At 47.2% G+C, this 144,179-nt stretch overlaps 1 protein-coding gene across 3 annotated transcripts; it reads left to right on the top strand.

Annotated features, from left to right (window-relative positions):
* Nucleotides 1-11,535: 11,535 nt before the first annotated feature.
* Nucleotides 11,536-109,439, top strand: PLAC8 (placenta associated 8). Of its 3 annotated transcripts, none has more exons than XM_069626561.1 (4): nt 11,536-11,612; nt 77,971-78,102; nt 101,693-101,817; nt 108,827-109,439. In XM_069626561.1, exons 2-4 carry the CDS (start codon nt 77,997-77,999, stop codon nt 108,929-108,931), a joined length of 336 nt encoding a protein of 111 aa, XP_069482662.1. In that variant the 5' UTR covers nt 11,536-11,612; nt 77,971-77,996; the 3' UTR covers nt 108,932-109,439. The 3 variants fall into 3 exon arrangements, with proteins under 3 accessions (XP_069482662.1, XP_069482663.1, XP_069482661.1); XM_069626562.1 differs by lacking the exon at nt 11,536-11,612 and adding an exon at nt 47,694-47,795; XM_069626560.1 differs by lacking the exon at nt 11,536-11,612 and adding an exon at nt 49,147-49,259.
* Nucleotides 109,440-144,179: the final 34,740 nt, after the last annotated feature.

Genomic DNA, 144,179 nt, shown 5'->3' on the forward strand with positions numbered 1-144,179 from the left:
TATTGGCCCTCATTACGAGCATGGCGGTCTGGGAAGTACGGTACCGGTAAGCATGCCGGTACCGTACTTCCCGGACCACCATACTACGGGCTCTGCTTGCGGGAACCGTTTCACCCGCCAAGTTTTTCCTGGCGGGTGTAATGGCACCCGTGAGCAGAGCACGTGAGATGCACCTGCACCATTCTGAATTTTGCTGGTGCATCCGACGTCCCCATCCCCATTCAGCCCTATGGGGCAGAATGGGGTTGGGGAGCCCTTGATTCTGGCACCCGAAAATGGGCAATACCCGGTTCGCTGAACTCGGCATGGCCCGGTTGTTGGTGATTCCCCGGGTGCCAGACAAAATGCAACTCCGGCGGCAACCGTGCCGTTTTTAACGGCACAACTACCGCCAGAGTTGTAATGAGGGCCATTGCAGGGACACATAGAACTGCTCCAAGACCAATACTTGCTTAACTTCTTCCCGCAACAGCCCTATTTCCCAAAGGTGCAGTAGAGCAGCTGGTGGAGAGATTGATGGGAGATGTCAGTAGTACTCGGGGTCCAGGCTCAGCGTAAGCCAAATGCCCCCTTTTTCCAATATTTGTATTGGGCATGTAATAGCTTGCCTGGAGCTCTGCTGTCGACAAGGGTGTGGTGAGCTTCCCCAGTGTGCCTTCTGCTACTTGATAGTTTAACCTCTCTCCTCAGAGTCAGTAAATAAAACACTGTCCTCTCCAGCAACAAATTGTTGCAATGCAGAATGGTGTGGGTGGGGTGCTTACCTGGGCTGAGCCACGACATCTTCAATCACCATGAACTGTATAGAGATCCACTCCTCAAGGATATTTTTGGGGTACTAGATGGGTTTGTTGACTCTGACGACATCACCTGTCTGAACATAAAAGTGGATGGTGGGGTCGCCAAGCTGGCTGGGTGCTACCACAAGCTGAGTGATGGTGCACACAGGGCAGTGCTAGGATAATCCCCAGACAACTGCTACCATGCTCCAAATGGGAGGCAGGGGATCGCCCCAATGTGCCATTACATGACACTGTCCCTTTAAAAAAGTAGAACTAGTACTGAGGAGAATAATCAGTATTATATGTGGCAAGAAAAGCATCTAGTTCCCTGCAGTAATAGCAAACATCTTCAGTCAAAACTTAGACCAAGGAAGATAACACTACAGGCTGGTCCATATCCGAAATGCACAAAACCCAATCAAGGGCAGTTTTCTATGAGCTTGATATTGTGGTCCATTGGTCCTTGAGTGGACGTCTCGCCTCATTGTCCTCAGCTGAGAGACTTGAGATTTTAAACACAGTTACCCAATCTAAAATGCTTCTTGTAAAACATATACAGACTTTGCAGCCCCAATTGCCAGCTCCCATCAGAGGATAAGAGGATGGCTGAGAGATGATATTGTGGGTGTTTGGAGAAGGAGCCAAATGTGTTAGGGATCTTGAGTGAGTGAGAGAGGAGTGAAAGCAGGATGGTGGAGAAAAGAGGTAGAAGGTCGGAGGTAGGTGCCTGGAGGAGAGGCCTGCAGAATGATAACATCAGACAAGTATCAAAGAAAGCTGTCAAGAGGAGGAGAAAGTGAACATCAAAAGGAGGTTGGAGCAAATTGTCAGAAGCAGGAGAAAGTAAATAACAGAAAGATGTTGGTGGAAGGCATCAGAAGCAAAACAGCAGAGAGAGTGAGCCTCGGGAAGAGGCTGGAGTAATACCAGGAGGAGAGAAGAGAAGGTGACCATTTGGAAGCAATTCAAGAAAGAAGGGGAGGCTGACAGGAAGACGGATGAGGACAGTGGGAACATCTAACACTGGATAAAAGAGAGACCGAGAAGGAGAGCTGGATCCACCAGGAGGCAGCTAGAGGGGAATCCTATGATTACAAGGGGCGAGGGAGCCTGGTGTGGTATGAGGAATGTCAAAGAATTCAGATGGTGCAGGAGGAGCCAGGGATTAGCAAGGAGGAAGAGGAAGTAGTAGAATGCCAATAGGTATGAGCATGTGAGGAGACCCCATCATACCCAAGCCACAGAAGGCCATCTCCAAAAAAGCAGGAAGATCAAGAGATCCTAAATTGCCCATTGACTGTGAGTGCCTGAGAGGGACCCTGCGAAATTCCCAAGGGCAGGAAGATACAAGAGACTTTTTAGTTTGCAGATTGTTTTTCATTTGCTTTTGGGCATATCTATTTGTATCCACAACAATTGACCTGTCAGGTTACCTAGAGGGAGCAAGGTCCTCATTACGAGTTCTACTGGTTGGTGCTGAACTGGTTCCACCGTTCCACCGCCTGATATTCCAGTGCCACCGGGAAGTCCCAGTGATCCGGGATATCAGGCGGCAGAAAGTGTAAGTCCTCATTCCCATGGCGTCCTGTAGGACGCCATGGGGATGGGGACACGGAAGCACCGGCACTGTTGCTAAAGGAAGGTTAGAGTACAAATAGTAACATACAGAATTGAATGTGTTATCCCTAATTTTGTTGGGGGTTATACTCCTGGTCATAAATAAAGAGCAGTTAGTCTGGTGTCCAGTCTCTTTTTGATTCCATGGTTACTTCACAGCATGACCCTTTACCGGTAGCTACAGTCCCAGTGGCTAGTGATTGATATTGTGGGGGAGTGTAAAGGGTGGTCGGCTTTGGTAGATATTTGTGTGGCTGGTGCCTTTTGAGTGATATGGGACTCATAATGAACCTCAGTATACATGGTCTGGTGTCTGTGATAGAAATGAAGACTGCTGAGAAAATTCAGGATAGGTTTAGTGAGGTTTTCTTGAAGGAATTGGGGTGCCCTAAGGGGTATCTGCACAGGATCCATCTCAGACTGGTAGTGGTGCCCATAGTGGCTAGGGTAAGAAAGACGCACACTAGGTTATAGAACCGGTGGAGACATCAGAATGGGTCTCACCTAAAGTGGTAGCAAAGAAGGCAAATGGGCAGATCAGACTGTGTGTAGATCTTAGGGGACTTAATCAAAATGTAATGGACAGGTTTCAGTTGCACAACGTAGAAGAAATGGTGAGTCTAGTCGTGGGGGCATGGTGTTCAGCACGCTTGACCTAGCCTCTGCCTATCACCGGATCAATCTATACCCCAATTCACAATAGTACACTATGTTTGTAACTCCAGAAGGTACCTATCTTTTGAGGAGGATGCATTTTGGGCTAGACTCAGCAGCAGCAGAACTCTTTAAAAGAGTCATGCATGCATTCTTCAAGGAGATCGAGGGAGTGGTCTGCTTTTACGATGGCATTTTGGTCACCTGGGGAACTGAGAGGGAGCATGACCAAGGTTTAGCACAGGTGCTGAGGATTGTTTAAGAAGCTGGGCTTACCTTTGCGATTGGAGAAGTGCAGGTTAAGGGAGTCATCTATTGCATACTTGGGGCACAACCACAGTGCAGCAGACGTAGAACCAAAATAGGAGCTGGTGACAGCCATCGTAAATCTGTGTAGGCCCAAGGATAGGTGACAAATGATGTGGTTTCTGGGTCTAGTCGAGTCTCTGTGAAGTTTGTTGTTCATTTCGCAGAGAGGTGCAAGAATATTCAGAGTCTTTGAAAGTAAGGGGTGGCGTTTCAGTGGATGACATCAAGGGGGCAATAGTGGGTGCATCTGCTCTAATTTTGATATGCAGTGTGCAACATTGATCATGACAGATGCAAGTAAGACGTGTCGAGGGGCAGTACTCCTGCAGAATCAAAGTACCATGGCTAGGGTAGTGGCTATTGCTTCTCGAACACTGAGGTAAGCAGAGTGTAGATAGGCTGTGATCGAAAAGGCATCCCTAGATGTTGATTGGGCTATGCATATGCTTTGTGCATTCCTGTGGGGAAGAACGTTTTCCATTCACACTGATCAGAAGTCTCTTGTGGTGGTGTTTGCATCCAAAGGGATAGATTGAGTATCATGATGGATGAGGTGTGTTCTCCCTTTGGAAAGCCATGATTTTACTGTTGAGCACATTCTGGGAAGGGAGAATGCGGTGGCTGATTTTTGTTATCCGTGGCAGAGAGGGCTGATCGTGAGGTGGAAGATAAGCAGAAGTGGGAGAGAGAGGAGGAACACGGTTTTCACATGTGTGGATGTGCCACCAGCAGAGAGGACTGGTTACAGGCAATGGAGGAGAATGCCATTTTGAAGGAAGCTGTGAGGAGAGTTGAGGCAGGTTGGAGGGAGCATATGACCAGTGACACTTTGGGGCATTATCACAAGGTTATGGAGGAACCAAATTTGGAAAGTTGATACTTGTGCAAGTGTGGCAAGGTAGTACCCCTGACAGGGGTGCAAAAGAAACTCTGCAAGGTAGGGCACACAGGGCATCTGGGCAACAGCAAGGGAAGGCTTAGATGAGACTACTGGTGGCCTAAAACAGATTCAGGGTTGGAGAAAATGTTGAATGAGTATGTGGTGAATCAGACAAGTTCCTTAAGAAATCGTATTCAGCTTTAGTTACATAGCATTCCTTGGGAGTACATTGCACTTGTTAGGAAAGATTTAATTTGTATATGTACTTTCCCTCCAGTTGTACACCCCCAAAATTTTGCTGCTGTTTAAACACCATAGACTGACTTTGCCAGAGAAGCACATCCTTCAGCTGCACTCCTGGGCTTTCGCTCAGTTTTAATGGGGAAACTGACATGCCCTTAAGACAATCAGTACTGGAAGACTTTGTTTCCCTTAGTCCTTTTCCAATGTTGCAACTTTTCTGCAACATGTAACAAGTGCACAATGTACCTTACAGTACAGTGCACTTGGGTCTCCTAGTCATTTCCATAGGCCCCAGATACTCCCGAAGGACTTTTTAGGAGATGTGCAGATGTGTCATGGACAGGGCTGGTGGCAGCTTATCTTTTCATATAATTTTAACCCTTTCCTGCCATTTAAACCATGATTACCGCGTTTGGCAGGAATAGGTGGCCTGGCTCCAAAATGACCATGCCACATAGGTTTTTGTCCTGTCCTTTGGCCATCTTGCCCCTTAGCCTTCCCCAGGTCGAGCCGACCCGGGTCAGTTCTTATTTGGTCATGCAGTTTCCCGCAAAACGCCAAGCTTTCGTGGGCTTCTGCATGCCTTGTGTGTGTGCCTCCAGGATGTGGGCTGGGGTGTCTGTACCCAATACACATCCTGGGTGCCAGAGAGTCTGGAGTGCTGTGAATGCCTTGGACCACCGTGGTCCATGATTGGTCCACGTATGGAATAGTGTGCAGATCTCCCATTGGGTCCTCTTCATTTTGGCGCGAAGGAGCCTCTGGATAAGAGGAGGCCAAACACACCCATACCATATTGATCTCCGGAGTTGAGGAACCGCTGGTGAACCGCTGGAAGGTTTGGCACCGTGAGCCTGCTGTCATCCTGTGGGACCCCTTTGCATCTGGTCATCCTAGAAGGTCTGCAAAGACGCTTCGACCCATTAGAATAGTGGGACCAACTATTCTCGGCACCTGCAAGTAAGCCTTTTCAGAAGTGTCCCTGGGCCAACCAGTGGGCTGACCATCTTACGCAGGACCTTTGTTCTGTCTCCGCAGCCGCTTCAAGGAGGCCCTCGGAACTTAGTATACTGCTAGCTCTGTGTCCCCGGCACCCTCACACCGAATTTCGTACACTTGGCATTCCCAGGTCTGAAGTGAGACGAGTGCGCCAGGACCGGAGTAAACGCGGTTACTGTGTTGCCCAGCTGCGGTAACAATCTTTGCAGGTGCGCTGCATTTGTGACCCTCTTGCCCCTGAAGCCTGCTGCAGTGAAACTGGCCTGATCCATCCATCAGGAGCGGAGACATCACCACTGTCCCGTTTGGGAATCATCGCTGTATCTTTGGAACTGAAAGCCGCAGAGAAGTCTTTTTTGTCGCATTTGAACCTGCAACCGCAGTGGACTCGACTGGTGAAGTTTGGTCTGGAGTGCACCTGGGGCCGGTGAGTAACCCTAACCCTAACCGGTGGCCCCTAGCACCTCCATCCATTTTTACGCACAAGTGGCCCCTGGGGGTCCCTCTCCTTTCCACTGCTAGTGCGAACTAGCAAACTATTCCCGAACCTTGGAACTGCCTCTGCCTTCAAGTGGAGGTCCTCCCTGAATAGTGGGAATCTATTCTTCATCGCCTCACCCACCTTACTGAGCTGCTAGAGACCCCCGAAGAGACCCCATTTTACCCATTGGAACAACCGTGTGCGCTTGCATTGCATGTACTATTGAGCACAATGCTCCCCTCTTCTTAGGGTTTGGACTGCCTCTTAGTTAGGTGTGTGTTTGATGTTGAAGGGAACTAAAGACTACCTGCACTGCCTGTTTCCTCCCCTTCTAGGTTGTGGACATATTTCGTGCTGTTAACCCTTTAGACCCCAATGGTCTTGTATATATCTTGTATTGATAGTGTTGTGTTGGTTTAGTAGTATTGCTGTGATTTGTTTACTATGTGTTGAGTTACAAAGGCCTTGTAATAAATGTGTTTATATTTTGTATATATACACCTGCTGGGAGTAATTTGTAAGTGTCCTTGCTCTGTGTGCTCATTGAGGTCCTACAGTCACCCTCCCCCCTCCTGAGACCTAGTCTTGACCGCCTGCCATAGCTAACTTGATTGATCTGGCTTGTCTAGAAGCTACCCTGTTCCAGGAAACTAGGCTGGCCTTCTGAACCTCTGCCTACCAGGTCAGAGTTCAGAAATCCATCTTAACAGCACTTGATATACTGGGACCTCTTCATAGGATGACAGGGAGGAAGACGTTTGTTTTGGTGTTATGGACATTTACTCTAAGTGCGTGAAGGTGAAAGTTGTGTGTGAGGTCGATTCCAAGGCTCTGGTAGACTTTCTAGATGGGATTTTTCAAAGAGAAGGGGTTTCGGGGAAACTCGTCACATACAATGGAGTCCAATTAACCTTGCACAATGTTGAGTCCTTTTTACAAGGAATAGTGGTTGCACATCACAAGACATTGTTATATCATCCAGAGACAGATGGCCAGTGTAGAGGTTAAACTGCACCCTTATGTGAGCTATTAGGAGGCCGACTGGTGTCGGGGAGAGTGTGTGCGTATCAATTAGTCTGGCACACCACTACGGGCTTGGCAACATTTGAGATGCTGCAAAGGAGGAAGCCCCATACCACTGTATGTCTCTGTGGCTGGGGCGAGGAGATTCGTGGAGTGGGATGCACGAAAGCTTAAGGAAGTAGTTCAGGACAAGATGGGGTACATGCAGGTAAAGAATGGGGGAATTGTTCTAAAAGGAAAAGTAGGTTCTGGGGCCCACAAAGGATGGTAAGGGTATTTGAATTTGCTTGGTTACAGAGTGTTAGGAAAGATTTTCTTTTTGCACAATTCCCTCCATAGATTCCCATGGGACCTCCATTCTGTTTTTAAAAAAATAATTGTTATAAGGTTTTGAATTTTACATAATCAGTAGAAAGTAAATAAAGCAACTTATTTGGTCAGTTCTCCTGCTCCAGTCAGGGTCGTCTCCTATTTTCTTCACAAACGGCTGTAGGAAACACTCATATCCTTAACTCAATTCTTAGCATCTTGGTTAATTCGGTTAGTACAACGGTCCTGTTTAAGAAAGTGTCGTAGAAACAACATATCGTATATCGTCTTCTACCCCCGTTTAGTTCCATAATAACTTACATGAGGGTAAATAAGAACAGAACTATCAAAGACTCAAAAATAATGATTATTGTAGTTTTTATGAGTTTTGATATTATGTTTTATTGGTTTGTACATTTGCTGCTGAAGTAGGAAAATGGAAAGAGAAGCATAATCCGAGCCTCCGGTCTTGACATAGAATTTCTGAATACCTTGTCTGAAGAGGCTATATATTGGAACTTGTGACTTTTGGGCACACAGCCCCATACCATCTTAGGGTTGGACTTCATAAGATTAAGGGAAGCTGTACTTATGCTTGTTCTGACCATTTGTACTTATTTTCCTTGCATCGGACTACTCACCTTTTTAGCACTGGTAACTAATTAATATGCAACTATATTCCTCTAATGGTGAGTGTGAATATATGTTTATAGGGTCTGTGTGGCAATACTTTCCTGTGATTATTCTATGCTTAGTGCGTAACTGAAGCCCTAATAAATAACTGTATTTGTTATATACTTAGTGTCTAATTTGAATTATCAGTGTTGCTCTGTGTGGATTCGTAGTAGCCCTAGACCACTTTCACACTTTTCCTGAGACTAAGCCTTGACTGCTCATCTACCTTACCTTAATTTTGTTTTGGCCAACCTCTCAGTGCCTATCCCTGTTTCCCATGAATAGGGTGGCCTCACAAAATCTTCCTACAAAGGGCTGATTTTGGAAATCCATCTTTGCAAAAAAGGAAAATACCCAGGTGCCTAATGTACGTGTGTATCAGTAGGTGGGGGGGGGGGGTTTAAGTGTGAACATAATGTACATTATCTGTAAACAAATAGGTTTTACCCAACCCCTGCCTTTCTTTACCATTTCGTACCACATACAGCGTGCATCATGCCTGCCACTAAAAAGAAAGCTGCGCATAAATCACTGATCTCTCGAAAAAAAAGTAATAAATATGTTTTTGACCCTGAGGTCTCTGGCTTCTCCTTGGTTACTCATCCCTTGGCCTACCCAGTCACTAACAGGCATCAGGTTTCTGAGGGTCTGGCTCTGAGTTCACGTAGGAGGCAGCAACTCCACTCTTGAGAGAACCGATTTGCCCCTCAAAGCTGCGGATATAGTAAATGTGAAACATAGCTGCAATGAGCCGATTCGCCCATGGCATCATCTTGAAAATACAGGAATACCTTATCCTGAATCTCTATCAAATTCTGTCAATCCTGAAAATACAGAAGCAGATTATCCTGCTATATCATCTGCGGGGAAAATGCAGTTTAAGGCTAATTTGGTGCATATTACAGCACCGTTGCCGTGTGTTGTTAGGGATGACCCACAGCCGTATTACTACTCTGAGCAATGGTTACAAATAAAGGACATTATGTCCAAAGAACTGAACTCTTGTAACAGCTTTTCTGACTTTTGCAAATGGATGGACGTCTTGGATAAATGTACCGAGGTCCACCGCCTGGGTAAAATGGATTCCTCCTGCCAAAAAGATTTTTTACATCTGCCCGGGGAATCTCGACATCTGAATGAAGTGGATAGTTGTTGCCAGACATATGTTCAATATGGAACAACCAACCTGTACTCACAACCTATTGGAAATGTTTGTGACGGCTTGGTCCTGGACATGGTGCCTCCACCGGTTACCAAATTAACTGTTTTACACCTGAAGTAAGTAACCAAATGTTGGTGCCCAAGGCTTCTTGCTCTCATGCTGGAATTAAAGCGAAATCTAAACTCAATAGGGCTGATAACCTTGCGAAAATACGAACACTTCAGGCTATGTCTAAAAGTCTGCGTATTAGGACATGTTCCCTGCCTGTGCCTATAGAGAAAACTACCAGGGACTTTGGCATGGACCAGAGGAACTTTATTATTACGAACATCCAGAAGCCCTGTGGGAATGAACCAAGAGAAGCTCTGCAGAATAAAGTCCTGGAATGGCTTCGGCAAAGAACTGGGCCAGGAGTTCCGATCTAAAGATTGTGCACAGGCCCGAGATAAACGACTGGTGCTCCCAAGAAAACAAGGACTGTGTGTTGGTTGGATCTGGGAATAGTCATTTGCCCTTCTTTCTCAGTAGTGTCGCTATTTTCCCAAAAGCTCCCCAACCTTAAACCTTATAGTCAATTAGATCTGGGGTTCCTTTTTTATTCTCTCCTTCTGTTTGGAATACCCTCATTGTGTGCTTTTTTGTTGTTATGTTGCGTCTATAGCGCTCGGATGCCTGCCAGCTACAGCGCTATATAAATACATAAATAAATAAAATAAATAAATGTATTTAGTAGATATTAAGAGTATGTAATCCGGCGTCCCAGAGCAGTGCCCTCGGGAGAATGTCCAGATGGGCCTACGCCTGGAAACATGCAAGGAAATTACAGAACGTGGAGGGATGAAAGAAGCTCCTGGGGCCCACTTACCCACGTACTTTCGCTGATGTTACATCAATAAACCATAAAAGGAAACGTACCTGCCGTAAAATAGAAGACCCATACAAGGCAAATGTAAACATTGAGTGTACGTTTATTGGATAACAAGACCCCACGCAGGTCCGACAGCATAGATGCCAGGGGCTCAACTGTCACTTCATGAGGCGCACGCAATGGGCCATGGCATTCCAATATAGAACGTTGGAATGCCATCCCGTGCGCGAGAAAATACAACAGTACTTATTCAGACTCTCAGTGCCTAAAAGTTCACTTCGGTGCCATGTAAACTGCACCATTGTGTGCGTCAGTGGTGGAGATGGGGGTGGAGGGCCAGCTGCCTCATAGCTGCTTCCTTCACGTGCCGTCACAACCCCGTGCCGCCTTATTGGCTGCAATGTGGCACAGTGGGAGTGGGTCACTTTACTGCAGACATTTTCCTATGGTGGAGTATATTGCATCCTAATTGTTTAATTCAGAGGTCATGGGTGTGTCCCCCGTGCAATGGGACGGAGGCGTGGCAAGGTACTCCTCCTGAATAGGTAAAAGGGAGAGGGAAAGGAGCGCAAATGGGTATGAAATTATGTTAAATGTTAAAGGTATTTGTACCGCGCACCGTCACCAACATAGTTGGTCCCCAGGCGCTCTGGCGGATCTGTAAATGAGAAAGTGGGATGGGTTAGTGAGGTGAGGAGGGAGTAGGATAGTGAGAAGAGGGGTGTTCTGTTTGCAGCTTCAACTCGGTATACACCGGGTGCTGAGCTTTGGTGCAAGTATCGGATTGGCGTCAGTCCTCGTGTGCTGTTGGTGCGGCTTATGTGTTGTTGCAGTGTGGTGAAGTGTGTGCGGCTTGTTGTGCGAGAGATGGTTGTGTGAGTTTTTTGAGTGAGATAAGTATGCCGAAATTTTGAGCTTTTTTGGTTAGTGGGTTATATGACATTTAACATGCTAACATTCACAATTCTGTCTAAGTGTGGCACTTGCTGACCCTCATAGTCCCATCCAGATGTGGTGCAGGCCAACCTTCACAACTCTATCCAAGTATGGCACATGCCAACATTCACACTTCCATTTAAGTGTGGTACTTGCTAACCTTTACAATCCCATCTAGATGTGACTCAGGCTAATGTTCTCAATTCTAAGTGTGGCACTTTCTAACCTTCATAATTCCATGACACGCGACACGTGAAATAGCGGCCAGAATCCTGCCTGCTTGGAGTCCACTTAACCTCTAGAAACACTGACTTGTCTGGCATTGCAGTGCATTAGATCTCTGGAAAGAAGGCCTAGGTCCACAGCATTTGTGCAAACTGCAATGCAAGCCACGTCAATACTTGGCATGCTTTTCAGCACACCTCTGGGTACCAGCCTACGTGCCACACAGGGTGTGTCAGAGATGGAGTTAGTAGCTTAGAAATTCGAGCTGACCTGGAAATGAGTAATGATCACCAGCAGCAGGGTTCGGGGTTGCTTGGCAACCAAGATCCAATGTGTCTATATTAAGTGTCTGGGACCAGGTGTCGGCTTCACTTGGGATGGAGGGTTTCGGTGCTCCTTCACTGCTAAGGGATCCAGATTCGAATCCGGCATCACCAAAGGTGTGTCAGGTAAGAGTGTCAGGAGAACTATGGGAGTGAGGGAAGGAGACAATTTAATATTAGATTATCTCGACTACTTTATCATAATGCACACCTCTGTCAGGTGGTTTCCCTGCATTGAGCAAGCAGATGGTGGATTAAGTGCGCTCGGAAAATCAATTTTATTCTACACGCCCTGTTGCTGATATATTTGTTAAAACAGCATACGTTTGATATATGGCACTTTATGCATCATAATGCTCTAATAACTGGCATCTGCGTTTACTATTATTAGAACCAATTGGATGATAAAAAGCTGGATGACAACATTTCAAAGGACGGATAACTGAGATTTCGGATGTAGGTGTGCCAGTAAATAGAGCAGGAACCCAGAAAGCTTTGGCATTCTGACGTTTTGCTCTGTTTCCCGCCATTCCAGTAACAGATATTCTGTTATCCAGACCACCATATTGCAGCATTATCCGGCAACAATACCCCCTTCCCTTCCCCCGGGTGCCGGATAACAGAGTGTTTACTGTATAGCAATCATTTTCTCCCATGATTCCAAGCGAATTTCACAGCATACTCCCTCTCCATACTGAGTTTACACTTGCAGGGGTGCCAATAATCAAATCAATAAAGTCAGATACAAATGATACACAGAGCCAAGGGATGCCAGTGTAACTTCTTTATTCACAGTCATCTAACTGCCAACTTGGCAGTAACCCCGCCCACACCACGTGATCGGCTGACACCCGATCTAGATAATGAAATCGGACAAGCTAATGCTTGTCACCATAGACATAAACATAGGATTTTACATCTCCCCCTTGCTTAACAGAAAATGTGTGTTCTAACCCATTTCCTCAATCCATCTTCAGGGTTTGCAAATTGTTCTTCTCGATGGGCTTTGCGTTGGAGGAGTACCAATTTCCTGGCCAGTTTAACTGTGGTCTGTGTCCCCATCCCCACCCATGAACTCAGAGACCTCATAGGAGGAGTTCTAGTAACTGGTTGCATGTTCATTCCGCTGCGCCTGTTCACTTTCGACTCGTCTGAAGAATGAAGTTTGTTGTAATGGTGCCTGTGGGACCTGATGCTGTTACCATAGATCCTTTAATGTGTGTCACTGTCATGGGCTCAGGGTTAAAAGCTAGTGTGTCTTTGGCCCTTGAGTCTGACGTAACAGAACTTGGTCTCCCATGTGAAGATCGTTGTCCTTTGCTTTCCTTTGGCTGTCTGCATACTCTTTTATTTTGTCTTTTATTTCTTCATCTTTTGCTCTGGCTTTGGCATCAATGTTCACTGTCACCACCTGGCTGGAGTTGTGCGGGAGGGTGGTTCTTACGATGCAATTAAAACCCAATTCTGAGGGCGCACACGCCAGTGGAGCTGTGTGGGGTGTTGCGTTAGTCTCTGCGGAGTGTGCTGATGGCCTGCATAAACGATCCTCCTGTGATTGAGCAGATTTGTAAGGTGCGCTTTAGGTTGGCCATGAATCTCTGCACTGTGTCATTTTCCTGAGGCCAGAGAGGCGTGATTTTGCTGTATTGGAATCCTAGATGCTCTGCGAACATTGCAAAATCATGTCCGCTGAACAGGGGTCCATTATCGGATTTCACGATGGTGGGAATTCCATTATCTGCAAAGGTCTTGTCTAGGGCTGCAATGGCCGAATGTGCTGCCCTGGAATGTGTTAAGTGTATTTCCGGGAATCTGGACATTTCATCCAGGATGACTAAGCCGTATTTTCATTAGAGAGCTGTCCAAGCATGTCGACAGCGACTTCGTCCAAAACTTGTTGGGGCATCGTTGTCATTTTGAGTGGTTCATGGAAAGTGCGGGGCTCACTGCTTTACAAGCGACACATTTCCCGAACGTCTGTTCTACTTAGATGTCCATGTGTCGGAACCACACCTTTGTTCTGAGTTATCTTTTGGTGGATACGATTCCATGGTGTCCCGTGTGCGCCATGGCAATTACTTGGTCATGAACATTTTCAGGGATGAAAATCTGATTTTCTTTCAGAAGTAATCCTTCAGGGGACACTGACAGAATGTGTTTTATCAGGTGGAAAGTCCGGGGTTGTTTCTTTTCCGTCTCAGACTGGGACGTTCCTCTTCTGCTTCCTTGGTGCCACCTTTCCAACATTATGCAGTCTTTTATGGTCTTGAGGAGACTGTCTTGGTGCATGCCGTCAAGTATTTGTGGTATGGTGAGCGACTTGGGCAACGCATTGCTCACAATGTAATTGAGGTATTGTTTGGCCTTGATAGATTGGCTTTCTTCTTTAGCCAGCAGTGGATACCTAGACAGGAAATCAGCTGAGTTGCTGTCCTTTCCTGCTCGATGAATTATGGTGAATGAGTATTCTTGCCAACGGAGTCCCCATCGCGCAATGTGAGACAGTATTTTGGCTGTGGGTTTGCCATAGATGGTCGTGAGAGCTTGGAAGTCGGTAATGATGGTAAAAGGTCGTCCATACAGGAACAGGTGGTAGTATTCACACACCCACACTACTGCAAAGCTTTCTTTTTCTGGTTGTGAGTATGCACACTCAGTCGATGATAAGCTATGGCTTGCGTAGGCCACTATGCAATGTGTGAATGGGGGGGCGCCCGGCTTTGCTTGGACGAGGATTGCCCTGAGGCCGACAGGGCTTGCGTCTACTATTAGATCAGTTTCTAGTTCAGGATCATAGTATGCCATGCATGAGGCAGGGGTGATGCGCCTTTTGATTTCTTGGAACGCATCTTTGCAGTCCGTGGACCATGCACGATCTTGTCCAAAGCCCATTAGTAGACAGAGTGGAGTGCTTACGAAGGCAAAACATATGTATCGTGTAAAATAGCTCCCCATGCCCAGGAATGATCAAACGGCTGATGTTGATGTTGGCGTGGGTGCTTCCACAAGGGCTTGCACTTTGTCTGGGTTGGGTTGCAAGCCGTTGTGCGAAAAGATGTGCCCAAAGAAGTTGAGCGTTGTTTTGCTTAACTCGCACTTGTCTGCATTTAGGGTCAAATTAGCTTCTTCGAGCACCATGTAAACCCGACGCAGTGTATCATCATGGGCTTCCTGAGTTGCACCAAAGATTAAAATGTCATTGCTGTAGTTGAGGCATTGGGGGATGTGTTTGATTATTTGATGGATTTCATTTTGAAAAATCTCTGCAGCGGATGATACCCCAAAGCTGAGACGCTTGTAACAAAACAGCCCTACATGTGTGGAGAAGTTAGTTATGTAGTGAAAGTCTGGGTGCAATTCAAGTTGGTTTTATCCCTTCTTTCCATCTAATTTGGAGAATACAGATGCACAGTGTAGCAGATGCATCATTTCAGTCATTCTTGGGGACATGTGTTCTCTTTCAATTGCGATGTTTGGTGCTCTCATGTCCACGCAGATGCGGATGCTTTTGTATTTTCCTTTTTGGGAACAGAAACTATAGGTGATACCTACGGTGTGGGCTCTGTTGCATGTTCTATGATGTCTTGATTTAAAAGTGACTGTATTTCATCCTCACTTGCTTCTGGATGTTTAGTGGTATTCCACGGTAGTGTTATGCTACCAGTTTGATGTTTGTGTTGATATGCAGCTTGATTTGTTTCCCTTTAAGTTTGCCTAGTCCTTTGAATAGTGTCTGGAACATCTTTACCATCATGTTTATTGGACTTGTCGTGTAGGCTAACATCATTTGGTACATTATGTGCACCAGTTCCATCTGTATGGCAGATCTGAAGCTGAGGTTGCTGCCTCCTGGGACTTCACCTTTGATCATGTATATTATGGCCTTTTGTCCTCTTGTCCTTGTATATGCAGGTAGCCTTGAACATTCCTTTGCATTCCAGTGGTCTGTTTGTGCTCGTGGTAGTTCCTTAAGTATGTAGGCCCAAGGCATGTGGATGCAGCATTCTGCATCTGGAGAGCTGGGTGCAGTCTGCAGGTAAATGAGGCTGCTATGAACCGATTGTAGGCGGGGGGGCAGTGTGCACTCACTGTGAGGTAGCAGCATCCCTCTTGTATGCGTGTGGCCATGCTGGTCTTCAATAATCTCACGGCCGATATGATGTATGCTCTCTTATTTGGTGCAGGTGCTCTCCTGGAGCCGTAATACTGGTCCGGCAGAAGCTGGAGCAGGCGGTGGCACACGGACTTTGCTCCGTGTCTGTGTGGCAGCCACGCACAATGATGTTGTGATGCGGCTCAGAGTTATGGGCTTTCGAAAAAACCCGACCGGCGCGAGTTTGAAAATGTGGCCGGAGGCACGGCACAGGCAGGTCCAACCTTTAAATCCTTGACGCCATTGTTGAGTTTACACTTGCAGGGGTGCCAATAATGAAATCAATAAAGTCAGATACAAATGATACACCGAGCCAAGAGATGCCGGTGTAACTTCTTTATTCACCATCATTTAACTGCCAACTTGGTGGTAACCCCGCCCACACCGCATGATCGGCTGACACCCGATCTAGACAGTGAAATGGGACAAGCTATCGCTTCTCGCCATAGACATAAACATAGGACATTACACATACGAAGTGGCGATTCATTTCTGGAAACCAACACTTCTATATTTCTAGCAAGCCAAGAGGCTTGGAAGTATGGAAGGCACTTCTTGTGAAGTGCCGGCACTGAAGAAGTACCCTCAAAAGAATGCTGATGTGGAAAACAAGCTTGAATGTCAGCCCAGTACAGGGTGCGGCAGCTTGCAGTCCTTGTGATTTCAGGCACCTTCTGAAAGAATTGGCGTGCTAGCTATCTGCATTCTTTTCGTTGGTGCAACCATCACAGTCCATTTACCTCAGCAGATGTCTCATTTAAAGGCATAATAACATAGAGTGGCGTCCTGTCTTCCGATTGATAGTTGCAATAATCTTTTTGGGATGGGGATGCCCCCACAGCCCCTTCATCTGACCACTGCCTTTCATTATGCTCCCACTCCCCGCCTTCCACTCAATTTAATAAACAAACATATGTCAATCGTCTTTTTGTGTGTGTGGGGAGTCCCGTCCCCCCACCAGTGGTCGAAGTGTAAGAAAAGAAGTAGTGGAGCTATGTTCCCCACAGGCCTGCCCCGCTCCTCACAAACCCTATTGCCCTGCCCCCTCCGACACACAATACAAATCCCCAAACACATTGGCCTGCTGTTTAAGGGAATGTTCATTGCAGTGCACTGAAAGTGCAAGTTTCAACGGTTTCTTTTTAAAATAAAAGTATAGGAGCTGTAAAACTTAATTTAAAAAAGTAGAGGAGCACCGCTCCCAACCGCTCCCGCTCACTTCGACCACTGCCCCCCACTAGCCTTTCTCCCACGAGTCCCACCCAGTTCGATTTGTCATCCCTTAATCGCTCTGCCCTTTCCTTAAAGGGCACTGCCTCCCATGCGTACATACTGCCATCAGTGGTTGCCTGTGCTGTGCCCAAGGGCGGATTGGTAATGCTAACTGTTGGATGTCTGACTGCTGGGGTGACTGCTAAAACTCAGCCAATACCTTTTTTGTTTCTCGAATCTGCATTTCAAATGTTCTTTTCCGTTACAAAAGGTCAAGCCACATTTTTGTTGTATTTGGTTGGTTCTTCAGGAGCTATGATAACTAATGTAATCATCTTTTCATTCTTCGAGAACCCCCTGCTTCTTTATTTAGATTCAGCTGCAAATATATATTTTTTAACTTTATTTATTCAATGGTCATATTACAAGCAGCATGATTCACAGTTATATACATACAGTGTACAACACTTCCGTAAGTAATGAACACGTATAACATTTTCAAATGAATACCAGTTTGGGTTCAGGCGCTGTCTGCATCAGCGTTAATCTCACGCAAGTACATTCTGAATGGGGCCCAAATGTCCTTAGGGTGGCATGTCGTGGGTACAGAGAGAACAAATTGCTCTTCACGTTCATTAACATAGGTTAGTTTGTGTAGCCAGTCGTCCAGGCTGAGTGCATTCTTAGACTTCCAACATTTTAATATGCATTTCTTCGCAACAGCACATGCAACATTAAACAGCCTTTTTGTAGTCCTAGAGGCCTTACTAATGTCCCCGAAAAGGTACTTGAGTGGAGCAAGTGAGGATGGAATGTGTACTGTGTCTTCTGTAGCCTCAGAAACCCTGCCCCATAATGTCACAAATAGAAAGAGGTGAGGCTGGAAGGTTTAGAATGAATCTTAACTTCTGGCATTGCTCTGGGTAACCCTCCAGACCATCGTTCTTTGCCTGCCAAACCATTACAGAAGGGGAAAGACCATATGCAAATCAGGCTTGGTCCCACCCCAAAAAGGGCAGTCCAGCCCGAACTGCTAGGTCACATCCCTTCTACACGAGACCCCAAGCATCCCCAAACATGTTTTGACCTTGTTGGGCCTCATCAGTCAGGAGTAGCTTGGGTCTCTAGGCCCAGCAGGCAATCAGGGGGCATGCCCAAAACATATGGAAAGCATCCACTTACGGACTCCCACATTTTAGACATTCGCCAGTACAGTGTGGCACTGCTTACCCATTCTGGCAGGGGTGTAGTGTAATTGGTTCAGGACCTTAAACTGAATCAAGCGCAACCCAGCATTCAAAGATATCGATTTAGTTAGTTGGTAGTATTTGCTCCATTTATCGTCTCTAATTGTGACTCCCACGCACCCCTCCCACAATTCTTTAATGGAATTCCAAGGGGGAAATTAAGACTGTATTAACCCATATAATCTGGACACTCCATTTTTTGTACCATCATTAGATATGATGCTCTTATACATTCATGTAACTCTGGTTGCATCGGGATTGACGGCCATCTCTTGTGGAATGCAGCTCGCATTCTGTGGTGTTGCAGCAGTTTCAACTGATTGCTCCCCTTAAATAACCACAAAATAGTTTTGAGTGACAAATTTCCCTTGAGGGTACGTGTCCCCTATCTTCAATTGCTTTGCAGGATCCCATGATTTTTGAAGCATCTCGTCGAGCGAGGGGGCGATACCCGGAAAGCACCCTAATGGAGCTTGGCGGTCATAGGGCACCTCCACACCAATCTTTTCAAAAGTTTCATCCATGCACTGATGGTAGTACTTACAGGGTCAAATGTACAGGAGTCCCTATGCCTTTCGCTAAATATAACTGAGCTAAGGTTTATGGGGGATGCCGCGTATCTCTCTAGTGGTATGTGTGTAGCTGTGTCTTCAGGGTTATACCAGTATCTTACAAATTGGGCTTGTGACGCCAGATAGTAAAGTTCAAAATCAGGTGCCGCGAGACTCCCACTTGCATAAGGTTCAAACAGCTTATGCCAAGTTATTCTTGCCACTCCAGGTCCCCAGACATTAGCAGAGGCTAATGATTTAAGCTTGGTGAAGAAGGCATGTCCTGGCCACAAGGGGATATTACAAAAGAAATATAACAATTTCGGGAGGACCACCATTTTCAGAAGCGCCACCCGCCCATACAGTGAGATTGGGAGTTTTTCCCCATAGCAGTAGCTTGGTAAATAATTGTTGCAAGTAGGTCTCATAGTTATCTGCGTATGATGAAGGTCGGTCGCCCGACACCATGATGCCCAAGTACTGGAAGTGTATTGGTGCCCATTTGAACTCCCCACATGTTAGATGGCTGCGTGGTAATAGGTGTAATGGGGAACAGTTCTGATCTGGAATCGTTTATTTCAAAGCCTGAATAGCGGGAAATTGTATGAATGCTGTTCATTAAACGTGCGAGATTGTGTTCAGGGTCTTGGACATATAGGAGGGTATCGTCAGTGTATAACGATATGATCTGCGGAGGTCTGTTTATTCTAATCCCCCTGTGTCCATGTACTCTTCATACCAGTGCAGCCATGGGCTCGACGGTAAGAGCAAACAGTAATGGGGAGAAGGGGCCTCCCTGTCTGGTATCCTTCCCGAGAGAGGTGTTTGGTTTGTTAAGACTTTTGCTCCAGGGTTGGAGTACAGCAGTCTTACAGAGCTAAAGAAGTATGTGCCGACCCCAAAACAGCGCAGCACCAAGAACAAATATCTCCATTACACAGAGTCAAATGCCTTTTCGGCGTCAAGAGCGGCCACCAACGCTGTCGCACGAGGACTCGCCTGTGCCATCACCCTGAATAAGCGACAAATATTTAACGCAGTCGATCTCATAGGCATAAAGCCTGACTGATGCGGATGCACCAATTGGGGCATATTCGGGAGAAGCCTTGAAGTCAGGATTTTTGCGAATATTTTAGCATCCGTATTAATCAATGACAAACGCCTATACGAGGCCACATCATGAGGGGGTCAGTGTGGTTTAAGTAACACCATGATAATGGCTTCGCGAATTGACTGCGGGAGTGAACCTTGTTGCATGGATTCCTCCCACACTTCCAATAGGATAGGAGCTAGCTCCTGGTGCAATTCCTCATACAGTTCGGTCCCCAGGCCATCCAAACCCGGCGCCTTCCCAGATGCCAATGACCAAATGGCACTGACAATCTCGTCTTGTGTTATAGGATGATCTAGAGTGAGTCTGGTTTCGGGCGAAAGTGTAGGGAGGCCCACTGCCATTAAGTATCAGGTGAGTTCCTCTTCTGTGACTTCGTCTTGATTAGAATATAGAGTAGAATAGAATTGTGTGAATGTCTCATTGAGGTCTTTGCCATTAGTCATAACTGTGTCATCTGCGGCCTGAATCCCAGTAATAGAGTTACAATAGTTCTCTGCTTTTAACAGATTCGCCAGTGATCTACCAGCTTTATCCCCTTCTCCATATCTTCGAGCCCTGGCAGGGGCTGCCATATATAAACTTCCCAATCTGCTAATTTGTGCAATTCACCCAATAACTCCTGTATCCGTGCAAGGGTCTCCTCCTTGTGTGCCTTACCATGTTTGTTTTCCTGTTCCCTGAGTTGGGTTTCAACTGGGCCTAGTTCCCTTCTAATACTTTTGAGTCATACAGAGGTTTTGGCCATTATAAGGCCTCTTACCCACTTACTTTGAATGTCTCCCAGAGCACTGTCTGGGTACGGACCGATCCCACATCAATGACAAAGAATTCAGTGATTTCAACATGTAGGGCCTCGTCATGCAGGGGTCTCTTAGGACATCAGAAGGCATCTTCCATCGCGGTGCATGCGGTGGAGAATCAGACAGTTTAAGGGTCAAAGAGACCAGAGAATGGTCGGACAATGTGCGTGGGATAATAACACAATTCTGAACCATATTGGCGATCAAGGAGTTAATAACCAGTAGTTTATACAGGACTCTGAAACATGGACTGAGGATTAATACGTGAATTCCTTGCTGTGTAAGTGAAGTGTTTGCCACATATACGTGAGGGGGAGCTGTATTAAGATTTGATGTAGTATGTGTGTCGCTTCGTGAGCACCCGTGGAGAATCAGAAGATCGGTCCAATTTCGTGTTTCGAATGGTATTACAATCTCCCCTTCCCCCCATGTCACAAGGGTCCCATCTAGTGGGATCAGCATGTTGGTGATTGTACGGTAGAACTCCGGATCATTCAGATTAGGTCCGTAAGCATTGACCAATACAATTGGATGGCCAGCTACCCCACCCCACACCAGCACATACCGACCCAGTGGGTCCACCCTGCTTCTAGTAAACTGAAAACCCAACGGGGGGTGGACAAGAGTGAGGACACCTCTGGCCTGCGTGGAATATTCTGTATAATATCTCAGAGGACCCCAGTTATGAGCAAAGGAGGTATTTACTTTCTGCAGAGCGTGTGTCTCCTGCAGCATCAGTATCTGGGGCCTGTGCTTTGATACATATGCATTGACTTTCCTTGCCTTAACCAGGTCATAAAAGCTGCAGACATTCCAGGACAGCAGCTTAATTTGCAGCCCTCTGCTTTTGGGTCCTTTAGCTGCCATATACGACAAACTCTGCCAACAAATATGATGTGGGTACACTTATTAATCATACACTTGCTTTCAACATGACCATAATTTTCAAATACTTTAACTCCTTCAAACAACCCCACCCCTGCCCCCAACATATCTACAACCTTCCTTGGAAGCTTGCCCTCACAACATCCCACCCATATGGTCTGGTTAATACTTGGTCTCATCCCTCCACCCGCACTATTGACCCCAACTGGATGATGTATCCCCTTATCCCCTTATAACTCATGGAACATTCCAAAGGTGCGTTAGCTGCAGCAATCCCATGGCAGCCACCAACCATTCGTCACCGCCCAGGCAACTTTAAAACTGATATGTTGGTTCTAACTGATTGTTCAAGCTTATTGTGCAAAATATACAGGAGATAATAGGCTTCATAGTGCAGTCCACGGGATCCCTTCTTTCATCGTCAGGCCTCAGGCTTCCGTTCTGGTCTGCGCCCCGGAGCTGAGGTGGGAGCGGAATAGAAGATTCTACATAGTTCATTGCTTCAGAAGGATTTTCGAAAAGATGCGCCCTGCCTCCATGCTGAATCTGCAGTTTTGCTGACAAGATCAATGCATACGGAATCCGGCATAGTCTAAGTTGTCTCTTCACCGGGTCATACATCCTTTTCTGGGCCTGCACCCCGCTGCATAATCCGGGTAGATGTGAATATTACTTTCCTTGTGTCTCAAGGTTCCCTGTCCTCTGGCTAGTCTCAGGATTAAGTCTCTGTCTCTGTAATTTAGCAGCTTCGCTATGATGGTGCGGGGGGGGCCTGCTTTAGGTGTCGGGCCAAGGTGCGATGAGCACATTCCACCAGGAAATGTTCAGAGAATGAAGCGGTGGCAAACAGGGATTTGAGAAGAGTTTCCACAAAAATGTCCACGTGGCCTTTGCAGGAGGATTTCGTGACTCCGACAATTCGTATGTTGTTTCTCCTAGATTTCAATTCCAAATCTTCACATTTGCCTCTTATCTTGGATAGTTCTCCCTTCAGATGTGTTATGTCCCGGTCGTGCTGATCCACCTTGTCTTTAGTCACACTTATTCTGGCTTCAGTGTCTGCTATCCGTGCGCTCTCCTTCTCCAGCTTTGATTTGAGTGACCCGATTGTTGCCACTATGTCATCAAGTTTGGCATTTATGGATAAGAAGCCAGACTGCACAGTTGTTAGTAAGTGGTCTTCTCTAGGATTGCCGGTTGATGTCAGAGGTGCATCAAGTGCCGGGAGTGCCGATGAGCTCGCCGCCGGCGTATGGAAGTTGGTGAGGGAATCCATCTGACCAATCTTCTTCCCGCTTATGCCCTTTGTCATTTTCGTCAAAAGTTTGTATAGAAGATGTTCCTCCCCAACCAATCGGATCTCTTCAGTTCTTTCCCCCAGATGAAGCAGGTTGTTTTGGGATTTGCAGTTGATCAGCCGTGCCACTTCCTCATAAGTTCCAGTGCCGGGCAGTCACACGACCCACTTGCGTTGTTAGCTATGCCCTGGCCGTTGCGCGCACACTACCCCACTACCCCACAGTAGGTTTGAGATTAGGAGGCCAGAGAAGGATCAGGCCATCTCCCCGTCTGCACAAGGAGGTGTTACGCCAAGTGCAGGGCAAGCCCGTGGAGCAGAAAGATTCCTGCTCTATGACGATAGTTTGTCAACAAATATAAGTGAGTGTCATGACTTCATGCACAGAGGGCTCTGCTTACCACATTGTTAGACACTTTAGGGTTTCACACTACATTAGGGTCCTGGGGTCCGCCGGTAGCCGGTCCGCAGCCTCCAACGCGTATGTGCAACTATGGGTGCCCTGTGACTGAGCCTTGATGTTAGTAACTCATGCTGGTTGGGAACACGCATCTTCAATGTGTATTGGGGCATCAATGTGTAGTCAGTCCGTGTAAGAGCCAAACTTTGCTTTCATTTATTCATGCCTTTCGCGTTTAGCCATGCGAAGATTCAGGGTGGCGAGTAGTCTCCCACATATTGGAAGACCAGACCATGCGCCAGGTGCCCCCTGCAAGGCCTCCCACCTCACCAGGATTCTGTGGACTTATCTACAATCGTGCCGTCACCTGGGTGCTGGGTGTGTATGGATTGCAGCAGTCAGCGAGGTGCCCAAGATTTAGGGTATTGCATCAGGGCACATTGCAGTCTCTCTCCCCCTCTCTCGGGGAAGCGTGCGCATTTGGCGTCCGTGTGGTTGGATGAAGGGAGAGGGTCTCGTGTACTCACACGGGTACACTGAACTAGCCGGCCAGCCTTCTCTCGCTGCACGCAGGGAGTTTATGCCTCACAACACGTCCCAGCTCACGTGTGTCCGCCTCGGGTAGCGTCGGCCGTCCGGTCCAGTGGGTCGCCCTGAACTGCAGGATGTTGATGTTGGGATCCGGTTGGGCTTGGGGGACAGCCCCAAGACGCACCGGTAGCAGTAGCCCAGCCAATGCGTTCCACTGCTTCTTCAGATGGAGGGGCTAGAGCAGTGCGCCCCAGCACTACTTCTGCACAGCAGTTTGCCCCTCACTCGGTCGCCTTCCCGCTCGGGGGGTTCTGCGCTCTGCTGAGTCCGTGGTCCTCACCCGGGGGCTCCCAGCAGATGTTCAATCGTTGCGCAGCCCCGCCGAGCGGGAAGGCAATCTGGGCACCCTCGGCGGGGGGTTGGTCTTCACTTCTGACCCATCCGGAGCCCAGCGGTCACCGGCCTCCTCCACCGGTGCAATTGCAGGGAGTTGTATCTCCATCTTCCCCAAGGGCGCGCAGTAAATGGCTCCTCCCTCACTGCGGCAGACGGAGTCGCATACTTTCCACCAGCAGAGTGTCTATGTTCACGGAAGTCCAACGCAGGCTGCATACACTGCACCCCTCGGTCAGCTCGCACCAGAGAATTACACGTCATTACAGAGCGGAGGGAGCTCCAAACAAGATATTCGCTGCACCATGCCTTCCACCACAAACTTTTCAAACTTTTGCGCAAAAAGAAAGCACTGTTAAGAATATTCAAGAGTAAAGGAGCTAGCCCGAGACGAAGCTTTGCGTCTAGGCATCCATCTCTAGTGCTGCTCAACAGCTCCCCCCATCCAGCTGCAACTTTAACACAAACGCTACTTGCTAGGGACAAACGAACATGACACCTTTTTACAAAGCAGCCTGGTTTTTCTTCAGCTGTTTCCTCACAGGGCTGCATTGTTCCCCCCCTCTTTAAGCCAGTGCTTTAGGTGGGATAAGATATCGTAGGGGGCTCTAATGTGTCATGAAGCAATATTTAGTGGTGGTTCCTAAAAGGGTCCAGCGTAGATTCACTTCCCAAGTAGATAATACACCTTTAAAAGTATATTATAAAACTTTAAAAGAGGTGGGGCCTATGTATCTAAAAGATGTGACCCAACAGCGCCAATCAAGTTTTCAAGTGTGTAAAAATATTGACCAAAATAAACATGTTCAAATATAAAATAGAACATCAACTCAAAAAGGTCAGCAGGCCATGCGTCCCACAGTTCAGTACAAAGAAACCCATTAAGTCTTACACATTAAATTCTTTGTAATGGCAATTCCTTAATATGTGCTGTAAAAACAAACATCAAACAATGTATTCTGGTATAATTTCCATTCAGTGTTTGAAAACAAGCACATTTGTTTAGCTTATGTCATGGTTGTAAACGTGGCTGAAAGTGACATCTACGGTTGAAGAGTAGTACTGGCACTCATTTTCATTTGCATTACTGCAGGGCATGAACCTGGTCGAGGAAGTCAGTCTCTGAGTTCTGGCAGAGCCCTGGCTCAATGTCAATATTTGGAAACTGACGGGGCTGAGCCCTGGCCCACTTATAGCCCTGCTTTAGGCCTTCATGACCATCATATCTTTAGGCCCTCAGCTCCACCTGCTGGGGCGTCTTGTTTTGCACTTCAGGGCTGCCTGTTCTGCTGTGCACCTATGGCTGACTGACTGGCATCACCAGGACCACTAAACACTTCCACCAACAGGGTTCTCCTGCTTTCTAGTACTTTTGACCTATGCCATCAGGGCTGCACGTTTAGCCCCAAAGGTTGCCTTTTTTTAACGCAAAGCTTAATTCAGCGTTACTCTGCTTCCCTTTGCCTGCCTGAGCCTACTCTAACCAGAGTCCTTCCAGGACCACCTATTTTCCTCCATCCCTGCTCACAGAACAACCTAGTTTCCAACCCCAGAGCCACGTGTCTGAATTGCAGCTGCAAGGCTGGATTGGCCAGGGTGCAAAGGGTCCACCTGCACCAGGACCCCTTAATCACAAAGCACCAGCCTGATGCAGAAGAATTGTCCAGCTGCTCGTGAATGTAGGATCCAGGGCTCTGGGAGAGGTGTGTTAACTGACACCTCCCTCTGCTCTGTGCCAGTGTGTGGGGCTGGCTATCCTGGCTAGCGGCGTTGAGTCTGGATGCATACGACGGAGTGGGTGAGTGTAAACAAATCTGTGTCTCCATGCACAGGGTTTGGTGGGCACGCATTTCTGTGTGCTTGTGAATGTCTGCACATGTGTGTATGTATTAGTGTCATCTCTGCGTGGCATTTTTTTGATTCGGAATTGCTCAACCTAAGTTTTCAGTTTCCACAGGTAGACTTATTTTGGCTTTTGGTGAGACGCTTCTTATCTTCTTAGTGTTGAGCAATTGGGTTAGGCCAGTCAATGGCTGCTCCTGCGAGTTTCACCTGGATATTTACTGAGTTGGGGCGTTTATTGTCAGTCATTTGTTGTGATTTTAGGATGTTACTCTTTTAGAATGTGAGTTGACGAACCATCTGCTGGCACAAGTGGTGCCTCAGCTGGTGTTCGTTCTGGTAAATTGTCTTTTTCGTGACAATGGCTTTGCGATATGGTATGACAGTGAAGTATTTCCTCTGTGGACATGGAGTTCTTACTTCTTTGAGGAGTCCCTTGCAGCGGTCAAGACTAGGTCTCAAGAGGGGTGACTGAAAGCCCGCAATGAGCACACAAAGCAAGGACGCTTACAAATTACTCCAGACAGGTGTTATATTAAAAATATAGACACATTTATTACAAGGCCTTTGTAACATCGACCATAGTAAAGAATCACGGTAAAACTCCAGTAAACCAACACATCACAATCAATACAATATATATATATACAAGACCAAGGGGTCTAAGGAATTAGAAGCACGAAATATGCAGACCACCTAGATGGGGGGGAAAACAGGCAGTGCAAGTAATCGTTAGACCCAGTTCGACATCAGAGGCCACCTAACTAGAAGGAAGTCTGAGCCCTACGAAGAGTGGAGCCTTGTCCTCAAAAGTACCTGCACCCGCGGGAGCCAACGGGCAAAGGAGAGTCTCTTCAGGGAAATCAGGCAGTTCAGAGAGGTGAACAAAACGATGATGAACAGATCCCTGCTACTCAAGCGCGGCCTCCACTTGTGGGCAGAAGCAGGGCGTGAGGGCGGAAAAGGGTTGCTGTTTACAACAGCGATGGAAAGCCACAGGCTCCTGCAGGAGGGCGACCGAGGACTACTCACCGGTCCCCGATGCAGGCAGACCCAGGCTTCTCCGGTTCAGTTTCGGTACTGGCAGGTTCAGATGCGATCAGCAGGATGTCTCGACGTCGTGAAGATTCCGTGACAGCAGGAGTCAGGGTCGAGGGTGTCCCAACTGCAGCAAACACGCACAGATTGTTACCACAGCAGGGCAACTCGGCAACCGCGTGTATTCCGGTCCCAAAGCACATGTCTCACTTCAGACCTGGGAACGCCAAGTGTACGAATCGTGTGAGAGTGCCGAGGACTCGGAATTTAGCAGCAGCCAGACGGCGGTGCAGAGCAAGATTCCTGTGTAGGCTGGTCAGTCCACTGGATGGCCTAGGGATGCTTCCGAAGGCTTACGTACATGAAGCGCCTTTGCAGACCTTCTCGTTCGATCAGAGGCCGAGTGGTCTCGCAGGACGACAGCAGTGCAGGGTGCCAAACCTTCAGGGGGTCACCAGCGAGTCCTCGACTCAGCTTCTTAGTTGCAGGATACTTGGCTCCTTACCCTTTGTTCGTGGGAACTCAGGAGATCGACCTGGTAGTGGTGTTTTCAGCCTCCTCTTATCCAAAGTTCCCTTCGCGCCAAAACGGAGAGGGCCCAATGGGAGATCCGCTCACAAACACACCATACGTGGACCTATCACGGACCACGGTGGTCCCAGGCATTCAGGACACTCTAGACTCTCTGGCACCCAGGATGTGTATTGGGAACAGACATCCCAGCCCACATCCTGGAGGCGCACACAAGGCATGCAGAAGCCCATGAAAGCGTTGTGTTTCGCGGGAAAGTGCATGACCAAATAAGGACTGCCCCGGGTCGGCTCGACCTGGGTGAAGGTGAAGGGGCAAGACGGTTAGCGGACAGGACAAAGAACCTCGTGGCATGGCCATTTTGGAGGCCAGGCCACCCATTTGGGCCAAACGCGGGAAGCGCGGTTAACATGGCAAAAAGGGATTCAAAACACAAAGAAATGATAGCTGCCACCAGTCCCGTCCGTAACACACTTGCACATTTCATAATAAGTCCAGCGAGAGTTTCTAGGGACCTTTGGAATGACTAGAGACCCAGGAGCGTGGTAATGTAAGTTATGGTGCACTTGTGTTTCATGTTGCTCAAAAGCTGCAACATGAGGAAAGGACTAAGGGAAACTAAGTCTCCCAGTACTGACTGTCTTAAGGGCATGTCAGTTTCCCCAGAAGAATTGAGAGAAAGCCCAGAGGAGTGCGGCGGAAGGCTGCGCTTCTCTGGCAAAGTCTAGATCAGGGTGTAAAACAACAGCAAAAGGTTTGGGGGTTGCCACATGGAAGGAAAATGACCTACAATTATGAAATCGTTCCTAACACTCGCCCCTCCCAGACTAAGGACAGGGGGAACTAATCCACCCCTGGATGAGTTTCTTGTTCAGGTCGGTTAAACATTCTGGACAACCCATCAGCATTGCTATGTTGGACACCTGGCCTATGCTCAATAGTGAAGTCAAAGCCTTGCAGACTTATGGACCACCTAAGCAACTTTGGATTCTCTCCCTTCATGTTCATTAGCCACTTTAAGGGCTTATGGTCAGTTTGCACAGTGAAGTGGGTCCCATAGAGGTAGGGCCTCAGCTTCCGTAGGGCCCACACAACAGAGAAACATTCTTTCTATACTGCGGACCATCTGAGCTCTCTGTCCTTAAGCTGGCGACTAATGAAACCAATAGGGTGTTCCTTACCCTTCTCATCTACTTGCGATAGTACAGCTCCTATCCCAGTGTCAGAGGCGTCTGTCTGCACAATAAAAGATCTTTGATAATCAGGGGCCCTGAGGACAGGGGCATGGCACAAGGAGTCTTTTAAGCATTGAAGGCCTTCTCACACTCATCGGTCCAAGTTAGCTTCTTGGGATTCTTCGGAGTGGTGAGAGCAGTCAGAGGGGCAGCTATGGTACCATAGTCTGCCATGAAGTTGCGGTAATACCCTGTGAGTCCTAAGAAGGCTCTCACTTGGGTCTGTGTAGTGCGGGTAGGCCAGTTTTGTACTGCTTGTACTTTACTGGGTAGAGGCTGTATCCTCCCTCCACCTACTTCATGTCCAAGGTAAACCACGGAGCCTTGTCCAATCTGGCATTTACTAGCCTTTTTGGTCAAGTGTGCTTTCTGAAGAGCCTGTAGCACAATCCTGAGGTGTTTCACATGGTCTTCCCAGGTGGCGCTGAAAATTGCTATATCATCCAGATATGCAAGACAGAATTCATCCAACCCATTTAACACATGATTCACAAGCCTCTGGAAAGTGTCAGGTGCATTCTTCAACCCAAACGTCATTACCCTGAACTGGTAAAGACCGTCTGGAGTCGAGAACGCTGTCTTCTCCTTGGCATGTTCTGCTAGGGCTATTTGCCAATAGCCTGCAGTGAGGTCAAATGTGCTGAGGTACTTGGAGGCACCCAAGGTATCCACCAGCTCATCTGTTCGAGGAAAGGGGTGTGCATCTGTCTTGGTGACAGCATTCAGAGCCCTGTAATCCACGCAGAACCTCAATTCAGAAGTACGTGCCTTTGGAACCAAAACCACAGGGCTGGACCAAGGGCTACTAGAGGGTTCAATCAACCCAAGATCTGACATTTTGTTGACCTCTGTCTTAATGTAAGACCGTACTTTGTCTGACATTCTGTATCCTCTACTTTTGGTAGGTACGCTGTCTCCTGTGTCTATGTTATGTTTGTACCAAGGTGTCAAACCAGGGGACTGCGAAAACAGGGGGAAAATTGCCTAAGCAAACTTTTCACCTCAGCCTGCTGATCAGAAGCCAGATGAGGGGCCAATCGGACACCCTCAAAGGAGCTATCTGAAGGACCGCTTTGGAACAGGTCGGGGAGAGGTTCAGACTCCTCTTCCTCAACATCTGAAGCCAGTAGCAGTGCTGCAATTTCGACTCTTGGTACGAAAGCCTTCAGCCTATTTACATGGAACACTTTTGGAGCCTGTCCAGGCCTTCCAAGGTCGACTAAATAGTTGACCTCACCCAGGGGCTCCACCACTGTGTAAGGGCCTGACCATTTATCCTGTAAAGCTCTAGGCCTTATGGGATTCATGATCAGGACTTGCTTACCAGGTGTGAAGTTGATGAGGGAAGATTCTGGTCATACCAATGTTTCACCAGGGCTTGTCCTGCCTTCAACTTGTCACTAGCCAGACCCATCAGGAGTACCATCCGTTTTCTGAGCCCTAACACATAGTCTACTACGTTAGTAGTAATAGGGGGAGTGGTCATCTCCCATCCCTCCTTGACTATGGCTAAGGGTCCCCGCACAGGGTGACCAAACAGACGTTCGAAGGGGCTGAAGCCAACACCCTCCTGTGGTACCTCTCGGTAGGCAAACAGTAAGCATGGTAAAAGAAGATCCCATTTTCTTCTTTGAAGCTCTTCAAGGGCCCCAATCATACTCTTTAACGTTCTGTTGAACCGTTCCACCAGACCATTGGTTTGGGGGTGGTATGCGGAAGAGAACTTGTAGGTGACCCCACATTCTTTCCACATAGCCTGCATATACTTCGACATAAAGTTGCTGCCTCTGTCAGACACAACTTCTTTAGGGACGCCAACCCTAGTAAAGATGCCAAGTAACGCTTTTGCAACTGACTTGGCAGTTACAGTTTTTAATGGGATGGCCTCAGGATACCTGGTAGCATGGTTGACCAGCACCAGGATAAACCTATTACCTGAGGATGTTTGCGGGTCAAGGGGACCAACAATGTCGATCCCTACCCTTTCGAATGGTATTCCCACAAATGGGAGTGGTACCAGTGGAGCTTGGATTTTTGAGCCACTCTTACCAGATAGCTGGCAGGAGGCACAACTCCTGCAGTGACTTTCTACTTGCACCCCCATCTTGGGCCAGTAGAAGTGCATGGATAACCTTTGATTGGTCCTCTTAATCCCAAGGTGACCAGCAAGGGGCACTTCATGTGCCAGCTGCAGGAGGAAGGGTCGTACAGCAAGGGGAACCACCAACCTCCTATGGTCTCCTACTGTAGACTCTGTGGACTCACTATACAGGAGTCCACCTTCCCAATAAATCCGATGCTTCCCAGGAGGTTCACCCTCAAGCTGGGAACAGGCCTGTCTCCTTAGGCCTTCCAGATATGGGCACTCACGTTGGCCTTTACTGAATTCTTCCCTGTCAGGACCACCTTCTACTAACAAGTCGTTTAGTTGAGGATGGTCATTGGGGTCAAATACTTCAGGCATCGCCGCCTCCTCGTCAGGTCCGGGCGATTGACCAACTTTCTCCACCGCAGTGGTAGGTGAGTTCAGGGGAATATTTTCTTTCCCTCGTTTTGGTTTTCTGACTCCTTTAGCCTTGGGTTTCCCCTTTGGCTGGGGCAGCTCACTGATCTTGGTCAGTGCTGCCCTTGTTTGAGACCTTGTGCAGGGTCTGTCAGCAGTGTCTCCCACGAGCCCTAAAGCTTGGAGATCATTGCCCAACAAGACCTTTCCTGGGACGCTTCTCTGAATGCTCGCTGGAATCCTGACTGCTGTACCATTGATAGTAAAATTTACAGGTATTAATGGAAACATGAGAGGTGGGCCGTCAGCCAACTTAGTGGGCATCAGAGTAGCTCTGGCAACTTCCTCTGGGTCTACCGAGGTAGAATCCACTACAGTTCGACTGCACCCACTATCCCTAAGAGCTGGAGTATCCACTCCATTGATCAGCACACTGTCTCTAAAGTAGTGCTTGATGTTATCTGGAATCCTAGCATAAGCCTCTGTGACTTTAGGCTCCCAGGAACCCAGGGAAACTAAAACTACCTCAGCTTCTATCCCACTGGGGAAGGAGTCTGAGGAGAAGGATGGCCCAGTAATCTCTTCTTCCTCGTAGGAGGAGAAGGCCAGATTAGCGGAGTGGACCCCCAAGGTTTTGACCTTACATCTGGGATCCCCCTTCATGTGGTCAGTTGCTCCACAAGCAAAACAAGATCCATTGGGTCTGTTTACATAGGGAGGCTTATTATAACCAGAGTTCTGTTTTGGAGGCTGACCTCCACTACCCTGTGAGTTCTCTCGTGTCTTACCCTTATTTTTCTTTTTGTGGCCCTTTTGAGAAGAAGATTTATCAGTTTCTCCACCCTCCTTATCTTTGGACTTTTTCCCTTCCTCCTGCTTACCAGGATGAGTCTTGTCCTTATGGGACACTCGATGTGACACCCACAAATCTGCTGCAATGGCAAGCTTGTTAGGATCTATCTCCTTTGAATCTGCCAAATGCTGCTTAAGCTCAGGGGAAGAAGATGCAAAAATATGTTCCAGCATGACGAGACTTATCATACCTTCAAAGGTAGAAACCTTATAACCTTCGACCCAGCCAGTCAAGTTTTTTAAGGATTCGGTTACATAAGATACCCAAGTACCACCTTCTTTTTTCTTATACTCTCGGAATCGTTTTAAATATTGGGCAGGAGTCTTTCCAAACTTTAAAATGAGAGTTTGTTTCAACATTGCAAAATCTGCTCGCTCAGCCTTTGACATTTCCATAATGGCACTGCAGCCAGAATGGGGCAGTCTGCTAAGTAACCAGGCAATTTTATCAGCATTGTCAACTTGTTGAACTTCACATGCATACTCAAATGTATTCAGCCAGTCCGTAATGTCATTCTTTTCCTCCTACACACTGAGCAGATCTTTTGGAAACCTTGGATGAGAGGAGGCCCCAGACCCGTCTCCAGGACCCTTAGATCCATTGGCAACTTGAAGCTTGGCCAGTTCCAACTGGTGATCCCTGTCTTTCTGTTTTTCTGCCTGTTCGATTTTTAGTTTGGCCATATTGAAATCAAGCTCCTTCTGCCTAAACAGCAGTTCTTGCTTCTTGAATTCAAGTATGGCCTCCCCATCAGCACTGGCAGAGGAAACATTGGACATTTCATCCTCCCTGTCCTCATGGTCGCTGGGGAGCAGTGAGGCGGCAGAACTGAGTTCTGCCAGTGAGAGCAGCCCCACCTCCTTCCGCACTGTCCTCAGAAGTTATAGCGCTAAACTGAGCTGCTTGCCACGCCATGATTATTTGGATCATTTCCATTTTTGTGCCTTGCGAGGAGACACCTCTTTCAGCACACATCTTTTTCAATGTTTCGGATTTAGAAGCATTTAAAGTTCACAAGGTACTTGTTTCCATACTGTTAGATAGGACTATGGCCTTTAAAAAGTTATACTACGACAATTCACTACGTGTCCTGTTAGAAATAACTTGAAATGCCCTTGCTTGTGCGCAACACTGGATACCCTCAGTCGTATCCCACCGCTGTACACCAATTTGTTAAGATGGATTTCTGAACTCTGTTCTGGAGGGGCAGAGGTTCAGAAGGCCAGCCTAGTTTCTTGGAACAGGGTAACCTCTGGACAAGCCAGACCAATCAGGGTAGCGATGGCGGCGGTCAAGACTAGGTCTCAAGAGGGGTGAGGTTGACTGAAAGCCCGCAATGAGCACACAAAGCAAGGACGCTTACAAATTACTCCAGACAGGTGTTATATTAAAAATATAGACACATTTATTACAAGGCCTTTGTAACATCGACCATAGTAAAGAATCACGGTAAAACTCCAGTAAACCAACACATCAATACAATATATATACAAGATCAAGGGGTCTAAGGAATTAGAAGCACACAATATGCAGACCACCTAGATGAGGGGGAAAACAGGCAGTGCAAGTAATCGTTAGACCCAGTTCAACATCAGAGGCCACCTAACTAGAAGGAAGTCCGAGCCCTACGAAGAGTGGAGCCTTGTGCTCAAAAGTACCGGCACACGCGGGTGCCAACAGGCAAAGGAGAGTCTCTTCAGGGAAATCAGGCAGTTCAGAGAGGTGAACAAAACGATGACGGACAGATCCCCGCTACTCAAGCGCGGCCTCCACTTGTGGGCAGAAGCAGGGCGTGAGTGCGGAAAAGGGTTGCTGTTTACAACAGCGATGGAAAGCCACAGGCTCCTGCGTGAGGGCGACCGGTTAGGGTATTGACTACTCACCGGTCCCCGATGCAGGCAGACCCAGGCTTCTCCGGTTCAGTTTCGGTACTGGCAGGTTCAGATGCGATCAGCAGGATGTCTCGACGTCGTGAAGATTCCGTGACAGCAGGAGTCAGGGTCGAGGGTGTCCCAAATGCAGCGAACACGCACAGATTGATACCACAGCAGGGCAACTCGGCAACCGCGTGTATTCCGGTCCCAAAGCACACGTCTCACTTCAGACCTGGGAACGCCAAGTGTACGAATCGTGTGAGAGTGCCGAGGACTCGGAATTTAGCAGCAGCCAGACAGCGGTGACAGAGCAAGATTCCTGTGTAGGCTGGTCAGTCCACTGGATGGCCCAGGGACGCTTCCGAAGGCTTACGTACAGGATTTGGTGAAGATGCCGAGAATAGTTGTTCCCACTATTCTAAAGGGTCGAAGCGCCTTTGCAGACCTTCTCGTTCGATCAGAGGCCGAGTGGTCTCGCAGGACGACAGCAGTGCAGGGTGCCAAACCTTCAGCGTGTCACCAGCGATTCCTCGACTCAGCTTCTTAGTTGCAGGATACTTGGCTCCTTACCCTTTGTTCGTGAGAACTCAGGAGATCGACCTGGTAGTGGCGTTTTCAGCCTCCTCTTATCCAAAGTTCCCTTCGTGCCAAAACGGAGAGGGCCCAATTGGAGATCCGCTCACAAACACTCACACCATACGTGGACATATCACGGACCACGGTGGTCCCAGGCATTCAGGACACTCTAGACTCTCTGGCACCCAGGATGTGTATTGGGAACAGACATCCCAGCCCACATCCTGGAGGCGCACACAAGGCATGCAGAAGTCTGCTAAAGCGTTGTGTTTCGTGGGAAAGTGCATGACCAAATAAGGACTGCGCCGGGTCGGCTCGACCTGGGTGAAGGTGAAGGGGCAAGACGGTCAGCGGACAGGACAAAGAACCTCGTGGCATGGCCATTTTGGAGGCCAGGCCACCCATTTGGGCCAAACGCGGGAAGCGCGGTTAACATTGCAAAAAGGGGGTTCAAAACACAAAGAAACGATAGCTGCCACCAGTCCCGTCCGTGATACACTTGCACATTTCATAATAAGTCCAGCGAGAGTTTCTAGGGACTTTGGAATGACTAGAGACCCAGGAGCGCGGTAATGTAAGTTACAGTGCACTCGTGTTTCATGTTGCTCAAAAGCTGCAACATGAGGAAAGGACTAAGGGAAACTAAGTCTCCCAGTACTGACTCTCTTAAGGGCATGTCAGTTTCCCCAGAAGAATTGAGCGAAAGCCCAGAGGAGTGCAGCGGAAGGCTGCGCTTCTCTGGCAAAGTCTAGATCAGGGTGCAAAACAACAGCAAAAAGTTTGGGGGTTGCCACATGGAAGGAAAATTACCTACAATTATGAAATCTTTCCTAACATTAAGGACTCGAAGGATGAAGATTTCTATTAAGTATCTAGGGCATTATCTCGTAATCCCCTCAGTCCCCCTTAAAGGTGAGGGCTGGGGCGAGGAGAGTGGACCTCAGAGTGATGAAGATCACCAGGCAGTAATCACAACATTATCAGTGGTGGCTTGTTCATAAAGAACGATGTAGCACAGCTCTACCCCCATTATGGAGGAGTCTAGAGACTGTTGATTAGCCAGGCAAGAACACGCGTCACCAACAAGTGCTGATGTCACTTTTTCTAGGTGCAGACATTTTTATTTGCTGTTGCAAGAAAATTGAGCTAATCCATTATCATCACTTTGAGTCTCTAAAGCGCTGGTGCTCTTGAAAAAGCTCATGGCTTTGACTGTTAAAGGGATGGTCTAGTAAAAAATGTTATTTAAAAAATAGATAGGCAACATAAAAAAAAAATACTAGCATTCTCCGTTTTAAAACTTCCTATGTAAAATTTTGAGCTATTCAAGCTCAAAATTCGCAAAAGCAAGCACATGGGCACATCCATTTTGTGAAATGGAGGCCCTCCTGTGCTGGCTTTTGCTTTTGCGGCACTAATGAAGGAAAAGCCAGCCAGCTGTAGTAAACAAAGGCTACCGCTGGGTGGCTTTCCCTTCATTAGTGCTGTAGGCAGAGGACGGGGACCGGAGACCAGAACAGGAAAGCTGCAGCTGAATCTCGGTAAGTGCTATTTATTTATTTTTTAAAAATAAGCACTAGCTGCGTTTTTTTTTCTATGTTTTCCGGGCTGGAGGAGCCCGGAAAACTTAGAAATAAAACCGCAGCTTTAAAAACGTTATTGTGTTGGAAAACGCGGCGGTTTTTCTTTCCAAGTTTCTCAGGCTCCGAAACTTGGAAAGAAAAACCGCAGCGTTTTCCAACACAACCGCGTGTGTTTCTGCCTGCTGTGGCTATCACTTTGGGTCTCCGGTGCTCCCAGGGGAGCACCGGAGACCCAAAGTGAAAGCCACAGCAGGCAAAAACACACAGGGTTATGTTTACATGCCGCATAGTGTTTCTACCTGCAGCTGATTTCCCATTTGGGGCTCTCGGGCTCCCCGTGGGGAGCCCGAGAGACCCAAGTGGGAAATGCTAAATGCTGCGTTGTCTGCCTGAATCTGCTTTCCCATTTGGGGCTTTCAGCCCCAAATGGGAAAGCAGATTCAGGCAGAAACAACGCGGTTGTGTTGGAAAACGCTGCGGTTTTTCTTTCCGAGTTTCTCAGGCTCCTCCGAGCCGGAGGAGCCTGAGAAACTTGGAAAGAAAAACCGCAGCGTTTTCCAACACAATAACGTTGTATTTATGTTTGCGGGCGCTTCAAAAACGACCGCAAACATAAATACGTTTTTAAAGCTGCCGTTTTATTTCTAAGTTTTCGGGGCTCCTCCAGCCCGGAAAACTTAGAAAAAAAACCGCAGCTAGTGCTTATTTTTTAAAAAAAAATAAATAGCACTTACCGAGATTCAGCTGCAGCTTTCCTGCTCTGGTCTCCGGTCCCCGTCCTCCGCCTACAGCACTAATGAAGGGAAAGCCACCCAGCGGTAGCCTTTGTTTACTACAGCTGGCTGGCTTTTCCTTCATTAGTGCCGCAAAAGCAAAAGCCAGCACAGGAGGGCCTCCATTTCACAAAATGGATGCGCCCATGTGCTTGCTTTTGCGAATTTTGAACTTGAATAGCTCAAAATTTTACATAGGAAGTTTTAAAACGGAGAATGCTAGTATTTTTTTTTATGTTGCCTATCTATTTTTTAAATAAAAATGTTTACTAGACCATCCCTTTAACTTCTACGGTCGAGGATAAGAAATAGTAATAGAAAATAGTAACAGTGTGGTCTAGCACCTAGCTTTGCACCTTCCAGGATGAGCTGTGTGCGTGTGTGAGTAAGTGGAGCTTGGAGTGTTGGTGTGAGGCCTGGAACCTGGGGGCATTGGAGTTCTAGAGATGACTGTTTGGGGGACAGGGAAAGAGAGTCAGAGGAGGTAGAAGCAAATTACCTGCTCCCCATTCTTACCTTCCTATTTGAACTGTAACAATAAAGGAACTTACCTTTTCTACATACCTGGCTCTGAAGTGGTTCCTGTGTGTCCTGCCTGAGGTTGATGTCACTCTAAGATACATCAGTAACTCCATGCTGCATATGTGTTTTGGTAAAGGGTTCCAATGATTTACCGCCTGCACCAAGAGCTATTGCCACATTGCCTCACTTTGTGATGACTGGTATGCTCAGACTATGCACAGATGTTAAGCAGATATTTCATTTAGACTGATATTAGAACTGTTTGCCCTGCACAAAATCAAAGCCCAGACCGCGCAAGGCCAGTTGGGTGATGCACATTGACTTAAAACCTATGCGGTAAGAGACCCTGAGCCAATGTAGCGCTAGGGAGACGAGGTCCTTCAGGCCAAGATGGAATGTGGATTAAGCCACTGGGTGGACCTGAACCTTCCAGAGTATGCATATTGGGTGTGTAGCAGTTCCTCGATACAGTCAGTTTGCAGAGTAGAGGTCCAGTAAGTGAGAAAATTAAAGTTACATCTGGGAAGGGAGCTTTTCATGCAAGCTGGGTAACAAGGATTGAGACATATTCATGATAATGCCACTTTTTCTAAAATCATGAATGGGTTATGCATGGCAAACAACTCTAGTGGCAAGTTGGATTGTTCAAATAAGATGTTGCTGTTAACCCAGATGCTGACTTGCAGAAACTTGGACAAATATGCTTAATGACCTGACGTACATCGCCAAAGATTGGTTTCTGATGTATGCTTTCAAGGTTGTGTATGCCTGTGCTGGGTCCTGGGGCATGGCACTGGCCACCTTAAATTGGACAGCCCTCCTTTTCTTTGTGGTTGGCACCAAAAGGTGGAATATGTGCGAGCCACCAGCCCGCCCTTGCTCAGGGACATGGGTGGTGGGTATCCAGGCAGCAGTATCGGGCTGCACTCTACTGAGTGGTTAGGCACCAGTCACAAACTAAAGCAGCCACAAAGAGGTGAGGAACTGATTCCCACCATGTGCTGTGCTGTGCTTTATATAGCGCAAACACAAGAGCACATTTGCGGTGAAACTGCTGTGTGGACGATACCTACTGCAACAGAGGCACTAATACCCAGGACTCTGCCATTGGAGGTAACAGAAGCCCTGCAAGTGCCCCCTACAATCCTTCCTGATATGGAAGGGCAGAATAAAGGCCTCACCTTGCTCCTGAGATGCTGGAATGGGTTTCCCAGTGACCACAGAACAAAGGACATGACCGCTGGCTCTCCATGCATCTCCAAACCACCTAAACGTCGGTTTGGGCATATTCGATGCTGTCCAAGCTGCTGCAAGGAAACTGCCAGAGACCTTGACTGCCTCTGAATTTCACTTGACGTCAAAGTTCTGCCATCTCTCATTCAACATCACCTGCCTGCGTACTGCTTCTTCAAACTCCAAGCTGTCACTGGTACAGTACCCCCTTGCTGTGTTGAGCCAGCCACGACTGCTCGCCCCTGAATGCTAGTCTCCGCATCTACCCCTCTGAGGCTCAGTCTCCGAGCATCATTGCCAAGACATCTCCTGTAGTGCCCAGAATATTCAACCCGTAAGACATCGATGCTGAACATCACTGCATCGTTATAACCCATTGTCACATCTCCTCGACTTTACCCCTGCTTGGCGTTGAAAGGGCCCATACTCCGAGTTCGAAAACCAAAAAACCTGGCTCAGTTCTGTTTAACCCCAAAGGCAAAAAAATGTTTATATTGAAATGTTAATTTGTTTGTTTGAGAATGTGCACTAATATAGGAACATTACCTCAATAATCAAGAGGTTGGTGTCCATGTGTACCCCCCATTGTCAAAATACAAAACCTGTCCGTTTACTGTCTTGTTTGTGAAAAAAACAAATACCTATCAGCATGCAAAAGAAATTGTTTGGAGATTCAATAAATTAATCTAAAACATTACTGTTTTTGATCACCCACCTGATTCTTTCATATTATTATTATCTTCATGAACTTGACATTTTGGTTTGGGTTGATTACTGTGAATCTTTTTGGTCGTTGGAGAAATCATTGCAATTCTTTTTCACAGATACATGTTGCTGCATATATGAGGGGGGAGACCCCCGCAGTCCTCCCAGTTAACCCCATTACATTAATTATACCCCTACACCCACCCCCACATATATTTGCGGCAAAATGCGTGAAACTATTTGCAACCAATTCTCCAATGACCAAATTGGACGTGCAATAGTCAACCAATCCCAACATTTTGCTACTAAATTCTTTGCTTGAGCAATATCTACAAAACCAGAGCACCCTTTTGTTTTAAAGTCTGCATTCTCTGTATTTTCCCTAAAAGGGTTTGGTCAGTAGTGTTTTTATGAGTTGGGTGCATTTATGTTAGCTTAATTAGTTTTGGCTATTGGGTGGCACTACAGCACCAACTATAAGAAGAAACAATTGCATTAGAGTACAGCTAGGGAGAAATTGCACATGAGAAGGGACACAAAGCTTATAGTTGTTGTTTGGTTATTTAACCACCCATTGATAGCCAGGGTAATCCTATGGCCATTCTCACACACTTCCTGCCCCTCCCAGCCCAAAACACATCGAAGTGCCTGCCAGTGTTTTTTCAAAGCAGTCTTCTGAGAGTTAATGACTTAATTGGAGCTGTAAAAGCATTACTGGTGTAATAGAAATGTCTTCACCAGGTCTGCCTTCAGCCACTAGATTTATTAGCACTATGCCTGTCCTTCACTGAAGTCCTGTTTGAAAGGAGCATTGGCAAAGCCAACAGTTTTGGCATTTACCAAGCACTGATATTATATGCCCATTTACTCACACCATTTTATAGCTGCTACAATTGATTGCCAGTTAATACCACTATGACCTTGTCCGGAAAATGCCTTTCCCGTGACTACACAAAGCCAACACTGTTGGCATTGCCAATGCTTGTATTTATAGAACCTTGTTTAGACATTCCTAAATGTGAGTGCCCCTGTACTATTGTTTGGATTGCACCTGTGTCAGCTCACACCCCTCCTGAAGAGTATAGCCTGCCCTCTGCCCACATTACTAAAGGAGGCATACTTGCCAGACTGCGGCTGTTTCACCTTTATAATTCTGCAGTTTCTCTATGCATTGCAGTTTCTCTGTCTCTCTCTCCTCCTTTCCATCTCTCTGCTCTCTCCCACCATGGTGCTCTCCATCTCTCCCATATACACTTAACTGCTACGCTATCGCCTATCCTACCTCACTCTCGAAGCCTGGAAGGAAAAAGTTCAAAAAAGATCTCCTGTTCTCCAATCCAGGCCTGCCCATCGCTGGCACCTACATCAGTGCTTCTTCCAGGCAGACAGTCACAGACATCCTCTTTGTCACTCCCTCTCCGGACCTATGGACTCCCCACATGGTCTGTGTCCTCTCCCCTTTCTATTCGTCGCCCATTAATGGTAGCACCAGATGGGAAGTACTTTTGGCAGGCTTCTCATCCTTTAGGTACATCATTACTGTCTCTCAGAATGGCACTGTCATGGCCCAGGGCTGTCAGCTCAACTTCCTCCTTCTTGATAGGTGTCTTTCTTCTCTCATCAACTTCCTCCCTTCTCCTGCCACCCCTCTGTCTGCCACCCCTCTTGCCCCTTCCGAACCACCGATGGGCATACCACATCCCTGTACCCCTTCGCGGACGACCTTCAAAGGTGGCAACCAGCTTCACCTAGCTACCCTCAACTCTCGCTCTGTTGTTAAGCACTCTTCTGATATCTGTCTTCTTCTTGAAGACTTTGACCTTCATGTTCTCACTCCCACTGAGACGTGGTTCACTGCACGCTCTGTCATTGCTTTTGACACACTCCTCCCTGAGGGTTACAAGATCCTCTTTAAGGCCAGGCCTAACCGGTCTGGAGGCAGACTGGCCTTGATCTTCCCCGAATGGGCTCCTGCTTCTATCATTCCCACTCAGACCTACTCTTCCTTTGAATGCCTTGTCTGCAGGCTTGGTGTCTGTCCAAACCTCCCGTTGACTCTCGCCACCATCTACAGTACTCCTGGTCCAGTCTTCCTCTTCCTCTCGGTGTGGTCTGACCTCACCTCTTCTCTTCTTGCCTCCACCTGCAAGTTTCTCCACCTCAGAGACTTCAATATTCACCTTGACTCTCCTTATTTGGCCACTGGACTCTTCAGCAGCCTTTGTGTCCGACACATTCAGCTGGACATACCTTGAATGCTCTCATCTCAGCAGACATCCCTATCTTCAACCCTCCCACTACACATCTCTCCTGTTCTGACCATGCTCTCCTGTCCTCTCACCTGGATCTCTTTGGTCCCCCAGCTAAGCCTCTGCCTGCACTGTCAGTCTCCTTCTAAATCATTTGACCGATGAAGAGTGTCAGTTGCTGCTTTTGCCGCCACTTTCATTCCCGCCACGTAGTACCACACTGACTCTGCCCTTGCTAATCTTCACCTCTCTATAACCAACACCCTGGACATCCTTGCCCCTGTCCTGAGGATCCACATGAAGCCCGTCTCCAAGTGCAACACCTGGTATGGCTCCGACCTAGCCTCTCTGAAACACAAGTGCAGAGGTGCTGAGTGGAAGTGGCAGGCATCAGGCACATCCTCTGACAGACTGGCCTGCCGCCTGCTCCAAAGGCAGTATAGACTCTCCATCCGCTCGAAGACGAGCGCCCACATGCAAGCCCGCATCTCTGGGGCCACTAACAATACAGGCAAATTGTTTAAAATCTGCAAGGAACTTGCCAATCCTACTGAAGTCTCCACTGCTCCCCTGCCATCCTTGACCCTCTTCACTTCACTGGCCTCTCACTTCTTAACCAAAGCTCAGGACATCATGTCCTTACTCTCCTCTACTCCCATTCCTCCTCCCTCCCCAGCTCTCAGGCCTCCCTTCGCCCCTCTCATCTTTTCTCCTACTCTCCTCTTTCTCGCCCATAGCACTGAATGAGGTCTCTAGACAAATCCTCTCTATGAACATCTCCTCCAAACAGGTGCTCCCTGCTCCTTCAGAACTATCAAGGACAACATTGCTTTCCTTGCGTCAACTCTGGCCGATTTCTGTAATCACTCCTTTGCCACTGGCTCCTTTCTGCTACCCCTCAAGCACTCCCTTGTGCATCCTCTCATCAAAAAGCATTCTGGCTTCGGAGAAGTCGGAAGCATGGAAACTGCTCTTCTGAACACCTCTGAAGACTTGCTCTCAAGTCGCAATTCCAACTCTCCATCTGTTCTTATCCTTCTGGATCTTTCCTCTGCCTTTCATGCTGTCAATCATGCCACCCTGACAAATTGGCTTAGTAACACCCTTGGCATCAGAGGTCTTGCACTGGACTGGGTCACCTCATTCCTCTCTGACCCACCTTCCCAGGTTCAACTGGGCCCTTTTCTCTCCCCATCACACTTTCCACCTGCAGTGTCCATCAAGGCTCTATCCTCTCGCCATGGCTCTTCAACATCTTCATTGCCCCTCTGGCCCACCTGATCTCCTCCTTCTCTCCTAACTTCCAGTGTTAAGCAGATGACACGCAGCTCCCCTTCAAGCTACCCTCTACTTCCTCCGCTTCCTCTTCTTTCATCCCTGACTGACTGCTAATTAGGCATGGTGTGCTTCCAATGATCTCTGTCTTAATACCAGTAAGACTGAGATTCTTCTCATTGGGACTCCAGCTCCCTCCTTCCCTCCTACCCTCTGGATGCCCTTTATGGGTCCGCTCCCCTCACCCTCTTGTGAGGCAAAAAACATTGGTGTCATCTTTGACTCCTCTCTCTCCTTCTCCCCTCACATCGTGGACCTTGCCAAGAAGGCCCACTATCAGCTGCACTTCCTCAGAGGCATTCAGCCTTTCCTCACCTTCCACCAGAAACTCAGTGTCTGCAGAGCTCTGGACCTCTCTAGGCTGGGCTACTTTAGCAGCATCTTCCTCAATCTTGCTTTAGCCTTCCTTCTTCCTCTTCAACTAATCCACAAAAGGACCGCAAGATTTATCCTTGGCCTCAAGCACAGGAACCGCATCTCTCCAGCCCTAATATCTCTCCACTGGCTCCCAGTTGCTGCTAGGATCAGTTCAAGACCTTCTGCATCATCCAAAAGGCTTTCTAGGGCTTGAGACCCAGCTACATCCAACTTTCTCCCTCTCTTCCTAAATAGCTCCCTGCTAGAGCCCTTCGGTCTTCTAGCTCCAACCCTCTGCAGATCAGACGCTTCTCTAAGCAGAGAGTGGGGGGTAGATCTCTCTCCTCTGCAGGAGCCTCCCTCTGAAATGGTCTCCCTACCCCTCTTAGGCTTGAGCTGGATCTCCTTAAGTTACGGAAGCTCCTCAAAACCCTACTTTTCTCTTCTTCTTTCCATCTCCCCCCCCGCTAACACTACTATCTGCTGCGGTGACTTGCTGCCTGGTTGCCTCTGAGTTCCACAGGGCACCAGCCCCCCCACACCCAGTCCAACCCCATCATCGCACTTAGCATGTGGACCCTCACCCCCTGCATCCCATGCAATACCTGGCACTTGCCCTCCTGTCCTCCGCTTACCACTCGCTCCTTCAACCCCCTTTCCACTTGCGCTCTCTTCCACTCCCCCCCACTCCCTCACACTCATGTTACAGCACTTGCACAATCCGAATGTCACAAAGTCTCCCCTGCCCTTGCTCCTTGTTCTCGCAGAGGCACAGCTCCACCTCACTGATGATGCCCAACAAGGCTGAAACACGTGTATGGGGTTGCTGTTGGTACTCTTGTTCAGAGAAGAATTGCCTAGCCTTTCGGTGCTGGACTGCCCCTGGGCAGGACAAAGACTAATATGCAGGGCTATTTCTCCTCTGTGAAAGGGACAGTGAGCTAAAGACTTGGTTGAGACTCTCCCAGGGGCCATCCACCCAAGAACAGGTCAATGGGCCGTGTTTGTGCTGGTAGAGAGACTCCCAGACCCCTCTTTGTTTTGCATATTAAGTAACTTTGGTTCTCACCCTAAGTTACCAGGGGAATCCAGACGTGGACCCATTGCTCACTGTTCTCGGAGAGGCACAGCTCCACCTCACTGATGATGCCCAACAAGGCTGAAACATGTGTATGGGGTTGCTGTTGGTACTCTTGTTCAGAGAAGAATTGCCTAGCATTTCAGTACTGGACTGCCCCTGGACAGACAAAGACTGATAAGCAAGGATATTTCTCCTTTGTAAAGGGGACAGTGAGCTAAAGACTTGGTTGAGACTCTCCCAGGGCCCATCCACCCAAGAACCGGTCAATGGGACGTGTTTGTGCTGGTAGAGAGACTCCCAGACCCCTCTTTGTTTTGTATACCTGAGTCTACTCTTCTGCCAGCTGAACCAGTGAGCTGCTCCTAGTACTGTGGCTGCCTGAATGCTGTCCACCACACACACCCAAGCCATCCACCCTGCTGTGACAGTACTGACAGTTATTACAGAAATGGAGTGGCACCAATGTCATGTAGGCTGATTAGACTGTGCTGGCATGACCAGCTTGAGCACCGGGCGTGTCACATTACAGCCCATTCTCTTCATGAAACTGAACAACTGGCACAGCAGCGCCAACATGGCTCACACTAGACAACTGGCACAGCAGCTCCAGCATGGCTCACACTGGACAACTGGCACAGCAGCTCCAGCATGGCTCACACTGAACAACTGACACAGCAGCGCCAGCATGGCTCACACTGGCCAACTGGCACAGCAGCGCCACCATGGCTCACACTGGAAAACTGGCAAAGCTGCACCAGCATGGCTCACATTGGATAACTGGCACAGCAGCTCCAGCATGGCTCAGATAGTGGCTTTGTCCATTGCTAGTCCACGGTGTATGTCCATCTGCATTTTGTTATAATGCCATGCAGGTCTGTGTGACACTACAGTTGGAGTGTCCTTGAGGTGTCAGTGGGCAGTCAAAAGGGAGGTCATAGGCGACTGATTCCATGGCATAGTGTCTCCTAATGTAGTATCAAAAAGTCTAAAATCGTACAGTATGGCATGAAAAAGGCATAAACGATGGAGAAAGAATGTTTTAAAGGATATAAACAATAATGTGACCCACTGTGATGTTTGTGAAGTGAAAAGGGTTCCCCCCGAAATTGGTTGGTTTCTAGGCACGGCATGATAACAATAACCCCAATCAAAATCATTCTACCTCACACACAAACAACACACCTTGGCACAACTCCAGCATCAAAACAACACAGGTTACACAATGGAACGTTCGCCACCTGAAGACATGTGTCTTCACTAAATGTCCCTATGCACAGTGCTTTAAGTGGGTCGGTCCTACCCTGCCCTCAATACCTGCACTTGTTATTTTTGAGAAAATTAGTACCTGCACTTCTCGAAGCCAAAAAAACAATACCAGTACTCAACTACTTGGTGTGATGAAAATGGCTCACATTAAAGAACTACGCTGCTGTGGCCTTTGCTGTTGAAAGTTGTGTTTTCTCCCTTCTCTCATCCTCACCCACAGAGTCAGTAATGTCTCCATCGGGGCCCACCCTGCATAACAATAGAAGTCAAAGATGCAGTTCCAGAGCTGCCAACACACCAGGCTAGGAACAATATTTTGCTAATTGGCTTCTACCCGTTACTGATGGAGGCCCTTGAGGGTTTTTATATGGAGCGTGGGCAAGTACTTTCATAAAACTTTTCTTTGTTATTAGCAGTGCTTTTGCTAATACATAAATGTTTATGTAATTGGAATTGTGATGGGACGTTTCGGACTGAAAAACCACACACATCACCATTTCCTACCAAATTCCTTATAAATAATTAGACAATGAAAGCCGCTTAACATGCAAAAAAGAAACTCCCATTTTATATGGCTAGTCGAACTTTCTTAACACATTGAATAACAAACTGGAAATGTGGGTGAAAGAATCCCAGATTCACTGCTTAAACAAAGTGTGTGATATTTGGCAAATCACTTAATGTCCATGAGTATTGCCTCCAAACATTGGGAGTTATCAAAGCCTGCCATCATTTGTACAACACAATACTGGTGTCAAAACGGGGCAAGATCAGTCTGCGATTGATTGAGAGATGGTTGCATTAGGCGACAGAATCACATTTCAAGTTACAAACCATTATGCTGAGATTTCGGTTGGAATCACTGATATGTTTCAGCAGTGTTCTCCACAGGCCAGGCTGAGAACAAATACAGGCTTACACAGAGTTAAAGAGAGTGTGAGAAAATTACTGAAGCGGGAGTGTGGGGAGAGAAACACATAGAAATGGACGTAAACAGAGAATGAGACACAAGGAGCGAAACACACATGGAAAAGGAGACAAATGGAGAAATGCGAAAATGGAGTGTAGTACATTGCGATATGAACTGAAATGAGTCAATGAGCCTCAGCCCGGCCTTAACAAAGGTGCAACTTTCAGACCCTTGCAGGATAAGCCTTGGTCCACTTAAAGCCTAGATTGGTGACTAACTGCTCTTCTTTTTTCAATTTAAAGCACTGCCTATGCACCACACTAACTTACCACAGACAGACCAATGCAACTGGTCACGCTCCTTAAACACCACTCTGACAGACAACAAGCATAACCACACAAACAATTTGCATTAGCAACATGGAGCATACATTAACCATTGGTCCAGACAGCTCACAAAATATCTCAAAGATGCGTACCACAGAAAGCCCTATGTTTTCAGATCTGCACATATCCACGTTGCAACAAATGAACCTTACCCTGTTCTCCCTTCTCCTGCACTAGTCCACCACTCCACCACTTGCAGATCAGGAAGCCCCAGGAACCTGTGAAAACCGCAGGCAAGCAATTCAAGACTAAGATAGTATCACAGGGCATATTTATTAAAGAGTTTCTCTCATTCCACTGTGGGGAAGTACTGTGGACAGCCCAAGCAACTGCGGTGGTTGGCAGCAATAGGGTAAGAAATTAATGTTGATTCTACCACAGTCAATCCGCTATACTACAATCTCTGGTTCACTCACTGGCTAGTGACACTATGGGCCTGATTAATGGAATTATATGAACGGTAAATAGGGACTTTGCACGCTAAACTGCGTGAAAAATCCCATTGGTTGATTCATGGAATCGACAGTGCTGCACTTTTTCGTACTTTGTGGGGACTTCGCGCAGGTTCGGCATGTCTCTGAGAGCGGCCGAGTGCATTGCATGAGACACCACGCAGAGCGTGGGCGTACCTTGCGCAGAGGGCAGGGAAGGGGGCAGAACTTGTAAAATGACTAAGAACAAGGGAAAATGTGGGCGTTACGAGGGACGGCCCACAGGCTGTCCATCACCCCCCCTGTTATTGCACAGAAGGATACCCATTCAGGGATCGACCGCGCAACCTCTGGGCAGGGAAATGGCCATGCAAAGCCCTCATTCTATCCGCCACCCGAATGCAGACGTATAGACACTTGCGCATACGATTCACTACACAGAGGTAAGATCGGGTGTGTGTACGTGGCAGGGTTCCTGATCTAATCTAGGGGTGTGCGTACGCAGTGTAGCACGGTGCAGGAATGGTTTACGGGGGTACGCACATATAGGAGTTTCACCCGAGTTACGATGAATCGTACGCATGTTATCAGGGTTTCGGTAACAGTTATGATGGACCCTGTGCAGGGTCCCCGAGTTTGCAGGTCTTCCTTGCGGAGGACCTCATGCACTGTTTTAGGGGGGGGGCTCGTATTTGCTGTCCCAGGGACCACATCTGTTCTGGCTGTTTTTGCTTTACATAGTGGTGTGTTGGGGGCGTTCCGGCCACGACATACTTATACGGTTACTTTGCATGAACAATTCCATGAATACGAGGAGGACGCAGGAAAAGGTCTGCGCACAGGCTCGTGCAGCTTTGTTCTCGACGCACGGACATTGCAGGATTTCACCCCACTATTCCATGAATCGGGCCCTATATATATCTACCTTTCAAATGAATTGTTGAGACAGAGGGAGAGCCAGTGCAACTATAACCTAATTCTATGTGAAGTTCTTGGGGCCATACAAGAGGAGCATGAGGGGACACCATGTTGCCCCTAAAATTATTACACCTGCCACATTGCAGGGATGAGTTCTTTCGAATACTGTGAACATATACAGCCTCTAATTTTTGCATTTACGGCACAGTGAGATTACATTATGTGTCCAGGATCACACATTTGGGTTAAGCAGTGAAGCCAGGATTTTAGCCAACTGTGCCATTTAGGCACTTGACTGCAGCCTTTCTGAGCTTTACTTGGTACACATTAAGTTTTGGCTTTCAAGGGCTACAATAATACTGCCTTGCCCGATTTGCCCAATGGTGGTTGTGCCACTGAATACCTGTGCTTTGCACAGGGCTATTTCCATTTTTGGTTTGGGTAAGGGGTGCCGTTATAGTTGTATTACTGTTTCCATAGCTCATGTATGAACGCACAAGTTGGAGCGTCAAGAGAAACATTTGCTTAACGGACATCGTGAAAGAGGACACTTCCGCCTCATGAACACAGATGACAGAATCATTAGCTGACCACCAAGCAAATGGCGGGAATGGAAAGGAAAAAACAGGCTCCTTTGCCTTGTAACCATATCATAAATGCGTTAATGAGCTGATGTTTACGCCCCAGCTCAAAGTGCGAGCGCGAGACAAGTGCAAGATAAGAGGACGTCAATTATTATGACGAGTGCGCCCCAGCTCAAAGTGCGAACGCGAGACAAGTGCAAGATAAGAGGACGTCAATTATTATGACGAGTGACGCGAGGCGAGGGTGGCGCCCTTTCCGACGGTAGTTCCTATTTCTTATTCCCGACAATTCCAGATAACCGGGAACTGAGTATAAACGCAAAACCTACCTGCTCTGACTAGGACAGACGACCCCATCCGCCGAGGAAGGCAGCCATCCCTCAGGACCTCACCGCCGCCGGCCAGGTTGTATGCACTTCCCTTTCGAGTTGCTTGTTATTCGTAGTCTGTTTATAAGCCCTGCTTCTTTCAGAAATGCTGCGCTGGCAAAGGAAATGTGCTTTGCAGTTAGCATTTACCAATTAACAATTAAGAATGTAGCATAAGAAAGCAATAGATGAAAAGGGAGACCTGAGAAAGCTAAAGCAGCTAATAATGGAGACAGAGAAGCTGGTCACTTAAGAGGAAATAAAGGGAACACACGTTGTATTAAGACGGCACGCAAAAGTTCGAGACATTGCTGAAAAAGAAAAAATCATAAAGTAAGACTTTCTGAAATAGATTGAAAAATGCGGGAAAGACATGCTAAAATAGAGTAAATAAAGAGAAAAAATAAAAGCAAGTTGTTTTAAAACCGCAGCAAGAATAAACAACTGAAGCAGTGGGGCAAGGGGAATATAAATGTGTATAATACAGAGAAGGCGTGAAGAAAAGAGCAAGACGTGCAAAAATAGAGCGATGAAAGAGAAAATAAACGCATGTGTTAGGATTGCGCATGTGCAAAGAGGGAGACTTCACGAAAGCGGACAGCGAACGAAACGTCGCGTTGCAGTGAGAGCGCGCGTGCTAAAGCGCGAGACTTGCTGAAACAGGCTGAAGAAGGAGCAAGGAAGCTGGAATAAGAGCGCGTGCTAAAAAGCGAGCGGCATGCTGCAATAGGTTTTCGGTACAGGAAACAACACATTTTTGTATTCGTCATTTAAACACTGCTCTTCCAAATCGTGTGGTACGTCTTTCGGGGAGTCTGTTATGGGTGGGTGCCTGATATTGCTAGTTGCACCGTAACATCGCTGCCAGTTCAAGGTCTCCTACAGGCCCAGGATTCAAGGGGACTTTTAGGTTCAAAGTGCAAATTGTGTCTTAAAACCACGCTGATATTTCCACTTTTTATTATTATGGTATTTATTCGTTAATTATTGTATTCATTTATCAAGCGCCGAAAGCCTGTAGGCATCAGGGCGCCTTATTTATCAGCAAAGTTCATTTTGGGCCACTGTAGTAGCCTCTATTGAGCCTGTGTATTTCCTGATTGGGGGGGGGGGATTTAGAGGGGGGTCGTTTGGAAAAGAGTGGTCAATGTTATTTATAACGCGGATTCTCAGAAAAGCCTCGAGCTGGCTTAAAGGGTCATGTCTGAACACTCAAAGTCCCCAGTCTTTCACAGCTGGCACATGCGGAGGCAGCCCCTGGCATTGGAGGGCTTATGCCCTCCCAAACTGACGAAGTTGAAGGCGGCACTTTGCTGCAACACAGTAAACGTACAGTGGCAGAGCACATTGGCCTGCCCTTCTCAGGTATCGGGCCAAAATGTTGATAAAAAAATGATGAATGTACGTTTACTGCACATTAGCCAGCAAACAAAATGCTGGACCCCATTACACCGAACAAAGGAGTTGGGGCGTCCCCTGCTTCCATTACCTGGATAGCGGGAGACAATAAAATAAAAGGAAACAAAAAAAGGACCCTGCGGTGCCACCCACGTTTGGTGGAAGCGAACTGACGCCGCAGAGATAGAGGGGAGTCAGAGGCACCCACAGTGTGCCGCCGAAAGTTATGTAGATATATAAAGGGGAAGCGGGTATGGGGAAGTGGAAAAAGTGATCTACGTGATCACTATTTTTCAGTCAGCATTTTCTTTGTCGGTATTTTCGGCGGCACAGTGATCATATAGATCCCCCTTCCCATATCAATATAAACCCATGACAAAGACTGGACTGCTCTGCCCAGCTTTTAGTGGCTCGTGCCCTCGGTGATGGGCATCTCTGTGTGAAATTATTATCCTCTGAATTGGAATTAAAGGTGCATTTAAGGGGCCAAACGAAGACTTAATAGATATTTAACCGGCTGGTCTCAAAACAAGGGGAGAGGTTGCCAGAGCAATGGGTCAATGCCCCGACTGCAGGCGACACACCCAGTTCCTGGTGAGCTAATAATACCAGTGTGCTGGCAACCACAGTCACCGCACACCACCGTGAGAAGGTGCACTGTTGGATTTCCGGAACAAGAACATCCTCAACGCTGACCCCTATGCTTAACTTTGTGCTTATTCTTTTTCCTGACACTTGGGAACAGAGTGGCAGCGTGGGTATCAGAGGTCAGAGTGCACAAGGCAAAGGTAGAACAGCTAGCCGGCATGCAGGCACTTGGTGGGGCATTGGCAATTGGGTGATCACTCATGCCCACGCTTGCAACACACGTTTTAAAACTTTCCTGCAACCCCTAGCCCCCACCATTTTAAGCCTGACTCTACCCCTTGGCACAGGGCAGGGGACTCAGATGGGAGAGCTTAGTCCCTGGGACACCAGTGTAGGCTCGGACAGGCCTGTAGGGGAGCCCCCAACCAAAAATGCAAAATGCCAGTGTGGGCCACTTTTATAGCTCAAAGTGGGCCAGTTTGATGAGTTACTTTACTATGCGGCTAGTAGTTTTGACCATTGCTGCTGAATAAATATTCTTTAAATTGCACAATTTGCCTCACATTTTATCAAAAAATTCCCCCTTGGCTACTGTTCAAACAGTCTGTCACAAGAGGAATGAATTGCCTTTTGCAACTCTGGGCCACTTTTTCACTGGTGCCAGATGCAATTGTATGCCCCAATCCGACCCTGCCCAGTGTAGTGCCTACGGTGCACAGTTACTTGTTCTCTTTGGTGCAGCTGTCTGAGCTGTGTCTTTTTATAGCTTTGCTGTGTGCTGTAGTATCTCAAAGCATTTGCAAGCAATCACAAGGCGACAGATTAGCTTCGCATGAAACACCAAAGCAAAGTTGATATGGAGCAATAAGGAACTTGATAGTGTTCTCTCAACAACCCTGGGTAATCTGGCAGTTGGCGTCATAATGTGCCTCTGTTTAAATAATGCAAAAGTCAAGGTTAATGTCTGAAAGGTTTTGAATTAATCATAACATCTAGCATTGTTCTGGACAACCCTCCACGCCATAGATTTTCAGCGAGTGGTCGAAGTGTGCGGGAGTGGTTGAGAGCGGTGCGCCTCTGCTTTTTTTAATGAAGTTTTACTTTTCCTGAACTTTTATTTTAAAAAGAAACCGTTCCGGAATGATTTTGTTTTAAAATGAAAGTGTCGGAAGCAGTTGAAACTTGCACTTCAGTGCACTGCTCTGAATGTTCTCTTAAATAGCATTTGTTTTGGGATGTGGATATATTGGTTGTGCCGGTAACTTGCGCTACACCTGGATAATTGTGCAGTCAAATTTCCCAGTCATTAAAGAATCTACACAATCCGATGCATGAATTATGCTCAATGCTATTTATTATTAGCACTTATAACAGCCGACACGTGTTTCGACCTCTAGGTCGTTCTCCAGGCTGTTGAATACATATGTAAGTAATCAAAAGTAAAACATATTGAAAACATGTATTGATGTCATACAGTTAAAATTATACATTTTTGACATTCATATGGATTACAGTAATATGCATTCATTATGAAAGTTTACATACCCAGGATGGATCAGTGGTAGGGTTGTAGAGGCGGAGAGAAACCTAAAAGAAAACATACAGGGAGTAATATTGTTAACATGTTGTCCCATTATTATGTATATGGTGTCAAGTAAGTAATCCATGCATAGCGTGCCATTGGCTATTCAATCTCTATTCTTATCTTTAGATATGCCATAGGTGCTCAAGGGTGTGCCTCTGGTGTGACTGTCGCCTTACCGCCCAGGGAGCCCCGCCTATATGCCATGTTGTGTACTCTATTCTTATCTTTAGATATGCCATAGGTGCTCAAGGGTGTGCCTCTGGTGTGACTGTCGCCTTACCGCCCAGGGAGCCCCGCCTATATGCCATGTTGTGTACTCTATTCTTATCTTTAGATATGCCATAGGTGCTCAAGGGTGTGCCTCTGGTGTGACTGTCTCCTTACCGCCCAGGGAGCCCCGCCTATATGCCATGTTGTGTACTCTATTCTTATCTTTAGATATGCCATAGGTGCTCAAGGGTGTGCCTCTGGTGTGACTGTCTCCTTACCGCCCAGGGAGCCCCGCCTATATGCCATGTTGTGTACTCTATTCTTATCTTTAGATATGCCATAGGTGCTCAAGGGTGTGCCTCTGGTGTGACTGTCTCCTTACCGCCCAGGGAGCCCCGCCTATATGCCATGTTGTGTACTCTATTCTTATCTTTAGATATGCCATAGGTGCTCAAGGGTGTGCCTCTGGTGTGACTGTCTCCTTACCGCCCAGGGAGCCCCGCCTATATGCCATGTTGTGTAAAAACGTTGAATAGTGGTTCATTTCATATGTGGAGTATATTTCAAGCAACTAGTCCTGCTGCAGTCTTATGGATCGGTGCTAACACCCACATGCATCCCACTGTAGTTTAGCATGTGGTCTAATTCATCCTTTTGTGAAGAATATAGATTTGCGCAGATTCCTTACCAGTATAGGGTTTAAATGTGGTCTCTTGAATGCAATGCAATGCACTGCGTAAGTCGCCGTGCCCAATAAATTGTCTCTGCTACGTCGAAATTTTAGTCTCTCGTAGTCGCAACAACAAAAATAAGGAATGCGCTTACTGAGCTTATGACCCTATATAAAATATCATTATGTCCCAAAGGTCATAGGTACCTATTCTCGTCTTCTAACGTTAGCGTTTAAGCAGTGGTATTACTTCAATTAAAAGGGTTCTCCTCGCATCGTTCTATCACGTTGCTGTAGCACTGCTGTTAGGAAATATGTCTATAGTTGAAATGACATCCACTCACCCTGGTGGTGTACTTAATAACATGTACTGTTATTTGAGTATAGTAAGAGTAGTTTGTTAGCACAGACTTTAGACCAGGCACTTTCCCTACACGCAACAAATTCAGCAATCATAAGAATTACTTTCGAGTCGGTCCTCATAAAGAGTTAGGCTAGAATAACTTGTCCGGAGGTCCACACTTACCATAGTGCTCCTCTCAGTCCTTATGGGAATTACCAGCTCCCGCGTCGGTGCAGGGCACGTGGCACCATTGTGGATAGTTTAATTTTGTATTCTAATTCGAAACGTGTGACGTCATTTAAAAGGGCTTCTTACTGAATCACTATAAGACATGATTAATATTTAAAATTGTGGACATTATGATGTTCCCATAATGCTTTATGCGTTTGTGCAAATTGGTAGGATTGGGTTCTATGTAGAGATACTGTGTTGCGCAACCTGGTCGCGGCCATGCCTTTTGGCTACGCCCCCTCCTTCCCACTGCCCCGCCCCTCCAAAGAGGTGACCGTTCCCCCAATACATTTTTTCCATTTCCAGCACTGTTCATAAATCAGTGCCAGGAAAATTCTTGTAGTAAAGTGGTTACGTGATAATTAATGGTACGGTGATGATGTCCTTGGGTAGCCCCTCTCTCTGGAACACATTTGTCAGTACTTATATGACAGTTGACCTGGTGATATTTGGCACAAATTCAACTTCCACCCACTTTGACAAATAGTCAACCATGACTACTCCATAACGGTTCTCGGCCGACATCGCCTCCAGGGGGCCGATAAAGTCTAGCCTTACTTTTTGCTACACACTTTCTGGGACTTCTGTGGGTATGGGAGGCGCCTGTCTCGTCTTTAACCTCTTATCGCTTTTGAAGCCCTTCTAACATCTGTCGATCATCATGCAAATGTCCTGATCCATGGCCGGCCACCAGTAGGCCTCTCTCACCCAAAAAGTCGTGTCATGGGGTTACCTAAATGACCTGAGTGGGCCCTACACAGGATGACTTTCCTTATGCCCACTGGCGGAATCACCTGGTCGCCCTTGATGATAGTCCTTCTGCTTCAAATATTTCCTCCGCTACTTTCCAATACAGCCTCATGCTTTCTGGGATAGCTCTTTCATCGGGCCACCCTCTCCTGGCCCACTCTTTTGAGTCTCCCCATGGTGGGGTCTTTGCAGTCTTCCTCATTCCAATACCCTACCTCATTTCCAAAAAATTCAGCACTTCTCACATACTGAATGGACGCTAACACACACTCATCTTCTAAGAACGTGGTTGCCTTTTCACTGTTTCTTGGTAGCCTGGACAGGCAGTCCACTTGGGCGGTCTTACACCCTGCTATGTGCACCATATCAAAAGTGTATTTCTGATGTGTATGGTTTGCTGCAATGCGCGCTATCCGCGGTGTGGATGTTTTTGTCCTTCCGGGGCTTAACATGTGTATCAATGGTTTATGATCGGTGACCAGTTTGAATTTTCCACCTCCCATGCACAGGCCAACATCTCCTTTTCCACTGTCAAGTCATTTCTTTCAGCTTTGGATAATGCCTTGGATGCAAACGCCACAAAATGTTCTGCATCTCCTCTCTTCTGAGTCAGTATGGCTCCTAACCCATATGCGCTGGCGTCGGTGGTGATAATCTTATCTCACTCAGGGTTGAACGGCTGTAAGCACAGGGCTTTCACGATCCTTTCCTTATTGGTTTCAACTGCTTCCTTCTGTGCCTGGGACCATGTAAGCTCGGCTCTCCTTTTGAGTAGATCTCTTAATGGTGCAGTGACCTCTGAAAGGTTGTTAATAAACTTGGCATAATATTCGTTGAGCCCCAAAAAGGATTTTAACTCGGCCTCGTTTGCGGGTTCAGGGGCTTTTACGATAGCCTGCACCAGGTTTCGATTGGGACTGATCCCCTGACTGGATATCTTGTATCCTAGATATTCGACTTCCTTGGCCCTCAGGAAACTCTTGTCATACCTGAGCTTGACACCAGCCTCCTGTAGCTTGTTGAGGACCTCTCTTAGTATTTTGTTGTGTGTGTGCTCATCTTCAGCATAGACCAATATGTCATCTTGAAATCACGAGACGTTACTCACATCCTGCAGCAGAAAATCCATCATCTGCTGAAAGGCGGAGGCCGCTGACGATAGCCTGAATGGCATTTTGGTGAACTGATAAGTTCCGAATGGGGTGATGAACGCAGTTAGGGACATGGTTTCCTTATGTAAGTGGATCTCATGATAGGCATCCCTCATATCCAGCTTTGAGAATACTTTGGCCTCCTTCATCATTAGTATGAGTTTGTTTATGCAGGGGAGGGGATAACTGCCCGTAATTACCTGTAAGTTTAGGCTGCAGAGGTCTGTACAAACCCTCAAGTCCTCAGAGTACTGTTTTTTTATTAGCACCACCGAAATTAGCCACTCCGAAGCTTCCACTTCTTGGATGGTGCCATCTTTCACCATTTTTCCCAGTTTCACTTTTATTATGTTTCTGGTCGTCGTCGGCACGGGACGTACTTTGTGTTTCACGGGGACTGCATTGGATTTGAGCAATATCTTATGTACGTACTTCTTGATTCTTCCCGGACCTTCAGAAAACAGTTTGGGAAAATCATCTTTCGACACCGGCACTCCTGCATTTACTGGCAATGCTTGATCCTCCATGCTGGGATCCAACTTGATCTTTAGAATGGCTTGGTCGTCCCACCCCAGAACCGCTGGGCCTTCCCTGGCCAAATACACTCTGGGCCTGGTCTCCCTTCCTTTGAACTCGACGACACCGTTAATGTAGCCCAGCAAACTTACTGTGGCGCCTTCAAACACTATGGGTTTGTGTTTGGTGCTGAGTATTTCTACTTTATTGCTTCCCATCATCTGCTTATAAGGGCAGTATTGTTCATTCGGACCATGAGTCAGATATTTCTATCCCGTCTACTCTGATGATGCAATGAGGCTTTTCTCTCCTGGCCCTCGAGCTGTTGACCATTATGACGGTGGGTCTTTCTTCCTCTTCGGACGACGTGTCTCCTTCCTCCCCTTCCTCCACCTGTACAGTGTTCACTTTCTTGTTGTACCACCTGCATGCAATCTCAAAGTGCCCAATCCTTTTGCAGATGGAGCATTCTTTGTCCCTCCAAGGACATTCCCTGTCGTTGGCCAAGTGTTTGGTGCTGGTGCATCTGTGACATTCGAGGGGTTCCTTCCTACCCCACCTACCTTCTCTAGATGCAGCTGGTTGGTTCTCTTTCTTCCCTCTAAACATTAAGGCCTGTAATTCTGAAGCAACCGAGGTACCAGCAAACTCTCTGCGCCTTCCCAACGTTTTTTCGACAGCTCTCGCAATCTCAACGGCTTTGTCTAGCTGGAGTTCCTTCTCCATGATAAACTTGTCCTGCACCTTCCTGCTGTTTGTGTGTACTGTCAATATGTGTCAAATCATGCGTTCTGAATTATTCCCAAAGTTAGACGTGCCCGCCAACTTGTGCAGCTTCGTGACGTACTCATCCACTGGTTCAGAAGCCTCTTGTTTACGACCATAGAATCTAATTCTGTGCAATACTGTGTTCTCTTTGCTGGCGAATCGCGTCACAATACTCACGGCTTCCTTATACACATCATCATCATCTCCTGCCACTGCTTCTGGTATGAGACTGGCAAACACTCTTTGTCCTTCTAATCCTAATTCATTTAGGAGCATTGCCCTGCACCTCAGAGCATGTATTCCGCACCTCCCAGCGCATCACCATATGTTGTGAATAATGGTTCCCATTGAGGCCATGGAATTGTGGGCCTACCTGAAATTTGAAGAAAAGATGGGGGTGGCGTTGCACTTTGCATGGTGGGTCGCGGGGTCTGCATCCGCTCCTCTTCGCCAATTATGTTGTATAATAAAGGCTCGGTAACGTTGTAACCTTGGTTTTATTGATAACCACCTGTGGCAGTATAAATAAAGGCAGTAACGAAAGTATAGTTGTATTCACTGCAATGTAATGTTAAAGTCTCTGGTCTTTCTCATGGTCTTTATGGCTGTAGCAAGTCTGTAGCTCTCTATGTAGGGGGAGCGCTGGGAGCTGCTGCTGCCCCGTGACTCTCCAGCCTCGTAAATGCGGGTGCTTCTTCCTCTAGCGTTACACGCCTCTCGTGTCCAGATCTTGCGAGTTCTCGGCGTTGCCGGCTCTCGCGAGTAGGCCTAAAACTGGCAAAAGTGAGTTTGCGGAAGGCAGTGGCCCGACCCCCAAGTGCAGGAGTCCAGACCGCCTGGGAGAGAGGTCTGATGTCAGAGACTGGCAGGCAGCCTTGCCATTTAATGTCAAGCGTCACAAAGGCGTCTTTCGCTGGTCAGAGCCAAGGGGGGCATGGGTGTGGGGGTCTGTGTGAGCGTCACTCACTAATTCAGAAACACTAATTTGAAGCAAGCGGGCGATAAACATTATAAGCTGAGCGGATGCGGTACCTGGGGGCAGAGGCATTCCTACTATATAAGCCACCAAACCGTGACAGGTTGGCAGGTGTTGGCTTGGGGCATGAGAGAAGAGACGCTGGTGGCTGGAGGAGGGAAGAAGGTGAGGCAGAAGTGAGAAATAGTGGGGCTGACGGCAAAGAAAAAAAGAGTGACAGGAACAAGGAGAACACTTGGAAAGAGAGAGATAAGCGAGAAAGGACCTTGGGAGGACTTGAAAGGGAGAAAGTGGTGAGGAGGAGCAGCAACAGAAGGAGGAGGAAAGCCAGAGGGCAGGAGAGTAGAAGGAAATGGTTGGATGAAGGAGGAAGTGGTGTGGAAGGTCATCAAAGAGAGCAAATGAAAGTGGAGGAGACATTAGGAAAGATGAAGTGGACTGAAGAGCAGTAAGGTAGGCAGGTGGGAGCATCAACCAGAGGAAGGAAACAGGGGCAGTAGGGAAAAGGGGGAGACAAGGTTGTAGAGAAGGAGAAACACGAAGAGGCTGGGATCTCTGAGGAGAAGGAACATGCATGTGACTAGCCTAAAAAAGATGAAGGTGGGGTGGAAGCAGGAGCATGTGCCAGAGCGTCAAGGAGGCGAAAGAGGATCCTACTGTGGAAGAGCAGACAGGAGCGATAGAGGAGAGACGCCGGATAAACTAGGAGCAACTAGACTAATAATTCACTGGTGATCCTCTTGGGCGTCTCCCTCCTGTCCAGATCCAAGCAGAGCCTTTTAAAGGTCTACCTCGTGGGTGCATGTGTGTTAGAACTACCTCAGTTTATACACGTGGCGGGCGGTAGATCCTCCCTCCAAGCAACGCCAGATGAAAGATCTGGAGGAATGCTGATCAGGTTCTCTCCCCGACTGCAAGGGAAGAAAAGGAATGAATGTGTTAGTGCACAGGACTGGAAAGTAGTGACATGAGTCGCTCAGCCCCTACCCCTCCCCCAACCGGTACATGATTTGTATGGTCTCTCAGAGGGAACAGCTGTTGCTAGGAGGAGAAACAAGGACTCCAAACCTGGAAGTCTGAGATGCGGGCAACTTACTGGGAAGTCTAGCAGCAGTTTGATCCGCAATAGGGCCACGTACTAGTTACTATTAGACTGAGAAGAAGCGCTGTTTGGGAGTGAAACGCGTGTAGGCTAAGATTGTAGGCAGGCCAAGTGTGTAGTGAAGTGGACAGTTTTCTGCTCATTTTTACAAAAGGTTGTGCATAAATGAACACATTTCAAAGTATATAGTACTTCTATAGGTAAGTTATCAATGCACTACAATACCTTCAAAGAAGGTATGTTCTATCTAAAATTCAGTCTAATTTTAATATTGTCATATGGCACAAGGCAGAGCTGGCTGAAGATGTGTCAAAGCTAGTGGGGGCCCATTTCGACAGGTTTGCAAAGCCCCCCCTCCCCGCCCTACAGCTGGAAAACACAGTCAGAGGTGGGATGTTTAAATTATAATACAGTCAAAAGAATGCAGCCAGGTCGTGAATAGCTGCAGATAATCACAGGACAGGCATTCAGCCGGGGACTGAAACACGTAATGTACGCTGAATACTATTAATTGCTCTCTCACAGAAGGGTGCTAATGTTCGGGAAGCGTAAGTTAAAAGTCAATCCAGTTCTAAGAACTGCGAGAGAGAAGTGATAACCTGAGAGCGCCAGCAAATTAAGTCTTTAACGTGCACCCTGTGCACGTTTATTGTCCCACATTAAAGGAATATGTTATTGTATAATAAGACTGCCAAAGTCGGGCAGCTGCTGAGGGCCCCACAAGGCCCTGGGGCCCATTTTAATAGAAAATGTTAAAAGGTCCTGTCATCATCCCTGGAACAATAGGCACAAGTGTCATATGCACAACTTACAAACAACCATAGTCTAACAATACATCACTAGTGGTGCTCAGTGTTATTTTAAATTACCCCACATTTTGAAAATATTGAAATCTACAGCAGTAACCAAACCACAGAAAGCACACCACACAGAATGGAAGTAACTTAATAATACCAGTGTTGCAAAGTTCACAGCAAAACATTCCGATGTTAAAGGGCACTGCTTACTCTAGAGGTATTGCTTCAGTGCAACAGACATCCGTACGTTCAACACTGCACAACGCAGCCAATATCTAAAGGCTACGTTGTGCAGTGTTGAATGTATAGCTGCATGACCATATTTGACCTAGTAGACCAAATAAGATCATGCCACCTCACGTGCATGTGAACATGCTAGCATACTTGCCAGCATGACCCATTCCAAACTGTAGGTGCTTATCGAGTTCTTTTTCTTCTTGTTTGCATTCTGGGATTTGGTGTTCCACTTTTCCCAATATAAAACTCAAGACTACAAGTCCCAGAATGCAAAGAAAAAACCAGGACTGGATAACACCTACAGATTGGAATAGGTCATGTTGGCAAGTATGTGCCTGTGTACATGCGCACCGCTATACTGAGCTGGCGCATATGCTTCAGGGAATGTGCAAAGACATGCACAAACTTGAGACCTTTCTGCAAACATGCCTGGTCGAAAGTCGGTTACAAAAAGCCGAATCAGCGGATTCCAGAACAAAAGGCAGCATTCAGCAGGTTTGGCTTTTTGTAACCGCCCTCTCCCGATACCTTTCGGGAGTTCGGGGTTCTTCCCTCCCCCCATCACCCCTCCCCCAAGATCCCCACCACTGCACGGCACCCTCCACCGCCGCTCCACCCGCTGGCGTCCACTTACCTTATGCAGGCTCTGTCTGCTTCGCAGTCTAGATACTGTGTCCCCAGAACCCAGGCGCACAACATGCTGTGCTTTTGTGCGCAACCTTTTGTGCCTCGGACGTCAGACCGCGAACGACACACTTAACCTACCAGTGTAGCAGGCATGTTGTCATGACCCTCTCCAATACAAGCTTGAAAACAGCAGCTGCTTACCATCACTCACATATAGCCTATACGCACATGTCAAAATACACACAACACAGGAGTCTGGACAGACAGATGATGCAGCTGAACGCTAACTTCTTGCGCATGTACAGATTTCAAGTGTAAGCTGATGTACAAGAAAAACAGGGGCATGGAACCTTTGGCTCACCAGATGTTTTATACTACAACTTCCATCAGCAATACCTAGCCAGCATAGACAATTGCAAGGGATCGTGGCACCACATTTTTCATATGAGAACCCAGTTCTGAAGTCGAGTATGGACGAGTATGCGATAGGGCAGTTAGGAGTAGAGGTTACTGTTATGCACCTGCGTGACATAGCGCAACAAGGACTATCGCTGAGCATTACATGGTCTGCTCACCCTGATCAGCATCCCCCTCCAAATCCTTACCATTTGGAAGGAAAGAATTGTGGCTCCTGTCTGCAAGAAAAGTAGTAGGCAGGATCCATGCAATTACAGGCTCTTGGCAATGCTCGGTGCCCCTGAATGCTATGATTAACTCCCTAAAGATCAATACCAGTAAAACTAAAATCATGGTGTTTTCTCCCACAAACCACTCTGTGGAAGGGCGAAAGCTGCGTAAATGGACATTAAATGGCGACCGCATTGAGCTTGTCAACTCCTACAAATATCTGGGTGTGATAGTCGATTCTAGGTTGGATGGCAAATTGCATTTACATGTCCAGTTTAGGACTGTACAGATTACTGGTGCCATTAAATCTTTGACTTAAAAGGCAGGGGCTATTCCGTGGGAGTCATCATTAAGCTATATTATAGTAAGATTGTTCCTATTATACTCTATGGGATGCAGTTTTGGGGGCTACGGATGGTACCAAAACTTGCAATGCTGGAACGATGCATCCTCCGTAGGCTCCTGCGACTAAGTAAGAACATTCTGGCTGAATATAAACTCCTCATCATTAGTATCACAGACAAAATCTATTTTGGTAGTCTTTGCATGTATTGGAAAATTATCAACGCTATTATGGGCAGTTTGCTATGGTCACTTAGTGATGCGTTGATTAGTAAAGGTGGATTTATGCAAACTAGCAATATACACTGTATATTAGAGTATGCAACGCTATGGACTAATGGGTCTTCTGGTAACGACTTGTCTCTTCCATATAGTGGGTTTAAGAATAAGATGCAAAATATTCTTGCAGGATATGATGGAGAACAAAATCTAGTAGAACTAGCGAGTAAAACTAGTGCTGAATCATTTGTCGCATATTACCTAGGCCATGTGGGTGTTCCCTTGTATGTCAAACACTTTTTGGGGAACCATCTAATATGGACATTTGTTAGAATCAAATTTAATTGTGCATTGACTTATGAAATATTAGGAGCACGCATCGGAATACCAAAGAGTGAAAGACCATGTCGATTGTGTGGTGACAATAGTATTGAGACTGTCAAACATTTGATGTTGGATTGCACTGCGCTGAAAGAAATTAGGTACAGGTATATACAAGCATGGGGTTTATGTGGACAGAAAAATACGAGCGACATTTGGGAAATGTATATGTCTGCCAATAATGATGGGGGCATTATGTAGCAAACGAAATTATGGATTTGTAACGAGTCTATATTAAGGATTATTAACTTCTGGCAAACACTGGCGGCAAGGAAATGGGGCGGGGGGATTCTGGGTTGTACATACTCGGCTTACGCGCGCAGAGTCCTAATATGGATTGCACCCTCAGTACCCTTTAAGGTCACCCACGTTAAAATGGAAAATGAGGGAAGGATGTGGTGGTACAGGGCCTTCTTGAACAGGTGGATACATGTTTGGTCAGCACGTATGCCCTTAACCACAGGGCAGCTACGTTTTTCCAAACCCTATTTCCCAGGCTGCGCCCTTATAGGAATAGTAACATAATATGGGGAGGAGACTTTAATTGTACTCTCAACCCGCTCCTGGACAGATCAGACACAAAATATACTAGACCGGCTGCGCTTGGTAAGACCCTTCAGACTCTTCTAGACTGATTCGCCCTGGTGGATGCCTGGAGAGCCTACATATGGACACCAGGCATTACTCGTACTATTCGGCACCACATGCAGTGCACACGAGAATAGATCATTTTTTTGTAGGATGCAAGCTGGCTCACCTCATCAGGAATGCACAGTACAAAGGTAGAGTGTTGTCGGATAATGCACTGCTTAGTCTGCAATGGCAGTACGTGCCGCCTAGAGCCCCGATCCCTACCTGGCAGCTCAGAAGTGAGTCACTGCTAGACCCCCCATTCCGATACTGCATCAAAGACGATATCATCAATTATATGTCGCACAACAAAGGAAGTGTCCCTAGTGCAGGGGCCTTTTGGGGGGCACTGAAGGCAGTGATTAGAGGAACAGCCATAGCACAGTCAAATGGTGTCCAAGCAAGCATAAGCAGAGATTTGTCCTTTGCTGAGGAAAGCCTGAGACAATTATAACAATCCCAAGAGTAGCTATCGGACAAGAATGCGAGGGTCTTTGCACGAAAAGAAAAATACATGGAATGTTGGGAGAGGCTGGGTAAACACAGTTTTGCAAGATACACTGAGAGGCAACACATAAAAGGGGATAAACCAGGCCGTCTGCAGGAGGCTTACACGCACCAGATGGGAAACACACTGGACTACATAAAGGCCAATATCTGTTACACAGCACAATCAAGAGGGTGATAGAGCGTAGATGGCCGGCATAAACCGAACCTATGGGGAAACACGCGGTGGTGGATGTCCTATACGATATAGCTGAACGGGAGCACAATGTATCGCGGCTATATGATATTCTACTGGCTAATGGGCCTTCCTCCCCTCTAGTGACACAGGGTAGATTGGAGGAAGACTTGGGAGTAGAGTTTACAGATGCACAATGGGGGCAGGTGCTGGGATATCACAAAAGAGTGTAGCGGAATGCAAGACTGCAGCCCATACAGCTGCTGGTGACACATAGAGCATATATGACCCCTCAGAGGATCTGGCGGTTCCCAGGTGCTGTAGTACAGGTGTGTGCCAGGTGCAAGGCGGGGGACGCTGGCCTGTTGCATATGTTTTGGGCATGCCCAGTAGTAGGGCTATACTGGCAGAGTATGGCGAGCAGACTGCGTAGAGGGGGGTTGAACCTGGACGGTCTTTCCCCAGGGGTAGGTTTGCTGGGCCGCTTTCCACACGCCAAGGGCACAAAACATACCCATAAGATGAAGGATTTGGCATGTATCTTTGCCAAACGTAGAATAGCCATGGCCTGGAAATCTCCTTGTGGCCCGGCGGTGAAGGATTGTTGGTGGTACCTGAAGCGGTGGGCGATGGCAGAAACAGTGGTATGGATGAGGGCGGTATGGGGCAGTCAAGGCGAGGCCTCGGCGGGCATCGCAGCATGGGAGGCCTTGTTACATTCTTTGTTTGCGGCGGAAGCCATAGAAGGTCCGGAGACAGATTAAAGGCATGGTCTAGTAAAAAATGTTATTGTCCCTACGGGTCGGCCATGTTTTTTTAAGCCTAAATGGCTCGATTTTAGAAAACTTTCCTATGGACCTTACCCGAGTTTTCGTCCATTAAACGCACGCGAAAACAGGCACCAGGGCGCTGCCATTTTGTGATAATCCTATCACTTGCCGCATCGCCCTGGCTGACCTGCTTCTGCGGCACTAAATCAATTCCCCCGCCCCTGAGCCTGACATTATCCAAACATTCATATTCCCCGCCTCTCTCCGTGACGTTACTGTGCTGCATAGGCAAACGCGCCCAGTCGTCTTCTACGTGACTTCACACAGAACCCGGAAACCAACACAGACCATCTCACAACACAGCGCGCCACAATTCAGAATATGAAACTGTACTTTAAAATCAAACAGCAACACGGTACATTTGGTAAAGTACATTTATTTGACATTAAATGTTTAGAGAATATTCAGCAATTGCCATATGAACTCCGAAAGCCATTTATTTTCTTTTATCTGTATCCGCATTGGTACACAGGGTGTTGCTTTTCGTTAAAAGAAGCACTTTGGAAGCACGGTGAACCGCAAGGCTGTTCCATCAACTAGGCACTAGTCCATCGTAAAGGTTGATATGTTGCTTCTAGCCACTAGTACAGCGTAAGGGCATGTGGGCTTTGGCGATCGTCCCATAAAATTGTCAGTGTGCTCCAGTTGTTCACACAAAGCTGCAGGTGTCTCACGAAGAAACCGTCTGCTGGTGTCTCAAACCGATGGCAGTAGCAGAAGGGGAGCAAATACCTGTTATGAAAACAAAAAAATTATAATTAGTCTCATTTTATTTATTACAGCCGATCAGAAACTATTTGCTTGCAAGGATAGTTCAATGGAGTATGTTCGGCTCTAAAATCAATGCGAAAAGTAACAAAATAAATCGAGGCCAACACACAATGATAAACGACAGTTAGTCTACATGCGTGAGGAATGATATGATATATGATATGGCATTTGTAACGCGCCTATACTCAAGTGTTTCAAGGCGCGACGAGGCAGGTGGGGAACAAGGGCAGACAGACAACGATCCTACTAGGCCAGGTGTCTTTCTGATCGCGCATGGGGAAGGAGGGAGGGGGGGCAAAAGTGCTGTACATGGTTAGTTGAATACAAATTAAATAATAGGGCCAGCTGGTGGCAAGTGCAAGGTAAATGCCGGGAGAAGGGGCTGAAGGATACAGAGACAGTCCCGTAGTGCAGGTAGGCAGTGCAGGGAAAAGTGGCTGGGCCAAGGACCGAGATCGGTGAGACCAGTGGACCTACATGCCCATGTGCCCACTACGAACACGTTTTCCTTGCTTTTCCTAGCTCTTCATTCATTCATTTATTCATGCATCCATTCAATAAATCTTCATTCTGGTATAAAAGCGTGTAAAGATTTACTTACATTATATTTGAAATTTCCATTGTGTCTCTTCGTAATGCAGTCTGTAAAACGGACCGTGCTCTTGACAACGATTTTTCGTATATTGAACTAAAATGAAACTCGGTCTAGTTTCTGAATTTTCTGCCTTATCGTCTCTTACGTTATTGCGCACCCCCTTCAAATGTAGTTCTTTCGGCATGGTCCCTGTCTCAAGGTCAAAAAACAATAGACCCTTATACTTCCAGTGCGACTTGTGGACCTCATCTGGGCGCGAGCTGAAAATCAAAGCCGCTGTCCTTTGCATTCTTTATTTGCAACATCACGTAGTATAGGCATCTGTGAGAACTTGAAGTTTAGAATCCCTCTATGTAGTGCGCCTCAATGTGCAAATGCGAACTGGCTTCTCTCCCAAATGCCACGGCCCGCTTGGCGCGTTCTAAGTGCCCCAATTTTGTCCCCGTTGTCTGCGAGCTTTGCAGCCCAAATTGAGACATTTAATTTTTGGCGGAAGGTCAGGGAAAGTATAAAGTACCACAGGAGTTGAGTTAAAAGTGAGATTTATTGTTTGTTTGTTTGTTTTATTATTTGCAATACGCAAGCCTCCCCTCCGTTAACAGTGCGCAACAGTGCGCAGCATTTACATTTACATGAGATGAGACATGAGAAAAATATATACATACACATATATGAGGTGAATAGAGAGAATTCAAAGATGACACCCAGCTTGTTCGCCACCCATGATGGTGAAGGTAGGGGTTAGGGTTACAGGTACACTGTACAATAACATTTATTTACAAAAAGACAATCGTATTGCAATTATTTAAACCGGGATTTGTACTTCACAACCAGCTGTGCTTCGGGTGGGCATGGCACAGTCGCAATGTTCGGTGGCAATGGATCACTGCTCTGCACAGCAACGCCCAAAATTCCATATCTGTGCTTCTCTAACACAGCAACAATAAGGCCTTTCACAAAGTCGAACTGCATTTCATCATAGACTGGTTTGATCACCCATTGCTTACTTCGTTTTGAAAACACCTTAGTGTAGCGAGGCATCCTTACTTTACCCCTAGTCCTAGATTGTTCACGTCCGACATTGCTGTTATGGGCCAAGACCGCTAGTAGAGTGCGATGTTTCATGCCCCGAAAGCTAAAATGCAAGCGCTTTGGCCTGTACTTTAGGCACATATTGTGGAACACCTCCAAATCTCCTGTGTGACAGGATTCTGTCAGTCCTCTCAAATCTCTTGATAGAATTTTGTCGAAAACAATCTTCTCAATGGCTTTGTGTGTCGGTGAAGATGGAATCAACCACTTCCTCTTCCGTGCCTCCTCTGGGGACAAAGGGGCATGTTCACATTGGTGGAAATGTTGATTTGCTGTCCAGCGGTGAACGTTGGTACAGTGGTGCATCAGTGACCGCCATTTTTCAAGTAGTATTTCCACTGACCCTTCGCAAGTTTTTGAGCTCCACCAAAGATGGTTGGTGATAGAATGGGACCACTGCAAAATACTTTCAAAACCTTTTTTTTTCCTCCAGCCGAGATTTTCTTACTGATTGATTTAGCAAGATGCCATATGTCAAATTGATGATTAATATGTGGGAACTGCTCTCTCATTGTCTTGGCAATTGAAACGTGTCTGTCCGTGGCTATGAGGTCGATGTGCATTCCCCTTGATTGTAGATATTCCACTGATTTTATAAATCCTAGTTTCTCCATGGCCACTGACGATGTACATTGTGTTACCTGCACGACCACCGAACTCACAATTTTCTTACTATCCATGTCCTGAAAGTGGTAGGTGCAGTACTTGGCAGAAAATCCAGGGCTGTCGCACTGTCCATCGCCGGCTAGCCTCGTTTGCCTTCGAATGTACTTGCTAGAGACAATTGTTCAATTTCCCAAGCATCACTAATGGCCGGAAACAGATAATCACGTTGGTATATGTAGTACAGCGCTTTAGAAATGAAATGGAGTCCCACAAACTGAAAGAAAGCCTCTAACTTTCTAAAAGTGGAGCCACTAAAAAGTGATGCAGCTGCACACAGTGGATTGCCTGCTGGCAGTTTCCCCAGCATCGGTTGTGCAGACCATGAGAACCTATGATTTAATCTACAGGCGGCATTTATTTTGACGTTACTGCCTTTTATTTGACGAGTCACATTAATCAATGGCTTCCCACATACTTTCCCTCTAATGGAATGCACACATTTCAGCATACTTATAATTTCCATCAAACAACTGTCGAATACAATGTATTTGCTCTCTTTCATTAGACTGTCATCCTGCGTCAACGTTGTTTCGGCCTGTGACGTTGTGGAGATTTCAACACATTGGAAAGTAATATCGCTGATATCAAGTTCTGATGCGTCTATGGATGCTGCGGCTGGTTCATTCTCTGTCATTTCGACATCTATTACTTCAACATTGATAGGAGAACACAACAATGTCGACAGGATTTTGGGTGGCAAATTTTTGGCGGGTGTAGATTGTGTGAATTGATCTGCAACTACTTCAGAGCTATCTTCAATACATTCAATAACATCTTCTTGTGGTGGTGCGGTCGCACTGTAGCAATGGTCCAATGCAACTTTGCTGTAGTCTCCAAACACAGTTAATTCATGTTCTGGCCATTGGACATGAGCATCTCGAGCCTGAACACGCCTCGCCTCAATTAATAGTTCCTCCATAGTGTACATGGTCTGGCAAGCAACATCTCTCATTCGCTTCACTGTCTGTGTATGTATAGTTCTGAAACCTACGGGTAACTGGAGGAGAGATTGGAAAAGGGATGTTCATTTTAAACGCACGATAAAGTGTAGTCCAATTGACTGGAAAAAAACATAAAATGGTCCCCAGCACAAACATTTTTTTAAAATTATGAACTGTTTGTAACTAACCTTTTTTTTCTTTGCAACTTTTTTGACTCGACCTTCAACATCTGCACGCTGTAGCTCCGATTCGTTTCCGCATGTCCTCCCTTCCTCTTGCGCTGCAACGACTTTATTTTCTGTATCCGCATAGACAGCACCGAATGAGGCTCCATCGTCTCCCTGAAACATAGTACTTTCATTACTATGTATCAAAATATTGTTAGCATAAAACACACGTGAGGACGAACACACAGGTACATCCTAATAGCCAAACACGATTTAAACATTGTGTGCAACAATCAAACGACAAGTATTCGACCAGTGATGATCTGTTTCGATGGAGCTGTCAGTATCCATACCTCTGGCTCTGCATGGACTGCCATGAATGGTTGTATTGGAGAGGAGGCATCCGCATCTCCCTGAAACACAGTACTTGCATTAGTATGGTTTTCAATATTGGAAACATAACACACACTTGGGGTCGAACGCACAGGTACATATAAAGAGATAACCACAAATGATGCATTGTCTAAAAGAATCAAGGAAAATCTAAATATGATCACATTTCATCGACTTATTTCTCCGATTTATTTACATCTGCATCATCTAAATTGGATGTTGTGATTGTAGTGGAAGCTTTGTCGTCTCCCTGAAACACAGCAGTTGCGTTAATAGGGAAGAAAGTATAGCAAATGGAATCAGGTTATATGATCACGCATGATGGAGCTGTCAGTATCCATACCTCGTGCTGCTGAAGAATATCTATGGATGTTGCAAATGTAATGCGCACTTCCGAAAGCTGTTGCGCCGATTCGTATACGCATGGACCCGCTTCCACTAATTATAACTGAAAACAAACACCAGTGGACGATAACTAAGGTGTATATCAATTGGAAAGCACTAACCAAACATTCGGTAAAATAATTACATGATAGAATAAAACTATTACTTGACATGCATAAAACAAGTATGTAGCGGATTAGCCTAGTAAGAATACCTGATACGCGCTAGAAGTGGTTGATAACTGCGACCACGTCAAGGATGTAGAATGTTCTTGCTTCAGATTCAAGGGATAGTCAAGAAGTTGTAAAGGTAAATTAATGATTGATAATGAAATGCCAATATTAAAAATAGCCATGTAAGGCGACCGAATACTTGAAAAATGCTCAATACAGCACAGTTCCCTGTTCCCATATATATATACATTGCGTTTGTGGGTTATGAAATCGAAAAAGAATATATGATAAATTTCATTATTCAAAAAACTATACACTCATATCAATATCAAAATTATTACAAGGGATAGAACACCTACAATATCAATTAATCCATTCGGCTACCTACACACTACCGCAAGGCCTAAAGCTAAATCCGGACACTTGACTCACCAGTGGCGGAATATGGACGAATAGAGTGGGAATAGCGTTTTCGATCAATTTCCGTGTCGTTCGCCGTTTATTCTTCTTTGATACCCAAGATGTTGTGTACATGTCCAAGGAAAAGTGCCGGCTGCAGATGCGGTATCGATCACCCCTCTTGTCCTGTAAGACTTGTTGGACTCTACTTTCCAGCTCATCCAGTGGATATCCGCAATGTCTGACCCATTCTCTTATTCGATCAACAGTTTTTGGGAATACATGCATTGTAGTGCCTTCAGAATTTGCATGGGTCTTCGAAGGGCAACCGCTAATCGAACAGGCAGGCATTGTTGATAAATCTGAAAAGTAAATATCGACATTATTATACAATCTTCATGAATAAAGATTTGATACAAAAGTAAATGAATCATACAATGATCAATGCAAGGTTTGTTTTGGTCGCAGGAACTATACCAGTTCATTATGTGCGGCTAAGTATTTGCATAAGTTGCAGAAATGTATAAATGATGTGACTAAAATCTGAACATGTGACTCGTCCCTTGGATGTTCTGTCTTGCACGAGAGGGAAACATGCTTACATTATAGACTGGACCCCCGAAGGATGCAATTCGATGACAATAGACAAAGATGAAAATAAATAGATCTATTGATAGCATAGCAATGGAAACTCAAGTCAATAGCAATGAGACCAATGAACATAGCACTATTGTGTACTCTACTCGCAAATAGATAGAAATTTAAAAATCTGCGAAATATGACTAGGATACATGGCCTTACCTTGACCAACAAACAGTTGGATTCAGCAAGCAGAGCAGTGTGTTGCAGGAGAAGAGGTGGGTGGCCACAGGTAGCACACTGATGGGTTTGCTCTAAGCGGTCACAGAAGTTCACAGAAGTTCACGGATAGCACGACGACGAGTAAATTAGCGTAGATCTCAGTGGTTGCCAGGTAGCACGTTCAGGGGTTGACTTGCAAAGCACAAAGATGTTCTCATGAGACATATCAAGTGGTTTATAAAGTATTAGAAACAGGGGTGTGTTTGTGAATGAATGACGTATGTATGTCGTGGTATTAGAGGGGCGGCCTGCTTCAAGGGGAGGCCTGGCTGGAGACACGGGGTCTGGGGAGGCCATGTGACCGATGGCCCCTTGGCGTGGGATACCTTTTGAAGTGTACATGTAGTTTGGCACCTTGGCCTTTCGCGCCCCTGACTGCGCGCATCCACTGGCGCGAACCGCCTTTGATAGAGGGGGGGTGGGCTGGATGGGCCTGGGGCGTGCAGATAAGGCACAGGAAGACTGCTGAATGGAGACACACTTATGTGGATTGCAGGGGGGCGGCCTGCCTCAGGGGAGGCCTGCCTGGAGACACAGGGTCTGAGGAGACCATGTGAACGATGGCCCCTGGGCGTAAGATACCTTTTGAAGTGTTTGGCACCTTGGCCGTTCGCGCCCAGACAGCCCCACATGCCAGCGCTCATCCACGGGTGCGAACTGCCTTTGATAGGGGGGGTGGATGGATGGGCCGGTGGGCGTGCAGATAAGTGTGTGGTAACAAGGGGTCATCAGGCCAGTCTCGATGGCCCCTCTTATGCTTTACTTCTCAGTAGAAACTCGGACCAAGTGCCTCCAGTAGTGGGTTCACCCCTTGCCCTTATGTGATAACTCTGGTTGACAATCGCGTAGATGGAACCACTGAGCATGACTCTTCCTCTGAGATCACTGTCCTGCATGTGAACCAGCCTGAACTAAGCACATCGCTCGTTCATCTCCATAAACGTGTCCTTGCCCACACACCCTCGCCAGTGGAAACTTACTGCCATTGTGACCCTGTGTACCTGCAAGATATTCTCTTCAAGTGCCAGACCACTGACCACGACATGATGCCCACCTAGCAGATGCCGAATTAACATTATACCCCTACAGCAGTATATCGTTGCTTATCAATAACAAATGCCACATACCAGAGAGTCTTGTGAGCACAGACCCACACTTCAACCGGTGTATTACAGTGGTCAAGACCTTTAACCTAAGGCCTGTATAATCCAATGTTAATTGTTAGTATAGATATATGTGTGACTTTTTTAGAGACATAACCTACTGAAAGACTTTGAACAAGTGTTATTTAGTGCATGCATTATCGAGAATATTTTATGTTAGCTTAGATAGTGACCACCCTGCTTCACAGCGACCAGACCTTCACCCATTCAGAGCACAGATGTCTGACGTCCATCCTTGAATGGAGACACACTTGATTCATTTAAAAAAATCGAAACAACCGTTGTTAAAATATATGTGGTGTTTTATTTTGTATCTTATTTTCATGACACAAAAATACAAGACTTTAAAGATTATACAGGTCAGGTTGCAGCACGGCGAGAGGAAATCCCCTGTACTGACCGCTATCACTCAGGAACATTTCTCTTATGGCACGAACGGCACAGGCGGGTATCACTCTTCGAACGCGGTGTCCAAGCCTCCCGTGGAGCCACCATGTAAAGGAACGATAGGCCACCAGCCTGTACCACCTGTGAAAAGGAATGAAACAAACTGTTTTTAAATGACCAAGATACGTTTAATAAACGTTTGTTGCCAATGACAATTCTTGTAACTAATGGCATTCTGCACGGACAAATGCTATCTAGGCAATGCACACTATTAAACGACTTACATGCGTTACAATGATATGTAGATGTAATTTTGGATATAGTAGAAGAACATGAAATAGGAGTGGCATGACAAGCAGAGTATACTTACTCGTTACTCGGATTACGAGGACGAACAGTTGCGCGAAGTTTGTGCATAAGCACCATCATTATTCTCAACATGGCCCGTGTGAGGCAGGCTGCCCTGAAGTCTGGCAGCTCGGTGATGCATTGCGGTCGTGGCTCGCCTTCCGAAATGTAGGACAGGCATCCCGAGTTTTCTCGGCAGCAGCAGTTCTCCTCCTCGGTTGGCATTAGCTTGCACCGATTGCATGTGCACCAGGTGGAGACGCCGTCCATGCGACTAGGCCCAGGCTCTTCATCTGTTGATTCGTCCTGCCAACTGCCGTCCAAATCCCCATCGTTTTCGCGTGCTTCCCTTTCCAGTAGTTCCTCCTCGGTATTGAAGTGGGAGAATGGAAAAACAGGCTCCCGTCCTCCCCCTCTCGCGCTTGGCCTAGAGGATCACGGCCTAGACACCCGCCACGAGAGGAGTTTGCCTACCTACCAGACGACCAAATACCCTGGTACAAGAACATACGGATGTGCCCACCTACCTGCCCAGCAGCCCGCCCTGTCCATGCCGACACCTGCGGCATGGATCAACTCGACTAAAACCTACACGTCGTTAGAGATGCCATGACGACCTAGCCAACGGTTAGCACACCTGTGCAAACATGCACACCGGACACTCCCACACCAATCCACACGAAGGATATACTCAGTGCTATGACGTAGGCGACAGACATACCCACTGACGTGCATCTTTATTATTTTCCACATAGGCTCTCAAAATGCAGAAACGCAAGACGCATAATGAACTTATCTAAAAAGGCTTGCTCACACTTCTTCTAAGAACCATGTACCATAATGAAGAATATAACGGAGACACGATACTGAGGATAGAGCAATATGATACCGTAACCTAAAGCGCTCTGCATCAAACGGTTCCACCTATGCACCAGGCCCAAGTAGGCCGCAAGCAAAAGCTTCCATGAACATTGAATGAGCAAGAGCTCGGTTGCTGACCCTGCAGAATGAGCCCGGCGAAAGCACACCGCCAAGGGCACGATGTTGCAATCTCGCACGCCGCAAGCCAACGCCAAGGTCGCACCTGCAAGATAAACCAGGCACACAGTGAGAAAAACATTGTGCTGAACTTTGCCTCAAACACGGTCCCACCTCACGTGACAAAGCCAAACCTGACAGGATGCCAAGCCCAGGAGGAAGGAGACGCCTGAATCCCACGTTTCAAGACACAGGCAGATACAATTAAAAGACTCATTGGACATCTGCAGCAGTGGGAGTAGTCGACCTCCCAACATATGAATAAATCCTCACATTGTTTACACCTACCCATAGTAAAACATTGTTGCAAATGACAGGTGCACCGCGAGCTGAGAACAGCGATAGTCTCAGACTGGGGGGCTCGCGAGCGGACCAATCAGAACATGGGGCTCTTATCACTGACGCCATTAACATTGACCAATCCTCAGAGGTCTTCATGTAACAATTTTCATGTATCAAATTGAAGGGACAGCCCAAGTATATCACCTGACTAACCCTCAACCACTAACATCGTTCTCTATATGTATGCTATACTAACCCTACCACTCGAGTAACCAATCCAGAGTGGAAATAGGTTTTTTGCTAAACTTTCTAAGGTGACGCAAGTAACGCGTCATACTAAGGTAAAAAGGGCCTGCGTGCCCCACGATTGTGTGTGTGTCAGGACGGACGCGTACGATCCTTGACCCATCCCTGCCGTTTTGTCTAATAAACAGCAGAGTCACCTTGCTTCTTGCGTGTGTCTCATACTCTATCTCTTTTGGGATATACGGGAGGAGTTGGGGCCTCCCTGCCCGGAGGTCTGCGGATGGCCCGGCCGACCCCGGCAGAATTTCCCCCCTAGAGTATACTCGGGCTCGTACATGTAGGGCATTATTGTAGTCATTGTGTGGTAAACAAAGTAAAATAATTTACCGAGATGGTACAGGTGTTCACACGGGCTACAAGCGGCGAAGGTAGCTGACCAGAGCACAGAAACGAGTCACGAAATACTCTAAGTAACACAGAGACAGGAATGGAATCTAAAATCTGCTGCTGTGTGTTGTGAAACGGTCTGTTTATACTTATTGAGGAAAGAGGCGTCCTGCCATTTCCATGGCGACACGTCATTAGCTGAAGCGCAGCGAATATTGACACAAGATGTGCTTTGGCGTTGGGAAATGGGCGGTACGAGTCTGCTGATGACAGGCTCAGGGGCGGGGGAATTGATTTAGTGCCGCAGAAGCAGGTCCGCCAGGGCGATGCAGCAAGTGATAGGATTATCACAAAATGGCGGCTCCCTGGTGCCTGTTTTCGCGTGCGTTTAACGGACGAAAACTCGGGTAAGGTCCATCGGAAAGTTTTCTAAAATCGAGCCACTTAGGCTTAAAAAAACATGGCCGACCCGTAGGGACAATAAACAATTTTACTAGACCATGCCTTTAAGTCTGATAGCTGAATGAGGAGTTCCATACGTTGCAAGTTAATTTTTCTCCTTTTTTTGGTAGATAACACATAAGTGCTTCATGCATTTGGGGGTAGGAATTGGGAGGGAGGGGAGGGAAAAGGGAGAGGAAGCTGAGAGTAATGTTTAATTAAAGTTCATGTGACTGACGCTGATCTTGTTCTGTGATATATTGTTGTTTGGTATATGTTAAAACTAATAAAATAAACAAAATAAATGTTTTTAAAAGGATTATTAACTTCCGAAGTTTTATTGGATGTGAATTTTTTGGGCGCGATTCATGAAATAATTTGTGGGATTGCCAGCATGCTCTGCGTGTCTCTGCGAGCTGCCGAGTGCCTGGGGCGAGAGACCACGCAGGGCGTGGGCGAGGCCTACACAGAGGGTGGATTTGTGGGCAGAACATGAAAAATGGAGAACATGCCAAAAAGTGGGCGTTACGAGGGACGGCACGCAGGCAGTCCATGGCACGCCCACAAGTGCGCACGATATAGCATATTCATACAAAGCCCTCGCTCTCTCCGCCACCCGAAAGCAGGCATACAGACTTGCGCGGAGGATTCGTAACTTTGGAAGTGAGTTTGCTTGTTGGATTTAGGGGTGTGTGCAGGCAGACAGAGTTCCGATCATAGTTAGGGGTGTGTATGCACAGCATAGCAGGGTACAGGAACAGTTTACAGGGGGTTTGCATGCAGATTTTCACTGAGTGATAACCGGGTTCCGAAAACTCTTACACATGTTGTCGGGGTGCCAGTGACAGTCGTGGGGGACCCCGCAAAGGGTCCCCAAGGTGCAGGTCTGCTTGCGGGGGACCCCACACACTGTTTACATGGTGCAGCTAGGTGTGTCTGCGGAACACGCAAATATAGCTGTTTCTGGCTGTTTCGGTTTTGGTGGGGGTGTGTCAGGGGCGTTCCGGCTGCGACTTGCGAATACGGGTCACTTGCGTGGGGGATTCCATGAATACGCGGAGCACGCAGTGTTACTTCTGCACTCCGGATCACACAGGGTCCTTCTCGGCCCGCAGGCATTGCGGGATAAATGCACGCTTTTCTATGAATCGGGTCCTTTGTATTTTTCTAATGACATGGATAGTATTTAAAATGCTGTTGGCCATCAGCTGATATTACGAAAAGGTTGCTATACAATTAGCATTTGATAAGCAGGACTAAACCAGCACAAAAAGAAATGTGACTATATACTGTATAATACTTAATACAAAATAAAAAAAAAGACTACCTCTGCCCTTCAAGACATAAAGCTGGACCTTCAAACAAGTAAGCGCCATTCCTGGTTCGAGCAGTGCAGCTTCCTGTTCACTAAGATCTGCTCTGGGAGATCACTGACATGTTATCATATTCTACAGCAGAACATTAGTCCTCAATATCTGAATTTTGCATATCAGCAAGTCTAATAAGCTAGCCGGGTTGTCATAGATCCCAAGTTGTCCCATGGCATGTGCCAGTTGTTCATCCAGTCCTGTTTTTATCTCTGCCTTATGGTTTGTCACTTTGCTTTTCACACAATGCGTTAAAAAATGCAGGTTGCAGTATACAAAGAAAGAAACACGCTTGGTTGGGCTATTAATACTGGAGATGGGACTAGTTAAGATGTGTGGACGTGCCTAGTCTGTTCTAGGAAAAGTAGAAGTCTTTTTTGTAGATATCCAACAGGAAGTGGCCCTTCACACTGAGGCGGAGAACAGACTTTCCTAATCCATTTTAACGTTGCTGGTTCTTTGACTGCGCTCTTAGGGCCTCACCATCATGTGATGACTGGTATTGTCTCTTTGGACAGTTGCACCCTGACCATGCCACTGGAAACCTTAATTTCTGCCTGCATACAAATACTTCCAAAAATATTTCTAGCGTTATATTAAGTATAAACTCCAGAATATCGTGGGGTATATTTCTAGCGTCATTATTTTTGGGAAAGCAGTGTAAACTCCAGAATATCGTGGGGTTATTGGAGTCATTTACACCATTTAAAAATAATGGGTATGTTTGCATGGCAGGATCTTTGGCAGGTGCAGAAATATTTTTGGGCAGCAACAGGTGGGCACAAGTGTCATGGTCTTGCTCTGAAAGATTACAGGGATGCACATCTCAGTCAGTCAAAAAAAAGTTTCTTTTGAAATGCATCTTGAAACACCATTTTGCTTTATAGCCGCATTATAAATGTTCAATAAATTCATTAAAATATATATATATATCTCTAAGAAGATTCAAAGATTGTTTCATCTTTTAATGTATTCTCTTGTTTCTAGCCCGCAGGCTCTAAAACGCTTCCAACATGGCCGCCATCACTATGCAGCCTCAATTTGTTGTTCCTGCTATCCGGGTTGTGCAGAGCGAGTGGCAGAGCGACGTGTGCGACTGTTGCACCGACTGCGGAGTATGTAAGTCATTGCATACATTGAGCTTCTCCACACCGTTCTGATGCTTCTCCTATGCATGCAAGCTCTACAAGCGCACACCTTCTTTTTAGTTTGTTTACAGGGGTTCTTTATTTGGAACTTGTTATATACTGTGGGTGGTGTCACGGTACTCCGAAATGCCTAAACAAATATTTCGATTGCATTAACATTCCAATTTGGAAGTGTGGGCACAAAAATAGACGCACCTGTGAGTATTGTAACACCACGAGCTAGACCAATCTGATGCACTTTGTTGTACTGGAGAAAAGGAGCATGAAACTGAAGTGGTTTTGTGTGATTTGGTCGAGTTTTTGTTGTCGAATTCGATTATTATATTTGTTTAATTTATATGTGGCGGAGAGCCCCGCACCTCCCTCCAACCTCACCCTTATTTTATTATCACGATTACTCCCCCACACATATATTTGCGGCAAAATTAATCTAAATAAATTAGACAAATTTGAATTAGACGGAATTCTGCTGCGATGTAATTTGCCTTTCCTAGAAAAAGGTCACTCGTACATTTAGAGAATGTGTGCCGTCGCCATTAGCTGGTATTACGAAAAGGTTGCCATACAATTAGAATTTGATCAGCAGGAAGTAAACCAGCACAAGAAGAAATGTGACTAGAATTGAAAACTCTTGAGAACAGGGATTCACCGCTGCATTTTAAAGGCTGGTAAATTATTAAGTTGGGTCTAAGGAATTCCTGCATAAAGTACTAATTAAGGCACCAGAAACTGCTCCACGGTCCACCCTTGGAAGGTATGGGGGTCTCGGTAGAAGTAGTTGAAATCTAAAAAAGGAGGCCTTGACAGCCCCCCCACTTGAAGGTTAACACCTACTTGCTTAAAATATCCTACATTCTTAACATTTTATATAATCGAAAGTAAGGGAGGTAGCAGGGAAAAAGATGCATCCTTGAGTAGGTGAGAAAGACGCAGAAGGAACCCCTCTGCTTTAGATGGATTTCATTTGAGACCTTTGAGAAGCAGCTCATTTTCCACTTCCTTCAAACAGGAAGTAAGGTTTGGAAAGTCATCATATGGGCCGGATGCTTTCAGATACGCCAAGGAATTGTCAGAGTAAGAATTAAATTGCACATTCACATTAGCCAAAAAGGCTAGTGGAAGTTGACAGTAAAAAAGAGAGAACTAAGACGGGAACCCTGCAGCACACCATAGGGAACAGAAATAAAATTTGATGCAAAAGGCCCACCTTGACAGGCTGATTTCGTTTGTTTAGAAAAGAGCGGGATCTTGCGAGGCCCGTATCAGATACACAAGCAACAGCCTGAAGCAGAGAGAGCAGTGTGATGCGGACGACGCTATCCAATGCTGCTGAGTCTCACAACGCTTGTGCTGCTAGGTTGCCACCAAACCTGCCCTATGTGTGGAGAAAGTTGTCCAGTAACGAGTGTTATGAAGGAATTAAAATGGATGATCTCACTCTAAAGAAAACAGTGTTCATCAAGGCAACATAAATGTTCTCAGCCAGCCGGGCTTCCCAAAAGATTCAAAAACTATTTTGTGAGGGGCTCCTTTCCCCTAGACTATTCTTGATCCAAAATATCAATAATTTACTATTAACTAAAGTTCCAACTTCAGGAAATGGCTCTTTCTGGATTTCCAGAATCTAGCTTCTCAAAAAAATTATTCCAATAATGTCCGTCCCCAAGGAGGCCAAGAGGATATTTCTCTCTCTCCTTGGTTATATTACAATATGGGTGCAGGTCCCAGGCTCGCGAAGGGGGAACAAGGGGGCTTGGTTTACTCTCCTGCCACATGTCTGTGTTCCTGCTTAACTGTCTCTACATCCTCTAGGGTTCCAGACCCTCTCAGTGTGCCTCTTTCAGGTGGGTGCGGGTCCCAGACGTGGACTGCGGTGACATAGTGACTTGGTATACTCTTCTGCCAAGTATATGTGTTTCTTTTAAGTCTCTCTGCAGGGGTTGGCTTCCCTGACCCTGTTAGCCATTCACTCTCAATGATTCCGGTATTCTCAAATGGTCGCAGGTCCCAGACTCGCAACTATGTCTCTAATCTGCTTGGTTTACTCTCCTGCCAAGCTTATATCCTCTTGACACCTTCAGGGTCCCAGACCCCCCTTCTCTGGTTTTCGTATGGGTGCGGGTCCCAGACTTGCACCAATGTCCCTTGTTTGCTTGGTTTTCTCTTTCTTCATGGACCTCCAGCACCACATGAGCCATCCATGTACCTGACCATATGGTTCACATCTTCCAACTGGCGTAGCTCTGGTGTGAGGCTTCAGTGTTACTCGGCTATGCTCTTCGTTCTGCAGCAGTTCCGCCAATCACTCCTCCTTCTGAGTCGGGACTTTGTCGGGAAACACATTGCTTTCCTCAGCAACGACTCTGCCAACAGCCTGCTGCTTCCCGGGTTGCAGTTGCTGTGGTGTGCAACTCCTTAGTTCTTAGGATGCCCAGAGGGGTCCCCAGACAGTGTGGCAGGTGGTCCCATCTCCCTGGGCTACCGTTTAGCTTCCGCTCTGATTTGAGAACGGCGTCCTGCAGGTTGCCAGGTTGGCGTCTCTGCAGCATCCTCATTGGAAAATGGCTCTTCTCTTCCATCTCTACTGACAGGGTTTTAATTTCCTGATTGTACAGTTCTGTGCAATCAAATGTTGTGAACGACTAGATCATCTACTGCAGTTCTCTGGAGTGTTCAGTGCACTCCTGGTCCTCTTGTTCTTCACAGTACTTGGGTATGATTTATATAGAAACTGGATTATGTTCCCTGGTGTTTTGGTTACAGCTGAATTATTAGGTAGGCTGACTGTACAAAAAAGGATGTTAATTCTATTTGAAGATGATATGGGGAGGTTGGTCATTGGCAAGGGGGGGGGCTGTGATAAAGCAGGACTATACCATGTCTCCTAAAGATGATCGTCCCTAGTGCTATAAGGGCCTTCCCCTCCCAGGTGATCCTCCCACTGTGCACCACCCCCAGAGGATTATTGTACTGTGGATGCACCTCCCTTGTCCCCTGGGAAAGGTCTCCCCCTAGAGGAAATGGGACGACATCCACAGATTAGTCACAGTGGGTAAATATCCAAACATCATCTATAAGCTTGTATCCCTTCTCACATGCCATGTCTCCCTACCTGTACACTAATGCAATAGTTATGGCTTATAGGTGGCGCTGTAGTACCACAAAATAGTAAAAACTAACAAAATATTCAATTAAGCTAAAAGAAATGCACCCAACTCATAAAAACACTACTGGCTCACCCCGTTTAGGGGAAAATACAGAGCAAGCTGACTTTAAAGCAAAGGGGCACCCTGACTTTGTAGACATGGGTACGAAAAACAGGTAAGCAACTGCTCTTCTACTTGTTTCCTCTGCCCAAGCGACAGCAAGCAGACACGTTATATAAAAAGGAAAGCTGGGAGGAATTCTGAACACTTTTAAATGAGGATGGATTTTGAACTGTGGTTCCTCTGGGAACAACGCCCTGGACTGGCCTGCTGGCAGCTTTATAGGGATGAGAGTGATGTGGAAAGAGTGATTCCTCTTGGGCTGAGGCTGGGCTCTGCCGAGGGTTCTTTTGCATACTCCAGTCATGCATACCTTTAACAACCTGTATGATGGGAATACCTAGAAAATACCTGCCTGGTGCATGCACTGGGAGAAACGGTTGGCTTCCTAATGCTAGTTTTCTAAGATGTTAAGAGTGCATGCTGCTCTGTGCAGACAGTAATTGCATTCCCTGAAGCCAGTCCAGTGGCTCATTCTAGGGCCAAGATCTAGACTATATGGGCCCAGGCAATGGGCGATGAGTTGGCATGTGGTTAATGTCTGCACAAGTGGGCCAGCTGGAGGATGCAGGGCACTGTGCAGCTGATAAGGTCGACAAAAATATGTAAAGTGCAACTTGATCCTAAACACTTGGGGCTGGACACTAATAGGCTCCCCCATTTAGTTACCCTGGGCCTCATTAGAAGTACAGCGTTGTGGGTACAAACAACAGTAATGCAGCAGTAATTCAGTTACTGCTGCATTACCACACCGCTGTTCTATGAGTTTAGCGGTATGTGGAGGATTTACCTCCAGAAATAAACTGGAGTTCAATCTTCTACCTTACTGTCAAAATCGTCACAGCAACCAAAATCCCCATGGGGTTCAAAAATGGGGAATTACATCGCACTTCCACCACTTGTAATTCTGCGGCAAATTCGCGAGACCAAATGGCAGTAACAGTAATCGATTTTGACAGTAATTTGGCAGATTTACTGTCAAATTACTGCCAAACGCATGAGGCGGATGATTTGTGCCAGCTGTGGTAGATGGTTTTGTTATCATTTATAAAAGTCACAGTTTGACAGGAAATTGTAGATGTTCAGGAAATCAGCCACATGATGCGTCCTTGTCCAATGAACCCCGAAGCTCCTTTTTTGAGGCAATTTTCACTAACGGAAGCCTAATGTACGAGGTTATGTTCCACACTCTGCTCACTCGCCTTGCATAGTATGAACCAGGGCCTTACAAAGAGATGCCAGGCTCCCAGGTGAGTGATGCGGTTATTTAACTCCCTAAAAGGAGGTTAATCCTCCAAACAAAGATACATAGGGTGCAGATGGTGGTTGCGTGCGTGACCTCGTATGCCACCTGCCTGACCTCGTATGCCACCTGCACTGCTCAGGTGCTGTGTTCAGACAAGTGCTAAATCCACCACCTTACACAAAGAATACCATTGCTATCGTGGTGCCTAATCGGAAGACTGCCAACGTCATGATAAGAGCTCTTTTCATAATGGGAATTTACTAGATAGAAAGAATATATGTAGGTTACATGGGAAATGGCTACTTTCAATTTTTAAACCATATTTTTACTGGGCTAAAATATGTCAGTTGAGAATGAGAGTTGAGTATTTACTTGCTAAAAGGTGTTCTTTTCCTCGCAACACCCGTAAATTAGGAGTAAAGTACTCTTAATTCAAATTCTTATCTTGGGCCCTACAAGCGCTGAAGTGTGGTGCTGTGGTGATAAGATTTGTGCTGCGCACTCGCACCCTGGGAGATCTCCTGGCGCTTACCGAGGACACCTAACAGAGAGGACATGGGGTTGCATTTTATAAACTGTGCCAGCTGCTGCACATTGAGAGTGATGCGTGACATTTTCTGTGTTGTTTTGTTCCAGTGGGGCAGAATTGCAGAGGGAAAAATTGCAGATTGTAGGTAACGTTTTCAGCTATATATTTGGGCGATGATAGCTATCGGCTAGTGCACGAGACAGAGGTCGCCCTGGTCTCATTTATGTTAAAGAAGGCCCATTTTCAGAGTTCTCATGAATTTGTGATGGTAGGGTCTGAATTCTGGATGGTTGGTTGTTCCAAGCGCCACTGAGCATGATTTTTTTCACCGATGGGGGGGGGGTCTTCGTTCACTTGAATTTATGTATTTCTTGACCAAATGTATCGGTATTAGCATAATTGACATAAAACATTTGATCACACTTTTCTGAAATGAAATATATGTATATATATACACATGGGGTGGGTAAGGGCATAGATTTGGTCGAGGGGAAGGGGGGGTACCGTGGGGTCTCCCCCCTTATTTTAGACCGAAAAAAGGTCAAATAAATTCATTCAAATGTGGTTAGGTGAAATGTTTTATGTCAAACAGACCCAAACCAATGTATCACTTGTAAAAATACTTTTCCTAAGTGAGAACCGCAGAAGGACAATTTGTGGAAGATCAGGAGCACGCCTGCCCAACCACTAGAGAGAGTGAACCTTGGAAGGGTGGAGGTACAAACATGTAAGCATTGTTTTGGTGTCTGAGTAGAGACAGGATGAACAGGAGATTATAGGCGGTGCAAGACACCCCAAAGGCATGAGTCTGTTGCGACCCCGTTGAGAGGGAAGGGATGGCTGAAAGTTGGGGGCCAGTGCCAGAACCTTGAGACAGGGAGTTGGTGAAAGAGTAGATTTAAAACCTCTAAACTCTGAGGCTACCAGCCCGCTTGGTGGACATTCTGCGGTTTTGTTCCCCACTATGTAACGCAAGTTATGTGTTGTTTCCCAGGCCTAATATGCAGGTGCACTGTGCCCAGAGACCCCAGAACGTGGCATGCTGATGGCACTGCAGGAATTGCAGGCCCTAACGCAGAATGAGTACTACAAGCAGCCAGACTTGTTTCTAGAATTGCGGCTTACCATGATCCCTCACCATTGGCTATGCTGGCTAGGGCTGATGGGATTTGTAGGCCAAAATATCTGGAGAGCCACAGGTTGCCCATCACTCCTCTGTGGGTATTCAAATCTGTATCCTCTCCCCGCATATTCTTTAGACTGTACCCTTCACACTCAATTCAGGGATCTTGAAGCTCCAGCTCTCCAGATGTTTTGGACTACAACTCTCAGGATTCCTCATCATTGACTATGCTAGGTAGGCTGCTGGGAGTCGTAGTCCAAAACATACAGCGAACCATCTGTTACAGGCCCCAGTTTTAATTATATCAATATTATTGCATTTTATTACTGTATCCCCTGATTGTACAGCGCTCCATTGCCTCCCAGCTAGGTTTGCGCTTTATAAAAACCCAATACATACATACAACGTGGCACCTTCAAAAGAAGCACATTTGCCGAAATGCAAACCACGACAAGGAGTGTAGCCATGATCAAGGCCTGGTCTGTCCCTGATTGATGCATCACAAAACGGAGGATGGGCACAGTACTCTGGGCTGAGCAGCAGGTTACTCTCTGGACCCATTGCCCCGACAGACCAGAGGTAGCCCCTGGACCCATTGCCCTGACAGTCAGAAGGAGTGCACCTGGACCCATTGCCCTGACAGTCAGAAGGAGGGCCCCTGGACCCGTTGCCCTGACAGTCTTAGGGAGGGCCTTTGGACCCATTACCCTGACAGTCAGAAGGAGGGCCCTTGGACCCATTGCCCTTACAGTCAGAAGGAGGGCCCTTGGAGCCATTGCCCTTACAGTCAGAAAGAGGGCCCCTGGACCCATTGCCCTGACAGTCAGAAGGAAGGCCCCTGCACCCATTACCCTGACAGTCAGAAGGAGGGCACCTGGACCCATTTCCCTGACAGTCAGGAGGACCCCTGGACCCATTGCCCTGACAGTCGGAAGGAGGGCCCTTTGCCCTTGGACCTATTACCCTGACAGTTAGAAGGAGGGCCCCTGGACCCATTGCCCTGACAGTGAGAAGGAGGGCACCTGGACCCATTTCCCTGACAGTCAGAAGGAGGGCCCCTGGACCCATAGCCCTGACAATCAGAAGGAGGGCCCCTAGGCCCATTGCCCTGACAGTCAGAAGGGGGGCCCTTGGACCCATTGCCCTGACAGTCAGAAGGAGGGCCCTTTGCCCTTGGACCCATTGCCCTGACAGTCAGAAGGAAGGCCATTGGGCCCATTGCCCTGACAGTCAGAAGGAGCCATTGTACGCTCTTTCCTTCTTAACAATCGAGACATCCATGTGACAGGTGTGGTTTCCTTATCTGAGGACAGGCACACTGCTGCCTGGAAAGATAAACACATGAGCCATTAAAAGGGGGCAAGGGGCAAAAAACGAACCTGTGACAGTTAATCCCTTTGTAAACAATGAATGTTTGAAACAGATGCAATATGTTTCGATATTACGAGACACGCTTGTCTTTAGCAGACTGCCGGTGTGCGCGAATGTGGGACCCTACATACTTGCTACAGGTGCGGTATAGGTATATTTTCCATTGGCGAAGATACAGCGGACCTGTATACAGCATGTGAGCTGGCATCCCGAGCCCACCGCTACAGCAAGCGCTACACATGCAGCAGTCGCTATTGCAGAGGGGTGCTTCTTCAAGCATACTCTTCTGCCAGCACCATGTTTTAATAGTGCTTTTTATGGCATTCGCCTATCCCCCTGTAGTTCGCTTTCCATGATCTACCTTTATTGAGGCATCACAACGCTTTAGCTTTTGTTCGGTCGCGTTATAAATAACTTACGTTTTTGGCCCATTTCTTGAAGCCCACCCCTTCCCACATTTCATTTATATTAGCGGTTCTAGGCGCAGCCCCCTTGATGACCTGCGATGTCCTGCTCCCATGCCAAACAGACGTGGGCAGTAAAAACACATTTATTTAGAAGTAATGTTTGTTCTGAAACACTTTCATTCCATAGATAAGGAGACATTCATACAAGATGTGGAAAATATTAAATTGCTTCATAAATAGTCTTCTTTCCCCTCCTGCCATTTCTGTCTCTTACTGTTTGTTAGAGCCTTCTGGCTCTTCAAATAAAGGACGCACACCAAGGGATTATGTGTACGTCTTTTTTATTCACGGACTTAACAGGATACTAACTTTACTTTCCCCTTTCCAACACCTCCCTCCTCCCTGACCCACGTGTCCCTCTCCCCTCATGCCTGCCTCTGTCTTAAAGGCGCAGGAGCCTTCTAACAACACCCCCGGACAAATGTCTTTTCCTCACTTCAGCATTCTTCAACAAGCCTCATCGGCTTCCTGATGCGGGCAGACACTGGGGCCATCACTTAGACCCGCCTCAGGAGTGTCAGCAGTCACTTCTATGCGGCGACGCGGCGGTCCAGGAGGAATTCACAGATCGTCCCTGGACTCACAAGGCTCTGGGTCCGGATTGAAAGGCAGAGGCCTCTCATTCTCTCTCTTCACAACATGTTTAAACAGCGAGCTATTCCATGTTACTTCTTTCTCAGAGTTCACGGCGGTGACCATGGTCCATTTTATGGCGGTGACCTGTACGGGATTCAGGACGAACCGGGAGTCCGTCTTTCTGGTTGTAGTTGCTGGACTAACACTTCATCCCCAATGTGGAATTCTTTCATCCGGGCTCCTCTTCTTTCATCTGTCTCCACCCAAGCTCTTCCCTTCCGCTTAGTGTTTCTTCTTATGACCTATTGATCAGCATCTGGCTGGCTTAGCGGGTGCCTTACAATGCAGGTGCGCACCTGATACTTCATCATCAGCTCTGCCGGGGTCTTATTTGTGGCTTCGTGAGGCATGTTGTGGTAGTCCCGTAGCAGTCGACGCAGCGCTTGATAAGGGTCAGCCCATTCAAGGCGGGCCCTTTGTATAGTTTTCTTGATCAAGGCCATGAACCTCTCGGCCATCCCATTAGCTTGTGGCCAGCGGGGAGTAATTTTCTGGTGGGCAAACCCCATATGCTTTGCAAAGGCTGCAAACTCATGACCACGAAATGGTGGACCATTGTCTGACTTGATCGTGTCTGGGATTCCCCACTCGCGAATGACTTCATCGAAGATCACTGCCACCTGGGCAAAAGAGGTGGATGTTGACTTCTTCACAATTGGGAATCTCGAGTGTTCACCTATGAAGAGTAGCAGATATTCTTTTGATTCAAGCGGACCATAGAAGCCTATGACCACCAGCAGCCTCTAACACTGTTAACACACACAGTAACCCACACTGGCATCCGGGCCATGAGACTTGCTCATTCTTTGTACAGGGCCCCCAGGCTCCTCTTCCAGTTACTGAATATTTTCTCGCGAGGCAACGGTTTGCTGGGCTTCTACTAATTTCTGGCAGAGATTTGTGGTGTCCTAATGAATTTAGGACTCTTCCAATTGTCCTCTCGATGCAGTTCTGGTTATGGTCAGGTTCAGGGTTTTTTCAAATTTGGGGAATTTTTGTTTCTCAACACTGTCCATGGCAAAGAAAATAGAGAAGAGGGGCAGTGTGAAGGCTTTGATTTATACAAGACTACGGCCTGATTACAAGTTTGGCAGTACTGGTGAAACAGCTGGTATTTTAGAATACCAGATTGTAACCCTGACCCAACTGCCAGCCTAATGGAGTGTTGCATGTCATAGTTACACAGGGAACAGGGCAAAATAAAACATGCCCACAAAATGGTTTGGAAAACAGTTTATTTGAAATGTGCTGGTGTCAGTGTTTACTATGTTACTGCAGCACACCTGATTATATGAAGGGACCACTCATAAGGGATCTTCTAGAATGTTCAGAGACTTGGACAATCACAAGCCACTACCTTGCCTGCAACAGTAGACTGTCCTAAGGGAACGAAGGAAGAGAGCAAAGCAACTGTTAAAACGGTTGAGTGAGCAGTTGCAGGAGGCTAGGGAGCCGGAGAACTGAATAGAGGCTCAATGGGGGCTGCAGACTCGAGCGGTTCTGCAGTGTCTGCGAGAACTCGCTAAGCCGGGCCGCATGTGCAGGGAGGTCAGGCAGGAGCTGGAGCCTGGGATGCATGCCTGGTTCAGCAAGGACACATGAGGCATCCAGGCTGCATGTCAGGTGGCAGCCCAGAGCCAAATGCTATGAGAAACATGCCGGCCACCCCTGGGCCAATTAGGCCAGACCTAGAAGATAACCTCCCCCGTCCAGGGCCGCATGACTGGTGCAGCCTGGAGAGAAAGAAGGTGGGCTGGCAGCATGGCAGCCTGCCCCCACGGTCAGACTGGATGGGCCCAGAAGATAATCCTCCCCACTCAGGCTGCATGCACGTGGATACCCTGGCACCAGATGGTGGCGACCTGCTGGGTGAATCAGCCCACCTCAGGGAGAGACAACGCAGGCCGTTGTTGCGTATTGAAACGCATGTTGTTACACATGCACGAGCCTCGTTCCGGCTCGCGCATGCACGTTTAATAAAGCAGACCCCGTGGGCTTCAGTAGCCGCCGGGACCCGGAAGTGCACAGACATGTCTGTGTGTCATTGAGTGTACGTACCGGAGTGTGTATGAATGGGCGGCCTGGGGCTATGAAACCAACATTGACGACGAAGAAAGTCACTGGAGAGGGGAAGGTGGATCCTTGGGAAAGCATCCCTTATTCAAAAGGATCTATCTGATGCCCGAACGGTGCCGATCCTGACGTGGCTATCGTAGCTGCCATTTTGAATTTTACTACGACGGTTGCGGCCCTCACGGGTGCTCGTGCGCCGTTCTGTAGTTAATTGGAACCATGTTTGGACATTCTACAGCTGCTTCACCACGGATAGCTGCAGATACTGAAAAAAAAGAAAACAAGAACATCTTCATGACCATCACATGGCTGTGGGCCCATCAGTGAGCCAATTCTGAAGGTGGGTGTTTCTTTGAGACAACCAGAAGACACTTCCATGGCCTGAGTGTGCAGCTACATCCAGGGAGTGGCAGACTTGCGGTCTTATAGTACACAGTGAGGTGCTTGTGCGGTCTGACAAGATGGATGATCCGGAAGATGCCACTGTCGCGCCAGTGCCACGAAGGCAGCAAGGAACATTAGCGCCCATGCTGGAATTCGACATGTCGGGGCCCCCGTCAAAACTGGGCCCCAAATGGCTATTGTGGGTGAAGGAACTGGAAATGTTTTTCAGAGCCACTGGCGAAACGGAGGATGACGCCAAGGTGGCGACCTTGCTGTACTCGGCAGGTTCGGAGGTGCATCGATTCTTTGAGTCTTTTAACTCACAAGCAACAACCTACACAGCCATCAAAACTGCCCTACAGAACCATTTTCTACACCAGGCAAATGTGGACTATGACAGATTTGTCATGTGTGCGGAGAGGCAGTTGAGTGAAGAGTCTCTGTACCAATTCTGTGGTAGGTTAAGGCAACTGGCTAGTACATGCGGGTGGGAAAATGAAGAAGGCATGAGACGCAACCAACTTCTTCAAGGATGCGGCTCGGGAAGTTGAGAAGACAAGTACTTAGGGAGCCTGGTCTGATATTGATCCAAATCCTGGATATGGGGCGAGCATATGGACTGGCAGAGAGCAGAGGGGCCCGTATGGAAGCAAATGTCCGCCTGGGGAGAAGTGAAGAAGCCTTTTCCCTAGGACGATCAGTGGCTGAAAAACAAAGGTGGGCACCGAAAAAGGCAGAAAATTATCAGAAGTCAGAGCCGCCGCAGCCATGTCAATATTGCGGATATGATCTCCCTCTTGCCGGGGAGTGCCCAGCAAAAACAAGAATATGGCTGATGCAGAGTGCCAGGACATTACGCTAGGGTATGCAGGGCAGCGGTATCAGTGGCTGCATCCCGAGGTCCCGCAAGGGTTAGCAGTGGCACCCCGAGAATATCAAAGAATGTTGCTGCAATAGAACAAGACCTGCAAGAATTGGACATAGCGGAAGAGGAGGAAGACGTATTCTTCATATCTAACATAGCATCTGGCATACGAAAAAGACGTCAACCCACCTGTGTGGTCAGCATAGGAACAACGCCAACGCCGGTTATCATAGACACAAGGGCATCATTGTGTGTCCTAGCGATAGGGCATTATGAAGCTTTACCTGGCCCGCCAGCACTTGAAGACACAAAGGCTAGAATATATACTTTTGGTGGTGACACGCCGCTCCCTTTGAGAGTGGCATTCATATCAACCGTCACTCACAGACAGAATTCGGGGAAGATTCTTTGTTACGGAGATAAGCCCCCATTCACTCCTCAGCTGTGCAGCCTCGGAGGCGCTGGACCTTGTACACTTCGCAATGTCAGTGTATCTGACGGACATGGACCACATCATGGGGAAATACGCAGAAGTGTTTAGAGGCATAGGGAAATTGAAAGGGGAACCTATTCGACTTCATATAGACGAGTCAGTGAGACCCACGGCACTAAAACACAGGAGGAATCCTTTCCATCTGAGGGCACAAGTGGAGAAAGAGCTACAGACTCTGGTGGAAATGGACATTATTGAAAGAGTCGAAGGGCCGACTCCTTGGGTGTCCCCAATTGTGGTAGCAGCAAAGCCGAAGCAGCCAGGGGCGGTCAGGATATGTGTAGACATGAGGCTGCCCAACATGGCAATCAACCGAGAACGTCACTTAACGCCCACACTGGACGATATTGTGGGAGAACTTCAGGGCGCCAGGGTGTTCTCCAAATTAGATCTCCGATCAGGATACCATCAACTGGAATTACACCCTGAGTCCTGCTATATCACGACTTTTACCACACACGAGGGCCTATATCAGTTTAAGAGACTAAGCTTCGGCATCTCGTCAGCTGCTAAAGTGTTCCAAAACGTGATTAGAGGCGCCCTAGCAGGACTAAAGGGCATGATAAACCTAAGCGACGACATCTTGGTGTTTGCGTCATCTGAGGCAGAGCACATGAAAAGACTGGAAAGAACACTTGATAGAATCAAGAGCCTGGGCCTCACATTAAACAAGAGCAAATGTGAATTCTTCAAAGATCGGATTGAATTTTTTGGCTTTGTCTTCCATGCTGGGGGTATGTCCCCTGACCCGGAGAAAGTGCGGGACATCCAAGAAGCATCTCCCCCAGAGTCACCATCAGAGGTCAGGAGCTTTCTGGGGATGGCGAACTACTGTGGGAGGTTCATCCGTGGCCTGGCATCGCTGTCAGAGCCGTTGAGTGCCCTCACTCTGAGTGACGCCTTCTGGGAGTCGTCCACTAAAGAACAGCTGTCATTCAAGGAAATCAAGGCGGCGCTGACAGGCAGTGAGATAATGGCATATTTTGATCCTGAGAAGGAGTCCGAAATAGTGGTAGATGCCAGCCCAGTAGGTTTGGGGGCGGTGCTGCTTCAAGCGGACACACAGGGACATATGCACCCAATTGCTTATGCGAGCAAGGCGCTATCAGACACAGAAAAACGCTACTCGCAAATTGAAAGAGAAGCGCTGGCCATCCTATGGGGATGTAAACACTTCCGCTTATATATCCTGGGAAAGCCTGTTGCGGTAGTTACCGACCACAAGCCACTCATTCCTATTATGGCCGGCGGATCGTCCAAGCCCCTGCCTCAGATAGGGCGGTGGATGTTATCCCTAATATAGTATGGGGTGAACCTACATTATAGGCCGGGTACCAACAATCCGGCAGACTATTTATCTCGTCACGCTGGGTCAGGTCGGAAACAAGAAAAGCTGGAAGTGGTCGAGTGTGTCGAAATGGTCCGATATGTAGTGGAGGCAGCCATGCCGGTGGCACTAACGGTCCAGGAACTGGCAGAGGCCTCCAGGACGGATGAGGCCTTTCGGGTCATTGAAGCAGCCATGCACAGTAGTGATTGGAAAGATGTGCTTGCCAATAATTCCAGAAGAGAAAAGGGTGCCCAGCGGGACCTGCAAGAGCTGTGGCGGGCCAGGAATGATCTTTCGAAGTCAGAAGAAGGACTGATATTGAGGGGGCGCCAAATTGTTGTACCTCGCACACTGGTGGCAAAAGTGCTGGACCTTGCCCACACGGGGCACCATGGCGCGGCTAAGACAAAAACGCACTTACGGGCCAAGGTGTGGTTCCCGAACCTGGACGAGAGGGTAGAGGAGTTTGTCAATGCATTCGATGCCAAGCAGCTAGTCCAGCAGCAAGGGGACCCCAAATACAGTCCATGGAGAGGAGTGAACAGTCGTGGGGCACCGTGCATGCGAACTTTGGGTCCACGGGGTGGGGCACTTACTTCCTGGTGGTGGTGGACCAGTGGTCTCGTTACCCTGAAATTGAATTGGTGGAGTCAACTGCATGCGATCATACCATACTTGCACTGGAGAAAATCTTTGCAACCCATGGATTTCCGTATGAACTGTGCTCGGACAATGGTCCACCGTTTCAGGGCCAACAATTTGCCAAGTACTTTGAAGACCAGGGAATAAAACATCGAAAAGTGACCCCCCTCTGGCCTCGAGCCAATGGAGAGGCCGAAAGGTTCATGCAAACATTAAACAAAATATTAAAAATTTCTCTGAATGGGGAAGGGGAGCTACGGAAGAATCTGTTCGAAAATCCAGACAGCCGTACTGTACTGCATGCGCAGGGAAGCTCATAATGACAATGTGGCCTTGGAGGCCTCAACCCTCCCGGTGTGGAGATCGGGCAGGCGACATATCATGAGCACATGACCTAGACCCTGGCTGCCGCCTCAGAAAAGCCACGGAGCACCAGAGGATTGTGCCATACCCTCATGTGCGCCCACCTAGCAAGGTGGATCCTGGCCGTGGATCATAGAGAAACAATGGCTGTGGCTCGCCCGCATCAGAGCATGGACCTCAGACAACTGCAGCACCATTGAGGAAAAAGATCTAAACCACATTGCTACAGAGGAAAATATATAAACCATGCAGCCATATTGCTGTGCAGTTATGGGCCAAGCCCTTTCCAATAAGAGGCTGGATGGGAACTCACGGTAGCCACCTGCAGCAGACCAGGGGCTAAAGGCACACATGGCCTGATGCCATTAGAAGACAGCACAGTGAAGTTTTTACCTCCACCCAAAAGCATTAGCGCTTGCAGTAATATGAGATCCACATGAAGTCCTCTGAAACTCGAAAACGGGAATAACTTGAGGTTCTGTTACCGCATGTGGTAAATACATAACCATTTGGTGGTATTTCCTGAGGAAATATCACGAAACTCATAATCCGGTCCTATGTCTCCATTGAAATGTGTCACCTGAAGTGCTTCAGGAACCGGGCGGCTTTGAGGTGAAGTGATACAAAGAAAGAGCAATGCTGCAGTGATCATTTTCTAAGCCCTATCTTAGACCTGTACATCCCCTGAGGAAATGCTGGAGGGATCCGGAGCGGGCGGCGGGTTGGACAGTATAGGGGTGTAAAAGAGTGGCTCCCACCCTCCAGTATTTCGAAGATTTGGGGGAGGAGAAGCTCGCTGAACAATCCCCTGCATGTGGCAGCCACCGTAGCACTCCTGCAGCGGCAACGTATGGGTGGGCATCCTATTCTCCGCAGGAACAGCACCCGCATCCATCAACTGCACTGCTTCTCAAGCAATCTTTGGACATGACGTGCAGCTGTCAAATTACAGTCTGATCGCCAAATAATCCATTTGTTCTATCAGCCTGCTGGAACCAGTACTTGAATTTTGAACTGACTGATCTATTTTTTTAAATGCCATATCTTTGGATTCCACCGTTTTTAAGCAGGGTTCACAGGCTTTAATAGTTCTAAAGAGGTTAGAACTAGAAAGTCTATGCACCAACTCCTTCCAGAAGAAGTCCATAATTCTTTTTTGAATTTGTTTGATAGTGGTGTTCGGCACATGGACCCAGAGAGGTTGAAAGCGATATGAGACGAGGCAGTAGATTTATTTTGAGAGTCACCGTTCTGCCAAACCATGAGATGGCCTGATTTTGCTAAGAGTGAAGGTCATTCCTGGTAGCCACCAGGATTTTGGATGATTAGCTTAATATAGAGAAGAGCACTTAAGGCCAAGACACATGCCCAGATACTTCATACTATCATTAGCCAACTGAAATGAAGTAGAGCTTTTCAGAGGTTCCAGATCAGCAGATGCCACAGTTAGGTTCACCATCCCACTTTTGTAAGGTTAATCTGGAATCCCAAAATCTTTCGGAATTCCTACATCTGTAAAACAGTAGTGGCGAATTATCTGCTACTGTAAGCAGGATATCCTCTGCAAACAGTTCCACATTGTGCGAAACACCTTTATAACAGGCCTTTCTGGCAAGCTTGGGAAGCCTCGGCCTGATTGCTAATGGCTCCAGTGCTAGTGCAAATAATGGCAGCAACAGCAGAGTTCCCGCTCATTTTCCTACTGAGCGGTAGAAGGGATTTAACTGAACCCATTCAAAGCCATACGTGCCATTTGGGAGGAGTATCGTGCAAATACGCCACGTATAAAATTGTCACCCACACACAAATCCATCGCAACCCTTAGAAAAAGCCACTTGTCACAGCGAAAGCTTCCTGTACATCAAGAGCTCAGAGGACCGCCGGAAAAAGGGTCCTATGAGCTATATCAAAAGGATCTACTTCTTTCCTGATATTGTTGACAACCCATCTTACTATCACAAATCCAGACTGGTCTACCCCAATTATCCTGGGGAGAACATCCATTATAATTGCCAGTATCGTGGCATAAAGCTTTATGTCAACATTCAGCAATGCTATAGGAAGCACAGTTAGTTGGACCATGACCACCTTTAGGAAGTACAGAGGTCTTTTCTTCGCCCATAGTATCAGTAGCAATACCTTCCTTCCACAGGAAATTAGGCATGGAGCCTATAAATTGCCCACCGAAGGTCCTATAGGATAGGGCCAAGCAACCAGGGCATGGTGCTTTATTTATCTTTACGTCTATGATGACCACCCATATTTCATCTTTAGTGATCTTTCTACCAAACAGGCTCCCATCTTCTTCCTTCGCTGCCAGCATTTGAAAGTTTCAAAGCAAATCAGAAATGTCATCCTCTCCTACTCCTTGCGCAGAGTAAAACCTTTGGCACGCTAAGGCTTTATATCAGGAAAAGCCATCACAAATTCCTTCCAAACAATTTCTGATAATTGGAACAGTGAACATCATGCAGTTATGGCCGATGAAGGTACTTGCATGTGCTTACGTAGAAGTGCAGAAGGCTCGATTTCGCCTGATTGACACCTTAAAGGAAAAAATGCTGATTCTTGGCACTGAGTATCGAAACATTTCAGTCTGTATCAGAAGGATACTGTTTTCCTTTGGAAGGCATTACACATGCTCTCTTTGGCTTTTTCCCCTCAGACAATCTGCTTATAATACGACAGAAGGCTTGAACACCTGTAATGGAGTAACTCTGGAGCCTTGCGCTGCAACCTGAACAACAGGTGTTGCCTAAAGGGAAGCTTCCGATGTCAATGGTTCCCCAGCTGGAGTTGGACTGCACACAACCACATGCATGGCCAGATGTTTTCTAGCAAAATCATTCTGTTGAATTTCTTGGTTTTGAGGACCAGTTTGGAGATTAATGGAATTGGAGGAAGTCTGTGGGGAAGCCCCCTGCCTAACTCTGGCGATATCGAACGGAATGATCAATAGGACCTAGAGGGGCACCCCAAGCTAGTGGATGATAGATAGCCACCCTCACTTAATCCCAGTAATCCACCAGCGTACAGCCACACCTGACACGTAAACAACACTGGCCATTTAAAGGCTACACAAACAGACCCGCCGACTCGCATGGCCAGAAAGCCACATTAACCAAAGCAGACCAGGCATGAGGAAGTCCACTGCATACACAAATGCTGTGATAAACGTGTTACCATCATTACTGATTCAGAGAGTCATGGCGAATAGCAAAGTAATAATGATCATAATGATAATGATGGTTATTTATATAGCGCCTCAGGGTCAGAGAGGGTGCAGAAGGTAGAGGTGAGACCACGATTTTAAGGGGTGGAGTCCATGGAAGCAAGGAGGAAGAGCGAGCATGTGGCATCGAGACTCAGCAGGGACAGAGTAGGAGCACAGAGATTGTGAAGGGGGAAGGGCTCAGGACCCTAGGACAGGGCGGTCGTTAGGTCTCTTGTGATACTATCTGTGAAAAATGGGATGGGGGGTGCAAGGAGAGGTTTCTTTCAAACTGTTTCTACTTTTTGGTTATTACTAGACATCATTCTATACATTTGTTTTCAATCCTGCAATGATATGCATGTTTCAAAAAATGTTACGATGATGTATGGCACATGCATTGTTTTTACAATATGCTTTTGCTTTAACAACTTTGTAGCCCGTGTTATCAGGAGATGCTGTGGCTGTTTGTAAAGAAATACACAGTTCTCTTTTTATGATTCTTCCAGCCTTTGGGACAGTGTTGCGTTACCTTCTGTCAGCACGATATGTCCTACAGTTTAGCAGGTCAGCAAATAGTCAATTTGACTGGGCATGGTCTAGTTAGTATCTTAGGAATCTCGTTTCTTTTCCTTTACCTTTGAGCATGGAAGCGTAAATGCATCAGTGGGCTGGGGGTTGTAGAGAGGGGAGCTAGTGTGTTTGTGGAAGAGTAAACAAATCTGGGAGGGTAATGTTTCCAGCTGAGAGCTTCTTGACTAAGATGGGTTCTTTTGAACTTCCAGGATTGTCAAAGTATGAGGAAGGTGGGGGAGTAGGAAGGTGATCAAATAACAGAGGGTAGGTTCCAATCAGAAGACCAGAGCTAGGAGACAGCGTGTCGACTCTAATTAGAGCCTTACCACATGGGCACAGTGTTTCAGTCGCTTGAGTATTGGTGACGGGAAAGGATTCAGGAGCAGTATTGCATGCAGGTTTCTCCTGAAGATACATGGTTACAGTGGAGTTTCAGGTTCAGGGAAAGGGTGTCCCATGTTGAAGGTCCAAGCCCTCTCAGACTGATTCTTCCTCTTTTGTTTGCGTTTGGTGGAGGAGGCCAGTGTTAGTGAATATGAGGATTCTGGCGGGGGCTTGCCACTCTATTATTTTAGAGAGGTATTCAAGGTTACATTGCTAAATCGCACTGTAAAACGGTTTATAGTGATTACATCGAGAAAAAAAAAACCACAAACCAAAGCATCTAATAAAAAGGATCGAATGCCAAAGCATTGACAGGCTATCTTTTACATGTGAATGTGCCTTTCCATCTAAACCAGTCCATCGAAAATATAAATGGACTGGTTTCAATGGAAATGCACTTTTACATGTAAAAGATAGCATTTCAATCCTTTTTTTTTAACTTTAAAACGTTACATGGAGCTGTCCAGTGCTGAATTTTTCGGCACTGGCCAGCTCCCTGTAAGGTTTTAATGTTTTCTTTTATATTGGGGGGGGGTTCCTCCCTCCCAGCCCCGCAATCCCATGCCCACCCCCCCAACCCTAACGTAACCCTTAATCTAACCCTAGCCCCAACCTTAGCCCCAAGTCTAACCCTAATGTAACCCTTAATCTAGCCCCAAACCCTAGCCCCATCCCTAACACTAATGTAACCCTTAATCTAACTCTAGCCCCAATCCAAACCCTAATGCAACCCTTAATCTAACCCTAGCCCCAACCATAATCTAACCCTTAATCTAACCCTAGCCCCAACCCTAAACCAAACCCTACCCCTAATGTAACCCTAGCCCCAACCCTAACCCCACTAATTTCGATGGATTTGTCGAATTATAGACAACGAAATGACTATTCGATGGAATGGAATTTTCGTTGCATATAATTAGATGGTATGGCTGTCGATGCTTTGGTTGTCAATGGATTGACCAGATACCCTGTAAACCAGCCATATGAGTTTGGCTGGAAGCCAGGAAAAGCTTTGCAGAGCAGGAATTACGTGCTTGTACCTTTTCCATCCCAGGATCATTCTAGCTGCTATGCTTTGTGCCTTTTGTAGTTGCTTGAACATGCACTGATGTGTATCCATGTGAACATTGTTGAAGTAGTCTAGTCTGGATAGGACAAGTGCCTGAACTGCTTCTGTCTTTTGGTGGAAGACCAGAAAGGACAGGATATGTTTTAATCTGTGCATGTGATAGAGTGCATTTTTTGTGACTGTCCTTATTTGGGGACCAAAGGCAAGATCTGGGTTGAAGACCTCCCCGAGATTTCTGTAGGAGGGGGTGCCCAGACTGGGAGGCCAGAGTGCTGGTAGGCTCCATGATTTGTTGGGAACGCATATCAGGATCTCTATTTCGCTGCCTTTCAAGAACAGGAAACTGTATCGTCCATTACTGGATTCGGGAGAAGACTGCAGAAAGTTCAAATTGTTTGAATGTCTCCATTCTCCAGGTGAAGCATGGACTGGAAGTCATAATCGTAGATTTGTGATGGAGAATGAGTTCAGGAGGGCTGTGAAAGCTCTCATGGTGGCACTGAAGAGCTTGAGAGATATGGCGGATCCTTGGTGAACGCCAAAGGTTGGTGGCAAAGTGATGATAGATGGCTGATTTCTGAAAACAGCCAATGCAGTAGACTACAAAAGGCAAATTACATGTCCCAGACTGATTGCCCATGTAAATTTACCAAAACTCTGCGAAGCATTTCACTTCTTTTCTCGATAAAATGCCACAGAGGCCTGTTGACTGAGACAACCAGCATTCTTATTCCAAAAAATGACCACAATCGTACCTCTGCAAAACATTATTGACCCCATCGCTCATGGACGTTGACTGTAAAATTCGCACACAGATTTATGGATCCTCAATTGGAAAATATATTGCCATCCCCTATCAAACCTCAACAGTCTGGATTGGTTACGGGCAGGATTGCCTATTCAGAGCACAGCTATTTTCTAGCATCGTAGCCTATGGCAAACACATTCCATATGCAATGGAATTGACACTTAAGATTCCAGTGAATGGTTTTTCGTAGTCAGTGCTCTGAAATTGCATGACATAGATTATTTATTTATCTCCATGATTAGAGCCGTGTACTCCTCCCCTAATAATAAATGCTCATTCTTCTTCATCTGTGACAGAGGAACCGGACCAGGCTGCTCTTTGTCACCACTATTGCACTTACTTGCCCTCACACCCCTTCTTAAAATAATTTGGGACATGAGGAAATTCTAAGCATTAAAATTGAAAACCTGGATTTCAAAATGGTTGCCTAAGCAGATAACGTGATTCTATTCTGGTGAAATCTGAGCACCTTCATCACCAAAGTCATAGAATGAATTGACCAATTTGGTTATGTCTCAGGATGCAAATGAAACAAAAGACTTTGTTGCGTACCCCAAACTACCTACAAAAATGACATACCAGACTTTGGACTGAGAGCTCCCCCAGTGTTTGAGGGAGAAAGGATTGCCTTTAGTCTAACATAGTGTTAACAAGTAGCATACCAAGAGGTGTATAGCTTGAAGTTTGCAGAGAATATACTCCTGGTTTGTTTTTGTGCATGGCGCGGGCCACCTGAAGTGGAATCCTTTTGTAAATTGGTAGCTATTGCACGGCAGCAACAGTGGGTACGATGTTCTCTCTAAGTCTAAGCACTTTGATGTAGTGGCTGAGTGTTAGTATTCTTTTTTTTGTGTGTGTTATGGTTAAAAATGTAATATTACACACAATCTTCTAAACACTTCTAAACAGATATAAATTAATCTGCAGACAATAAAATAAATTGCATTATTCATGCCATTACTTCATATAGAATATTGTTTGGTTAAAAAAACATGCTAAAAATTATAATTTCCATCAGTGTTGTATACGCAGTAGACAGATATTTACTTTGTATTACTCAACAATATAGATCATTCGTACCAAACACATTTATAATAATTATACATTTTCAAACTCCCAGAAATGTGTAATAAACTTGGGTTCTGAATCTCCTCTAGTATAACTAAATTAACAAATATCAAAAAGTTGTAATAGCAATTGATAACCAACACAGGATATCTCAGCCTACACGTGTTTCTCAAATCTTTGGTCATATTCACTACCATTTCATTTTGCTTTTTCAGAGCTAATAAGAACGCTTTGAAACACAATTCTGTTGTATAAAGCACCTTACAAATGCTCAATAAAATAAATAAATAAAAACAACCTTTGTATTCTCAATTCAGCAACAATTTACATCCTATACGAAGATAATGGGAATTGGGTGAACACAGAGAGAAAGCAATGCAAATAAAAAGATATATATTTGTTAGTATCATATTGAATCACCAAATCTTAATTAATATTCTTGAAAAATGTGTTCTTATTGAACACTTACTTCTCACTTATTGTATATATATCTTAGTTAAGTCTTCTAAGTATCATTGGGTATAATCTCAGTCCTTATGGTTGTAAATGCATTCATTATTAGTTATCCATCTTAGTTCAGTTGGTTAATTTACAGTTCACCCAAATTTGTCTCACAAGTTAATAAATTATAACTGACCTTATTGAGCAGGCAACTTATGCATGATCATCTAATTTCCCTTTTTATCAAATTTGTGTAATAGGGGAAATGCCTTTCTTAGTTATGGAACTGGAGTTAAGTATAACGGGAAAGAAAAAAAGAGAAAGATGAACATCATTATTATATTAATTTAGATTAAAGTCTACATTTCAATAGAGTTTTACTTATCTGGCTAAACTTATCAACACTTGGCAATTGATGATCTTATTTCTCATGACTTTATTAAGTAGCTTGTAAGCTTGCGTTCTGCGAGCCCCTTGCGCCATTGTGTCTCTTATATACCTGCTTTCATGGTAATAGAAACGGGACTAGTATCCTTTTCACCACGGGTGTTATTTTATTTTTTATGAATCAATTTTCATGCCGATTGAAACAGGACTAGCATCCTTTACAATACAATTACCATGAGTAAGCCATTCTGTGATATGTGTCACGTTCTACCAGTATTGCATTTATATTTAATATATTTGTTTACCATTCTCCCTGAGTGATGATGATTTGATAATGTGATTCCACCTCTATCAGTTTATGGTCTTTTTTTTTACTGATATTCTTAAGATAAACCAGTGTCGACAAAGGAGATAAAAGAATAAAGAAGGTTCATAGGTATCATATTCATTTGAAAAATATCCTAATATATCATAACCACAGGAGGAAAAATAAATCCATACTGTAAATAAATAATTCAAATACATTCAGATGACTCAATTACATATACCAATATTCTATAGAAAGCTATATATTTAATTGTCTTTGTTAATTAGGTTTTGTTGCGCCCTTGAGCCAAACCGATTGGCAAAGATGCTCTCACTGGATGAAGTCTCCTTCAGCCTTGACCAGTTGCATTACCTCTGGAGCGTCCGTTGCTGCCAGTTACAAAGCATAACATTAGCGTGTTTTGTTTCTAAGCCGCATATTGTAAATGCACTGTGTTCACTCTGATGCATGCAGAATTAGAAATGTTGCGAATCCCAATATGTCCTGTCTTTGTCTCCGCAGGTATATGTGGTGCTTTCTGCTACACCTGCTTGGGATGCCAAGTGGCCAGTGATATGGATGAATGCTGCATGTGCGGTGGAAGCATTGCCATGAGGACAAAGTACAGAACCAAATACCACATCCCTGTAAGATTTTAATTTCATTGTTGTTTGTTTGCATTTGGGCGCAATTTTTGAAAGTATTTATAAAGTGAGATCAGGCCAGTGGCTAAACTTGACTTAAGTTAATGTACGTCAAGTTTAGCCACTGGCCTGGGCTAGTTAAAATACAGAAAGAGGGCTTATGCTAGTGAAATCGAATTGGGCAGGGAGCAAGAACAGGGACAAGGGCTGCAGAAACACTATATACTTACAACATTGAAAACTGCGGGCCAGAGCTCTAGAGACTGGACAGGAGCGCGGGATTGTGCTGATGCTGCTGTGATTAGGGGCATTTTAGACAAATTACAAAGGCCTAAAGACGGAGCACCACTAGAGGCGCTGGAGTCTAGGAACGGTCAGTTAGAAAACAATACTTGGCAATGGCAACAGACCAATTTAGTCCTGAAGCAAAGACATGGGAGACAGAGCAACAGCAGACCGGCCACAGCAAGAGGGTCAGGAAACCTGTCTATTGGACAACAAGGAGCTCTTGGTTCCTGCTGCTTAAATACATCCCTCGAAAAGGAAACACTCTTGGTGAGAACAGGCTGAGCATTTTCCCCTGGTGTTCCACATGTCATAATTATTGTTCTCCCTCTCTGTCTTGGAACGTAAAAGGAATTTGGACCGTTCAGACTTTTTGAGGATATAGTATTTAGGCTATAACAGACTTCAGCTTTTCAGTACCACCACAAATGCGTTGTGGGACTAGTAGCCATCGTGATCTGGATCACAATTTCCAAACGCTTACAGCAGGTGATCTAATCATGTGAAGGTAGGAGGAAAGTTCATGATGGACTCTGGTGACATGGTCCAAGCCTCACCTAGACTGCAGATGGCTAGACCTAGCCACCACGTGGCAACTCCCTTCTCTACCTTCCTCTATGGCTCTTTCCATCTCTATCTACTATAATTGCTGTTCTATCATCTGTCCTTCCTCTCTCACTAAGTCTGGAAGAAAAAAGTAAAAAAAAGATTTTTTACTGTTAATCCTGGATTACCTATCGCAAAAACCTTTGTCAGCGCAACTTCCAGACAGATTGTCACGGATAGCCTTTTTTCTGTCCCCTCTCCAGACCTATGAACTCCGCATCTGATTTCCATGCTCTCACCTTCCTCTTCCTCTCCCATTAATGGTGGAAGTAGATGGAAGTTCTCTTGAGGGGCTTCTCATCTTCGAGGTGCATCATTAATATTAATCACAATGGCACCATCATAGCTCAATGTCCTCAACCCAATCTCCTCCTCTTTGACCGGCGCCTACCACCCTCCTGTACCCCTCCTCGGAAAATCTTTAAGGGTGTGACCGGCTTCACTTAGCCACACTTAATGCTTGTTCCGTTGTAAAACATTCTTCCGGCATTTGCCTCCTCCTTGAAGACCTTGGTCTCGCTGTCCTCGCTCTCACCGAGACGTGGTCCAATGCCAGCTCAGTGACTGCTTTTGACTCCCTTCCCCCTGATGGCTACAAGATTCCAAAGCCTTGTCTCAACTGTGCTGGCGGTGGAGTAGCCTTGATCTTCCCTGAGTGGGCCCCTTCTTCCCTCATACCCACTCAGCCCTACTCCTCCTTCGAAAGCCTGGTCTGCAAGCTTAGCATCTCTAACACTTCCTCTTTGACCACTGCCGCTAGCCTGTGCCCTATATTCTCTTTCCTTTCAGAATGGGCTGATTTCTCCTCCTCTCTTCTGACTTCCACCTCTAAACTCCTCCTTTTGGGTGATTTCAACATCCACCTGTATTCTGCAATCACGGCCTCCACCCTCTTCCATGACCTCTGCACCTCCCTCACCCTCTCCATTCTCCCTACCGGCCCTACCCACTCAGCCGGACACACTCTTGATGCCTTCATCCATACTGATCTCTCGCTCTCTACCTCTCTCTTCACCCCTCTCTGCTGGTCTGACCACACCCTCCTTTCCACCCACCGGGGTCCTCTCGGCCTTCTAACCAAACCTCCCCCAGCTCTGCCAACCTCGTTTGCAGACATCCGTCCGATGAAACGAGTGTCAGTTGCTGGATTTGCTCCACCATCACCCCCCCTCCTCCAACTACTGACTCAACTATTGACTCTGCTCTCAACAATCTAAATCTCACTATCACTAACACTCTCGATATTCTCGACCCTGTTATGAGGATCCATCTGAAACCTGCCACCAAGCATAACCCTTGGTACGACTCTGATCTAACAGCCCTGAAATGCAAGTGCACAGCTGCAGAACTGAAGTGGCAGTCCTCGAGCTCATCCTCTGATAAACTGACCTGTCGACTTCTCCAGAGGCAATATTGTCACTCCAAGAAGAGGGCTCACATCCAGGCCCGCGCCTCTGGAGCTTCTAGAAACACGGCCAAAATTTACTGGGTACTAGCCAATCCATCTGAAGTCTCTAGCTCACCTTTACCCTCCCAGCCCCTCTGCACAACGCTGGCCACCCACTTCACTGCTAAAACTCAGGTCATTCTGATTTCGCTCTCTTCCCCCCTACTCCCATCCCCCTGCCACCCTCGTCACCCTCCTCCTCCTCCCACATCCACTCTCTTCTCCTTCTCTCCCATCACATTGGACGACACCACTAGAGTTGTCTGCTCTATGAAGGTCTCCTCCAAACAGGTCTCCCCCTGTTCTTCCAGAACTATTAAGGACAATATCAGATCACTTGCCCCTGCACTCACGGACTTCTGTAATCACTGTATTGCCACTGGGTCTTTCCCCTCTTTACTCAGGCACTCCCTTGTGCGCCCCCTCCTGAAAAAGCCTTTCGCCAACCCTTCATGTCTGGCTAACTACCGCCCCATCTATCTCACTCCCTTCCTTGGGAAACTTCTGAAGAAGTTGGTCTTCCCCCAACAGACCCAGCACACTGAGCTTGTTGTTTGCCTGCATGGCCATCAATCTGAGGAACGGAAACTGCTCTTCTGAACACCCGTGAAGTATTGCTCGCATCCCTTGATTCCAACTCAACTGCTGTTCTCATTCTACTCAATCTCTCCTCTGCTTTTGACACAGTTAACCACTGTATCCTCATAAAACAGCTCCATGATACCCCTGGTATCTCGGAGTGGGCCCTGCACTGGCTGACCTCCTTCCTCACTGACTGTTCCTTCCAGGTTACCCTGGGTTCTTTCTCCTTACTCCCTTCTATCTCCACTTGTGGCGTTCCCCAAGGCTCTAACCTTTTGCCTTGGCTCTTTAACATCTATCTTGCCCCTCTTGTTCACCTTATCTCCACTTTCTCCCCACACTTCCAGTGTTATGCAGATGACACCCAACTCTTTTTCAGACTACCTTCTGCATCTCGTCTGACTTCCTCTGTCATTCCTGATTGCCTGTCTGCCATCCATTTTTGATGTACCAACAATGATCTGTGTCTCAATGCCACCACGACTGAGATTCTTCCTATATGGACTCCTGTTCCCTCTCTCCCCTCTTCTTCTGAAACCAGAAACCTGGTAGTTATCTTCAACTCTGCTCTCTCTTTCACTCCTCATATCTTGGACCTTGCCAAGAAGACCCATTTCCAACTCCACAGCGGCACCCTCCCTTTTCTCACTTTTTCCCAGAAGCTTAATGTCTCCAGAGATCTGGCACTCTCCAGGCTGGACTATTGTAAATGCCTCTTCCTTAATCTACCTTCTTCTTCTCTCCGGCCCCTCCAGCTAATCCAGAATAGGGCTGCAAGACTTACCCTTGGCCTCAAGCCGAGGGACCGCATCTCTCCAGCCCTAAAAGCTGGTTGTTGCAAGGATCAAATTAAAATCCCTCTGCTTCATCCAGAAGGCTGTCTGGGGCCGGGGACCACGCTATCTGCAACTCACTCTTACCAAATACCTCCTGGCAGATCCCTCCGAACCTCTGACTCCAACTCTCTGCTTGTCAAGCGCTTCTTTAAGCAGAGAGCAGGTGGCCGTTCCCTTTCCTCGGCCGGCTCCCTCCACTGTAACAGCCTCTCCATCTTGAGCCGGATCTCCTCATGTTCCACTAGCACCTGAAGACTTTCCTCTTCCCCTCCTTTCCTCTCTCCCTCCCGTGCTAAACCCCTCAGTCGATGTGATTGGTGGCCTGGGCCCTTATGTGTCCTTCTGGGTCCTGGCCTCTTGTCCGATCGCCTGCAGCATACGTCCTTCATCTGCACTTGCCTTCAGGCACCACTTGCCCTGTGTTGTCTCACATGTCTACACTTATTTATGGGCTGGTGACCCCTCTGCCATCTAGTGGTCAGTACCTTGCACTTATATGTTTCCTTTGCAACTGGCTCTCTAGCACTTCACCCTGTTACAGGTTTGTCCTGCTCCCCACAATACCAGCGCTCATCTAGCTCACTCACGTCGTCTGAAGCATTCCAGGCACTCTGCACTCAAACACAAATAATACACAAGACCAGAGGATGGGTGAAAAGCACTGTAATGTTAACACATGCAAGTGCTTAGGAGGCCTGGCCCATACTTATGTACAATGCACAAGCTACGTATTATTCTCCTCCCATAATAACTGGACATTTCGCCGAAGAGGGGGAATAAAGTACATTTCGTAACTAGCAGGCTGCTTCTGCGAGACCTCCTCTAGCAGCCTTGGGACTTGAGCCAGCAGCTTCATCACTGTTTACTTCTCGAAGAGGGAGGGCTGTTCATGACCGTCTACGAGGCCTATGGCATTCCACAGGTCCGTTGTTGTTCTCTGCGACATCTCTTTCATGGCTGTTAGTTGTTAGGCCAGTCCTCTAGCAAGGCCAGTCCATTTGTATCCGATGCATCTCAAAGAAACCAAAAGAGAGTGCAGAATCAGAAATGTACCATGTAACACACCCCTCTGTGGAACCTCTAGCACTTGCCCCCTTCTCCTCTCACTTCTCGTTCTCTGCACTTGCATGATTCAGATGTTCACAACGCCTAGTAGGACTGCTTCTATGTTTTGCTCATCTCTGTTATCATATTCCATTCCTGCTGTTTGTTCCCCTGTTCCCTTCCCTTTGCCTTGTGGATGCTTTGAAACACAATTTCTTGATGTATAAGCGCCTTACAAATGAGCAATAAAATAAATAAATAAATAAATAGTTGTGCCACACTCACCGGAGGACTTCAAACCGCCGATTCAAACTCTAGCTCTAGCCTTCGTTAACAGAGGAAATGCCATCCAAGACTAACTACCAAAGCCCCCTGCTACTCCTTGAACCCATCAAAATAGTACTTTCGAAATCGGATCACTCATGCTATTATCAATTGCCACTGGCTTCTATGGGTCGGGATCACTGACTTCTGTGGGTCGGGATCACTTTTAGATGTGATTGTGTGACTGACAGCAATTAATTTATTGAAACCTCTTATCTCATAGGCTGTGTCATATTAGCCAAGGCCACACCTTAGTGCATGTGCACACTTCCCATCTCTGTATGTCTGACAGCCACCCCACCCTCTCTCTCCCTCGCACAAAGGGTATGGTGGCCATTTTGGATGAGTCACCCACACAATGTTACCGACGCTCATCTTGATTAAACTCTTTATCTTTGGTGTTCCATCGCTCTCCTCCTCAGACCTCTACTCTCGCTATTCCTCCTCTTTCTTAATGTTCTACCCCCCTTGCCAAAATGTATGTCTCCTGCCGCCTTGGTCTTCTCCCTTCCTCCATGTTCGTCTTCAACTCCTCTATCTACGTTCCTCTCTGTCTCCAGCCATCCTACATGACAGTCTGCTCTGCACTGCCCTTCACCTCACATTTCCAACTCAGGATGTATACACCCCTCTGTGTCTCCTTCTCTCTTTTGATCCCATGCAGGACCACTCATAGGGTTTCCAATTCGTTGAGTGGCCACAGCTGGGTTAACACATTAGATCCTCCTCTTTGGCTGTGGTGGCAAGTGATTAAAATCCTCCACAAGCAGAATCCCGGCCATCAAATCCCCCTTATCTCTTCCCAACTGCTGAATCCCTTTCATTGACCCTCCTCGCTCGTTCTCTGCTCTTATCACTGATGGGGGGGTTTCACAATCAATCAATCCCCTCCCCTATGTGTACAGAATGGGGTGCACTGCCAGCATGGATCGTACCCTATGACCCCACTCCACATAGCTCCTAACCCCATCCTCCACGATTTCCTTGTCTCAGAGTCCTCACCACCACACTCCACTTACTGGCTCCGGGCAGCGAACCAAGGCTATAGAAAGCAGGCTGCACTTTCACCTGCCCTGTGTTCGTTGTGCGGTTCATTTGGTGGGCAGTGGGATCGCAAATCGTACTAGGCAATGACTGATTCAATTGCAGACTATGCACAGATCCACACATACATTACCTAGTGATCAATTCCCATAACCGTCTTCCTTCCTTATACCCAGACTCCTCTAGTGCCTGTCCCATAACCGTTTGGCTTTTTTCTCCTGGGGCGTCATTCTCCTGGTTTGTCACTGTCTTAGTTAGGTCAGTTTTTATCAGCCATGGTTTTAGGATCTTGGTAGGGACCATATGCATAAGGCTGGAAAGGGAGGCTCCTACGTACACCCCTTCATAGCCTCCATCATGGAGTGGGTAGTGGCTCACGGCCTCCAAGGTCACCCCTGTACCCTTCCTCCTGCTTCCATTATGGCGCTTCTCCAATTGATCTATAGTTTTATGATGTATAAGCCACCACTGCATCCATTTCCTACCCTCTTGCTATCTACTTTGGTCAGCATTGCAGGGTGTGGGGAAAAGAGGAATGAGGGGAACTATCTACAGCATAAGAAAATACCACATTATCTCTGACCTCACCCCACAATGCAAATAAAATACCTGGTAGAAAACAGGTCATATCCATCTTCTTGAATGCCATAACAGTTGATGATGAATTTCATATTCCCCTGCTGTGTCATCACAGAAGGGGAACGCAGCATTCAAACAGGGAAATAGTTCTTAGAACTAGAAGCCGTTCACACCTGGCCCAGTAGACCTTGTGGTCTCAATGCACTTGAGCAGAACAGTTCACCCCATTATCCAATTTGATTTGCCTTATTCTTTTTTCCTGCAGGGATCCATCCTAAATGACTTCATGATGTCTTGGTGTTGCCCTCACTGTACACTCTGCCAACTCAAGAGAGACATCAATATGAGGAAAGCACAGGGCACTTTCTAAAATACAGCTGGAGCACATGGGTTCCTGGCAATGAGAGATCGCCCGTTCTGCGCAAAAATTCATCAATCAGGGCAATTGCTGATTGGAAAAGGGATTGAGGAAATTACTGAACAAAGCACATGAGAAAATCACACCGTCTTAAAATCCTGCTTCTTCCACTTGATTCCATGTACCCATTTGATATCTTATGGACATCTGAATTCCTAAATACTTTATAGTGTTCGTTAGATTTCAGAGGGGATATTTGGCTTGAATGGACATAAATACAGGCTATTTCCAATTACATGATCACTGGTGCCCTTTGGGTTTCTGGCTAAAGCCTTCCATCTCCACTCTACTGGAGTCCAAATGTTGACCACCATGTCAAGGAGCTACCCCTTATCAGAAAATTTGATATATATTGTTCTTTCCTAGTATGTTCATGATGCCTTTACTGAATTCCTCCCATAAATCAAGAACTGCTGTGAAATCATAAATGTGCACATTCATTAAAAGAAAATCTCAACCAGAGTGTCTCTGTTTCTTTCCACCTAAGTAAGATCGGGGGAGTGTGAGTGTGTGTTCCTTTACTAAATGAGTCACATTTAGAAACACTACTTGGCTGCTACCAGTTTCAACCCCCTTGGTCTACTGTTAAGTTGAAATATGTTTCTCCTGATGTTGCTATGAAATGAAGAATTATTAATATTGGTACACATTGCATTGGGAGGTGAAAATTAGGTCCTTACATTTTTCTTTTTAATTTGTGTTTTACGTGATGTGATACACTGAGAAAATACCTAACAAAGCATATCATTACACAATGTAGTATGCTATCTTTTTCAAGCCAACTACAACCCTCCTCATGCTGCAGACTCCACTACATTGCCTCCCGTCTGGTGCCTCCCAGCCTCACGATCCAGTTGCAGATTAACTATACACATCTATGTAAATTGTGTCCATTCCTAAATGTATACAATAGTTATGTTTGCCCACAATAGTTATGTTTGCCTCCTTGTTACCAAATGTCCCCTTACCATGTACAGACACATTACCCTTTCGCTACCCTGTTCGATTTCATCAAAAAACCACTCATGTACATGCAGTGCACAAAGGGACTTAATCCGTTTCCTAGGATTTCTTTTCCTATATAAGGCACTTTTTTTGTAGAAGTGTCCGACCAACCTTCCAAAGAAATACAAAATATTTCTTTGCATTGCACCATAGAAATGTTGGCATGAGGGGGCATTCCCCTAGTCATTCCTGATGTCACCACAGCCGACTATATAAAAACCTATAAGATTTTTAGAGAACAAATGCATTACTTGCAGACCTCTAAGCTTATACATAAGAAAAGTGAAGAGAAAAAAAGACCTCCAGTCGCCCCCTAAATCCATCACCTTGCGCCACCAAGAAGTGTCCAAAACCCATCCGTTGATCTTTCCAGTTGGGAAACATTTTCTAGGTCTGTGTGTTCTGCTATTGCGAGTTCAATATTATTGCAAGCAATATATTGATATTTTCAGCAACAATTTGTAGTGCTCGTCCTTTTTTTTTTATGCCACCAAACTTCTCTTTTCTCTGGTCTTTTCTCATATCGACTATTGTTAATCGTTATTACTCGGCCTCCCTGCTTGCCATCTTTTGCCTCTTTGTTCTATTTATAACTCCTCCATCCATCTCCTTTTTTCTTCACCACCTCGTTCCTCTATTACTTCTTCTTTACTCTCAATCTCACTACTTCCCTTTGAATCCCGTCTCTTGTATCATTTTCTTTCGATTATTTTGGCCCCCACTTATCTCTCCTTTTTACTTTCATTCTTTGTTCCTTCGCGTTCCTTGCGATCTCAGCATCTATTTCTTTTGACTGTTCCTAAGCCACCTTGTGCTTCGTCTGGTTTGCGGTCCTTTTCACTGTTCGCCCCCAAGCATCGGAATGCCCTCCCTCTCTCACTTCGTTCCTCCTCATCTCTTTGTATTTTCCAAACTAATCTTAAACTCCACCTTCTTGCACTATTGGTTTTTCAAAAGTAATACTTAATGTTTTCCTTTTGTCTGTTGATGTACATTTTTATTTATCTGTTTAATTTTTGATTGTACTGTATGTCTGATTCTTGTATTTTACAGCGCGTTGGCGAAAGGCGATTTATGAATGTAATAAAATAGAAATACAAATTAATTTATTAAAATAGAAAATATGTAATGTAATATGGTATATGTATAGCACCTATTCCTATGGCCTCAAAGCGCTGTGGGTGAACGCCCTCAGGGGACCAAAGTCTGTGATATGGGAGATTTCTCAGAGGAGTTTTAGAATACGTGTTCGCATTTTAGCCAATATGAAGGTAGGTAAGTGGGAATTTTGGGGGAAGCTTCCTCTCTCTGTGGCTGGGCGGGCGGGACTCCTCAAAATAGTAGCACTCCCACGCCTACTACACTGCGTCTCTAACGTCCCCTTCAACATCCCCCCCGCTTTTTTTAAAGACCTGAACAAGCTCTGTAGGGGTTTCCTGTGGCAGGGAGGTAGGCACAGGGTGGCGCTGGACATTCTCCAAAGACCCTATGAGAAGGGGGGATTGAAAGTCCCCAATTTTGAACTGTATTACCTGGCTAGTCAACTGAGGCACGTAACGCACTGGATGGCGGATGAAGCCACCACTGACACCCGACTCCTCCAACCGGCCCTGCCGCGACTGCTACTCCGAGACTTACTTTGGGTCGAGAAGGGGGCTCTACAACATCACCCTTACCTAATCAAACTTGGAACTCAGCTCTGGAAGCGAGCCTGCAAGGCAGTGGGGTTGACGGACCCATATTCCCCGCAGATCCCCATTGCGGCTGTCATGGTGAAACCTTCATGGGGATATACAGACACACGCACTCAGTGGGAACCCTATGGGGTGGCGGTACTCGGAGACCTCATCCATGAACGAGAGCTCATGACTTTTACTGACCTCAGCGAGTCTACGGGCCTGCCCACGGGCCAGTTCTTGCTCCACAGAGCAGTAACGAAGGCCATGAAGGAGAGATGGCCAGAGGCCGCCAACCAACTCATGGAGAATGAGGCCATCGAATCATTGCTGGACACTGCCGAAAGTGGTCATGAAACCTCCAGAATGTATGAAGCCCTACTGCAGAGCACGACAAAGAACGCACTGAAATGCAAAAGTAGATGGGAGAGCGAAATGGGCCTCGAATTTGAGGACAAAGTATGGGAGAAAATAACCCATTACCATAAAATAATCTCCAGAAATGCTCGCCTCCAACTTATTCAGCTGTACATCACCAATAGAGCCTACCTTACGCCCGACGCCATATCAAAGTTCAAAGGAGCCACGATCCAGACATGTCCCAAATGTCACGAGCCAAGAGCGGGTATGACCCACATGTTTTGGAGCTGCCCAATAGTCCAGAGGTTCTGGGCCCGAGTGAAAGAAAAAGTGGCGACAGCTGAGATTGAGGTGGAGATTCATGAGCCAGCAGCCTGCATATTGGGGAGTTACAAGCGAAACAGCAAGAATAAGCCCCTAAATAGACTCACCGACTTGATGTATATAACAGCGAAAAGGCACATAGCCATGGGTTGGAAGAGCGCAGGGGGGCCGAGCGAGGCCCTTTGGTGGGACGACCTCAAGAGATGGATAGTCGCTGAGACTGCGGCTTGGGAAACGGCGATTCAGGTACAAAGGCTGGACTCCAGCGCAGATCTGCTCCGATGGGTAGCGCTAACGGTGCCACTACTCCACCCAGCGACGCAAGACGGCGCCTCGAACAGCCCGGACAGTCCCGGCCCGGCTTGTGCCTAAGGAAATCTGAGGACTTCTGTCAGATATCCTGAAGCACGGTTCCGTGTTGACCCGTCGTGAAGAATATATTTCTTCCTACCAATGTGATTCTCAGGAGTACGAAAGGACAGTCTGAGAAACTAATTGATCGGAAGATGGTGTAGAGTCGTTGGGATCGGTAGAGTAGAGCGGCCTTTAAGATGGTGTAGAGTCGTCGGGGTCGGTAGAGTGGAGCGGCCCGCAAGCTTCTCGATAGATGGTGATTCCAGGTTCCGTCCAACGACTGCAGAATATCACACTGATTAACAATCAATCACACCCCTTTCTAGATAACATTAAACAAAAGATCAACAGACTAACCTGCAGAAAACGGGTTTAACCAGAAGTATTTCATGCAAGAATGTCCTCAATACTGGGGAAATCTGGAGACCATAAGAAGAGAAAAGACAATCAGTACCAGGTAGTGAGTTGTAGAGAATGGTAAGGAAAGTTAGGTTTCTTACCCTGGTTTCCCTGGAAGTGATCGTCTCTGGCAAACTCCTTCTCCTTTTCTGTGGGAACAGTGTGATGGTATCTGCCCCCCGCTGTCCGACGAACCAAATAATCCAATGGTGCAAGGAAGTCACTAGTCCAGCAACAACCTATTCCCGCCGGCACGAGGACGCCTAAAAAAGGTGCTCAGGAAGTCTCTAGTCCAGCACCGAGCCTATTCCCGCCGGCACGAGGACGCCTACAGCACCCTGGAGGAAAGGACAGGGAAAGGAATGGAGGGGAAGAGGAAGGAAGGAAAGAAAGAAGGTAAGAGGTCTCCCAACCTTCAAGGTCCGAATTCAACTTAACCAAATCACTAGGCAAGAATAACCAAAAACAATCCGAGGTCAAAATACTGAACAGGTAAGGGCAATCCGAGAGCAATCCAGTAAACGTAATCCGAGATCAAAAAGCACAAAATTTCCAAGCAAGAAGAGCCACTGTCAATGTGGGATCAGAAGCAGCGAGAAGTAGGCGCCGGGCCATTAAATACCCGAACTACCGGCAACAAGACGATCACGTGACCCTGAACGTTTCCTGTCACGTGGAAGACGCCGCGCCCACTGACGTAACCTCCATGGCAACTTCCACGTGAGGCGTCGGGAACTACGTTCCCGATGAAAACGTCTACCGCGAGTAGAGTGTGGATAAGGCCAGCCCGCCTCCTGTCTGATGTTCGAGCGTGACAGGCGCTTTTGGCTACGCGAAGACAAGAGAACCGAAGGGGTATCACAAGACCTGAGGCGTTTTCTGACAGTATCCTCCCCCAAAGGACCCCCATGCCCCCGTGAGGCCAGAAACCGGGATACCAACAACGGGGCATGCACATTCTGCTCTGGTTCCCATGTCCGATCTTCCGGACCGTAACCCTTCCAATCCACTAAGAAATACCTGGTACCACGGGAAACCTTGGAATCAAGAATGGAATTGACTTCATACTCCTCTACCCCTTGGACCAGTATCGGAGACGGAGAAGCCACTACCCTGGTACTGTCCACACAAGGCTTAACCATGGACACATGAAAGACCGGATGTATCCTCCAAGAGCACGGCAAATCCAACTTGACTACCAATGGACTCAAGACATCCTTTACAACATAAGGACCGACAAAACGTGGCAACAAGCATCGTCGTCCTGGAATGCGTAGATTTTTTGTGGACAACCACACCCGTGAACCTGGAACGTAGTTGGGTGCAGGACGACGATTCCGATCAGCGTACTTCTTTGCCTGCTCTTGAGCATGTTTCAGATGTTCCAGCACCCTATCACGGACCAGAGACAGGTCTTTGATACAGGATTGAACTGCCGGACAATCCTCAGGTAGTTTCCAATCAAGAGGTAGGGTGCGTGGGTGTTGCCCATATAAGGCATAGAATGGTGATGTACCCGTAGATGAATGGCTGGAATTATTATAAGCGAACTCTGCTAATGGAAGAACCGCTAACCAGGATTCCTGGTGTTGAAGGATGAGACACCTGAGGTACTGCTCCATAGTAGCGTTCACCCGCTCTGTTTGACCATCCGTCTGGGGATGGAACGCTGTGGAACACCGTTCATCCACCCCTAACGAGAACATAAGATGCCTCCAGAAACGTGACGTGAACTGGGACCCCCTGTCAGAAACCACGATCTCAGGTAACCCAAAAAATCTGAAGACATGTCGCAAGAACAACTCTGCCAATTTAGCAGCTGATGGCAGACCTTGGCAAGGAACAAACAAAGACATTTTAGAAAAGCTGTCAACCACCACCCATATAGTATCAAAACCGTCGATCAAAGGCAACTCCACCACAAAATCCATGGTAATCATCGCCCATGGTCTGGCCGGCACTGGTAATGGGTGTAGTAACCCCATAGGTTTCGCTGAAAGGGATTTACATTGGGCACAAATGGCACAGGTCGAGATATATTGCGAGACGTCTCTTCGCATAGAGGGCCACCAACACCAGCGTTTGAGGAGTTCGAGGGTTTTCTGTGAACCAGGGTGCGCTGCTATAGCAGCGTCATGACATAAGGAAATAGCCGTACACCGAGTATCCTGATCAGGCATAAAGACACGACCCTGGACATAAGGAAGACCATGCAAAATATCCATGTTATATTCTGCCAATTCTGCGGGCTCCTTATCAACCCAGTTCTGGAGCGTTGACTTCAGAGTGGGTTGTAGAACACAACTACAAACCACTTGTGTTGGTAATAACAATGACCCATCCTGTGGACGTGAACCATCATTCCCCAAGCTTCTGGATAGCGCGTCCGCCTTGGAATTCAAAACACCTGGGCGGTAAGTCAACGTAAAGTTGTACATGGAAAAGAATTCATGCCAGCGGGCATGTCTCGCAGTGGTACACGTCAAGGACTGCAAAGCCAACAGGTTTCTGTGGTCAGTAAAGACCTGGACCGGTGATTCCGTACCAAGAAGATGATGTCGCCAGACCATAAATGCGTCCCTAACGGCCAACAACTCCCGTTCAGTAACGGTATAATTACGCTCATAGGGCGTTAATTTGCGTGAATGATAGGCGACTGGATGTAATTCTCCGGTATCAGCACAGGTCTGGGACAGGATGGCTCCTACCGCAACATCCGAAGCATCAGCTTCGACAACGAAAGGACGTTTAACATTTGGGTGTAGTAAAACAGGAGCTGTAGTGAATGCGGCCTTTAAAGAACCAAACGCTATTTGGGCGTTATCGTTCCATAAATAAGGTTTCTTGTTACTGGTCAATTCGGTGAGGGGTGCAGCAATAGAAGAGAACTGTCTAATGAATCGCCTGTAAAAGTTAGAAAACCCCAGAAACGATTGCAACTCTTTCCTTGAAGTTGGTACAGGCCAGTTCAAGACCGCTTTCACCTTATTGCTACTCATCTGCACTCCTTTGTTGGTGATGTCATATCCAAGGAACTCGACCTGATTTGCATGAAAAACGCATTTTTCTAACTTGACAAAAAGGTGATGCTCCCGCAAGCGTTGTAAGACCTCTGAAACATGACGTACATGATCTTCCATAGATGGAGAATAGATGAGTATATCGTCTAGATAGACGATAACGAACCTGTCGATCATGTCGCGCAGAACGTCGTTGATGAAATTCTGGAATGTGGCCGGAGCATTGCAAAGCCCGAATGGCATCACCAAATACTCGAAGAGGCCATATCGAGTCTTAAAGGCGGTTTTCCACTCATCCCCTCGACGAATCCGGACCAAATTGTAAGCACCCCTTAGATCCAATTTGGTGAAGAATTCTGAAGACCCTAACTGATCCAGTAAGACAGAAATCAGCGGAATCGGGTACTGATTTCGAATAGTACCTGCATTGAGTTCCCGATAATCGATACAAGGCCTTAAGTCACCCTCCTTCTTGGGTACAAAGAATAGCGGTGAAGCAAATGGAGAGTGAGAAGGCCGAATAAAACCTAACTCGAGGGCTTTATCCAAATATTCCTTAAGGATGACTTCTTCCTTTTGGGTAAGGGAATAAATACGTCCCGATGGTGTCTTAGCATCCGGTTTGAGAACAATTGGGCAGTCGTAGGGCCGATGAGGCGGCAGAACCTCTGCTTTCCCTTTGTCAAACACGTCCTTATAACTTGTGTATTCGACAGGCAATACGGTGTTAACAACTGCTCCTATGGTAATCACAGAGTTCAACAAAGCTCGACTAGGAGTGTCAGATGCTTCATACATAGACTCTAGTGAATTGCATGAACGAAGACATTGCTGAGCACTGAAAGCGATAGCCCCGGTCTCCCAGTTAATGACCGGGTTATGAAGCTTGAGCCATGGTAAACCCAGGATGAGTTTATATTGCGGTGCCATAATGACATCAAATGTGATGGTTTCTGAATGCTCAAGGCCAATGGTTACCAGCAACGGAATGGTATGTTCAGTAACAAGCCCAGAAAGAAGGGTTGATCCGTCAACTGCATTGACTACCTCCGGAACACTCTTTGACAATAAGGGAATACCCCACTTCCGAACATATTGGGCATCAATGTAGTTACCAGTTGCCCCAGAGTCAAGAACAGCTGCAGAACTCCAAGGCGTGACCTGGTCATAACTCAACATAACGTCGATATAGAAGGGTGTGGACAACAAGGAACCCTGCATAGAAGAGCTCGGCGTAGGGGTTCCGTCTACGACCGGGCCTTGGCGTTTCCCGACTTGCGGGGTCTCTTTGGGCATGCACTGAGTACATGAGTAGCGGAACCGCAATAAAAGCACAGATTGTTCCGTCTGCGATGTTCTCTTTCTTCCGATGTTAACGGGCCCCTTACTGCCCCGATTTGCATAGGTTCGTCACCGCCAGAAACAGGAATCGGGGAAACCGCAGAATTGACCGGAATAGCACGCTTCTCCCCTTTTCTTTCGGTGCGTCGGGCATCAATCTGAAGCACTAGGTCCAAGAAATCAGGAAAGGACGTAGGAACCACCGGAACCGTGGCTATAGTATCCTTTAGTGTGTCCGACAATCCTTTATAAAATAGGGCTGCCTTTTTATCTTCCGGCCAACCAGTCTCAGCAACCAACTGATTAAACTTAGCCAAATACGACAACAAAGGGGTATCCCCCTGACGGAGATTCAACAATTCCAGATCCGTGGCTTGAGTCTTGTAGCGAGTATCAAACACCCTAGTCATAGCACTGATCAATGCATCACAGTCGAACAAGAGCGGACTGCCTTGTTCTAATAAGGGATTAGCCCAAATCGCGGCCATACCACCGAGGTTTGACAAGACAAAGGCAGCTTTAGTAGTCGCATCAGGAAATGAGGAAGGCCGACACAAGAAATGCAGCCTACACTGGTTAATGAAAGTCCGAAAGAGTTTCGGATCCCCAGTAAACCTTTCTGGGGGAGCAAGCGGGAACTGAGCGGCCATGTACACATGCGTAGAATCAGGTCTGACCGAAGGCCCTGCCTGACCTGAAGTGGAAGCGGAGGCCAACGATGGTGATCCTGTAACCGCTTCCCTGAAACCAGCTTGCATTTCATCAATGCGCCGGTGGGTGTCAGCCTGGGCTGCCGTCATATCGGCACGTAGGTCGGCCATTAACTGAACCAAAACGGCCAACGGGTCATTCGCGGCATCCATGGTAAGGCTTCTGATTCTGTCAGATATCCTGAAGCACGGTTCCGTGTTGACCCGTCGTGAAGAATATATTTCTTCCTACCAATGTGATTCTCAGGAGTACGAAAGGACAGTCTGAGAAACTAATTGATCGGAAGATGGTGTAGAGTCGTTGGGATCGGTAGAGTAGAGCGGCCTTTAAGATGGTGTAGAGTCGTCGGGGTCGGTAGAGTGGAGCGGCCCGCAAGCTTCTCGATAGATGGTGATTCCAGGTTCCGTCCAACGACTGCAGAATATCACACTGATTAACAATCAATCACACCCCTTTCTAGATAACATTAAACAAAAGATCAACAGACTAACCTGCAGAAAACGGGTTTAACCAGAAGTATTTCATGCAAGAATGTCCTCAATACTGGGGAAATCTGGAGACCATAAGAAGAGAAAAGACAATCAGTACCAGGTAGTGAGTTGTAGAGAATGGTAAGGAAAGTTAGGTTTCTTACCCTGGTTTCCCTGGAAGTGATCGTCTCTGGCAAACTCCTTCTCCTTTTCTGTGGGAACAGTGTGATGGTATCTGCCCCCCGCTGTCCGACGAACCAAATAATCCAATGGTGCAAGGAAGTCACTAGTCCAGCAACAACCTATTCCCGCCGGCACGAGGACGCCTAAAAAAGGTGCTCAGGAAGTCTCTAGTCCAGCACCGAGCCTATTCCCGCCGGCACGAGGACGCCTACAGCACCCTGGAGGAAAGGACAGGGAAAGGAATGGAGGGGAAGAGGAAGGAAGGAAAGAAAGAAGGTAAGAGGTCTCCCAACCTTCAAGGTCCGAATTCAACTTAACCAAATCACTAGGCAAGAATAACCAAAAACAATCCGAGGTCAAAATACTGAACAGGTAAGGGCAATCCGAGAGCAATCCAGTAAACGTAATCCGAGATCAAAAAGCACAAAATTTCCAAGCAAGAAGAGCCACTGTCAATGTGGGATCAGAAGCAGCGAGAAGTAGGCGCCGGGCCATTAAATACCCGAACTACCGGCAACAAGACGATCACGTGACCCTGAACGTTTCCTGTCACGTGGAAGACGCCGCGCCCACTGACGTAACCTCCATGGCAACTTCCACGTGAGGCGTCGGGAACTACGTTCCCGATGAAAACGTCTACCGCGAGTAGAGTGTGGATAAGGCCAGCCCGCCTCCTGTCTGATGTTCGAGCGTGACAGGCGCTTTTGGCTACGCGAAGACAAGAGAACCGAAGGGGTATCACAAGACCTGAGGCGTTTTCTGACAACTTCACTGTGGTCTCGGAGGGAGGGGGGAGGGGTGGGAGGGTTGGGAACGTTAAGACATGTTGTTCTTGATTCATACATATTGCATTGTCTAACCATTGATTCATATGTGTTGAAAAACCAATAAAGAAATTAAAAAAAAAAAAAATGAAGGTAGGTAAGTGGAGGTGGCCAAGTCCCTGCTAGCAATTCATTTCGAACTGGCTGGTGGATGGGTGCTGTGAGGTTTTTGGGAGAGTATGCAAGTCCAGGAGACTGATTAATTGTCCAGCTAGACTGAATTTGTGTTGTGGGACTTAGCTGCATTCTAATGGCAGAGGTGCTGTGCAATGTTTTCAAGTAGTGTATGTTTAAAGAGACATGCAGATGGTTGGGTGTGCCTGCGGCTATCTTGTATCGACATGCAGTGTGATACGTACCTGCAAGTCTGCTGAAGTGGCGCAGATTTTGTCTTGCGGTCTGCTGGAGTTTTATTTTCTCTGTCGCTCAGTACATTCTTTGAGGGACTCCTTGATGCCCCAGTCTGTCTGAATGGGGGTTAAAATAACCAGGGGTGGAATGGGTTTGTCCAGACACATGGGGTTAAAGCCAGGTCTTGAGGGCCTTCCTGAAGGCAAGGTTATCCTCTAAGCAGTGGATAAGGGGAATTGCTTTCCAAATTGTGGGTGCTTGGAAGGAAAAGGTGGATAATCTGGATCAATGTCCTGGTACTTGGGAGGGCACACGTCTCCGTGGGGTCCCGAAGGTCAGCTGCAGGCAAGTAGCCTCAGGAATTCAGGTGGTGAGATGGGAGAGAAGGAGAAGATTGGGCGGGCAGTGGGAATGTCTGTGAGGTCGGATGTGGGTGCAAGCGATTGCAGCAGGAGCTAATTTAGCACTGATGATGCAGTTTCTTTCCACTGCTATGTTGTGAAAGTGGTCCAAGAGGGAGTCAGAGAGCTTGGGATTGGGTAGGGGTGGAGAAAGTGCAAGGAGGGGTCTTGCCTTCTGAGATGATCTTGTCGAGTTCCCTGCTGATGTTACGGGCATTAGAGATTCTGTCCCAGTAGAAGGATTTTATGTCCTTCCGGATTTCTGCCATGTAGGTCTTCATATGACAGGCGTAAGCGGCTCTATTCTGGGCTGATGGGTCAACCCGCCATATGCATTCCAGGGTATAATTTTGTGTTTTAAGCGATTTGAGAGCTGAGGAAAGGGACCTGTCTGTTGGAGAAGGATCTGAAGGGCATTGGAGTCATTGTTCAAAATGGCTGATGGAGAGCAGACCTTCCTGGGGAGAGAGATTGGGTAGGGAGGTAAGCCAGTAGTCAGCCAAGTCTTTAGTTACTGTGACCTTGTTCCACAGTGGGAAGCGTATGGATGGTCAGGGTTAGTCAATGGGGGGAGGAGGGGTGGAGGGGACTTGCTGTGGATAGTTGAAGAAGATGGCTGCATGGTACTTCCAGAATAGAGTACAGGGGGAGCATAGAGATCAGATTGGAGGCATTGAATATTGGATCTACGTTATATCCTGTGGAGTGTGTGTCACCTGATACCAGTTGAGTCATGTGGAGGGCTTCCAGGTTGTCCAGGAGTGGTTGCACCATGGGATAGTGCGTAACATCAAACCATATGTTCGGATCTTCTAGCATGGTGAGGGAAGGGTGGGTGACCAGGATGGCCACTCGGGAGTTACTGAGGGTGTCAGCAAAGTTTATGTTGTACCCAGGGGTCTGTATATGAATAAGAAGCTGTGAATAAAAGAGGGGGTGAAGAGAAATTTCACTAGGAGAGATTTGGAGTCTGTATTGCAGGCTTGTCTTTCGGAATGTGAGATGGTGAGGTGTGATTTGTGGTGGATGGTGATTCCGCCTGGTTCTGTTGTGCATGATAAGAGTGTAGCCTGGGAAAAAGGCCTTGTGCGCAATGGGTCGGAAGTCCTTGGAGACCCAGGTTTCTGTGATGAAAAGGATTTCTGGTCCTTCAAAGGATACAAAGTAATATATATTGTGGTGGTTTTCAGAAACACATCTGGTGTTGATTAGGTGTTGATTAGGATGCATGAACGTTTATTGTTAAGAAGACCATTTTTGGTGGGGGGTGAGTAGTTGGAAGGTGGTTGCTGACCCTGGTAAAGGGGACCGCAGGAGGACAGGCAGAGGGTGAGTGAAATGGACTCACAACATGGATTATCTCCAAGAATGTGCCTCTCTTCAAAAGCAGTCATATAAAGAAAGTCCAAATTAGGGGCAAAAGTACAGCCCATGGCTGTACCTTTACACTGCTGGTAATCTTGTTTAAACATAAAAAAGCTTTAAGTGCAAGAGCCATGCAATCAATTAAATAAAATCAGTGGGAACAACATGAGAAACATGCAGATTATTGAATGTCTCCTGAAGTATATGAATAGCCTTATCTTGCAGATCATTAATGTAAAGGGCCTCTATGTCCATAGTAACTAACAACTGTTTTTCAGGGTCAAAAATCAGGACTTTGAATAAATATGTACAATAATGGGTACAATCCAATAGAAGCAACAGGTTTGAAAAGCATGCACACTTTTATTTGGTCACATACTTGTTTCTTATTCTGGAAAGTGCTAGTACTTACATTTATCATGTCAAATTGACCATGAGGCAAACATAAACTTGGATGTGCCAAACTGGATCAAAGTGGTTACCGTGGTTTGGCATAACAGAAGAGGGTTACTACAGTCTCTCACTTCCCAGGTACAGTTCCCAGGTACAAGAGAAGAGCCTCAATTTACGGGGAAGAAAACAAGGAGAGAGACAATTGGCTCTCAGGATCTGATAGAAGAGGCAGACTAGTAAAAGGTGCATTACAGTTTCCAAACTAATCAGGCTGCATTAACAGTCCCCATTTTGGTTAACACCCAGGAGAGAGCAGCTCACCACTCAGGGGGTCCATAATGGTTAATGATGGATTACTCTCCAAATGCGTTCTCTCGGCCACATGTGCTTCTGTTTCACGTGTCTACCATGTTTTCCCCATTTGATCTCAGCATCATTGCCCCCTTCCCAACCTGCTTATGCTTTCTTTTCACTCAGGCACACCCTTGTGCGCCCCCTCCTGAAAAAGCCTTCCGCCAACCCTTCATGCCTGGCTAACTACCGCCCCATCTATCTCACTCCCTTCCTTGGGAAACTTCTGAAGAAGTTGGTCTTGACCCAACAGACCCAGCACACTGAGCTTGTTGGTTGCCTGCATGGCCATCAATCTGAGGAACGGAAACTGCTCTTCTGAACACCCGTGAAGTATTGCTCGCATCCCTTGATTCCAACTCAACTGCTGTTCTCATTCTACTCAATCTCTCCTCTGCTTTTGACACAGTTAACCACTGTATCCTCATAAAACAGCTCCATGATATACCCCTGGTATCTCGGAGTGGGCACTGGACTGGCTGAACTCCTTCCTCACTGGCCGTTCCTTCCAGGTTACCCTGGGTTCTTTCTCCTTACTCCCCTCTATCTCCACTTGTGGCGTTCCCCAAGGCTCTAACCTTTTGCCTTGGCTCTTTAACATCTATCTTGCCCCTCTTGTTCACCTTATCTCCACTTTCTCCCCGCACTTCCAGTCTTATGCAGATGACACCCAACTCTTTTTCAGACTACCTTCTGCATCTCGTCTGACTTCCTCTGTCATTCCTGATTGCCTGTCTGCCATCCATTTTTGATGTACCAACAATTATCTGTGTCTCAATGCCACCAAGACTGAGATACTTCCTATATGGACTCCTGTTCCCTCTCTCCCCTATTCTTCCTCTGAAACCAGAAACCTGGTAGTTATCTTCAACTCTGCTCTCTCTTTCACTCCTCATATCTTGGACCTTGCCAAGCAGACCCATTTCCAACTCCACAGCGGCACCCTCCCATTTCTCACTTTTTCCCAGAAGCTTAATGTCTCCAGAGCTCTGGTACTCTCCAGGCTGGACTATTGTAACCGCCTCTTCCTTAATCTACCTTCTTCTTCTCTCCGGCCCCTCCAGCTAATCCAGAATAGGGCTGCAAGACTTACCCTCGGCCTAAAGCCGAGGGACCGCATCTCTCCAGCCCTAAAATCTGGTTGCTGCAGGGATCAATTTAAAATCCTTCTGCTTCATCCAGTAGGCTGTCTGGGGCCGGGGACCACCCTATCTGCAACTCACTCTTACCAAATACTCTCCTTGCAGATCCCTCCGAACCTCTGGCTCCAACTCTCTGCTTGTCAAGCGCTTCTTTAAGCAGAGAGCAGGTGGCCGTTCCCTTTCCTCGGCCGGTCCCTCCTCTGTAACAGCCTCTCCATCTTGAGCCGGATCTCCTCAAGTTCCGCTAGCACCTCAAGACTTTCCTCTTCCCCTCCTTTCCTCTCTCCCTCCCGTGCTAAACCCCTCAGTCGCTGTGATTGGTGGCCTGGGCCCTTATGTGTCCTTCTGGGTCCTGGCCTCTTGTCCGATCGCCTGCAGCATATGTCCTCCACCTGCACTTGCCTTCGGGCCCCACTTGCCCTGTGTTGTCTCACATGTCTACACTTATTTATGGGCTGGTGACCCCTCTGCCATCTAGTGGTCACTGCCTTGCACTTACCTGTTTCCTTTGCAACTGGCTCTCTAGCACTTCACCCTGTTACAGGTTCGTCCTGCTCCCCATGATACCAGTGCTCATCTAGCTCCATCACACCGTCTGAAGCATTCCAGGCACTCGGCACTCAAACACAAATAATACACAAGACCAGAAGTTGGGTGAAAAGCGCTGTAATGTTAACACACGCCAGTGCTTAGGAGGGCTGCATTCATCTCTGCTCCTCCCAGGCCTGGCCCATACTTATGTATAATGCACAAGCTACGTATTATTCTCCTCCCATTAGCCGCACGTATCATAACAACAGGACATTTCGCAGAGAGGGGGAATAAAGTACATTTCGTAACTGGCAGGCTGCTTCTGCGAGGCCTCCTCTAGCAGCCTTGAGACTTGAGCCAGCAGCGTCATCACTGTGCACTTCTCAAAGAGGGAGGGCTGTTCATGCCCATCTACGAGGCCTACGGCATTCCACAGGTCAGCTGCTGTTCTCTGCAACATCGCTTTCATGGCTGTTAGTTGTTAGGCCAGTCCTCTAGCAAAGCCAGTCCATTTGTATCCGATGCATCTCAAAGAAACCAAAAGAGGGTGCAGAATCAGAAATGTACCATGTAACACACCCGTCTGTGGAACCTCTAGCACTTAACCCCTTCTCCTCTCCCTTCTCGTTCTCTGCACTTGCATGATTCAAATGTTCACAAGGCCTAGCAGAACTGCTTCTATGTTTTGCTCATCTCTGTTATCATATTCCATTCCTACTGTTTGTTCCCCTGTTCCTTTCCCTTTGCCTTGTGGATCCTTTGAAACACAATTTCTTGATGTATAAGCGCCTTACAAATGACCAATAAAATAAATAAATAAATAGTTGTGCCACACTCACCAGAGGACTTCAAACCTGCGATTCAAGCTCTAGCTCTAGCCTTCGTTAACAGAGGAAATGCCATCCAAGACTAACTACCAAAGCCCCCTGCTACTCCTTGAACCCATCAAAATAGTACTTTCGAAATCAGATCACATCACTCATGCTATGATCAATTGCCACTGGCTTCTATGGGTCGGGATCACTGACTTCTGTGGGTCGGGATCCCTTTCAGATGTGATTGTGTGACTGACAGAGCAATTAATTTATTGAAACCTCTTATCTCATAGGCTTATTAGCCAAGGCCACATCTTAGTGCATGTGCACACTTCCCATGTCTGTATGTCTGACAGCCACCCCACCCTCTCCCTCCCACAAAGGGTATGGTGGCCATTTTGGATGAGTCACCCACACAATGTTTCCGGCGCTCATCTTGATTGAACTCTTCATCTTTGGTGTTCCATCGCTCTCCTCCTCAGACCTCTACTCTCTCTATTCCTCCTCTTTCTCAATGTTCTTTCTCAATGTTCTACCCCCCCTTCCCAAAATGTATGTCTCCTGCCGCCTTGGTCTTCTCCCTTCCTCCATGTTCATCTTCAACTCCTCCATCTACGTTCCTCTCCGTCTGCAGCCTTCCTACATGACAGTCTGCTCTGCACTGCCCTTCGCCTCACATTTCCAACTCACGATGTCTACATCCCTCTGTGTCTCCTTCTCTCTTTTGATCCCATGCAGGACCACTCACAGAATGTACAGAATGGGGTGCACTGCCACCATGCATCGTACCCTATGACCCCACTCCACATAGCTCCTAACCCCCTCCTCCACGATTTCCTTGTCTCAGAGTCCTCACCACCCCACTCCACTTACTGGCTCTGGGCAGCGAACCAAGGCTATAGAAAGCAGGCTGCACTTTCACCTACCTGCCCTGTGTTCGTTGTGCGGTTCATTTGGTGGGCAGTGGGATCGCAAATCGTACTAGGCAATGACTGATTCAATTGCAGACTATGCACAGATCCACACTAACATTACCTAGTGATTAATTCCCATAACCGTCTTCCTTCCTTATACCCAGACTCCTCTAGTGCCTGTCCCATAACCGTTTGGCTTTTTTCTCCTGGGGCGTCATTCTCCTGGTTTGTCACTGTCTTAGTTAGGTCAGTTTTTATCAGCCATGGTCTTAGGATCTTGGTAGGGAACATATGCATAAGGCTGGAAAGGGAGGCTCCTACGTACACCCCTTCATAGCCTCCATCATGGACTGGGTAGTGGCGTAGAGGGTGCTAGAGCACGTCCAAGATGGCCGCTGTGGTGTGAGCTCCGACAGCGCACCTTATAAATCCTGCTCAAATCGTGGATCTGGGGGCTATCTGACCCCCCCAGCGGTGGGATGGACGACCCAACACAAGACGCACAAGACCCCCCCCCCCGACGACAAGGAAAACTCCTGTGACTGCCTGCCGGAGTGAAGACGTGGAGTGGGGAGGCCCCGACCGGCTGCGGCCCGCGGCGGCATCTGAGTCGCAGCGCCGTAGCCGAAAAAACCAGCATCACAGGCGGCCGGGAGATATAACTCGGGAGGGCAGCCATAAGACCCGCGGCCTCCCCCGGAGCCACCCGCGAGAGCCTAGATCCACAGAGCGGCGGCCTGAGGCGATAGCACTCGAGGAAGGATCCGGCGAGCTCCGGTCCGCACAGTGACCCGCGGAGGCGGCCCGATCCGACGGCCCCACCGACAGAGACAAAGCCGAGCTGACTTGGAGCACTGAGGAGGCGACCTGATCCCCCCCCCACGTGAATCCAGCTGGTTCGGAGGCCATCCAGCCCCCCGGAGGTAAGGCAGGCCTGCAGCGACTTGGTGAGCGGCGGCACGGGGAGAGAGGGGCCCGCTCCAGCTGCATTCCGTGGCCTCCTTGAAGCGGGGAGAAAGCACTCAAAACACAGCGCAGCGGGCCCAGCGGCCTTCCGTACCAGACCGCGTGGGCCATATTACACTCAGCAGGCCCCGGGACGGCTGGACGGCGGGCCAACTCTGACGACCACTCAGCGACCAGAGAGCCCCCACCTCGCCGCAGGAGGACAAGAACGGGCGGCGGCGACACCCAGCGTCCCAGGCAGGCCCCCCTTCACACCATGGCGATTTGGGGGACAGGCAGCCCCAGTATCACAGGCAGAGCGCAGTGCAACAATGGCGGGCTGACTAAAGCCTAAGCATCGCCAAGCACCTACTCAGGAGGGCAACTAATAAAGAGAGAACATTTACGATCACCCCAATATGTTCAGCCTAAGCACAACAATACCACTGCGATGGGGAAATCAGACAAATCTCAGCGGAAGCTAACATTCGAGGCTGGAACCATAGGTAAAACCCCAAAAGCACACGAGCGACAAGAGAACCCGGAAGAGACCATGCCCCAGAACGACGAACCCGCTCACAACACAGACATTAAAGAAATCCTTCTCGAATTAAAAGCGGGGATTGGCAACATAGACAGCAAGCTTGACTCCCTGTCCACCAAAGTCGACCACTTACAACATCGTCTGGACAAACATGGGGACAGGCTTGACACTGCTGAACAATGAATTTCCGACGTAGAGGATAATGTGTGCTCCATGGCCACCAGGGTAACAACATTGGAAACACAAATGAAAGCTGTCATGGCCAAAAACGAGGACCTCGAACGGCGATCACGCCGGAACAACATCAGGGTACTTGGGGTAAGAGAGCAGCAAACCACGAGGAAAATGGAAGACTTCATTGAAAACCTATGCAAGGAGATATTTGGAGGCCCAGCGCTGTCCAACCTATTTGTGGTGGAACGAGCTCACAGGGTACCAACCAGCCAACCCGTTCCTGGAGTTGCCCCTCGCCCAATAGTAGCAAAACTGCTCAATTATAAAGACCGGGATACAATTCTCCGCCTTGCAAGGGAGAAAGGAAACCTGCAGTATGACGGGGACAACATCCAATTTTTTCCCGATTTCTCCCCCGCAGTCCAGGCACAGCGCAGAACATTCACCGGTGTGAAACGCTGACTACAGGACAACAAAATGTTGTATTCCATGCTCTACCCAGCCAAACTTCGAATTCAACACGACGGCAAGTCACAATTCTTCAACACTTCCGAGGAGGCAAATTTGTTTCTCGATAAGCTGGGGTGCAAACAAAACGTCGACAATCCAAGACCACAAAAGGAAAGAACAAGCAAACGGAGACCCACCGTGAAGCCCATCTACACCCAGAAACAGGCTACCCTGCGCCGCTCGAAATGATCCCCCGGATTCAGAAAACCGCATTAGAGTCTAAGGTGCGCTGGACCTTGGAAGTTCCCTAGCGCCCCAACCGCAGCTAAGTTATGTTAGGGGACGTTGGGAGGGGAAAGCTGATGGGCGAATTGGGGGTTGCCCATGATTGGGAGGGAAACATTTTAATGTTATGGAAGTGTGCTTGCCAGAGGTCCGCACCCCTCCCACCACCTCTTGGAGACACCCAACAGAAGCACCAAATCCGGCCCACATCTAAGAATACGAGAACTCAAAAACAACATAACTGGGGCATCACTCGACAAAAAGGTCCGACATCCCGGCCAATAAACGATCAAAATTCAACTATCCACAACATTCAAACTAGCCACGTGGAACATTAAAGGGGGCAATAACCCGACCAAAAGCAGGAAAATGACACAATACCTCCGGAGACACAAAGTAGATATCGCCCTGGTTCAGGAAACTCACCTCCTCCCCGGAACAGAGAACCGATAGGCCCGAGAATGGGGCTGCCACAGGTATTTTGCGTCCTACTCCACATACGCCAGGGGAGTGGCAATCCTAAAAAAACAGAACTCTGAAATTCAAACTGCTCACAATCAAAAGCGATGAAGAGGGGAGATCACTTCTGGCCCACGGAACTCTGGAAAACACAGAATTTATCATTATAAACTTCTACGGACCGAATACAGACGGATACAATAACTTTGATTGGGTAATGATACACCTGGGAGAAACAAGATCCGCAACAATCGTTTGGGCAGGGGACATGAACACCACTCTCGACCCTCAGAAGGACAGATCACACCCAAATTCCACAACTACCCCCAAAGCAGCTCTCCAGGTTCTCGAAATCTGCAAGTCATATGACCTTGTGGACATCTGGAGGCGCCAACATGGCGCCAGCTCCCGCCTGGACTACATCCTTGTGTCCTCACACAGCCAAGAGCAATGGACAAATAGCCAAATACTGCCCAGATCCATGTCCGACCACTCAGCCGTCACAGTCGAATACACACCACCAGACCCATCAGGAGGGAGGAGGCACTGGAGGTTTAAGCCCGGGACCCTGCAAGATCAGGTCTTTGCCGATGAACTCCGCACAGAAATCATATCCTTCCTTGAAATCAACCAGGGCTCAGTGACATCCGCCAGGACTTTGTGGGAATCCCTGAAATGCTACATCAGAGGGGTATGTCTCTCCAGAGAACAAGGCATCTTGAAACTCATTAGACGAGAACTGTCACTGAGCGAGACTAGACTGGAAGAGCTTGACCAATTACAATTAAACTCGCCAGAACCACAAGTGCTAGCATCTATAAAGACCGAACTCGACAAGTTCAGAGCGGCTGCTGACAGAGAACTAAAATTCCTATCACACGGCCACCGAGTCCGCCAACACGGAGAGGGTCAGAAACCGGGCACCCTTCTTGCGAGGCTGATAGCAGCAGACCGTAAACCCAGGCAGATAGAGCAGATCCGAAACATCCAGGGCACCCTAGTATACACCGAACAAGAAATAGCAGAAACTTTCCGCATTTTCTACCAAAACCTATATGGAACCAACTTCAATGCCACCCAGGAGGAACTGTCCCACTATTTAACAGATATAGAACTATACTGGGTGGACGCCATACTAAGGGAACCACTAAACGCACCAGTCACAACAGAAGAAATCCTCCAGGCCATGAAAGACCTACCAAGCACCAAGGCTCCTGGCCCCGACGGGCTGATAGGCGAGGTCTACAAAGCGTTTGCACCCATTCTCGCCCCGTTATTACAACAGGTCTATGAGGAGGCACTCGAAGCCAGATCACTACCCCCGACCCTTTGAGAGGCAAACATGATATTACTACACAAAGCCGATAAACCCCCAGAGGAATGCGGCTCATACAGGCCAACATCTCTGATCAATTTAGATAACAAAATATTGGTCAAGATCCTGGCCTCCAGACTCATTCCCCTGATGCCCGCATTGGTACTAGCTGACCAAGCCGGATTTGTGCCAGGCCGCAATACCAAGTTCGACATACGACGCATGTTCGGGGTCATGGAGGCACTAGATCCCTCGCACCAAGCGGTGGCGGTCCTCTTAGACGCCGAAAAGGCGGTTGAATCTATTGAATGGCCATTTATCTTTGAAGTCCTTCAGAGAATGGGCCTCGGCAAGAGGTTCCTCCAACTAACAGCCTTGCTGTATAATCAACCCCGCTCCCACATCATCCTAGGGAAAACCAGATCGATGGCAATTAACCTCCAGAGAGGAACAAGGCAGGGGCGCCCACTTTCCACCCTGCTCTTCGCACTGGTGATGGAGCCCCTCGCCTCTGATCTTCGAGCTAGGCACTTACAAAGAGGTCTGTCCTTCGGTCCCCATAATTTAATAATCTCACTATACGCTGATGACATTGCCCTTTATATACGCGACCCGACAAACCTAAACCCAGTAATTTGCGATATAATAAAATTCGGCAACTTCTCCGGCTTAAAGATCAATCACAGTAAGTCAGTTATATTCCCTCTCACTCCAGAGACCCACGAATTCCAAGATGATTATGGCTTCAAATGGGAACGCACAAATGTGCGCTATCTAGGCATTCACTTAGCCAAAGACCACCAGACCCTGTTCCAAGACAATTACGGTAAAGTAATCCATTCACTACGGGGGAAAGTAGACAGATGGAAATCTCTAACGCTCACCATATGGGGCCGAGCATCGCTGGTAAAAATGGTGATACTCCCCAAACTTCTTTACTTATTCGTAAACCTCCCTCTACTAGTACCCCAAAAACAGCTCCAACAGCTGAGGAGCATAATCCTGGAACTACTCTGGGCGGGCAAACCAGCCAGAATAGCCTACAAGACACTAATTCAACCAGTAAAAAAAGGCGGAATGGCACTCCCCGATATAGAACGCTATTACTGGGCAGCACAAGTCCGACTCTTGGGGCATTGGTACGCCACACAATTCATTTGTCCCCATGTCCAACTAGAGCGAGCCTTGGTATCCCCAAATCTGCTCAGAGCAGCTATTTTAGGCACGACACAAACCCTGCACCAATCCCTTAACCCGGTGCTCTCCACCATAGCAATATGGAAAAAAATAGCGCTGAAATGTAAAATTCAGACCAGGTTCTCCCCCTTACTCCCGGTAAAATGAATTCCCGGAGTCCCACTAACCGCAGAGAAAGTCTACCTGAACTGGGTAGACAAGCTAAAATTCAAAAACATTGGCGACCTCTTCATCGATGGGCACTTCCTCACCCCCAACAGGCCAAAACCCACGGAGCCTCCTCCGCCCTAGATACGTTCATCTACTTCCGCCTCAGAAGCACCCTACAAACCATACTACCCTTGTTTCCCCAACAACCCGCGACTTGGCAACTACTCCACAGGGTCATCCAATCACAAGGAGAGGGTAAACTGGTCTCAATGCTATATAAATCCCTAATAAGAGACACAGCCCGAACCCGACAACATCTAAAGTGAGATGGGAAAGAGCCCTCCAGACCTCAATTCCAGAGGAAGATTGGGATTATATTCTAGCACAAACGCAGTAGGTATCACTAAACACAAGATTCAAAATAATCCACCTAAAATTCATCCATCAGGCATACCATACCTCCGCCAGAATCCACCACTGCCATCCCTCGACCCCCCCACAGTGCGGCTGCTGTAGTGCACCATTGGCGGACTTCTTCCATCTCGCATGGGCCTGCCCTGCAATACAACATTTCTGGGCATCGATATTGGAAAAGACAGCTGCAATAGTAGACACACCCATTGATCCCGACCCCAAGATCACTCTATTGGGTCTCACCAAACACCTTCCCCACACAACGCGCAAACTAGGAGGGCTGCTTCTCCTGTTGGCACACAGAAGGATCGCAATGTCCTGGGGAAAAGGTCCCACACGACCACTCAGCAGTGGCTGAAAGACATATCATACTGTCAAGACACGGAAACGAACTTCATCAAGTTATTGCCCCTGCACGCTCGACCACCTAACATCTGGGGCCCGTATATTGCATACTTGCTGTCCACCTAAGTCAGTGACTCCTCCAGAAATGCAACCCCAGAGCCCCAAAGGAGTCCCACGGACACATGTCCCAACACGACCAATGCAATCGCCCGCGGACTATTACTAACTCAGGCTCGGGTGTAACCCAGTGGGGGGCAGGGGGATGGGGAGGCAGGACTACAAGCACAGTTACTTCCAAGTATGTTATGTTATGTTTGTTTTCTTTGCAAATACCAAAAATAAAGTTTGAAAAATAAAATGGAGTGGGTAGTGGCTCACGGCCTCCAAGGTCACCCCTGTACCCTTCCTCCTGCTTCCAATATGGCGCTTCTCCAATTGATCTATTGTTTTATGATGTATAAGCCAGCACTGCATCCATTTCCCACCCTCTTGCTATCTACTTTGGTCAGCATTGCAGGGTGTGGGGAAAAGAGGAATGAGGGGAAGTATCTAAAACATAAGAAAATACCACATTCTCTCTGACCTCACCCCACAATGCAAATAAAATACCTGGTAGAAAACAGGTCATATCCATCTTCTTGAATGCCATAGCAGTTGATGATGAATTTCATATTGCCCTGCTATGTCATCACAGAAGGTGAATGCAGCATTCAGACAGGGAAATAGTTCTTAGAACTAGAAGCCGTTCACACCTGGCCCAGTAGACCTTGTGGTCTAGATGCTCTTGAGCAGAAGCACCACAGTTCACCCCATTATCCAATTTGATTTGCCTTATTCTTTTTTCCTTCAGGGATCCATCCTAAATGACTGCATGATGTCTTGGTGTTGCCCTCACTGTACACTCTGCCAACTCAAGAGAGACATCAATATGAGGAAAGCACAGGGCACTTTCTAAAATACAGCTGGAGCACATGGGTTCCTGGCAATGAGAGATCGCCCGTTCTGCGCAAAAAATCATCATTCAAGGCAATTGCTGATTGGAAAAGGGATTGAGGAAATTGCTGAACAAAGCACACGAGAAAATCACACCGCCTTAAAATCCTGCTTCTTCCACTTGATTCCATGTACCCATTTGACATCTTGTGGACATCTGAATTCCTAAATACTTTATAGTGTTCGTTAGATTTCAGAGGGGATATTTGTCTTGAATGGACATAAATACAGGCTATTTCCAATTACATGATCACTGGTGCCCTTTGGGTTTCTGGCTAAAGCCTTCCATCTCCACTCTACTGGAGTCCAACTGTTGACCACCATGTCAAGGAGCTACCCCTTATCAGAAAATGTGATATTTATTGTTCTTTCCTAGTATGTTCATGATGCCTTTACTGAATTCCTCCCATAAATCAAGAACTGCTGTGAAATCATAAATGTGCACATTCATTAAAAGAAAATCTCAACCAGATTGTCTCTGTTTCTTTCCACTTAAGTAAGATCGGGGGAGTGTGAGTGTGTGTTCCTTTACTAAATGAGTCACATTTAGAAACACTACTTGGCTGCCACCAGTTTCAACCCCCTTGGTTTACTGTTAAGTTGAAACATGTTTCTCCTGATGTTGCTATGAAATGAAGAATTATTAATATTGGTACACATTGCATTGGGAGGTCAAAATTAGGTCCTTACATTTTTCTTTTTAATTTGTGTTTTACGTGATGTGATACACTGAGAAAATACCTACCTAAGCATAGGATTACACAATGTAGTATGTCATCTTTTGCAAGCCAACTACAACCCTCCTCATGCTGCAGACTCCACGTACTAGACAGTGAAGGAGTACATTGCTTCCTGCCTGGTGCCTCCCAGCCTCACGATCCAGTTGCAGATTAACTATACACATCTATGTAAATTGTGTCCATTCCTAAATGTATACAATGTCTACAATAGTTATGTTTGCCCACAAGAGTTATGTTTGCCTCCTCGTTACCAAATGTCCCCTTACCATGTACAGACACATTACCCTTTCGCTACCTTGTTCGATTTCATCAAAAAACCACTCATGTACATGCAGTGCACAAAGGGACTCAATCCATTTCCTAGGATTTATTTTCCTATATAAGGCACTTTTTTGTAGAAGTGTCCGACCAACCATCCTTCAAATGAGCCACACAAATGTCCATGTGCTCCTGCCAGCCTTCTTTTGCCATGGGCCACCAAGCCATCTCTGTCGGGCACTGAAATACATTGTCTTGCCCTTTCTCTACATTGATATGTTGCATCATTTCATCTTCCCCTTTCCAAATGGTCAGGAGCCGCTCACATTTCTCTTGCTCCTCCTTCTTGCTTCTCTGTAGGATAATCACCACCACTTCAAGCTGTGGGCCCTCCATCAAATGCCAGTCCTTATCTGCAATGGATGCCATTATCTGTGGCTGTGGGTCATTGTCAGGTTTCACAGGCCACTCTCGCTCCGATGCAGTTATCTTCTTTCTTCCCAGAGGCAACACCACTGATTGTAATTCACTATACTGTACTCTTTCCCCCAAACACTATTAAGTCACCCTGACACTGACCATCTTCTTTATATGTGGGCCTATCAATGTCCTTCTCTGGTGCACATGCCCTCAAAGCGTCCTGTTGTGATTTGACATTCTCTGACATGTATTCGCTTGTGACTACACCTTCCACTGGCATCTTGTTCACTGCCTCGTCTAAGGTCCACTATGCACAGTTACCTGTCCTTCTGTAATCCTGTTTATTTATTGCCCCTTTGTACGGACATGTCTCCCACCATGCTGTCAGGACCCCGTTTGCCAAATCCTCCTTGCATCTCTTTTTTCCAAAATATCCTTCTTCCCCTCAGTTGCACACAGTTGCCTCCTCTGGTACCCAGCCAGCCTGTGTCTCGCCCCTCTTCCCTCCCTCTCTCGGAAATACATAGAGCCACCCCCACAGCGTTCTGCATCATCCACCCCAAACCCCACAGGTACCTCACATTCCTGCCCCTCTGTGTGTTCTCCCTCCTCCCACTCCTTCACTGACACTGTTTTTTCATTCTCATCCATGCGTCATCAGCTGTATTCACAATGGCTGCCCATCCCTGGACGGATCTTAACTTTTCCTTTACATCCACATTCCCTTCCACCAGCCTCCTTATCTCATCTGGCAACAGCCTCGTTATTGTACCCCTCATGAAAATTTGTGTAAGCATTACTTCAAAATCTGAGTGTCTCTGATCACTCTCTACCTTCATCCCCTTTGTGATATCTTTGTGCTTTGCTTCTGATTCAGCACTATCTCCCCTGTCCCTTCCCTGCAGTACCCTTTGTAACTGATGTTCCTGGGCAACCCCCACTTCCTTCTTCCTTTGTACCGACTGGGGGACCACATCCAAATTGTCCACCATGCCCTTCAGTCTCTCCATCAAATCCCTCGCCCGACTTATATGTCAGATCTGCCCGCACCTCTTGTCTGGTCAGTGGACCGGCATCATGCCCTTAGGGGACCAAAGTCTGTGATATGGGAGATGGAGTTTTAGAATACGTGTGCGCATTTTAGCCAATATGAAGGTAGATAAGTGGGGGTGGCCATGTCCCTGCTAGCAATTCATTTCGAACTAGCTGGTGGATGGGTGCTGTGAGGTTATTGGGAGAGTATGCAAGTCCAGGAGACTGATTATTTGTCCAGCTAGACCAAATTTGTGTCGTGGGACTTAGCTGCATTCTAATGGCAGAGGTGCTGTGCAATGTCTTCAATTAGTGTATGTTTAAAGAGACATGCAGATGGTTGGGTGTGCCTGCGGCTATCTTGCATCGACATGCAGTGTGATACGTACCTGCAAGTCTGCTGAAGGGGTGCAGATTTTGTCTTGCGGTCTGCTGGAGTTTTATTTTCTCTGTCGCTCAGTACATTCTTTGAGGGACTCCTTGATGCCCCAGTCTGTCTGAATTGGGGTTAAAATAACCAGGGGTGGAATGGGTTTGTCCGGACGCATGGGGTTAAAGCCAGGTCTTGAGGGCCTTCCTGAAGGCAAGGCTATCCTCTAAGTAGTGGATAAGGGGAATTGCTTTCCAAATTGTGGGTGCTTGGAAGGAAAAGGTGGATAATCTGGATCAATGTCCTGGTACTTGGGTCTCCCTGGGGTCCCGAAGGCCAGCTGCAGGCAAGTAGCTTCAGGAATTCCGGTGGTGAGATGGGAGAGAAGGAGGAGAAGATCAGACGGGCAGTGGGAATGTTAGTGAGGTCAGATGTGGGTGCAAGCGATTGCAGCAGGAGCTAATTTAGCTCTGATGATGCAGTTTCTTTCCACTGCTATGTTGTGGAAGTGGTCCAAGAGGGCGTCAGAGAGCTTGGGATTGGGTAGGGGTGGAGAAAGTGCAATGAGGGGCCTTGCCTTCTGAGATGATCTTGTGGAGTTCCCTGCTGATGTTACAGGCATTAGAGATTCTGTCGCAGTAGAAGGATTTTATGTCCTTCCGGATTTCTGCCATGTAGGTCTTCATATGACAGGCGTAAACGGCTCTATTCTGGGCTGATGGGTCAACCCGCCGTATGCATTCCAGGGTATAATTTTGTGTTTTGAGCGATTTGAGAGCTGAGGAAAGGGGCTTGTCTGTTGGAGAAGGATCTGAAGGGCATTGGAGAGTCATTGTTCAAAATGGCTGATAGAGAGCAGACCTCCCTGAGGAGAGAGATTGGGTAGGGAGGTAAGCCAGAAGCCAGCCAAGTCTGGAGTTACTGTGACCTTGTTCCACAGTGGGAAGCGTATGGACGGTCAGGGTTAGTCAGTGTGGGTGGGGGACTTGCTGTGGATAGTTGAAGAAGATGGCTGCATGGTACTTCCAGAAGAGAGGAAGGGGCAGCATAGAGATCAGATTGGAGGCATTGAATATTGCATCTAGGTTATATCCTGTGGAGTAGGAGTCGGTGTCACCTGATACCAATTGAGTCATGTGGAGGGCTTCCAGGTTGTCCAGGAGTGGTTGCACCATGGGATTATGCGTAACATCAAACCATATGTTCAGATCTTCTGGGATGGTACGGGAAGGGTGGGTGACCAGGATGGCCACTCGAGAGTCACTGAGGGTGTCAGCAAAGTTTCTGTTGTACCCAGGTGTCTGTATATGAATAAGAAACTGTGAATAAAAGAGGGGATGAAGAGAAATTTCACTAGGAGGGATTTGCAGTCTGTATTGCAGGCTTGTCGCTCGGAATGTGAGATGGTGAGGTGTGATTTTTGGAGGATGGTGATTCCACCTGGTTCTGTTGTGCATGATAAGAGTGTAGCCTGGGAAAAAGGCCTTGTGCGCAATGGGTCGGTGTAAAGACTGGAGGGGGGTGTCTGTACTTCTGCTCTCTATATGGTAGAGGAGAGGCACAGAGGACCCCAGCCAAGATTCTGTATTATGGTAGCAATGGACGAGCAATCAAGGCCCAGCTTCTCAGGAGGTGATGCAGGCTGGTTCTTAAGTACAGTGTAGTCCCGGAACCCCCACAAAGGAATGTCCACACACTGTATTACTGAAAACACAGTCTTTATATAATTAATATTCAAAGGTATGCACACTATAACAATAACTCACTTTGTATTCAGAAATCAACAATGGCAAATATATATAGTTCTAAAGTGGTACCACCAATATTATCAGATCTCATTAAAGACGATCAACTATCCTGTTGTCACACAGATCAATAACAAGGGAACCAGCAATAGAGATAGGAAGGAAAGCAAGATGGTTGAAACAATAGGCAGAGTACTGGCCTCTACCCTTAAGCACAGTTCTATGTGGAGATCCCCCCACCTGGGCAACATGTAAAATAAAGATATAGCACAAGCCAAGTCCGTATATTGCTCAATAGTCTCGTTCCCTCCTATAAGGTTTCTACCCCCCAATGTACCTGGTGGAGCAGAGTTCTTCGAAGAAGCGTCGATGGATCTTTCTTGAGTGACTCCCTTTAAAGCAGGAGCCACAGATCGTCGAGAGGCGTCGAAGAAGGTGAACTTGGCGTCGATGACGTTGATGAGAAGTTCGAGGATGGCGAGACCACGACGTCGATCCAGGCGGTGCTCGTCGGCGACGTCCTTCGAGGATGAGGTGTGCGGGGCACCTCGGCGATTGGTTGTTCAGGACCGCAAAGAGTTTCTGAAGAACTGTGGCCCAGCACGGGCGTCGAGTCGTCGAAGTCTTTGTGGCCTTCAGGTGGCGGGAAACCCACCGGCGGATTCTCCTTGGCGTGTCGGCGGCCTTGACTTTCTCCGGCAGGACAAAGCGGTCAACGTTGCGGACAAGGGAATCCTTCGATTCAAATGTTCTTAGGCAAAGGAGCGGGCGGCTCCTGTCGTCGGCGGCACGGCTTCAAGCGGTCCCCTCTTCTGGGGCAAAACAACTTCAAAGGGCCTCCAGCGGTTACACAAACCTGCAAACCCTGGTCGACGGCAATGGACTTCGACGGCGGCGAAGTCCGGGTGCTTCACTTCGTTCTCCGTGGAGGTCCCGTCTCCGGTCGCCAGCCTTTCAGGGGTCTGACTTCCAGGGAGCTTCGGCAAAGGTCAGCGGTGCTCGATGGTCCCTCGGAGCACGGGAAGAGGGCGCCTTACCAGGCCCTCTCTTGGATCAGTCTTCGACGAATTCGACAACTTTCAGATCAGGTCGAAGCAAATGCAACAGCAAGTCTTCTTCATCCAGCTGGGCATCAAGGATCAGCAGTTCCAGTTACTCTTCAAGTGTAGACACAGCTTCTGAACAATTTCCAGTGGTGAGAGGTCCCCAGATATACTATTCTGTCTCTCATCCACACTGCTGGGTCACACTCAGCAGCCAATCATACAGAAGGGCATTCATGCAGTCAGTCAGCCAGTCAGGCACACAGTGCATTCAGGCCATCCTCCTCCCTCTCAGACACTCACAACAAGGAATGTGGATTGGGACAAGTACCCAGCCATTCAACACTACACACTGCATTCAGGCCAGTTTCGGGCAGGGCTGTCTCAGTCTTTGTCTCTCATACCAGAACCAGACAGCCCCAACAAGAAGTGTATATTGGTCACACACTCCATTCACCCAGGTCCCACCCACAGCCCATACCCTGCTCTGTGGGCCACCCACAGGTGCCCAAAAACATACACTAGGGGCACAGGGTTGTACCCCCACCCATGGATGCGATAAGGGTATCCCATGGGTCTGTACACCAAACCAAAAACAGGAAGAGCTGCACTGCCAGGAGTCCCACATGGACTCCTGGGCAGAAAACAATACAGAACACAATGAAAAAGGACTAGAGGACAAGGACAGGGAGGCCCTGACCCTCCAATGCATTTCCAGCATCGCAGTCACCCCCCCCCAGACTGAGGTTAGGGTGCCTAATCTCCCACGAGATAGACACCCTCATCCAGACGGTCACCATACCTTCTGGAAAGGCCATCTGCATTATCGTGACTCTTCCCTGGTCTGTGCTCTACTGTGAAGTCTAGCCCTTGCAGGCTAATGGACCACCTGAGCAGTTTCGGGTTCTCACCCTTCATCTGCATAAGCCACGTGAGGGGTTTATGATCTGTTTGGACCTTGAAGGTAGACCCTGTAAGGTAGGGCCTAAAACGCCTAGGGCTCCAAACTATACTGAAACATTCCTTCTCAACAGTAGCCCACCTAAGTTCTCTAACCTCGAGTTGTCTACTGATGAAGATGATAGGATGTTCCCTCCCTTTGACATCTAACTGGGACAAGACAGCTCCAATTCTGGTGTCGCAGGCATCCGTCTGGATAATAAAGGGTTTGCTGTTGTCAGTCTACAGTCCAATTAACCTTCCTAGGTTGTTTGGGTGAAGTCAGAGCTGTCAGTGGTGCAGCTATGGTTCCATAGTCCGCCATGAAATTGCGATAATACCCAATGAGGCCCAAAAAGGCTCCCACCTGGGTTTGAGTAGTGGGAGTCTCCCAGTCCTGTACATCCTGTACCTTACTGGGGAGAGGTTGGATTTGACCCCCTTCTACCTCATGACCAAGATATGCGACTTTCCCCTGAGCTATCTGGCACTTGGTGGCCTTGATAGTGAGGTTAGCCCTTTTTAATTCCTGCAACACCTTATCCAGATGCGTCAAATGCTCTTCCCAGGTGGAACTGTAGACAGCAATCACGTCTAAATAAGCCACACAAAAGGCTTCCAGCCCACTGAGCGCATGGTTGACCAATCTCTGGAAGGTGGCAGGGGCATTCTTCAACCCAAAAGGCATGACCCTAAACTGGTAGAGTCCCTCAGATGTTGAGAACGCTGTCTTTTCCTTGGCATGGTCCATCAGAGCTATTTGCCAATAGCCTGAAGTGAGGTCAAAGGTGCTCACAAACTTGGCAGCACCTATGGTGTCCATGACCTCATCAGCCCTGGGCAATGGGTGCGCGTCAGTTTTGGTGACGGCATTGACTCCTCGGTAGTCCACACAGAACCTCCAATCCTTGGTACCCGCCTGAGAACTTGCCTTGGGGATAAGGACCACTGGACTGGTACAGGGACTGGTTGAGGGTTCAATAACACCCAGTTCCAGCATCTTGGCGACTTCAGTCTGGATGTGGTTCTTAACTGTATCTGACATACGGTAGCTCCTGCTTTTGACAGGCACACTGTCACCAGTGTCAATCTCGTGCTTATGCCACGGTGTAAGGCCTGGCATCAGTGAAAACAGAGAGGCATACTGCTGGAGCAAAGTCCTGCAGGCCCTCTGCTGCTCTGTTGTCAAATCTGGAGAGAGATGTACTCCCTCCACTGAGCCATCCTGAGGGTTGCTATACAGCAAATCAGGAAGAGGCTCACTCTCATCCTCTTCTTGCTCTGAAGCTAGCAAGAGACATGAGACTTCTGCTCACCGGTGGAAAGGCTTGAGCCTGTTAACATGGAATACCTGAGGGGCTACCCAGAGGCTCCCATGTCAAACAGGTAATTGACCTCGCCCATCTTGGAGATTATCCTGAAGGGTCCAGTCCATTTATCTGCCAACGCCCGAGGCTTGGTGGGCTCCATCACGAGGACCTCCTGTCCCGGAGTCCAATCCACTTGCGATGCTTTAAGGTCATGCCAGTACTTGTTCAATTCCTGGCTGGCCTTGAGATTCGCTGTTGCCTGACCCATCTTCTGTGTCATCCTCCGTCTGAGGCCTAACACACAGTCCCCCACTTGCTTGGCGGGACCTGGAGGGGTGGCTTCCAAACCTTCTCTGATCAAGGCAAGGGGCCCCCTCACGGGATGTCCAAAGAGTAACTCAAAGGGGCTGAAACCAACACCCTCTTGAGGTACCTCTCTGTAAGCAAACAGCAGGCATGGCAGGAGGAGATCCCATTTCCTCCTTAGGGGCTCTTCCAAAGCACCTATCATGCCCTTGAGAGTTTTATTAAATCTCTCAACCAGACCATTGGTCTGGGGGTGGTAAGAGGTGGAGAACTTGTAGGTTACTCCGCACTCTTTCCACATGGTTTTCATGTAACTAGACATGAAGTTGGATCCTCTGTCAGAGACAACCTCCTTAGGGAATCCAACACGGGTGAAAATGCCCAGAAGAGCCCTGGCAACCACCTTGGCAGTTACGGTCCGAAGGGGTATAGCCTCAGGGTACCTGGTGGCATGATCTACCAAAACCAGGATGAACCGATGTCCACCTGAAGAGGGAGGGTCAAGGGGACCGACAATGTCGATGCCCACCCTCTCAAATGGTGTGCCAACCACTGGCAATGGCTGCAGTGGGCCAATGACACTGCCACCAGTCTTGCCAGACAACTGACAAGTTGGGCAGGTCCGCAGTGGGATTCCACTTCTACTCCCATCCGGGGCCAGTAGAAATGGGTAGAGAGCCTCTGCGTAGTCTTCTTGGTACCAAGATGACCAGCCAAGGGCACCTCATGCGCCAACTGCAGCAGGAAGGGTCTGTAAACCTGGGGACCACCAACCTCTTGAGGGCACCAGGTTCAGGCTCAGTGGGCTCACTAACAAGGAGTTCACCCTCCCAATATATCCGGAAGGTCCTAGGCACTTCACCTTGTGCCTGGGGCAGGGCCTGTTTCCTCAGACCCTCGAGAGAGTGGCACCCTCTCTGTCCCTTACAGAAGTCTGCCCGGGAGGGTCCCCCTTCCGCTAACGAGCATTGAAGATCGGGATGATCCTCCAGGTTGAGAACCTCTCCCACAGGAGAGTCTTCTGGCTCTTCTCCCACAGGAGTTGAGACGGGATTTACCATTGGATCCAGCCCGTCCAGAGCATGGATCCCAATGGGTGCTGTAGGAACAGCAGGAAGGGAAGGGGTCCTCTGCACAGAGGTTGCCTTCTTGTTCTTCCTTCGTCTCGCCTTAGGCCTCGCCTTTGGCTCGGGTACCTGACTCACTGCCAGACCCTGTGTCACCTGTGACCCGGTGACAGCAGCAGCAGTCATGGGAAGACCATCCGAGATCAACCCCAACTCTACTAGATCATTGACTAATAGTGAAAAATGCCTCACTATCTGCGCTTCCCAACCGTCATTATGTGAATAGGCTATATCTGAATAGGTATATGTACCCACAAGTTTCGCTTATAAAGTAAAATGGCTGACAACAGTCTCATTCTTATAGTTACAAAAAATGTTATTCACAGAAAACACTACACGCCAACACGTGTTTCAGCCCTCTCTGGGCCGTCCTCAGGGCGTATAGAATGATATATAGTGACTGTCAATCAAATGAAACAATATCAAACATTATGGCAAAACATTGAAACATTTCCATAATCGCCAAGTGGTAATTGTGACAACAAAGATACCATACATTGATGTGAAAACATAAGAGCAAAACAAAGACAAGATAGGGGAATGGGAAGAGAGAGCAAAAAAGGAGTGAAAGAAAATATATTAATTAGGACTGACAATTCCTCATTCTGGGCAATATAATAATACATACTTCAAAATAGATAAGTAATGGGTGCTGAAGAACCACATCACAGTTGAGACTGCAGGCTGTTACCACATCACAATAGATAAGGCAGTCCTTCGAGGGGCTCGATCTCAAGTCTTTAGCCTATATCTGTGTTCTAATCCGACCCATACTTCTTGCTTTCGTGCTAAAATCAGACCCAGCTGCGTGCCTAGAGACCGAGGGTGTAAACATTATTCCTATCTTACATCTGCTTTTCTTTAATTAATTAATCTCATGTCTCGTCAAATATGTTGCCAACAATATTTTAGCCCATTCAGGAGGATTAATTTTCATTAAATGCGTCTGTCTAAAAGACTTGCATAAGAGCGAATGCACCATAATTCACTATCAGTCACATAATTATTATGAATCGAGATTATTCATCCCCCTAACCTTTGAGGTTTATTTAAAACTCACGTGTGCTTTTCAGTGAGCTCATGCTTTTAGTCCACATACAGCAAACCAACGGAGCCCTTGTAAAAGAGCATGTGTAATGTCCAGCTCTCCTCCCAATAATATTACAGAGATGCCGATTTACATGATTAATGTATCTTATTTTGGAGTGGTAATGATTCATGGTGCAAATAACATTCACATTGGCATTATAGCGACTCATATACAGTGACAGTTTCAATTTTCAAAAAAATTATTCTGTGCGAATTCACTATAACGCACCATTATTTACACATTTTATCCAAGCCATGATTATCTTATCTTTTATTACAAAACTCAAATGTGCTTTTCAGTAAGTTCATGTTTTCAGTCTCCTTACAGCTAACTAGCGGAGCTCCTGCAAAAGAGCACGTTAATTTGGAGCACGGCTCGAAAATCGGTAGGCACCTGGGGTTCTAAGACGTTGTACCTACTCATCATTCACCGTCATTTTATAAATTTCCGTAGTGCACGGAGTATGAATTATTTGTTAAGAGATGTTGCTGCTTGACATATGTGATTCTTACTTTTATGGGGACGCTTATAGAGATCCTTTCGGGATTCGGCGAACAAACTCAACACAAAGTAATTTCCCAAAACTGAAACTATGAACAAGGTTGCTAGGCAACCACGG

Source organism: Ambystoma mexicanum, chromosome 6p (assembly GCF_040938575.1).
Source record: "Ambystoma mexicanum isolate Mex_15411 chromosome 6p, UKY_AmexF1_1, whole genome shotgun sequence".
NCBI classification, from domain to species: domain Eukaryota; kingdom Metazoa; phylum Chordata; class Amphibia; order Caudata; family Ambystomatidae; genus Ambystoma; species Ambystoma mexicanum.

Excerpts from the sequence above, each read along its gene's own strand:
- PLAC8 (XM_069626561.1), top strand. The coding sequence starts at position 77,997 with ATGGCCGCCATCACTATGCAGCCTCAATTTGTTGTTCCTGCTATCCGG. Across the intron at positions 78,103-101,692 it reads TTGCACCGACTGCGGAGTAT|GTATATGTGGTGCTTTCTGC; the intron begins GTAAGTCATTGC and ends TTGTCTCCGCAG. Across the intron at positions 101,818-108,826 it reads GAACCAAATACCACATCCCT|GGATCCATCCTAAATGACTT; the intron begins GTAAGATTTTAA and ends TTTTTCCTGCAG.